The sequence below is a fragment of the Cinclus cinclus genome, chromosome 2 (genome assembly GCF_963662255.1).
Source record: "Cinclus cinclus chromosome 2, bCinCin1.1, whole genome shotgun sequence".
NCBI classification, from domain to species: domain Eukaryota; kingdom Metazoa; phylum Chordata; class Aves; order Passeriformes; family Cinclidae; genus Cinclus; species Cinclus cinclus.
Window position 1 is genome coordinate 53,550,995 of NC_085047.1, and position 140,450 is coordinate 53,691,444.

Consider the following 140,450-nt stretch of genomic DNA (forward strand, 5'->3'; position numbering starts at 1 on the left):
AACACTTTTGCATACACCCAGGCAAAAACCTACGCATGAAAATTTATAAATAGCCAATAGTGTAATAGTTCATTAACAAAATAGGAGAACAAAAATAGTATGGAAGCAACAGAAAAATGTTGGTTAAGTACAGCAACACACAAACAACTGAAACACTCTCTCAGCTGGTTGATCTAAAATTTTCAAATTCTTACTATGTTTCAGCAGATTATTTTGATTTTTGGTCTTTGAACACTAAATTACTTGATGTACTGTGAATAATGGACATTTGCTCTGAGGCACAGTAGATACTGTACACCTCGCTTTTACACGCCCTTCAGAGTTGAACTGTAATAGCAAAATTACTTACACAACCAACGAAGTATCCAAATACTCCCATGAAACCCACTTGTTGCTTCCATTCTCTTCCCCTGCTCTCCTAATTTCATTAGCAAGATAGTAAATACAGTTTGACAAGAGATGGCAAATCTTTTTGCACTTGAGAGTGATGAAATACTAACAGTGTTGGAAAATATTTTAAAATGCAGACATTTGTATGTCATATTTTGCCTCCTTTACCAGTATTTAAGAACCAAAATTATTTCATTTTTACTAATTTATTGAAGAGTATATCTGGAATTGTTTACATTGTTTAGTACAAAACAGCTACAAAAAGTGATAAAAAAAATTGCTACTCTTTAGAAATTAAGATTATGCCTTATCAACAGAGGGCAGTCTTTGATAACTATACATTTGAATGAAGACTTGGAGAGCAGCAAACTTCTGTTTTAGATGGAATTGTGAGTTGTATAGGTTTCAGGTAAGGAATATACATCTGTGATTCATCATCAAAAGCAGAAGTCAGATGCCACCAGGAAGAGTTGCATTTAAAATAAGAATATATTTGTACTCATTTTTAAATAAACAAATGTCTTAAAATATAGATTTACCCTGCTGTACCTCACAGGTAATTTATTTTAGAGGAAATATTTGCTACTACATTTCCAGAGCATACATTAATTTATTAATGTTCTGTTAAATGAGGAGGTCTCCTATGCCCTAAATCTTCCTGTTTCTATTTAGACTTGGAAATAAAGTTTAGTAATATAGCAAAGTTGCAAGCTTTCATGCAAAGATATGTATTTTTTTTCCCCCGTGGTCAAATACCAGTTCTTTTATTCAGTAAACATTTATTTTTAAAGATCAATGGACTTGTTATTGGGCCCAATTCTGATTTTCTATGCTAACTTCAGGGACAAACGGTGGGAAAATATTTTGGATTTATATCTATGTTATTAGATCAAAATGTAGCCAAGATGAATTTTGTTCAGGTACAATTTGAACAGAAGTGTTGGCACAAGCCAAGGAAAATGCTTTCAAAATTCTCATAAATTCTATAATCTGGAATTTTTGTTTATGATGTCCTAAGAAAAGAAGAAGAAATAAGCAAGTCTTGCACTTTGTACTTGGACTGTGGCACAAGAGCTCACTGATTTGTTTGACAAGACAGCAACTCTTAAAAATAAAGAGGACTTCTGCTGTTTGTACATTGAGATTTACTACTAGGTGATGGAGATAACAGTGGTCAAAGAACCATACCCTGTAGTCATTGAAAATAAGAAATTTCTGTATGAGACATGAGGCAACTCCACCTCTTTGCTACTTTTTTTTTTTTTCAGAACCAGAAAAATATCTCAAAAAATTAATAATTTGAATGCCTTGGTCATTGATGCCTAGGAGTCAATTGAAATATCTTCATTTCAATCTTGCAAATAAGACATTCACTGCTGAAATCCGGGGTGAAATACCTCATGAGGGTACACAAATGGTATTAGTGTTGCTTAATTTACTAGATATCTAACTACTAGAATTACTATCCCCCTGCAGCAGCATCCAAGTCCATAAATCTATTGCACAGGTTTATTTAGTAAAATAGCTCTCAGAAGGGTTCCACAGGTATGTCAGTAATAGAATATAAAAATATATCACAAATTACAATAATCCAGTGTGTAGAACTGAACATAAATGTCTACTGACGCCCCCCACACACATCAAGCTGAATTATTTATTAGAAAGAACACTTAAATGTGAATGTAGCTGACTCTGCCCACACTGCAGAATTCAAATTTCTAACTCGAGTTCTGCCATACAGAAAGCAAGATGATGTGACATAATGTTTTAAAAGAAGGAAAAAAAATACACAAATATCCAAACAGCCTAGTGCTGTCTTTGAATGCGACTCTGTCGTATTTTTCACTTTGTTAGAAACGTTTCTTAAACCAGCGTGCTGATCATATTTCATAAACAAGAAAGAACGTTAGCAACTGTGAGACACGCTGAAGCGAAACTCAGAGTCTGCTATCAGGAATTTTAAAAGGCAAGGAAGTCCCAAGTTCGGGCTCTCACACTAATGTGCTTTTAGCTGCAAGCACAAGGTGGCAGAAGCTCGGCGAGGCTTTCATTCCCCCGCTGCTGTGACTCCGAGGAGCGACCCCGGGCACCGAGTGGTACCAGCGGAGGGGTTTGCGTCCGGGAAGTTTATCCAATATTCCTTGCGGCGCACAGAACCGCGGTGCCCGCAGGCAGCTCCGCCGCAGCCCTGGGCCGCTTGCCCTCGTGTGACCCGTCCCGTTCTCCCTCGGACACTTTTGTCGCCCCCCGGTTCCCCGGCTCTCGGGCGGTCCCGCTCCTGCCGCCGCCGGAACCCGGAAAATGGAAACCCCGAGCACTGCGCGGCGGCGAGCCGAGAGCAGCCCGGCTTTAGTTCTGCCCCCAGAATGGGGCCAGGCGGGAGCGGGGAAGCTTAGCGCAGGCGGTGCGCTCCCGCCGCTCCCGGGGCTGGCAGAGGTGCGCTCCTACGCCGCGGCAGAGCAGCGCCGCCCGCCCTCTGACAGGAGGGCTCTCTTTCCGCGGCGGCTGGTACCAGCAGAACAGCCCGTGCCCACCACCGCCCCGCTCCCGCTCCCGCACCGCCGGGGCTCATCCCGGGGCTCTCCCGACCCTTCGCCTCCGCAACCTGTTGGGCGGCCGCGGCAAGGAGGGAGAGGGAGCCCTGCCCCTCTCGTAACTTGCATGATTGGCACGCAACTCTGTCCAATCGTGCATGGCGGCTTCTCCCCCCGCGGGTGCCTATTGGCCGTTCGGACTCGCGGGGCGGGGCTTGCCGGGCTGCGGGGCTCTCCTCGGGAGCGGAGCGCGGCGCGCTCAGAGCGCAGCGTGTGCGCGGAGCTGAGCGGCGCCGTGCCGGTGGCAGAACTGGGGCCGCGATTCGGCCGCTGGCGGAGGTTCCCGACACTTCGCTCCGCCGACAAGGACGATGCAGCCTCTCCCCGCTGGGCCGCGGCGGCTGCTGGCCGGCTTACTGCTGCTGGTGGTCGGCTGCGCCTGGGCTGGAGCGGCGGAGCCGCCGCCAGGCAGCAGCGCCGCGGTCTCCTCGCCGTGGTCGCCGGAGGCGGCCCCCGTGGTGGTGGCCAACCGTGGGCTGCGGGTGCCCCTCGGCCGCTCCGCCTGGCTGGACCCCGCGCGGGACCTGGTGCTGCAGGTGCAGCCGGGTGACCGCTGCCACCTCACCGTGCTGGACGAGGACCCGCTGTGGCAGCGCCCGGGCCGCCTGAGCCCCCGGCGCTTCCCCTGCGACTTCGGAGCCCGCGAGGTGCAGTACTCGCACCTGGGCGGCCGCAGCCCCGCCCGGGACCGCGTCCGTCTGCAGCTGCGCTACGACTCGCCGAGCCGCGCCCTGGTGCTGCCCCTGGTGCTGGAGGTGGAGGTGCTCTTCACCCAGCTGGAGATCGTCACCCGCAACCTGCCTCTCACCGTGGAGCGCCTGCGGGGCACCAGCAACCCGCTGGACGCCCGCAGCCTGGAGTTCGCTTTCGAGCCGGGCCGGCAGCGCTGCCGGGTGGGGCTGCTGCCGCTGCTGGCCGGGCTGCCCCGCTACGGAGAGATCCTCAACTACCCGCCGACCGCGGCGGGCGGGGGCGGGGAAGCGGCAGGGGGCGGCCCGATGCCGTCCTTGATGTGGGACTGCGAGGAGTTCCTGCGCCTGGGGCTGCGCTACCGGCACACGGCCGCCGGCGGCTCCCCGAACCGCGACCTGGTGCCGCTGGTGGCCGAGCTGCGGGAGGCGGCGGGCGGCGGGGCGCTGCTGAAGCGAGAGTACTTCCAGGTGCTGGTGCGGATCCGCGCCGGGACGGAGAACGTGGCCCCCAAACCTAGCTTCTTAGCCATGCTGATGATGGAGGTGGACCAGTTTGTGCTCACCGCCCTCACGCCTGACATGCTGTCAGCTGAGGATGCTGAGTCACCACCCGATCTACTGCTCTTCAACATCACCTCTCCCTTTGGTCCTGGCCAAGGCCACATGGTCAGCACGGACGATCGCAGCTTGCCTGTCACCTCTTTCAGCCAGCGGGATGTGCGGGAGCTGCGCATTGCCTATCAGCCACCCGTGGAGGACTCTGATCGGGAGCGGCTCTTTGAGCTGGAACTGGAAGTGTTGGACCCGGAGGGCGCTGCCTCAGAGCCCTTTGCCTTCGTGATTGTGGTGAAGCCCATGAACACGCTGGCCCCTGTGGTGACCCGCAACACTGGTCTCGTGCTCTATGAGGGGCAGTCAAGGCCTCTTTCAGGCCCAGGTCCCAGCCCCAACCTGGTGATCAGTGATGAGGATGACCTTGAGCAAGTGCGGGTGAGTGTGGTGGCAGGGCTGAGGCATGGCCACCTCACCCTCCTGGAGGACACCCCAGGACCTGCTGCCCCTCGTAAGCACTTCACAGTGGCTGAGCTGGCAGCAGGGCGAGTCATTTACCAGCACGACGGCAGCGAGTCTCCACTCAGTGACAACCTTGTGCTGCGGCTGGAAGATGGTGGCTCTCGCCACCGTGTTGAGTTCCTTTTCCCCATTACCCTGGTGCCCACTGATGACCAGCCACCCCTACTTAATGCTAACACAGGTCTTGCCATGGCTGAGGGTGAAACAGTGCCCATCACCACCCGTGCTCTTAGTGCCACTGACATTGACTCGCAGGATGCCATCCTGCTCTTCACAGTGGAGTCTGGCCCCACGGCTGGGCAGCTCCTGCTCCGTCAAGCACAACCACCTCCTGGCTGGGAAGAGGAGGAAGCAGAGGAGGGCTTTTCTTGGAGGAAGGTTCCAGGTGTAGCAGGGAGCTCCCTCATCTATGAAAAGCCAGTGAGAGAGTGGCTGCAACAGGACATTGTGGAAGGGCGTCTCTTTTACCACCACTTTGGGGCTCACAGCCCTGGCCCTGGGGTTGTGTTGGACCAGTTCATCTTTAGAGTCCAGGATGACAACGACCCACCCAACCGCTCTGGACCGCAGACTTTTGTGATCAGGGTGCATCCTGTAGACAGATTAGCCCCAGAGCTCCATAGCAGTAGCAGCCTGCATTTAGTAGTTGCAGAGCAGCAGGTGACCCCCCTGCGGAGGAAGCACTTGTGTTACACAGATCAGGACTCAGGGGACCGTGAACTTCGCTACACAGTAATCCAGCCCCCCACTGACACCGACTCCAACCACCCTCCCGACGCCTACGGAGGGCGCCTTGGATCCCTGGTGCTGACTGAGGATCACTCTGTGGAAGTTACGCACTTCACCCAAGCCCAGATCAACCATCACAAGATCTCCTACCGCCCCCCACAGCAAGAGCTGGGCGTCGCCCCTCATTTGATTCAGTTTCAGTATCAAGTGCAAGATGCGGCTGGCAATGCAGCCAAAGGGACTTTCACCATCTACCTGCAGCCTGTGGATAATCAGCCTCCTGAAATCACTAATACTGGCTTCACTTTGCCTGAGGGAGGCAGCCATGTTCTTAGTCCAGCTGAGCTGGATGCCAGTGACACAGACACTGAACTTGCCCGTCTCAGGTTTATCCTGACTCAGGCTCCTCGGTATGGCCAGTTGCAGCTCTCTGGGTACAGTCTGGTTCCAGGAGGTGTCTTTGGCCTGGAGGATATCAGACAAGGGAGGGTGGTGTATGTGCACAGTGGAGCTGAGACCAGCAGTGATACCTGCAGGCTTGATGTGAGTGATGGGGTTCATTTTGTGCCCATCACACTAAAAATGAGTGTGCACCCGGTTGATGATGAGGTTCCTACACTACGATTACCCCCAGGCACTCTTGGTTCCTACCTAGATGTGCTGGAGAATGGTGCTGCTGAAATCACTGCTAATGTCATTCAGGGCACAGATGAGGATACAGATGACTTTATGTTGACCTTCATTGTTGAGGATCCTCCTCAGCATGGGAGCATCCTGGTTCAAGGGGTGCCTGCAGAGAGATTCTCTCAGAGAGATCTGCTGGATGGTGCTGTGGTATATGCTCACACTGGTGGCGAAATAGGCCTTCTGCCCAAGGAGGATGCTTTCAACCTTACCTTGTCTGACCTCTCAGAGAAGTGGCGTGTCAGGGGCAATGTTGTTCAAGGAGTTTCAGTTTTGGTGACCATTCTTCCTGTTGACAGTCAAGCTCCAGAAATTTTTGTGGGGGAGCAGTTCATGGTGATGGAAGGTGATAAACGGGTCATTACTCTTGCTCACCTCAGGGCTGAAGATGTGGATACTCCTAGTGATGATATACTATGCACAATTGTTGCTCAGCCCACGTCTGGGTATGTAGAGAACATCTCTCCTGCCCCAGGATCTGAAAAATCCAGGGCAGGTATAGCTATAAGTGCTTTTACCTTGAAGGACCTCCGTCAAGGGCATATTTTTTATGTCCAGAGTATACATAAGGGTGTAGAGCCTGTTGAAGACAGATTTGCTTTGCGCTGTTCAGATGGCGTTAACTTTTCCCAGAGGCATTTCTTCCCTGTTGTTATTGAGCCAATCAATGATGAAGAGCCTGAAATCTTCCTGCGAGAGTTTGTTGTGATGGAAGGCATGAGCCTGGTTATTGATACCCCTATCCTCAATGCAGTTGATGCGGATGTCCCTGCGGATGAGTTAATGTTCACAATCACCAGGTTTCCCAGGCATGGCCACATTGTGAACCAGCTGGTCAATGGAACTGTCCTAGTGGAGAGCTTCACCTTGGATCAAATAGCAGAGAGCTCCAACATTCTCTACGAACATGATGACTCTGAGACAAGGGCGGACAGTTTTGAGGTGCAACTCACAGATGGTAGACACACCATTAGGAAAATGGTACCCATCATGGTTATTCCTGTAGATGATGAGACACCCAGAATGGCCATCAATGATGGTTTGGAGATTGAGATGGGGGAAACTAAAACTATTAATAACAGAATATTGAAGGCTACTGATCTTGATTCTGAAGACAAAACCTTGACATACATTGTAAGTTACGGGCCCGGACAGGGCCTCTTACAGAGAATAAAGCCTTCAGGTGAAGTTGAAAATATCACCCTGGGAATGAACTTCACCCAAGATGAAGTGGATAGAAATTTGATTCGATATGTGCATTTTGGCCAACAAGGAGTTCGTGATCTTATCAAGTTTGATGTGACAGATGGAATAAATCCTCTCATTGACCGCTACTTTTATGTGACAATAGGCAGCATTGATATTGTCTTCCCAGATGTCATCAGCAAAGGAGTTTCTCTGAAGGAAGGAGGGAAGGTAACCCTTACTACTGATTTGCTTAGTACCAGTGACCTGAATAGTCCAGATGAGAACTTAGTTTTCACCATTACCAGACCACCTGTTCGTGGTCATCTTGAATGCACAGATCAGCCTGGGGTACCCATCTCTACTTTCACTCAACTCCTGTTAGCAGGCAATAAAGTCTATTACATTCATACTTCGGAAGACGAGGTGAAAATGGACAGCTTTGAGTTTGAGGTGACTGATGGCTATAACCCTGTGTTTCGTACTTTCAGAATTTCTATCAGTGATGTGGACAATAAGAAACCTGTTGTCACAATCCATAACCTGGTGGTGAGTGAAAATGAATACAAACTGATAACCCCATTTGAACTGTCTGCAGAAGACAGAGACACACCTGATGCACTGCTAAGATTTGTCATCACTCAAATACCAGTTCATGGCCAGATCATGTTCAATAACTCCAAACGAGTCACCACCTTCACTAAACAAGATCTGAATGAAAATCTAATCAGCTACAAACATGATGGCTCAGAATCAGTTGAGGATAGTTTCTCTTTCACTGTTACAGATGGCACTCATACTGATTTCTATGTTTTCCCCAACACTGTGTTTGAAACAAGGAAACCTCAGACTATGAAGATTCGCATAATGGCTGTGGACAACAGTGTACCTCAAGTTGTAATAAATAAGGGTGCTCAGACTCTCCGTGTTCTGGCCACAGGTCACATTGGGTTTCTGATTACCAACAAAGTGCTCAAAGTGGAAGACAGGGACAGTTTGCATGTTACTCTTAAGATCAGAATCACAGAGGGTCCACGCCATGGCTTCCTGATTCACCTGGGGAAAGGCAACCATAGCATCAGCCAGTTCACCCAAGGTACTACAATGCTTCATGTGCTTTCTTTAGATCACTGGAAACATTATTTTTTGTGCTAAACTCTATAGTAATTGATGGGAGAAACTTTACAACAAAGAGCTTATCTATAATACCTTCATAATTTTTTGCATCTTTCTATTTTTTATTACATTCATGATGGCTTTAAACAGGAAATGTGGTCTGCTGGGTAAACACTGATTAAAGGAGCTTTATGTCTTTGGAGACCTTAGTCCAAATAACCACAATTTGCACTTTCTGTCAGTCACAGTGATAAAAATATGGATAACAGAATTGGGCTGTACATCTTAAGAGACAGTGATTTCTTTAACCAATTTTATTTAGGAAATGCTATGGGAATGGCCAAGCTATTGTTAACTAATGGCTAGGGTATCGGTTGGTGTACAGTCTGAGCACATCTAACTGTAAAAGCAAAATAGTTTCCCCACCAGTGGGAAATAATATGAGTGCATTTGTTGCCTTAATTACACAAATCTTTACCACAAAGTGTTTGTGGTAAATTAAAAGGTAGTGTAAACATTTTAAAATTGTGTTAGTAGTACTTACTTCTTACATGAAACTACAATATTCAGTGATATAAATAGGGCAAAAACCACGTGTCATATATTCTGAAATAAAGCCTTAACCCAAGGCTGTGAAGTAACTTTAATTGAAATGGGAGCATTAGCTATTCTCTGGCGAATTTTCCATGTTACTTTGGCTCAATGACTCAACGGCTAGTTAACTAACAATGAAATTAGGATTTTTTGCAGCCTTCTACAGCTATGGAATCAGCCAGCAGCACCAACAGCGTGGACACTTAAAGGGGCCCAACCAGGCTGAGCTGTGTATGTGGAAAGGCTTGAGGTGAACATTTGCAGTTGGCTGTGTTTCATTTCATAGAGCCCATACTGGTACATATCCATGTTACCGTCTTGATGGTAGCAATATTCTTGTCAGATACACCAAGTCTTTGAAATAGGCCTGGTGAAGTTTGCAATTTAAGTTTTGCAGTGCTAGTGCAAAAAAGAGGATGAGAAGAGACCAAACTGTTCAAGCTTTGCAGACCACCACAGTTCCTTAAATGTAAGGCTTCAGAAGTGAACTGTGAGTAATATTGAGGGTGTTGTTAGAATAAGTGAGAAACAAAAGAGAAAGGGAGTGAGCCAATAAATAGATTGTCACTTACTTTTGTGGGTTTTCTCTGGCATTGAAGAATGTGGAATTACTGAACAGGTGTTCCTTGAAAGCAGAGGAACATTGATATCCCTTGGTGGTTTTTTTTTGGTTTTTTTTGAGGATGGAAGCACTTGGGAGAGGTATATATTCCATTCCCCCCCGTGGCCAGGTGTACATTTGTCTGATGACTAAAATGAAGTTGCTACTTGGCTTTGAATTGGCCATCCAAGCATAAGACTTCGAGGCTGTCTTAATATCCTGGGGCTGCCCAAGCTGGGTAAGAAGCATGCAACCCTTAGGAAAGGATGGTTTTAAAGCTAGTGAGGGTCTCTAGAAAGTGGAGTAACTTCACAGGTTCTCTGACAGTACTACCTTAAGCACTCTTCATTCTTGTTGGATTGAAGAGTGTTTTTAAGAAATACACATTTGTTCAATAATATTGGCCATTGAGAAGGTCATGCTTATGCTACACTGAGACAAATAATTGTGTAATGTTCAGAGCAGAAATTAACAAGACCCTCTTTTGTCCCATTCATTGTGATCCCAGTGTAAGCACAGATTTTGCAATGGACTTTGTGTAGCTTCTGCATTGACTATTGGTCAAATATAAGCATGTTATAACATGCTTAATTTTTGTTTTGATCTTCCCATCTCTTTAGGCCTTTTATCCTGTCATGTGCCAGCTCTTTCAAAATGCTGAATAGTTCCAGTTTCATCAACATGTGTGGGCTCTTATGGGGCTTGTAAAACTTCATTAGAGTCTTCCGGTTTATTTTGGAAGGGACCTCTCAGGGTCATTTGATCCTATCTCTACTCAAAACTGGGGCAACTTTGAAGTCAAATGAGGCTCTTCAGGATGTCATGCAAAAATAAATTTGCTGCTTGCTCATTTGTGAAGTCCATACTCAAACTCCCATTTCTTGGATTTGTGCCTGTGGTTGTATGAACAGGGAGCCTGACCACTCTGAGTAGGGTAACAAGATTCATTGTGTGCAAGCAGCAGGAGCAGTCTGTTTTTTCAGATTCCTGTAACTGAATGAGATGGCAGAGCAACTGTTTAGAATGCAGCTTTCTGCTAGTAGGGATAATTATATTTTTTGAAATAGAAAATTATGCTTGATGTATTTCAAAATTATCTTGGAGAATTCCAGTGTAAAATTAATTTTATCAGTCATTGTAGTTACACGGTTATGAATTGTTCTTATAGCTAGGCAAGTTTTGATATAGCTAGCATAACCTAATCAGCTGTGGAAGGAAAGCATAGAGTTGCTCAAGTGACTCCAAACATATTCTTAAGGAACAGAAGAGAAGACATTCTTTGCAATTATTTTGACAAAATTAAGGTCTTTGGGTGGCAAGCAGCCTTTCTTTCTTATGAGGTGGCCCTGGTCCTGCAAGCACCAGTTCAAGTGCTTATCTTTATGTATGCTGGATCCATGGATTTTGATAAGACTACCCACATGAACAGAGCTGAGTACTTGTGTGTTTGCCAGATGAAAGATTTATGTGCTTCACTGGCATGAAGAGGTATTTGTTTGCATCCTCTTTACGGCCCTGTGAAGTTTTGATCAACTTTCAAACATTTTTGGAAGAGATTCTTCAGTTACATATATTTGCTGCTAATGCTCTTAACTTGTTTGTGCTCAGAGATGTCTGGTTACTTTTGGAACTGAAGATTTTGTGAAGCTCTAACAAAAGTGCTTTTAGCTTCTTTTTACTCATGCATCCACCCTAACATCAGAGGAAAACTTGGATGGTACTTGAACTCCACTTAAATGTGATTAATTTCTACCACTTTTTCTTGAAAAATGTATCAGACTTGGTTTTTTGCCAACAGCAGTCCTTCAAAGAAAGTGTCAAAAATTAGTTTTTATGTACATGCATGTTTCTCATCACTACTCAAGAAAACAAGAAAAAGACAATATTAACAAATATTTATCTTTTACATATTTTATGGTAACTGCTGGTTCAAAATTGTATATCAGGGTTTTTTTCTTACTGAAGTAATTTCTGTTTACTTTAATTGCATCTGTTTGGGTTCTTAAAACAGTCAATCACTGTAACTGTCTTCTACAATACTTTGCAGGTTGAAGAATGACAGAATCAATATCAATATCCTTGTGGAGATACACCTCTGTTTAAGAAAATGGACCACTAAAATATGGAATAGTTCTGAGTGTCATGTTTTTAAATTTCATTTCATTTCATTTTGTAAATACGGCTTAAAAGAAAAAGCACTGGGGAGGGGGAAGTGAAGGGAGAGAGAATGAATATCTGTAAAACTTCAACACTGTTAAACTGGAATTTCTCAGTTCTGCTGTAGGACCTTAACCTCTCTGTTGTTGAAGCTAAACTATTTAATATATGTCAAGTTTTTCTAAAAAAGGTTTCCTAGTTTAATAATTTAAAATCTATTTTTCCTATTTCCAGCTGATATTGATGATATGAAGATATGTTATGTTTTACGAGGAGGTGACAATGCCACCAGTGACATTTTTCATTTCTTGGTTGAAGACGGTGGTGAGTACTCATAAAATATCATTTTTTCTTGTTATTTAAAGACAAAGAATTTAAGTATGCTTTGGGAGTTGAAGAACGTCAAATTTATTTGAGGGAAGTTGTGTAATCTCCTGGAATGTGATTTTTTTTTTAAATGGCTTTCTTATATTTTGAGCAGTTTCTGATGATTACAAAGAGAGGTGTCAATGAAATGGTAATTGCACCTAATGAAAAAGCCTCAACTTACTCTAGCAAGAAAGTGAAATTCTGTAAGTCTACTCAGATACTTGGGCTTTCTGTAGTTTTACCTTTTTATTCTCTGTGCAGGCTCTTCACACATAGATTCTTCTAAATCTTGATCTTGAGAAACTTTTCATTTATGGTTATTTTTGTCTGCCTTTTTAAAGGTTCCAGTTCTAAGACTATTGAGATCAAAACATTATTCATATCCAAACAGATAGAGTTCAAGTTTTGATTCTATGTATTCAACATAACAGAATCCTCAATGGCTTGTCAAAGATCTTTGTCAGGCAAATAGTGTGAATTCTCCTTGCTGATATTATTTTCTGTGATTGTGGTGGATGCAAAAGAAAATTATTAAAAAATTGAGAATACTGGCAAGTACTCATTTGAGGGGGAAATATTTTGGGGTTTTTTATTTGTTTTAAAAGCACAAAGAAAGAACAGTTTAAAGGGTAAACAAAATGCATCAACCGGTTTATTTTCCCAACCAAAGTCTGAATTAATGTGGATATTCCTAAGTGTAGATATTCCTGTGTGTGGTAACAGGTGGCCTAGATTGTTAGTTTAAAGCCTTTTTAAATATGTGATACATAGCTCAATGAGTAATAGGCAATGAATTTTATTAGTGGATTTTATAATATACTTCTTAGAATGCTTCAAGTCAGCTGGTTGTCAACTCACGTACACAGCTTGCGTTCCTTTTTCACAAGAAGAATAGCCAATTAAGGATGTTAAGATCACTGAACAGGGATTTGTCCTGTCTCTCACAGACTGGACAGTTTTGTCACCTCCTGCCATTGCTGGAGTGGGATGGTAAAACATGTTTTACTGTTTATTAGGCTAGACAAGCACAGAGGAAACAGTATCTTTCAAGACTTTTGGAAATGTCTTTGTAAATCTTTGTGACATTAGAGCAGGTAGTGACATAAGAGTTTGCAACACTTGACATATTTTCTAGAAAGGTTTTCTTTTCACTGAGATATAGGTTAGAGAAGCTTAAGGGAACATAAAATGGAACATGGGATGCTGTCTTTTCATAGTAATACTTTTTATTAAAAAGTAGTGGTGACAGGTGTCACCACAAGGTGACATTCATGATTTTCGAGTTATTCTTTTAGTACATGAACAAATGTTCAATCTTGAGATTGCTTCAAAGTTTTGTGTGATGGGAGTAATTAAAGCTGATGGAAGTTTGCTCTCAGTGAGCTGTTTAGCATCAGTTCTTAAAACTGAGTTGCCCCTTGAGAACATTTGTGGGACTGTCTCCATGCTATTTAACACTTCATAGTGGCAAATACATAGTTAAAGCAAATTGCACCTAATATATTCTGACTCTATATCATGATTTATTTATTTATTTTTTTTTTGCATTGGAAAGCTTACCTGTCACATCTGCTTCTATTTGGCAGAGTTGCAACAGCCAGCCAGTTGTAACAGCATGCTCTTTTTCAGAATACAAAGAATCATGATAGCAAGGTGCTTGCTGATTTTTTAGAGCCTTTGGAAGTTGTGACATAATTGTCTTAGACACTACTTAGCTAGATGGTAAGATGGTTTTTGCTTTCTTGAGGCCATTTGTTGACAGAAAAATGAGCTGTGTTGCGTTTCAGAGTATTTCTGATTTTGAAGATGGTAAAGACATTTAAAGTTGATGAAGTTGTGATCGAAACATTACTAGTTGTCTGTTTGAAATATCTCAAATTTATTAGCAATGTCTATAGAATCTGTAACAGATGAAAAATTCAGGAATTTTATCTACTTCAGTTTCCACCCTCCTTAGAAAGACTTCAAAGCCAATGTTTTGTAACTCAGATGTATTTTGGCACATTTTCAGTTGTACCAAGGCTATTGTTTAGTTTTTGTTTTTTTTATTTTGAGCCAAATCATATTAAGAGACTCCACACAAGAGCTGAGTGAAAGATGGATCACAGGTGATCAACATCCATTGTAGAAAGCCACACTTTAGACTTCCATCTCCTGTATCAAGATTTTTGCAGTAGTAACAGGTTTGTGCTGCCCTACAGTGCCTAGTGCTGTAAATTAAATAAGTGGAACTTCACTTAAACTGAATTGTGTGTTAGTCCCTGAGTGATCTGGTTCAAATCAAGAAGCTTTTTGAAACATGATTCAATTAACAAGTATCCATTCATATAGTTCATCCAATATGATTTCAAATAAGTTAAAAACTCTAAAATGAATCACATCTAGCAACCCAAGTATTTTGTATCTTTTTGTCTTTTATGCCTCAGCAAGCAGAACATACAACAGCACTTCCTGCTCTTTTCACGTGACATGAATTAGAAAGTTAGTTTTGCCCTAGACCTGTAGTGCTGCCTGTAAAATGCTTTTCTACATGTCTTGTGATATTTGTTCATAGTCTCTGAACTGCAAATAGGAGAAGAGCATGACTTCCTCTAGTCTGTCCTTTGGTGGCTGATCTGCCATACTCATTATACCATGATTTACAGAAACAAATGCAGAAGCTCCCTTGTCAGCCTCTTACATGACGATAGTCTGACTGGGGCCCAAGGCTGTTATTTCATGCATTTGCCTGGAAACCAAGTACAGGGAGTTATCAGACTGCTCTGGTGTGAACTTTGTTGTGGATTTGGAATTTTGTTTATCTTTTTCCATGCAGTAGTATTTATGGTAAACAAGTTAGGGCAACAGCAGACTAGGTGGGTAGGCGAGGGGAAGAGAGCGAAGTCAGCCCTCTGCCAGCTCTTGGCCTCTTGCCTGCTCTGCTTCTTGCAGTGAGAGTAAGGTGAGTGCCATGCTGCATACCAAAGCATGACCTGGGATCTGAAAGCATGAAATATGGTACTGGAACAAGGTTGTTTGCTTAGTGGCCAGGGGAGAAAACTGAAGTATAGACTAATGAAGAGTAGCTTGGGGATTATGGCTAGCTCATAATAAACTTAGTGGTGATAACTAAAGGCAACAGAAATGGGCTCAATATGAAGAGAAAGGAAGTCCATTTAAAAGGAAAGAAAGCCCTTAGGGCTATAATTAACAAGCAAGAGCATAGGCCTGCTGTATTCAAACCAAAATTAGAGGTTTCACCAGGAAGAACTGGTTCAGGTTTAAAGCTTTGAAAGAGTCTTTTTGGCAGCATCAATTGTCTACAGCTGTATGGCCATAGAGGGCTACTTAAAAGGGCATTTTTCGTAAGAGTAATTAACAAGTAAAATAAATGGAACACAATTCGCCTGTTTATCAACACTAATGTTTTTTTAAAGGTAGTAGGTGTTTTTATGCTTCCTATATAGGGATTTAGCCTCAAGGTGATCTGCTATAAAGTGGGTGAACCCATGCATTTCTGTTGTACTTAGAATAAGATGCCTGTAGTCTGTCAGGTGCTGCTGAGTTAGCTGTGTGACCCTTTGAAAGAGACAACTGTGTTTCATATTAAGAATTTAATGTTTTGAATTCTAATCTTAAAATAATCATGTAGAGCACTTTTGATACCGAAAAAGTGTTACGAATTCATTTATGCAAAATCTTGAAGAAAGTGTGGAATTTTCTTTTTCACAAAGGTTGCAAAATAGTCTCAGTTGAATCACATTCCTCAAGACTGGCCTCTACATTCCATTAAGAAGGTGGAGGAAAAGCTCTTCTTAGCAAGTGTAAGCATGTGACATTGGTGAATCCTGATGTTTACATTATTAAATTCTTAATTCAATGATTAATAAATGAATGAATGCTACCAGAATACAGGGAAAACAGGATTTTTATTTCTCAAAGCAAATAAAAGGAGGTAAAATGCAAATCTAGACTCCTGTTTGGAACTCCTGTCTGTTGAATTCCTGCATGTGTTTATGGTACGTAAGTTTCAACACTATTGAAAGACTCACTAGATTGAAAAAAAAATCCAGTTGAAAATGCTTAAGCCTTTTAATAAATGAAAAACACACTCATAGACTAATTTATATCTGATAATTTTAATGAGAAGCTGCAGTTTGTGCAGCAAGTTCATATTACTGGAAGCTTGAGAAAATTGTGTGATTGGCACTGCGTAGAGTTGGTGCTTCAGCTGTGCAAAATGGCACTAATCTGTGAGGAATTAAAGTTGACACAGAAATTAGCTTCAATGTGTTGAGCTCTGGTGCCTGTTTCAGAAAACTGCACACTATAATTTTTGCTACATCCTTTGAGTTGTCTGAGGCATTTTTACTCCTTACACGAACTGATCATGAGAAATGCAGTTAAAGCTGAAGTCTGTTGTTTACCTTGTCTTTAATCTTTGCTTGTCTGACATTCATTACTGTCACTACAGTAAGTCATAATAACTGCCTAAGAATATGGATTTAATGCCCAGCTTTATATTGTGAGGAATATATTTTGTCATGAAAAGCACTGTTTCAAATAATCTGAAACTGGTTGAACTGGTTTAAGGCAATTTTTTACCAGATTCTGCTGATTGTGTAGTGTAAAACAAACATACCCCAAACTGGCAGTAAACTCAAACTCCAGAACAATCTCCATGCCTCCTGAGGCAGTATCAAGGTGAAATGCATTCCCCTGCCCACCAGCGGGTGTCTGGGGTAGCAGTACTACTGTGGCAGCATGTGGACTGCCTGTTAAAGAGCAGCTATTGTGTTCTTTTTTGATTCACATAAGAAAAATTCTTTATTCTATTTAGGGCTTGTAGATAACTCTGAAATGTTCAAGATCAGGTCATGTGAAGTCAGTGGAGGAATGTTCATCTCTTTTAAATAGTGTTCTGCTCCCAGATATTTTTAAAAGAGGACCTTGTTCTTGGCCTGCCTGTTGCTTGACTAGTGCTCTCATCACAGTAGTTTGCCAGCTTAGTGTTTGTTCTCCCTCCTCCCCTGTGTGTTGTCTGAAGCTTGGGAAACTGTCAACCAGGATTCCAGCACCCAGGGAAGAAATTTCTGTGTTGAGCCTTAGTATTTTTTGTTGCAAGAGGCTAGTGCCACACTAGTAGTATTTTGCATTACATTCAGTTCTGTTACATTTTCCTGTTTTGAGCAACAAAATTAGATAACCTTGATGTGGGGCTTTTGGGTCTGGAGCATTCTGGAAAAAAAAAAATGGTGTGGGGGAAAACTCATTTCCCATTCATCTTTAATTTGAACCATAATCTGCCTATCCCTTACCTTACTTCATTCTCTGCTCAGAGCTTAAGCAGAGTTTCCCCCAAACTGCTTCTTTAGGACTTCTATATCTTGCAACACCTTGCCTCAAGGGTTGAATGGTTTCAAAGGGGAAGTAATGACAGATTCTTATAGCTGGTTTAGGAATGTGAGGATCACTAGGGAAACAAGAATTGTTTTATTTCAGGCTCTTTGGGCAGCTTTTCTGACTTAAAGCCAAAGCATCGCAAAGCCAAGGCTCACTAAAACCGGTGATTTACATCATTAGCTAAATCTTTCTTAAACTTTTTTTTACAGATCCCTAAATGCCTTAACACAGCACTGCATTTTGCTGTACTGACACTTGGCTAAATCCCCACTGAAGCAAGAATCTTTCAAAAACAATTCCCTGAAGTTAGCCTATAAGCCACATTTATGGGAAAATTCCATAGACTTTTCTCAAATATGTTTATGCAAGAAATTCTGCTAAAGAATCATGTTCCAAGAAAACTCTCCATTAAGTTTGTGGAACACAATTATTTAATCTGTCATCCTTTGTTTTGCTAAACTAATAATATTTTGTTTTAGGAAATTCACCATTCTGGTATGATTTATTAATTTGTGAGGGAATCATATTTCACTCTTGTCTTTGATTATTAAACTAGAACAGTTGTCAGTGCTGTTTTTCAAAGCCAAAATGCCGATGTGTTTTCCTGGGTGAGCTATAATAATAATGTTGTATCAGACCTTTAGGACTGAATATCTGATAGCTCTTAAAGTAGCAAACTGGTAAAATATGATTGGCGATTATTTGCAGCATCCTTGCTTGACCTCACTTATGGCATTTGGGCACATCAGTCTTGGCAAGACACATCAACTACATTTGTCTTTGGCTTGAAAATGAGGGCATCACATGTTGGTGGTTTGTTTGCCATCATTTGCCAAGTACTGTATTGGATTCTGGTCCATTGCCAGGTTTGTTGCTATTTTAATATACTCTAGGATGGTGCCCAAGCAATTTTCCTTGTCACACTTCTTACTGTAAGTATTATAAGAGGATTTAAATAGTTACTTTGACACTACAGTTTATATATATATATATAAAATAAAAATAAACTTCACTGTAAATAAAATATGAGTTCATGGGGACGTTGTGAATGTGGCTGCAAGGTCTCAGCAAAATTAAGTATCTGTGAAAATACATAGGAGTAAGAAGTGCTTATATGGGATGTATAGAAAGTCTGGTACAAGCCTTACTAATCTCAGTGGAAAGATTTTAATTGTTTTCTGTACTAGTTATTATATTGGTCTCCTTGTCCTGACATTTTAAACTGAATCATGAATTTTCCATTTCTAACTTGAATATCACCTTATCTTCCAAATATGAACATAGAAAAGGTCTGCTTTGTCTAGTTGAAACAAGATTTTTTTTTATTTTTTTTTTTGAGAGGAACTAAGGTAGCTGTATGATTTGGCAAGAGAATTTTTGCTTAGTTTTGAATATTTGAGTTCAAATGGTGCTTTTATCCAAAAACAAGTCTTTCCCTCTGTTCCCCATCCTGGAATTTTAAAAAGTTTTCTTAAAAGAGCAAAGCAGTGTAATTGAAGGGGTGGGTTTAGATATTGTCTTGGATTAGTAAAGGAGAGTCAGTTGTGGTTTTAATTGCCTTTTGTGCAGAATTTAGGGCTTTTAGGGCACCATGTCCAAACATGAAAGTCTTGGATGCAATTCCTTCCTTCAAGTGGTGTTTTTATCCATACTTCCATTAATGTGCCTTCTCTTACGTTCTGGCCTGTTTTGTATTGATTTTATGTTTGCTGCCCAAGTATATGGGTTCTTAATTGCTCTTTGGAATATAGCCTGCACTTGGATGTTCCACTTTCAACTGAATATTGTAACTATGGGGCCAACAAATTCTGTATTCTTTTTTCTTTTTTCTTTTTCTTTTTTCTTTTGGTGTTCATTCCTATTCTCCTTTCCCCCCTAGATTTCTCCTTTGCTGGTGATACCTGCTATGTTCCACAGAATAAAATGGCTTAAGCAGGCTGGTTAGGATCAGTGCTTTCCAGAATAACCCTTAGGCTGGTGGTTTAGAGCAGGCAGATACTGATTCCATTCCAGTTCTCCTTGAGTCAGGGCCTATGGTCTTTTCTTCCATATGGAATGAGCACCTGAACTGTTGGGCTGGTTGAATAGAAAATAAATGCCTCAAACACCAGTACCTGTTGATAGTATTTTTCTAGTTTCCAACTGCGATCACTTGCTGAGTAATGACACTTTCAAAGAACAGATACAGTTGCAACAAAGCTCAACCACATTTGTTTTTCTGAGCTGAATAGTGCCTTTGATATCATTTGACCTGATCAGATGAGAGACAACAAAGGTATAAGGTAGCCCTCTAAGTGCTTAGTGGGCTCTTTACTTAAAAATAATCCACAATTTAGCTTTTATATTCTTGTGATATAGAATAAGGCCCGGATAGCAGCAAAAGAAGCATGACAATGAGCAGTAAAATTAGGTCAAAATGCAAGAATTAAAGGGATTAAGGAGACACACTAGGCTTAAGTAGAAGAATTGAGGACTCTCAGCAGTAACACTGATTGCCAGTGACATGAGAACCTGCAGAAAGACACTAATTCCTAAAGTGAACTATAATAAGCTTGTGAAATTATCTTGGTAGGTTGGAACTATTTTTGATTTGGATGTTCTGAAGAGCTCTAGACAAGACACACTGGCTGCTGACAAGAAATCCTGCTTACAGCTTGTTTAATTTCCCAACTTGTTTTAAAGAAGGGATTCTAAATAGCCCTCAGGATAAGTTTAGTTATCATTTCACTGGCCAACTGTGTAGAGAGTCTTCTCTACACAGTTCTCAAACTCACCCATACAGGTTCATTTGAGCAGTAAAAAAACATGTATGCAGGAAGTTTTTGGATTTTTTAAAAAATTAGGTTGATGTTTATACAAAGAGTGATAAGCATCTCTGAAAAAAAACCCAAGAGATACGTGAAAAACAGTGTTCCAGAAAGAAAGTTATGGAAAGATGCTAAGAATCAAGTTAAATTAAAAATTGAGAAAATATAATGATGACATATATTGTCATCAAAGTTTTGCAATTTGTGCATCTTAATTTACAACATTCTCACTGGTACAAGTTTCTGTTTGCCTTGCTAGATACCATAAGGGCAATTCTTGCATTGTCAACCTCTGTGTTTTTTTCTGGGAAAATGAAGACAATTATTTTTGTATCATAAGCCCAAATTTTGCTTGGATACTGTTCAAATTTTCCCTGAAATTATATTACCAGTTCTTTATAATTGTCATTAAAGTATGCTGGGGAGTGTTTTGGGTGACTAGAGCTTATGGATGGTGGCAGTGAGGCAGAGTGTTTAGGGGTAGGAATCAAGGAAAGGCCAGCAAGGTAGATATCCTGGTTATGGAACACCCAACCAGGATGAAAAAGGCACATGAAATATTCTATAAGCAGCTGTGAGAAGTCTCACATTCACTAGCTCTTGTTCTCCAGGGAGACTTCAGCTTGCAGCATGTTTGCCGTAGGTCCAGTACAGCAAGGAGAAGGCAGTCTGAGGAGGTTCCTGGAGTGCATGGAAGACAACCTCCTGACACAGCTGGTCAATGAGTCAACCAGGGGAGGTGCTCAGCTGGACCTGCTGTTTGTGAGCAAGGAGGAACTGGTGGGAGGTGTGGTGGTTGGAGGCTGTTTTGGGCACAGCTATCACAAAATTAGTGAGTTTAAAGAAACAGGATCAGCAGAACTACCATCTTGGACTTCTAAAGGGTAGACCTTGGCCTGTTTAGGGAGCCTGGTTGACAGAGTGTCTTGGGAGACAGTCCAGAAAGGCAGAGGGGGCCAGGAAAGTCACACATTTTTCAAGAAGGAAATATTAAGAATGCAGAATTAGGATCTCCCCATGTGTCAGAAGTAGGGAAGAAGTCCAGCTTGCCTGAACAGAGAGCTTTTGCTGCAACTTGGGGAAGAAAAGTGCTTATCACCTTTGGAAGAAGGGGCAGGCAACTCAGGAGGAGTAGAAGAATGACATGAAGTTATGCAGGGAGAAAATCAGAAGAGCCAAATCCCAAGGAGAGCTTAATCTAGCTACTGCCATGAAAAACAAAAAAAAGTTTCTATTAATACATTAGTGAGATAAAAAGAACTAAGAAAAATCTCTGTGTCCTGCACTGGATGTGGGGAGAAAAATATCACAAAGGTTGAGGGACCAAGTTCACTCTCAGTAAGTTTTCTGATGACACCAGTGATGACACTGATCTTCTTGGGTAGGGGATCTGACAGGCTGGATTGACAGGACAAGGCCAACTGGGTAAAGTTCAACAAAGCAAAGTTCTGGCTTAATTCTTGTGTCAAAACAATCCCATGCAGTACTATAGGCTGGGGGAAGAGGGCCTGGGGGTATTGGTTGACAGTAGCTGGACATGAGGTAGAGTGTGCCGAGGTGGCCGAGAAGGCCCGTGGCACCCTGGCCTGTATCAGCAATAGTGTGGCCAGTAGGACCAGGACAGGAATTGTTCCTTGTACTCAGCATTGGTGAGGCTGCACCTCAAATCCTGTGCTCGGTTCCGGGCCCTCACTACAGGAAGGACATTGAGGTGCTGGAATACCCCCAGAAGGACAATGGAGCTGGTGAAGTCTGGAGCACAAGTCCTGTGAGGAGCATCTGAGGGAGCTGGGGGTTTTTACCCTGGAGAAAAGGAGGGTCAGGGGAGACCCCACTGCAGCCTGAAAGGAGGGTGTAGTGACGTGGGGGTCAGCCTCTTCTCCCAGGTGACAAATGACAGGACGAGGGGAAATGGACTCCAGTGGCACTAGGGAAGGTTTAGATCAGATATTCAAAAAACTTTTCATGGACAGTCTCATCAGGCATTGGAACAGGCTGCCTAGGAAAGTGGTTGAATCCCTATCCCTGGAGGTATTTAAAAGACACATGGATGTCATGATTTAGTGGTGGACTTGGCAGTGCTGGGTTTGTGGTTGGGCTTAATGATCTTAAAGGTATTTTCCAACCTAGATGTTTATATGATTCTGTGAAATTAAAACCCAGGAATGATACAAACACAAGGAAAATCCTATTAGAGCAAATTAATTAATTTGACATGTGTTGATTATTGTTTGGATTTGGTCTAAATGAGAATATCTTAGACTGGTATAGTGTGGCTTGTTTTCTTTAGGGTTTCCTTCAGTTAATTTTTCTTAAAAAGATTTAACTAATTAGTTTTTGGTTTTATTGCTAGAAAGGATTTCATTTAGCAGTAGGCCCTTAGGAAGCTCTTTGAAAAGACAAAAAAACCCCAAACTTTTCTCCTTCCTGAAGAAGGATTTTAACTTGTTTAAGTTCAAGTCATTAGTAAAACATTAATTCAGTCAGCTTGATACACCATTGCCCTGAATGTTTGCCAGGATTCCAATCTCAGTAACTCTTAACATAAGTACCAGCATAGCACTTCTGTCACTGCTGTATAATGCACATTTTCTTCAAGACTGTAGGAATGCTGTTACCACACACTTTGCTGCCTGTCTAAAGCTTTGTTGTTAGGGAATAACATAATAATTAGAGAGTGAATTGTAAAGATACCTTTAAAGGAACATTTGAAACCTAATTCAAAGCCCAGTGCCTCCAATAAGGCTCTTTGTGCCTCAAGGTTTTTGGTTTGATCCTCCATTACTGAAATCTGTGAGAATTTTCTTTTTCACTCACTACTGTGGTGTTCAAGACATACTTTTGCAAATGGAGATGGAACCTGATTTGACCATGCATGGCTTTGCTTGATTAGCCCTTCATCAACAGGCAGTGTATTATTTAGGTAAAAACAAAACAAAACTTCTATACTTTTTTCCCCCGCACTCCTTCAATTTTATGCTTTGCATGGAATAGACGGACATTAGACCAAAAGTATGTTGTAAAACATCCATATATAGTTTTTGTTTAAATCTTGTAGTTTTCATACCTTTTGAATACTTTTGAAACATAATTTTAGTGTAGGTTTTTTCTTTCAGATACTAATTTTAACTTGTGGGGGGGTTGTTTGGTTTTGGGTGGGTTTTTTTTTTTGTTTTTGTTCTTTTTTGGGGCATGGGTTTTGTTTGTTTTGTTTTTCTTTTCTTTTGTGTTTGTGGGTTTTTTTTTTTCCTTTTGGGAGTTTTTTCATCTTGTTTGGTGACTCCAGAAAGATTGAGTGGTACAACTGAGTATTGGGTATGCAGATAGCTATAAAGAGTTAACATTGGCATTTTTTTCCTACAGCATTTGACATAGCAATGCATTACAAAATTACCTTAAACATTTAACAAACGCTGCATTTCATTAAGTTGACAGTTTGGACAGTTTATAATGTTTTGTTTGAAGGATTGTGGAACTTGTCAAGTTTCACAAAAACTGGGAAGTGTAATTTCCTGAGAAGACTTTTTTCATGAAACTTAACAGTAATGGTGATTTTGCTAAATGAACAGTATAAACTGCTTCTGGTCTGCTGGCAATTTTTTGAATGCTTGATTTTTGTTTCACCCATGTTAGGAAGTGGCATCACAAGGATCAGTGGTTGGAATTTGAATGCAGAGCAATTCAGCTTAGAGATGGGAACATAGTTTTTAAGTGTGAGTGGTCTTAACTGGTAACAGATTCTCAAGGCAAGTGGTGAGATGTCTTCAAGAACAGGTATCTTACAAAAAAAACTTCACCTGTGAAACTGCATCCAACACAAAATTACTGAATGGACTCCTATATTCTCTCAATACAGAAGATCAAGCTAAATCATTACAAATGCCTCTTTTGGCCTTGAAGTCAAAAGAGCGTGAATTTGTAGAAACTTTAAACTATTACTGATTTTGCCTGCATCTAGAGACAGCAGCAAATATCTCCTGGAAACTTAGTGAGAAAAAACTGGAAAGAGAATATAGCATTTGCAGAAAAGTCTTATCAGTTCTGTTCTTCCAAACTGTATATTTAAGAAACAATCCTTACTACTCCCTGACCCTCCTCCAGGATCCTTAAGGAAATTAAGAAGTGCTATTGTGAAAGTCATAGAAGTACCTTTAAATCACATAGCTGGGAAGCCAAGAGTTCAAAGAAGATAAAATGAAACCTGAATGGTGCAGAACTCAAAACCTGTGGATTATTATAGCTTTTCATATAGTCAGTAGTTATTATTTGTTTAATATTTCAGCGTATGTTCATATCCCTCTCCCACCTACACACATTCTTGTAAAGTATGTCTTTCTGATCTTAATGTTATCTTAACATTTTTCACCTCAGGGAAGATTTTACAAAGAATTCTATAAGTAAGCTGCAGTTGGAAAAAAAACAACCAAAAAGAACATGGAATCCTAACAAATTTGAAACCAAACTGATTTTTAAACCCTTTTGTCTTTAAAAGTTTAAAAACCCTTAAATTTGCCAAATTTGATTTATTTTTTTGAAGTTCAAAACCCCATAATGTGCCAGATACTCTTAAAATAATATTTTGTATAAATGTAGGTGACAATATTTTTTATAGCATTCCACTGTTTATCCTGTTTTTATTAGGTAGATCAGGGTTATTCTTACATAATCAATTGAAAAAACTCCATCCTTATGTAAATGAAAGTAGAACCAGACTAGCCAGATTTCTACCCCCTTCTCAACAAAACTATTCCCACAGAGGTTATCCAACATGTGTCCTGCCTGATTAGTGTCTTGCTTGGAGAAGTTCAGCAGATCAGAGAGAGATGTCATGTTCATCACACTGCTGGCTTCTCTGTGGATGTGCTGTCACGTGATACCAGTTGTGGGGATATGGATGATTTTCTGCTCTGATTATGGGATGTCTGCCTTTTCTGCTTCACTTCTGTTTATTTTTTCCCCCATATAACGCTGAGGTTGCTTTGATGAGTAGCATGGCTCACAGTTAAGTCTTGACTTCTGGATTCTTGACATGCCTGAACTGGCTTTCCACCTGAAGAAAAGCAGGTATTCCTCCTTCAGTGCTTAGCTTTGCATAAATAGTTCCTTACCCTGACCAGTGCCTATAGACACTCTCATCCAGTCAGCTGCACTGAGGGGAGACTGAGAGCCTACTGTTTCAAGCAGCAGTCAGTTTTAAAATATATTAAAATGACACATTTCTTCTGTATCAGAAAGACTACAATTTTTGATGAAAAATAATTGTGTAGAGGGGAAAGATGGTCAAGAGATATTTTCACACTCCTACAGAAAGCTTTTTAAGTCAACTTTTAGTTCTCACTGATCAGAGTATCTGAAACTACAGCTTTCAGGCACAACCCACCTTTCCAGTGTGGAACTGATAAGAGATTGTCAAGAAGCTGATAAACACAAGCTTAAGGATTAAGGGTAAAATAAAGTATATGGGGTGAGCCTTCAGTGCAAAGTGCTGTCCATGAGTAAATGCAGATTTTCTTCCTTTTTAAATTTTTTTTAACCTCTCTTCCTCTGGGCTTCTTTTAAAAACCTTCTCTTACTTACACTGTTTAGTAGTCCTTGCCTTATTTCTTGCTAAGATTAAAAAAAAAAAATAATTTCTTTCCCCTCTACAAACACATTACCTCTGAGAATTTCCCTTTGGGCAGTGTTGTTCATCTTCATTCCAAAATACAGGGTCGTGTGCTAAATGATATAGAATAGGAACACAGGAGTAACAAAAGCATGATTAATTGCCTGTGCTAGCATATTTGTTTTTACTTCAAGCTAGCTGCATATATTAGAGTAGCAGATTCTATGGCACAAATTCTAACATATATTCGTCTAGGCACAAACCTTCTGTGCATTGTGGTCATACATGCTAAATTAATAACAATCATTGCTAAAATCCACATTAAATCCCTTAATTGCTAATGTTTGGGTGCTAGCTAGATCCAGCTAGCACAGGTATACTGTCCTGTACTCTTACTACTTTCTTAATTTTTCTCAAGATTTAACCAAGTTTGGAGGGAGCTTGTAGCATACTTCCCTGGGCACTATTAGTTTTTCAGTTTTTAAATGCAAGATCTGAAAAGTCGTATTTTTTGTAGTCTGCTCATTTATTACATTTTAACAAAAAATATTCTCAGTGTACAGACAGATGTTTGTCTTTCAAATTCAGAAGGAAAATAAAAAAGATGGGAGTCATATGGTTTAACAAGGTGTCCAAATGCAAGGATGCAAATCTAATGGTAATTTTGGGATCCCTTTAGAGTAAGTGGAGTTGGTAAAATAGGGGTTTTTCATCCCAGTCTAAGAAACAAGCTAACAGTTTAGTCGAATCTCTCTCCTGAGGTGCTCATTTCTCCATTTGTCATGGTACATCTTGGCTATTAGTGGAAACTAGAAAAAAATTTTTGCATCTACGTACATAGTTCTGTAACTCCCAATGATTTTATTTGCTGAAATTAATGTTGTGGGAATATGTATCTATGAATCATATTTAAAAATGCTTATGCACTAAATTCAGTGAATTTGTTTAATGTTTACTTATGTATTGCTCAGAAAACCTAAATTCAGGTTCTGTATTTTGCCTTTCCTGGAGCTTGGAGATGGTTCATAGTTTTACTTGATTTCTTTATAAACTTAATTACTGCAAAATATGCAGTAGATACTGGGAACAGTTTTAATGAGTTAGGAAAATTAATAAAAGTAAGATTGTGTTATCTTTTTCTTCACTGTAAATTTGGCAAGCCCCTTTCATTTGCAGTGACCATTCCTTTTATCTAAATACTTAGTAAAGAATACAGAGATAATTTTTGATGAAATTAAATGCCAAGAAGTTGTAATTCAGATAAAAAAATGCTTAGAAGTGCAAGGAAATTTTTTTATCTTATGTATATAATCCTTTAATACATTAAATGATTAAAGCAAATAGGGAGTTGAACACTGGACTACAAAATTGAAAGCAAAATACTGCAAATACTTCTTTATGAACCGTTATCTACATTTTTCTAAATACTTATGTGAGTATAGAATGTCCTGATCATGTATGTTTATATGCATGTGGATACAAAAATGCATAAAATATTAGCTGTGAAGTTAAAGAAAGATATATTGAATATTCTGAATATTCTCAGCTTTTAGTATCATAATAAATAACATAAATAGAAAATAATCTGTTTCTTTCCAGTTCTGTTTGTGTCTCTAAGTGGAGAAAGGATGGCTTTGAAATTATGTTTCTAAAATAGATTTTATTCCTAATTTTTCACACTTGCTATGTGCCTTCATGCAAGCCACAGACTCAGAGAATAACCAAGCGCTGGGTCCATCTCTGGATACTGTTTAGTCTGATACCCCCTGTGCAGAGCAGTATCAATTAGAGCAGATTGTCCAGGAATGTGTCCAGTCAGGTTGGAAGTATCTCCAGGACTGGAGACTTCTACACCCTCTCTAAACAATCTGACAAAAAGCTTGGACACCCTTACAGTAAAGAAGTGTTTTCATGTTTGAATGCATTTTGTAATTCACTTTGTCCCCAGTGTTTATTGTCCTGTCTCTGGGCACCTCTGAGGAGAGCCTGACTCTCTCTCTCATTACACCTGCCCATCAGGTACTCATAAGCACTGTTAAGTTTCCTACCTGAGCTTTCTCTTCCCCAGGCTGAGCAATAACAACTCTCTCAATCTCTCCTCAAAATTAGGTGCTCCTTAATCAGTGGCAATTCTTGCTCCAGTATGTCCATGCCCCTTGTGTGTTGGTCTCAGTGCTGGGCCCAACACTCCATGTGTGTCTCTTCATGAGCAGAAAGGAAGGATCACATCCTTCAACTTGCTGCCAAGTCACCCTAATGCAGGCCAGAATGCTGGTTATGTTCATACTACCGTTAATCAAACTAGGTAAGTCCAGGGCTTGTATTGTGGCAGTAAGAAAAAATCTGTTCCCTGTTACTTCATTCATCCGTGGAGAAGCAAAACTCTAGTATTCAAATGTGCAAACTACCACACATGTAAGTGTCTTACAAATTTTATATGCAAGAGCATTTCCAAATTAGTGTAAATCACTGATAGCTGAGAGAGGGCTGGAGGTCGTTTTCCATGTTTCACATGGAAATGGAGCATGGTTAGAAACCACCAACTGTAAATAGAACTGTAAGTCCATCTCATAGTAGGATTCTGGGGAAATCACATAAAAGGCTTTGTCAGCTGCTCACAAGATCTATTACCATTTATCACCTTGAGTCATGGTAAAACAGCTGTAAGCTGTTTTCTCTCTTCCTTCTCTGTATTAATATGATAGGCTGGAACACAGAGATTTGTGTCCATAGTGGCTGGTAAAAATTAGAAGAATCAGAGTTGGAAGGCAAACTCAAAAGTGTTAGTTTTTCTTTTAATTTAACTATCTAAAATTAAAGGACTTTAAAAGAATAATGTAAGAAAGAGGTATAAAAGGATATTCTGAAAGTGCCAGAACTATGATAAAAGTGTATGGCTTTATAGCTGGAACTAATTCCATCCCTAATTTTTAATTTAGATTAATGAATGAGATGCTGTTTGGGTGAGAGGAGTAGGAGGGGGAGAGGGAATCCAAAATCCTTGTCACCTGGTTCTTAGACTAAATGTGATGCCTCCAGGATTTTACTGAGGAAATACAGGTATCTCTAGAGGCCATTTGAGGTCTTATGCAGGCCAAGTAACCCACTGGAGTTTGTTAATTCTGTCCATCATCTGTTCACAGAGTTTACAGTGATTGGGTTCCTCCTTAAATGTGGTTCAATTATACAGTCAAATCTGACATGATGACTTACTGCTGCCAAGCAAACAAGATCCCCCTCTCCCTCCCTCATCCTTTCCTATCTCATCTCCCACCAGTTTATAGCATGCTAGATTGATTCAAGTGACTGTTCTGACAGAAGGCCAGTGGGGTTTTAGTCTAAGTGAGTGCTGAACTGGTTTGCCAGGCAGGCAGGGATGAGCAGCAGGGAGACAATGCACTTAGGAATGCGGGGACTGGAGGAGGTGGGAGAAAAATGGAGTCTCCCTAGTTGAGGGCTTGAAGGTGCTTTATTGGTTCAGCTCAGTTGTCCAGCTATTCTGCTTCCCACTGAGTTCAGATGGACCTTCTCTGGCTGCTTGAGGCAACAGAAAACTGTGCTACCCACCACAGGGGAAGTCCCACGTCCTCATTTCATCTGGCTGTACCCCTTCTCTCTGTTTGAGCACAAGTGATGGTGCAGCCACATGCAAAAGCATGGATTCCCCCTGTCTACAGCATCCCATAATTAATCACCTTAAAACCACCTTAGAACTACATTCTTGGGTGCCTCAGGCTAAGAAGATTTGATTGATGAATGAACAAACAGCTCTCTAGCCTTTGTTTTAAAAATAATAACACATATTTTGCTGACTAGTGGCTCAGCAACAGGGAAAAGGCATTTTGTGAAATGAGTCCATTTAGATTGCACAATGACATTCCAGCGTGACATCTCCATTAGCACTTAGGCAAATTTTTCTTGGAGGTTTGAATATGCTGGAATAGATTGTACATTTTTAATGATCATCTAAACATTAAAAAGAAGAAAATAATAAAAAAATAAGGTGAAAAATTATATACATATCTGTGCTATTTAAGAGGAAAAATCTAAATCTGTACATGAGAAAACCATAGGTAAAGACATTATACGCATTATAAAATAGAGAAAGTCTTCTAATTAACAATATTCTAATAATTTTATTAAATGTTTAAATAATTTCAGTTGTTTAATAAGGGAAGCTCTCCCATTTAATTTAGAATGTTGCGCTAGTGTTGGTGATTGGTTTAGCTTGGGAAGGAGGTAACAAGTGATGAAAACGTAGCTTAATTGCTCTTGTGGAATGAACACTGTGCTGCAAGTTGATTATCACTAGATCAAAAGTGGGTTAAACACTTTAAAGTACCACCACTTAAAGTACCAACACTTTAAAACACCAGATGGTGGTTTGCATGTGGTAGGAGATGTGCAGTTAGATCATTGAAATCATGGGTTGTGCACCTATATGTATTGGGATTACAATCATATAAAACTTGTGCAATAGATAGACCTACAGATGAGAGAGATGGCTACATCTCATATTCTGCCATAATAAATGGCATTCTTTACATCAATTATTTGATTAACAAGTTAAATGTGGCATTCATGCGATGAGTACATCATCAAAACAATCTTCTTTTGAGATGGCAAAGCATGCAAGGAGTGGTGAATCAAGTCATTAGGCAAATGCTTACGTGTTCCATAGAACCATCGAGGGTGGAACACAATTTTAAGATCGTTAAGTCCACCTATCAACCCAGCAGTACCACTGAAACCCCTAAACCACTAAGAACTATCACCCAGAATTGAGTAAAGGCTAATGGAGAACCACAGCATCACAGGATTTTTCAAAAGTAGGTTTTTCTTTATTAAAAAAAAAAAAAATCAATCAAACAAATAAAACCTCCACAGAGTGCATCCTCTTAATTTTAAGGGGAAAGGCCCTGTGACTTCCAGAATTCATACATGTTCTCTATTGCTTTGTGTAAGTAGTTACTGGTGGTGTGCATGCTAAGACAAAGTGCTCTCCCACCTTGTAAGGAGTCGGTGGCTTTGTGGTGCTGGGGATGAAGGCAGGAGCTCATGCTCCCAGACCTATACCCAGGAGAGAAGGGCTTCTTCAAAAATCAGCTGAGAGCACTCAGCTTTTCCATTGAGTTTGCACTGAAGAAGTCTTTCTCTCCTTGCAAGGATTTCAGGGGAAGCTAGGGGGGCAGGTCCAGACAATAGCCAGAGCTACTGCTATAAAAAAATGAGAAATTGCAGCATGTTTGTTCAGACATGCAGTGTCTGTAGAGATGCCAGCTATCCCCTTTGCGTAACAAAGGCAAGGTTGCCTCCGGAGATTTCTTTCTGAAGGCATCTCTGTTTAGAGACAGTGCATGCACGTGCATGCCGTATTTCTTTTTTGTGTTTGTGCTTGGTTGCATTTTTTTTTGACCTAACATAAAGTCATACTGTGCATCAAATCACTGTACTTTATATTTTTGTATGCATCTGTGATGAGGTGTTTCAAATTTTCCATACTATGTAATAAGAAGCTATTTTACAGCTTAAAAGACATTATTTGGTTTAAACAGAGTTTCTGAAAATATTATATTAGTGTTGCAGGTAACCAGGTTGGTTTTGCATGAAAATAAAATGTATTTGTACTTTTAGAGAAGGTGATCTGGTAAGATGATTTCTAAAACTATTTTGAATATTCATAATGATTCTGGTCTGCATCAAAGCACTTCAGAATCATCTATTCTTGATGGATGCTGTGTGACAATCACAGCAGACTAATTCTAAGATGGAATAATGACTGTAGAGAGGTACCTGAGCTGAATTTACCATCTGGACAAGGTACCAATAAACTGTAGCTGCAACAGCCTGGGATTCAGATTGATCTGCAAAAACACTCTGCAGGTGTTGGTACTGAGTTCTGCATTTCCACTGCCAGATAAGTTTTTTAACTAACTAGTATAAAGCTAGGTACCTTGTATCTGTATGTGCAGCAATTGGCTCTTTGACGTGTGGTGGCAATCTGTGGTACCAAAAATTGGGAGCTGTTGTTGGTTAGAGCTCTCTTTCTCCGTGCTGAGGGTAGGGTATGAAGTAGAAACTGATGTTCCTCCTTAGCATGGGAGTGTTCTGCTCCAGTGTACTTGCTGAGACACTGGCAAAGCAAAGGAGCCCCTCTGAGGATAAGGGTCTGAACGTACCCTCTTTTCTGGTCAAAAAGCATGACTTTTTTTTCCTTTAAATGAATGTATCTAAGCTTTCTGACTCTGCTGGTCACAAGTTTTGTTCCTAAGCTCCTCTTGAAGATAGTAGTACTGTAGTAATGACCATATTTGAAAAAACAAGTTCTGGCTGTCATTCACTGAGGAAACTGGTGTGGTGGTTTAATATGTAACTAAATCCCCTTTTGCCAAGGTAGCTGCCTCTTTACGGAGTCAGCAGAGATGTATGCACATGTTAGTAAACCCAGAGTTAGTCCAGCTCTGTAGCAGTGCAAGATTAAGATGCTGAACGATGGGTGTTTTGAGGCAGGGATGCACACTCTGCTTCACTAATGCTGCTAGAGGTCTGCCAGTGATACAGAAGGGGATGAACAGCTGTGGAGGGTAATGTGTTAGAGACTCTGTGGCAAAATTTTCCAGGGCTTTCCTGTCCAATATGGTCATGAGATCAAGATTTTCATCAGAATGTGCAGTATCATGCAATTCATTAAGAGCTTTTGTTCACCACTCATTTGAAGTATATGTTGGTTTGTGTGGTCTATAAAAGTTAGTATAAGCTGCCTAGAAACCTATCCAGACTGCACACAGATTTAAAGCACCACATTCTAGTTATCATTGAATCCACCACCCTCTTAATTATACTGTTTCTGTATTTTTCGTTGCAGTTATGGACATTTCCGTCTTGGTACAACACAGGACATAAAAAGCATGTTATGAAAAGGAATCCTGTTTTTGAATGAGCATTGACAGAAAAATTCCATTTTAAAATTTGATTTAAAATATATGTAGTTTTAGCAACATAAAATAAGTTCAGGTTCACCTATGAAGGGATTGTTTCCAAGTCAGCAATCTTTTGTCTCTGGGTGTGACACAGATGTAGTCTATGCATTTAAAGAAATAATTTTTATAAATAGTGCTTCATATTTAAAGAAATAGGATAGTATCATGAGCATTACAGTGCCAGCAATTCTTTTTACTAAGAAATATTTGTATTAATTGTATCTGTGAAGTATATATTAAAATGTATTTCTATCTTATATATGAACATGTACTTAATGGTGGATTGCTTTGTTGAGAGGGAATTGAAGTCTGGACATAGTGATTGCCAAAGAGAATTGTGAATATGAATATAAAGTACAATAGGGAGTAACATGCAGCATAAAATAAGAAAAATAAGAATAAAAGCAATAAAATTATGGTTCGGAGGAAATGGGCTGATGTGTTGGTGTAGCTGCAACTAATGAGAAAAAGCTTGACTTTCAGATTTGAACAGTTATAGGGGAAGAGCAAAGAGGTTATTAGCAGAGGAATAAAGAGAGACTGAAAACAAGTGCTATGCATCCAGCAACAGATTGGGAAAAAAAAACCCTAGAAAAAATGGGAGTTTAATTTGTTACAAAATTAATTGAAGTAATAGAAGGAATTTTCCCTTGAGTAATATGAAATTAAGGTGCTTTCTGTGGTACTGAAGGAGAAAAAGGTAATGATTTATGGAGCCTGCAGAATTACAGTAATCAAAATGTGATTTCTATGTAATTTTTCTTTCTGTGCTGCCCTTTCTTTGCCAGCTGGAGCTTTAAGCTATACATACACATGTCTCTTCCATAACTTAAAATGTAAGCTAAACTGGGAATCTTTTTTTTATTTTAAAATATGGGCTTAGTTTGGAATATCAAGGTTAAATGTCACTCTTGACAATTTAGTTAATTCTTATATGTCTTTTGTTTCTCCTTATGTCTTTTAATGAGATACCTATCATCCCAGGCAGAACTGTGTTCTTGACAGTTTTACTTTAAAAGGGGAAAGGTCTTTGGGGTCTTTGTAGCAGATTTTTTTTTTTTTAATGTATGACTGAGAAAATTCTTTGCCTTCTACTTTAATCATCAGAAAGATGTCACACTTCGTAAGACGACGTATTACAATAACCTAGAATTATGTGTGTATTTAATCATCAAGTCATTTATTAGATGAAACTGTTGGGGTTTCCCTGAAGTAGATGGGAAGATTCACCTGAGTGCAGACTGGCCATTAGAACTCCCTGAAGGTGTGCTTCTCTGCACTGTGACCTGGGTAATAGAGGAGATTTTGGCCTGCAAGTGGTCCAGGTCTGCTTGTGAGTGTTCATGTTGCAGGGCTGGAGTCAATTCACATTGACAACAGGGATGTAGCCTTCCCTGCCAAGTCTTCCACTGCTGAGCTTGTTGAAGCATAAGAATGGGTTCTTATGGCTCCACTGAACTGAGCTGCTCTGGGATGTTTGTTTTCCTAAGTTGTGAGAGTCTCTGGACACACTGCTGTTGAAGTGGTGTTCTTGGCTTACACAGAAGTGTCCTACTCTGGCTGTCCATTCCATCTGTTCCAGTACCCAGAGCACTCCAGTGACTGCTTTAGCCAGAAAGATCTAGAAATTCAGTGGTACAGGAGCCTCAGAAGGTGGGATAAGTCTTAGCAAGACGCTCACATAGTTTGGGTGCAGATGTGGCAAAGTGGAGACAGACCCTGAATGAAGCAATGAGGGGCTGAGCTTCTAGTGCAAATTGCAATATACTGGTATTCTGACTAATCTCACACCACATCTGTTCATGACTATTCTTGTTCACATGCCTCTTTTTGAGGTGTTAACTTTATAAGTAATCAGATGGATGACCATTTAACCAGAGTAGTTCCCTCAGACTTTTTGTGTTCTACCAAGTGATTACAGTTTTAGGCATCCCTGAAACAAATGAAGCATGATAATTAGAAATTGTACATATGGATGTAGAGCTCACTGAAGCTTTTTGATAATCTGCCATGAGTGCTAGTTTGCACTAGGCTGCCAAGAACTGTGGCTGCAGCTGATCAGATTGTTATCATCAAGTAAAACAGAGGTGTTCTATGTGGAGTTGGAGCTTAGGAGATATTTTCTCCTTTGTCTGCCATATTCTTTGGGATATGCTGCAGGCACTGAAGATGAGGTCTAGAACTTTTGTTAGACAATTGCAAGGCAATTCCACACTGTTTTCTATGGCCATTACAGAGTGTTAAGAAAGTACTGTTGTCATCATGTAGGCTGCTTCCAAGGAAGCAACCAACATATGGAATGCTTTGTGCTTTTATATCCCTGCATGGCAGGAGGAAGGGAAGCCATTTCAATGGAAATCTGTGATGCTATTAAACATTTGGCCATTTAGGTGCTTTTGGTTTTATGAGAATAATTATGATCATTCATGAAAACTTAGAATGAAATCTTCTTGTTTTCTTTCCCATGTTCTTGTGGGGAACAATTTAAGGGAAAAAGTCACTCTGCAAGTTTTGCCAGCAAATAAAGTGAATGTTAAAATTGGAAATTATTAAATCAAGCAGAGGGAAAGTTAAGTGTAAAAAAAACAAGTGAAAGTAGACCTAAAGCCTGGGAATAATGCAGCCCTTTGCAAGAATGGTGGAGTTCTTAATTATCTTAGAAAGATAAATTATTTTATTGTCTTCATGATGATTGAATTCTGCAACTGAATCAGTCAAATCTGCTGTGCTTATCACCTCTGAGCCTCAAGAAGTGGAATTTCTGTATAGATGGAGATCTTGGTGGTGTTTTACTTGTCCCTTTGTACTGGAAATGAGTGTGAAGTTTCACCAAAACTTAGTGGTTTGTGAGTCACTCAAATGTTTTGGAAAATTTTATCTGGTAAAGAAGAACTTCAGAGAGGAATTCAGGATTAATTATATAAGCAAACTCACAATTTTTTGTGAGCTCAACTAATTGCTTCCACCCTGGGCTAAACTTGACCTGATGCCCTGCAGTTGCTTGTCTCTCTCTATATCATCCTCCCCAGCATGTCTCATAATTCCCTTGCTATTATTTTTTCCATTTTCTGGGTTTTCCCAGGCCCCTTAACCTTAACCTTGAATAATATAGATGTAAGTGTAATTCTGTATTACTGGAACAGCACTTCAAAATTTGCAAGAAAGAATAGAATGTATGGTTATGTCCACTTCTAAGTCTTAAAACTTTATGCCATCTGATTTTTCTTGTGGTGAGAGAAATGTCAGCGGACTGGTCTTTTGTCACAAGAGTGTATACAGTTACATGTGTCCTTTGTGTGATAGGATTTTTTCAGTCATTTGATAAGGGAGGCTTTTAAAAATGCATTTTTCATTTTAATAGAAAGCTGATACTACTTTAAATAATTGAAGCAAAAATAACTCAGACTAAGTCCCTTCAATGTGATCACAGAGACACATTTACAAATATTTTTTTTCTAAACCTATCTTTGCATCTCCCTCTGGCTTCATTTTGGAAGATCTTTATGTATTGTGCTTGAGGAGAAAATAGGGTGTTGGAGAAAGGCACCAAACCAGGCTGAGACTGAAATCTCTATTCAGTTTTTCAGTCACATTTCACCTGGTTGGTAATCTTGGGTGGTACTCTTAGTCCCTCTGTTGCAGTCTCCACTGGCAGGTAATCTCCTTTTCATTGTCCTTATTTAACCTATTACATCTTAAAACTGTCTTTAAAGACAAGGATTTATTTTATTTAACTTATATTTAGTTTAGATATATGTTTTGGGATGAGATGAACCCCATCTTTTCCATCTTCACAAAAGACACACCTTGAAGGAACTAAGTGTGATGTTTATACTGACTGGACTGCTGTACTAGGTCTTCAGTGTCATGGAATTTTATTAAAAATTTGTACACATAAAAAACATGGAGTTGCAAATACAGATATGGGCTATAGAAATAAAAACAGGGAGAGATCTGTTATGATGGGCTGCAGGCTGCAAAGCTTCCATTTTTTAGCCATCAGGTGAAACAGCAGTGGCCACTACAAAGAGATGAGCTACATAGAGGGGATTGGAGATAATGGCCAAGATGGGGTGAGCAGTGTGCAGGAGATCTGCAGAACAGTGGTTTTACTGGAGCACATGTGGTAGAGAACCAGGGAAACTTCACCTTTGTACTCCTGCACAGGACTGCCCCAAGGAAAAGTGTCGGAAATACGCGTTTGATGTGTTTGGTGGAACTCTTTAAGGGCTGTGATGTACACGTTTGTGCTATTTATTATTGGCAAGCCTTGCAAAGGAATTTTCATTTTATTTGGAATCCAGGAGTGGTTTGGGGAACTGGCAGAGGGTTAATATCTGCAAAGCTCCAAGGTATGTGAAGTGCCCAAGGTGCCTGCTCACAGCCTAATACACTGTTTGCTAATGGCTGTGTCGTGTCATGTCACTCGGTGGGACATGCCAAGTCCTACGATATAAGCTTGGCTGTGACACTAAGCTGTTGATGGAGAACATATATTTTAGCAGGACTCTTGTTGATCATGGATCACTTGTACATCATTGTACATATATTATTGTATCCTTGTGGCCATGTAAGATAACAACCTCTCTCTTTCTCTGACAAAATAAGCAAAATTCTGGGACATGGGTGTTGTGAAGCAGAAAAAGAGCTGGTGTAAGGTTCTGCAGGTGTTCAAGGTACAGGCTCAGCCATGGGCATCATGGAATGGGATGTATATGAATTGTATTTCCTGCTCACTTAATGAGTTCTGTGCTCACAATTAACTGACCCCTCCGTAAATCCTAAAGTGAGGCTACATTGAGACACTGTGTTGTTTTTGCCCCAGGTGTGGCACATTAACAATACCCTTTTTTTTCTCTCCCTCTCCCCGTATTTAATTTTGTTTGGTATGTTTATCTGTGGCCACTGGAAAAGGGAACTTCAGCTTTCCTCAGAATCAGGTATGGGATGTTTGCTGTATTTGGGGAAGATTTTTAGGCAACTTTGTAAAATGAAACGATAATCACCTGATGTAAAAAAAATTAAAAACCCCTGACCATTGCCACCATTTTTATCTCTCAGAGTTGGAAATGTGGAATAAATCTTGTAAAGTATTGAAACACAAACTACATGAAAGCTTTTGTCTTTTTAGAAAAAGTTATGCTTAAATCCTCTTAGGAGCTACATTAACATTAATACTATTTTTTCCCTGGGTAATGGCACTAGCATGCACATCAAAAATATTTGTTGGCAAACTGACAGATATTTTGTGATTACTGCCATTTCATTTCACATCTGTAGGTTAAACAGACAACTAGCAGGGGGTTCAATTCACCCTTTTTTCTTTTTTCCCTGCCCTTTCTAGCATAAAGTAAATAAACCTTGGAAGATAATTTTTAACTTAAGAGTTACCCATCCATTAGCAGAGTTGAAAGCAGGATACATTAAGTAGTTGTTTCCTGACCTTGGAGAGAGCTGCCTGTGTGCTCTCAGATCTGTGTCCAATAATTGGTCTACCTAGGGGGAAGAAAAGAAAAAAGAAACTACACAAACTGACTGAATGACCACTGAAGGGTGCTTCTAAAGTAATAGCTGGCTTCTGGCAATGCTCCTGTTCATGTGACACAGTTTGAAATACCTCTTTTGTTACCCAGGGGTATCTTCTACCTTAAGCTTTTAAAAGGTCATTGTTGAAAAGCAGGAATATTGATTAGCTAGTGGGGTGAATTTTTGATCTTAGTATTTATGTTGTGATTGAAAAATATTAAAAGGCCTCTCACTAAGTGAAAATGTGTGCATGTGTGTGTGAGATTTAATTTTCTGAACTTTGTTATCTATAGGTATATCAGACTGCTAATAACAAACTTCACTCTTTAGTTAGATTATGTAAATATTTTTTCTGCAAGTCAGGATTTTAGAGTTATCTTTAGATTGTGTCATGTCTATGTATAAAATCTGCTAAATCTGTCAGGTTAACGCTTTTGCCTTGAGCTGGCTGCCATGGTCAGGCAGCCCATTCTAAAGTCTCTTTAGTGTAGCTCCTCAGCTGCTTGCACAATGCCTTTGTCTTGGAGAATTGTTCTGGAGTGCCTTCAGTTTTGTCCATTTTCACTTAGCCTGAACTGACTGGAATGGAGTGAATGCGTGTGTGAATGATGTGACTGGTATGTCAAAGGAGAAAATAATCTTACGACTGCAAGGAATGATGCTTTTTTGGAAAGGTTTAGTGTGTGCACTACAGTATTTTTCTTCTGCTCTTTCAAGGGTTATAAACACCAGAATAAGTAGAAATTAGAGCCTTGAGAAGTCTGGGTTTTTTCTTTTGTGTAATTTGTTTGCCTTTTGCACTTTGCATACCTTGGTTGGTGGGCTGGTTTTGGCTGTGGTGGAATGAGTTTTCTTCACAGTGACTGGTATGGGACCGTGGTTTGTATTAGGGCTGAAAGCGGGGTTGATATAGAGTTGTTTTTATTTCTGCTGAGCAGGGCTCACACACAGCCAGGGCCTTTTTCTACCTTTTTGACTGCCATTCTGGCAAGGAGGTTGAGGGCTGGAAGGAGACACAGCCAGGACAAGTGATCCCAACTGACTAAATGAATATTCCAGCCCATGTGGCAACCTACTCAGTATATGAAGAGGGGGAAGGAGAAAGCAGCGGGGGGGGATGGCATTTGGAATTCTGATATTGGTCTTCCCAAGTCACCATTACACGTGATGGAGCCTTGCTCTCTTGGAGATAGCTGAGCACCTGCCTGCCTATGGGAAGCAGTCAATTAATTCCTTGTTTTTCATGCGTATTTTACATGTAAAATATTTACACATGTTTTACTTTCCCTATTAAACAGTCTTTATCAACCGATGTGTTCTCCAGATTTTACCTTTCTGGTTTTCTCCCTGATCCCACTGGTGGGGGAGTGAGGGAGAGCTGTGTGGGGCTTGGCTGCCAGCTGGGTTTAAACCACAACAGTCCTTTTTGCCCCTAAGAAAGGGACAAACTACAGAAACAAAAAAGTTAGGACCGAAAAACAGCAAAGCTGAAAAACTGCTAGAATAAGGAAAAAATTGTTCCTACAAAACATTCCCAATGCATATCATCACGTGTCTATTTTGCATTTCTCTTCTGTGGGAGAGAAATGTGTAAGATACGCAGTCAGAATAGGCATCAGCATTAGAGATAAGAGTTTCTCAATGAGTCCTTATTTTCTTTTTGATTTTGACCTGGCCTTTCTGAGGCTAGATCATGTATCTAAAATGTTTAAGAATGGAAAAGGTGGGTTAGTGCCTTTGAGGTTAGCCAGTAGATGTCATCACAAGACTGAGTGTCTATGTCCAGGAGCTGTGCAGTACCCTTCCCTAATCCTGCACACACTTGCCAACTCATGACTGGCAGAAACCTCATTGCAGCACTTGAGGTTGTATTTTCTGGCTAGCAGCAGGTGTGGGCTAATGAAGTGGTTTGAAGTGTAAATCATCTACAGAGGAAATGCCACTTGCTGAGACACCTTTCCAACAAACTGATTCTCCTTGAGCTCTGCTGGTAGTGTGTGGGACGTTTAAAAGACATTTTTTTTCAGTAGAGGAAGGTAACAGTGATGCCTGTGGGAAGAATCAGGAAACAGCACTGACAGCAAACTCATTAACATAAGGGCTCACATAGATAAGATCATAGACATATACATACTTACAGCTGCAGAATCTTGCCTCTGTATACTGTGTTCCAGAATGGAAGGATATGATCTGAAAAAGTGTCTGGTGTTAATCTTATTCTGTCCTTGCTGTGTAATAGTAGATTTACCATTTATTTTGAGAGGAAAATAAGGGTTTTTTAAAAAAATACTATCCTGAATTTTGATTTTTAAAATGCATTCCCAGTCCTCATAATCAAGCTATTGTTTTAGGAATTATTTACCTAAATAGGCATATCTTGCAATAATGCAAGTATAGAATCAAGAGGTAGCCTTCTGGTGTCTAGGGGTCCCTTCACAACAATCCAGGTTTTCCATAGAACCCAAAGCCAGTCTGTACTGATGTCTGGTTTCCATAACTTTAAATTGCCGTAGTTGTCAGCGCTTTGGCATCTAAAACACATCAACACAGTATTATTTTTCTTCTGAAATCTGAAAGCATGCTGTTTTGTGGTAGCACATGTATGACCTGCCCTGTATGTGAATCTCAGTAAGTTAACACTGAGGCCCTCCCAGACAATCATCACAGAAGCAGCTGCAGTGGTTTAAGATGATCTTGTCCTTCAGCTGTTCAGTACTGAACCACTGCTAGAGGCTGCATCCCACACAGGATGAGGGGAGACAACAGAGCTCTGTCTTTCTCTGGTTCAGCATAATGCTTACCTCAGTTACCTTAACTTGTTGATATAGAGGCTTTAAGTTAAGTTGGTTAATTTGTGCTGGAGGTGCTGAGAGAGGCTCACAAGATCTGTTGACTTATATTGGAAAGAAGCCTTCAGCAAAGGAACAGAAACAAGTAGCCAAGGTATATCAGCTTCTAATGCCATCCCATTCATTTCTTTAGTGAGTGTCTGGCTGCAGCCTAAAACTAAATATAACAATTTAAACAGCTGCAGTGGTGTAGCTAATCTTCTTCATAAGCTCACTCACTGCAGTGTTTTAGAGTATTGCCCCTATCCAAGACTAACTGGACACCAAAATCGCTGGCTTGCCATTTTCTCATCTCTCAGGATTCCCAGCTGCCCCTGTCCAATAAATGCATGTATACTAGAGTGTGACTATAGTGCCCTGAAACCAAAAATGAAGACGCAACATTAAATGCTCCGCATTTTGCATCATAGCCTTATAAAACAGGAATTGTATTGATTCTCACGAGACTTTATTTGAACTCAAGAATTCTTTTAGACTTAGGACACATAGCTGTGTCTGCTATGGAATTTCCACCTGTCCGTAGTAATTCATAATTTGCCTATAGCATCTAAGTTTGGTTTTCCTTGTAGTGTGCAACATTTTGTTTACTGCAATTTGTCCATGACAAGTCCTATAGAAAGCAGCAGGACCCATGGAGAGCTGCCAGGGAGATTTGGGCTCAGAGAAGGAGAGAAGCCCCTCTGAGAGTTTTCTGGCATGAATGCTTGTCTGGCCAGCTTTGCCAGTACTGGGGAGCAGGTGGGAAGCACCATCTCCCCATCTTCATTTTGTATTCCTCTACTCCATAGTGCCAGTCCTTCCCTTCATGAGAGAAGAGGGTCTGTAAGGGTATCAACTCCTCAGCAGTGAGATGACTTCTTGTGTGTTAGTTTTGTTATCTGGGCAAATCTGAGAACAGGATAAGATGGTGTTGCACTAAGGACAACTTAGCAAAGGAAGCGAGGTATCCCAGGAAAGTATCAGCTCCAAAGGAGAACTCATTATAGTAGTAGAGAGTACTGCTTGTACAAATGCTGCAATAAAACAAACTTACTGGTTACTTGCCATAACTTGCTTTCATGGTTCTCTTTCTTCCAAATCTTTTAGGCTGCCTGATAATAATCTACTCATGATAATTCCTGTATAAAATGAAATGTCTTGTGTCATAGTCTCTCCGTTGTTTTTTTGCAGGAACCTCATTTTTATTACTACAGACCAGTCTTGACATTTTGAAGTTCTGCACATTTCAAATTTATTTCAGTGTCTGAATTGACTGTTTGGTAAAACATTAGTCTTAAATGTACAAATAACACCAACAAATCTCTTTAAAATGCAGGTTATTGCTATTGAAACTGTCAGTTCAAGAAATATGATAAAATTTCAAGGTCAATCATGACAGAGGCTTTGTTAAATGAAAACTTATGTGACATAAAGCATCCAGCATAACGTTTTTTTGTCATTTTGGTCAATTTGTAAAGCTGCTTCATGACCATTTTGCAAGATACACAGTATTTTCATGCTGTCTTCAGTTTCACTTATTAATCAAAGAAAATCAGCTGGTCTGTTTCCTTCCCCTGTTATGCCTGCAGCTGGATAAGGAGTACACAGATGTTGCTTGTGGTAAAATCATACAACAGTCAACACAAGGCAAGTTGGAGTGGAGGATGGAGGCTGAATTTTAGCAGCAGAGGATTAATAATCTATTATTAAATAGAAATGGATATCTAAAAGTTTTACAAATTACATGGTTTTGAAAACCCATCAAAAGGGCATTAAAAGGATTTACATCTGAACAGATGTCCAATATGGTTTTCATCTGTCTTAAAATAAGAATGGATAAACTAAAAAATTTCAGAAATGTTTTGGGAACTGAGAAATAGAGCTTGACAGCCTTATTTCCTTAATACCATATGCAGAAATTTCTGGAACTTCATCTTATTGACTGATAATAATGACTAATTTATTGATAGCTCCCTGTACTGTTAGTATTACTTTACATTCTGATTTTTTGTTTGTTGATAATCATAGTCAACATTTACAGGATTCATTGTAATGTTTTTAGGTTTAGGAATATGGATAAACTGCCAGGTTCATTTAAGTTGTGAGCCTGTGGAGATGGCAAGGAGAACATGTTCCTGATAAAGCACAGAGCATTGCACTGGAAGAGGGAAGCAGCCTTACAGAACATGTCAGGACACGACTGATGGTGTGTGGCTGCTCTCTTCTGTGTTGGTTCTTACTACACTCCCCCCGCCCCTTCCTATAGTATCCAAACACCTTTCAGTAGTACATGAGCAAACATGATTAGCATCTGTCACAAAATGTTCTTTCTTTCATCTTTTCCTTGGGGCAAAATCTTGTGTGCAGTGTAACATTGCACTTTTTTTTTTTCATTGTATTTATTGCATTATTATTATGTTTGTTACAGAAAAATCAAAGGTATGTACTCTGACTCAAAAGATTTGTGCTTCATTCCTGGGGGATTTCATTTCACAAACTCAGACTAGCTCCCAAACAAGCTGTGTTTCCTGCACAGACAGGCTTTACCTTCAGGAGAAAAACAAAATGTATTATGCCTGAGGAGTATTGACCAGCCAGTTGAACTGGAGCTTTAAGCTGTGTTTTAAATATACTCAGTCCAGAATAATGAACCCCTTGAAAGAATGCCTTTTTTTTTTTTTTTTTTTTTTGTTTAAACGTTAGTCAAAGTTCACTGTGAAGTCATCAAAAACTGTTTAACAAAAAGACTGGACACACCCTTTAAAGTCTGTGTTGGTCAGATGAATGGGAGTGTTTGATTATCATTTAGCATTCTCTGTTGACTGAAGGACACATGTTAAAGACATATCACATCACTGTGACCATGAGAAGATTGATAAAAATAAGTATAACCTGTTTTTCCTGTGATTAATGATAAAAGCAAAGCCTTGCTTTATGACATAATTCTTCTTTTTGCTATCAAACATAAAACAATTTCAGTTGTTTCTGCAGAAGCCTATTCTTGATACATCATTACAACCAAAATTAAGCCTAAATTACTATCATCAAAATCAGAAATAGGCCAAATACACATTAATTTTTAAAAGTTAGTATCTTGGACACAATGAAATTTAGTTTCAGTCCTGGCCTACAACAAAACCTGATTTAAAGCTTACAGGCACAATACAGCTCTGTGGTGAAAACACTTGCTGTCAGATGTTCAATCCAAATGTTCCTTACACTTTCTTTAGAGATGCCACCTCTCATGCAATGATATCTTCAAACAGTGCTTCCTTCCATCTCTTTGCTTATAAATTTGCTCTCTCCCATTTCTTCAGCATGATAAACTGTCACCCAGTTAAGAGGAAAGTTTAAGTCTGATATGTTGTATCACATACTAGATGTATCTGTCTCCAAAGGGAATTTGATTAGTGTAGAGGTTTTTTCACCTCTGAATCAGGTGAGGAGATTCCTATTTATAGTTTCACAGTTATTAAGATCAGCTTTCGTTTATTATTTCAAAGCACCAGATTTTCAGGTTTGACTGATATTGAAAAAGAAGACATGAGATTTCCTTCTACCTATCGATCTTGACAGGATAGCTATTTTGTGCGTGTAATCCATTCTAAAAAGCAGATGTACAGGAACATAAACCAGATTTCACAGATTCACAGAAAATTCTGAGTTGGAAGGGACCATTAGGATCATCAAGTCCAGCTCTTAAGCAAATGGCCCTTACCAGGGCTGAACCAACAATTCTGGTGTTACTAGCGCCGTGATCTAACCAGCTGAGCTCATCTCAGTTTTATGTGAAAGCATATTCAAGGTCATTTCAGCTACTTCACTGCTAATAGCTGATTCCAGCTTTAAGAGAAATATATTGTATTGTGCAGAAACAGTGTTTGCTTTAGTGGTGACAATCTCTGCAGAAAAAAAAATATTTTGTTCTCTTTTGTTGGTATCTGGTGGCTGTTACTGGAGAGAAAATGTTACATCTCCAAAGTGTGAAAGCATAAAAATGTGGGCTAGCTGCCCATTTATCCCAGAACTGACATGTCAACTACAATGCTTTTACATCTTTAGACAGAGAATGCCTAAAAAAATATATATTAAAGCTGTTTTGTAGTTCCTTACTTGACTGAATCAGTAGAGCCACAGTTAACCTTTGTCCCCTCATTTTTTCAAAAGATCATGTGCTACCAATATTTTGGAGTATAAAATTGTTTTTAATTCTTTGCTCCTCATAGGTTCAGAAAATATTTTCTGTCCTCTAAGTATTTAGTACAGTAGCTGGAAAGACTGAAATAAAGATAGGACATGCATTTTCCTAATGAAAAACAAAACTCTTTATATGTGTTTCGATACTCTACTATAGGATTAACTTGCAATCAATTTCTTTCAAATTAACCTATTCTTAGTACAAATATATAGATCAAAAACATAGTAAGTGATTGACCTTATACTTAAAATTCTACTTACTGAAAAAGGAAACTGTATTGTTTTGGTTTGTGTTTTGTTTTTTAATGGTATCATGCTTCCATGGGGGGAAAAAAAGAGCTTATGGGAAATTGTGAAGTTTGCATATCTGGATTTATATTCTGGTGAGTGGCATCCCTGCCCATGGCAACAGGGTTGAAACTAGATTATTTTTGTGGTCCCTTCAAGTTAGCACTTGTGTTACTGATGCATAATTTGAAAGCTGTTTTTTGTATACAGTTTTATAATGAGGTCCTACCCACTTGATAGATATGAGGTTAATTACATGGCACTACAGTGCTTCAGCTTCTGGAAGTAAGCTTCTTTTTTTCTCCTCTCCATCTATGTTCATGGGACATTTGAGATTCCTACAGTTGTACTCCCACCACAGTGCTGTTGTATAAGACGAAGTCTTACGTGTTCCAATGTTAGCCAGGAAAAGCTAGACAACTCCCCTTTTTAAGTAGAAAGGCAACAAGAAGAAACCTTTTTTGTGTGTGTGTGCTTAGCCTTGTTAGCTAGTTGTATTTTGTGTGTAATATTTGGATCTTTCAGTACAAGCCAGAAAATATTTCGCAGGGTTTCTTGTATATAAAAACACAAAATTGCTATGTATGAAAGAAAGTAAAAGCAAAAAGTGGTACTCTGCAGGAATACTCTACAGGTTTGTAACATTTATCTCTAATTAGCAAATAGAGAAACTGATAAATACCCAATAAAGTTTTTGCATCTAAACAGCCAGTGAGATAATAATATAATAAAGCCAGTTGGTCTTGGTGTTTATCATTGTTTCTTATAAAAAGGTACAGAAATATCATGCTGCTGCCCCTTATCCTTCAGATTTTATTGCTGGGTTTTTTTAAGTCAAAGAAAACTAAATAACACATTGTTCAGATTCATCCTGCTCTCAGTGCATTTTCTACCCTGTGTTTGCCCTGGTGTCTGTCAAAGTCAGGCAGATACGTTTATTCTCTAATATAAAAATAAATCATGAAAAAAGGATTTTCCAGCAAATATCTCTTTCTGGGTCAATCATTCACATAACTTATCTATATGAATACTTTAATATGCATAGGAGTACTGTACTGGAAAAGGTCATTTGTGTTTTTGCAGGGTTAGTGTCATAGAATCACAGGTTAGAAGGTTGGGTTGGAAGGGACCCTAAAGGTCACCCAGTTCCAACCCCTGCCATGGGCAGGGACACCTTCCACTAGACCAGGTTGCTCAGAGCTACATCCAGCCTGGCCTTGAACACTTCTAGGGATGGAGCATCAACAGCTTCTCTGGACAACCTGTGCCAGTGCCTCACCACCCTTACAGTAAAGAATTTCTTCCTGATGTCAAATCTAAGCCCACTGTTTTACAGTTTAAAGCCATTCCCCCTTGTCTATCACTACATGCCCTTGTAAAAACTCCCTCCACAGCTTTCATGTATATATAGTATATATGAACGGTGCACTCAACTGAAGCATTGCTGAATGGAGAATTAATACACAGATCTTGATTTTCAGATGAGACCTCTATTCCTTGTCCTTTATTCTGTTGTGAGCTCAGGATGTTGAATGGTTTAGTATATAGGATACAATTATGGATACATTCAGAAGTGTCTCCCTTAACATGTTTCTCAAGATAATGAAGTCTGTGAAAACAAAGTATATGTTTTAATTTCCTAATACTTACTAAGATTTTCATATTTAATGTATTCGTACAAGTGAGTCAAACAAACCAGTCCATTTAGTTTTAAAATTATACATTCACTTTAGAATTTATTCTGTGTTTTTAGGTAGGTATCTGTCAGTGTGTATATAAAGCATGAGTTTAAGAGAATTAATTTTTGTAGAGGGTTAGATTTTTTTAGGTGTGTTTTTCCTGTTAGGACACCAAATCTTCATTTTGTGGAGTGACTTCTTACGTTTAAAGAGGGTGGCTGCTGGGAAGTTAGATGCAAGGTAGTGCCTTGAAAAGGATCAAAAGGAGCAAGTTGTAATATTTCAGAAGGCTCTGTCCTTGAGTTACATTGGTGTCCTGGCCTGTGAGTCTGATGGAAATGGGCCTTAACAGAAAGCCTGGTTATCTGTAGAAATAACCTTGGGAAGCATTGTAAAGCAGGAACTTTTATGACCTCTTTAAATGGTTGCCACAACAACTCCTGCCTTCTATCAGGAATCATTTTCGTGTTGTTAAAAGTGATGTGTGTCGCCATCAAAGCATGTGTTGCTTGGTTTCACTCTCTGTTAGGAATCAGACATAGGGATGAAGTTTTTTTGTAGTGGAAATAACATGGAAAACTGGCTTTTCAGGTTAAGGGCCAGATTTGGATTCTAACACACTGATTTATTCCAGCAAGGAATGTCATCATGAGGGCTTGTTTCCAGCATCGAGAAACAGCACTGCTGCCAAGCACAGCAGTCCCACTTTCTCTCCACCCCTGGTTATTTATCACTGTGCTGATGGCTCCCTTTCACTGGCACAAGCACTGTTACTTACCCATGAACTCTGGGTCAGGGAAAACACCCAGATTAAAATTAAACTGTTTCTTTCCACATTTAGTTCTACTAGAGATCATTTCCCTGGAGCGGTTCTTTAAATGGCCATACAATCACTTGTGCCAGCTGCAGGGAGAGGACAGAGCAAGAGCTGGGACTAAGCCTGTGGGAGAGCAGGGAGTCCTTGATTTCTTAGGCAATGCTTAATCTGCATTTGCTGGATGCACACAGGAGCTGTGACCCAGGGATGCGTTTTCAGTCAGTTTAATCCAATCTGAGACCAACACTTAAATGGATACTGCCTCTCTCAGAGCTTGTCCGCTCTGTTGTTTCAGGCTGCCTGTTTGATGCAGGCAAATATGCACACATACATCTCAAAGATACAGCGTCAAGAGGTAACTTGCAAATTTCCCTTTTAGTGGTAGTGTGTGATGCTGTGTAATGGGTTTGTTTTTCAATCTGCATACTCCCATCTCTGAGGAAAGTTTTATGCGTAGTTTGTGCTAGATTGCAGACAGATGAAGTTAGATGACTAAATGAAGGTTTCTGAATGTCTCTAGTTGTCAAAGGTCCCGCTGTGGTCCTTGAAAAACTAGATGGTAGAGTTTGGAGTTACAAAACTATTCAGCCAATGCAAGTATCTTCTTTATGATGAGCTGAATAGCTCTTCAGACACTGTTGGGCATGTTTCAGTTCCCTCAGCAAAGGAGGACCAAGTATGCTGTGAGGGCTCCAGCCAACCTGCCTGACCTCTGTCCAACCCTACCGAAGGGCATGGGTCTCCTGTTAATCATGTGTTATATTTGCCAGCTGTCTGCAGATGTCTCAGATACCTTAAAGGGTCTCAAATGACCCTGAATACCTATCTTTAAACAGTAGGGTACAAATCCACTGACTTGTCTTCCCTGGATATAATGGATGCTTAGGATAGCTATCTTAGGAAGCAGATATCTACCTCACCCAAAGTTTGGTGAAACAAATCTCAAAAAATGCTTTGCAAAAAGGCCTGTCTAACATAGCATAAGTGTCATTCAATGCCGTAATGTCTCCCTGCATAGAGAGTTCTGGAGAGAAAGTGGATGAAGGCTTCTGGCTGCTGCTGGCAAGAACAGTAAAGGAACTGAATTCACTAGAACCACCATGTCTGCAGCCTGGACCACTCCTAAAAGGGAAAAGATTTGGGTTGTGATTATAACTATGAGCTACATATAGCTTACATATACTTAATGAGGTGTAAGTGTAATTATTCCAGTAAAGGGTAGCATCAGTGTAGAAGTTCAGTGGCGAGAATAGATAAAAGAATTCCACAGACATAAGAAAGAGTTTTCTGCTTTTTTCTGCTCAGGGCAACTTTTTTTTTTTTTTTTTTTTTTTTTTTCTCAGAACATTGTTTTGATCTTTACGGTGTCTTTACTTACTGGGATATTTCTAGTGAGTCATGCTGTGTGGAACCAGCAGTGTCCACAGCCAGTGTAGTGTCCAGGCCAAAGGCTCAATGGACTACAGGTCAGAGTCTGACTAATGGGAGAAGAAAGGTCAGTGACTTAATACCAATTTAAACTGCAGCATTGAAGGTAGGGGAGAATGCCTGTCATTACTGTGCTGTTTTCACAGAATAAATTTTTTCCTTCAGAACATGCTGCTTAGTCTTGGTTTACTGACAGAATGTGAGGTTTTAGTTACGTATCTGGGAAAATGTATGAACTGATTTCTTTTGTGTATGCTGTGGGAGCCTGCTGCAGTCCTGGACTAGGTTCATGAAGAATTGCTCTTGAAATTGCTTTTCACAGTAATTGAAGTGTGAGTCAGGTAGAATGGAACCATAAATACATAAAAAAATTACTCTGGAGATCTGCAGGATATTTTATTTCACTTCATCCAGCAAAATTCTATTACTATCCATAACTGTAATGTTATTATCTGTGTTACTGATTTATTTTAAACAGCCAAAGGAAATTAATCCTCAGCCTGTTACATGGGTTCTTCCAGCCCTGAATGAAGACTTGAATATTTTGTAAGATGAAAAATAAATCTTAATGCATAAATTCAACATTTAAAAATGGTAAATTTGTGTGAATATGCTGCTGCTAGCACATTTATTCCCTTTTATGTTGGTGATATGAAGTGAATATTACTGATAAGGAGCTACTATGGATTCTGTGATGGCAGAGAATCACAAAAACTGGGGACCAGGTCTTTATATTAATGACCAGTTGTTGCCTTGTTTGTTTCAACTGAGCTGCAGAATGAGACTGAGTAGAGTGAAGGCTTTGTACTCAATGAAGTTTAACTGAGTTCATTCTTACATAAGTCTGTATGCATGTATCTGTGGGAACTTATATATACATATATAATTATTTTGATTAACATAAATACAGAGAGAAGGGGAAAGAAAGAGACTTGCAGTGTAGGAACATATTAAAGAATATTCCATGAAAAATAGTGCATCTCAATTTTTTTATTAATCTAACTATGCACAAAAAAAGATGGCTTAAGTTCAGCAGTTGATATGCACGTGGTTTCTTAAAATATATAGGGTACCTAGCTGCTAGGAAGAAATTCATATTCTTCCCAGAACTTATATGAAAAATGTAAATCTCCGTGGTCAAAAAATGTGGTGTCAATCATTTGAGCATATCAGGTGTAAAATTCTTTAGCATTAATTATATTCTCCATATTCCACACAAATTACCCTTAATACATTGGTGGTAACTCATGTTACCTTATACATTTATATTCACACTGCATTGTTTGATGATGATTGCACTTCATACTGGCTATTGAGCAGATTCAAACCATAGAAATGAATGCTATTGTTGAGTTAACTACTGGTATTTGCAGTATAGTGCTGAAATTCTAAGAATGGAGGGAATTGTAGAAATAATATTCTTTGAAACATGCATGTTTATAATTTTTCTTTTCTGGTATTAATAATAATATTCTGGTATAGGTTAGAACATATAAATATTTTACTTACTGCTGTCAAGAGATTTATACCTTGTTGAGTATGTCTCTGAAAGAACTCTAAGCACTCTAAGCTGATTGCTTGACATACTATTTAGTTTTCATGGGAAAGTATTGAAAGTTTTCAGTGTTCTATTATTGACCCAAATAATGCCTATTTCTTTACTGCTAAGTGTAAGAACATTTTGTGTATTGACTCAAATACAGAACTGTAAAATCACAGAATCATTAAGGCTGGAAAATACCTCCAAGATTATAGAATCCAATTTTCAACTGATCATTACCGTGTCACCTGAGTTCCATGTCAAGTCATTTCTTGAACACTTTCCAGGGATGGTGGCTCCACCAGCACCTCAGGTAACCTATACCTGATCACTCTTCATTTGATTTTTTTTTTTTCCTGTTGTCATACCTGAACCTCCCTCGGTACAGTTTGAGGCCATTTCTTCTTCTCCTGTCGCTGCTGCTTGAAAGAAGAGACTGACCCCCACCTTGTTACAACCTCCTTTCAAGCAGTTGTAGAGGGGTGATAAGGTCACCCCTGAGCCTCCTCTTTATCAGGCTAGACACCCCCAGCTCCCTCAAGCACTCCTTATATGATTTATTCTCTAGACCCTTCCCCAGGTCCATTGCCCTTCTCTGGACATGCTCTAGCACCTCAATGTCTTTCCTGTAGTGAGGGGCCCAGAACTGAGCACAGGATTTGAGGTGCAGCTTCACCAGTGCTGAGTACAGGGACACTATCCCTGCCCTGGACCTGTTGGCCACACTCTTGCTGATACAGGCCAGGATGCCATTGGCCTTCTTGGCCACCTGGGCACACTCTGCCTCATGTCCAGCTGCTGCCAACCAGCACCCCCTGGTCCTTTTCTGCTGGGTCACTTTCCAGGCACTCTGCCCCCAGCCTGTAGTGCTACATGGGGCTGTTGTGACCCAAGGGCAGGACCTGGCACTTGACCTTGTTGAACCTCACACAGCTGGCCTCAGCACATGGATTCAGCCTGGCCAAATCTCTCTTCAGAGCCTTCCTGCCTCAGGCAGATCTGCAGCAATCTGCTGCATCATATCAAACTTAGTTGTCTTTCTACATTGCTACATTATGATTCTTTGAAACATTTTACAAAATTCTACAGAATACTTGGTTAGTGCTGAATTATATATGTTTATAGGGGTTCACTAGACAAAAAACTGTACAAAATATTAAATAGTAGAATGCAGACAGCATTCAGGAATTCACAGGAATAATTCATAGTAAGTTTTGCAGTATTTGTATTAATGTGTATTTGTGGGGGGGGCTTTGTTGTTTTTTTTTGTTGTTTTTTTTTTCTTTTTTTTTTGCAACAATGCGTGTGCAAGAACACTTAATTGGCAGGGCATATTTTATCAAATTTGATTTGTTGTAAGCAGAAATTTAGATATTTTAAAGCCAACTTCACTCAGCACTGCACAATATAAGAAGATAATGCATGTTTACTTTAAAGTGGAAATAGAGTGTAGGCATACTGGGAAATGCTCAGATTTCAACTGTTAATCTGGAATATTTTCATCATTACATATATATGTCAGTATACTTATGTGTAGTGCAAATAAATATGCTTTTATTTCGAACTTCCATGCACTTCTGTATAACATTTCTTTTATTCAAATCTTCTTGCATACTTTGTAAGGGAGTAAAGAGTTAACCTAAAAGGTTATAGCTTTCCCAAAGAATGTACTGTCCAAATCTCATTCTCAAGATCTCTGAGAAAGAAAAAAATTAGCCATAGTCTGAATGGAGGTCCGGCCCCATTTTCGTTCTGTGACTTTTTGCCAGCCTGTTCTCTGGTAGATTCAAATAAGTGTTCTGCTTATCCAAATGTGGCGCAGAGAAAGCAGTGCCCTTTGAGGACACTGGTGTGAAAACTGGCTATGAAATTTGTCTGACACATATGGCTGGCACATATGGTAGTTGTTGAATAATATTAAAGGAAAGCATAAGAAAAAAATGTTGGAAGGTTGGTTGGCCTGTGTTGTATGTCTGTGTAAGCAGCTACTGTATTTACCCTGAGAAGGACATGTGATGCCAGACTGGGGAGAAAATGGCTTCTGCTGCTACACATGAATAGGAAAGAGAGTGACAAGTGGTCCAACAGACTGTAGAGTGCACTGTCAAAAAATACTGAGGGAACTCAAGATCAAATCTACTCTCATTTATTTCCCTCTAGCCAAAACTAAACCTTTCCTGTATACGGAGTGACATAATTCCTTAGTGAGCTACTCAAGACAGAGCTTAATGAACTGTCTCAGGAATCAGCAGGGTTGAGGAGGCTCAGCAGAGCATCCATCTGATAAAGCTTTGGCTCTGGCAGGGCTGAGTCATGTGGCACTATCCTTTGTGACATGAAGAGGTCCCTGCTCAAGTGGAGCTTGTTTGTGTTGCTCTAACAGGATGCACATACTGTGTCTTGCCTGCATGTTCATGTGCAAAAGCACGCTAAGGTATCTTGGTCACTGTAGATTGAAATAACTGTTCAATAAAAAACTACAACCTAGGGCTCTTAATGTGAGCACATACTAGAGCAAATCTGTCTGCACTGAACAAGTAGTTTTTGAGACAGTACACACACATTTCTTTTCACTTTTCCCTCCAATGTTCTTTAACGTAAGGACCTTTATCAAACTTATCATGAAAGTTGTTCATTAACTAGAAAGTGAAAAGAAAGTGTTTTCCCATACTTATGTTAGACTGTATTACCCTCATCATCCTCTCAAGAACTTACTTGGGGAGTATGTGAAGAACAGAGGTATTGCTTGTGTCTCAGCAGCTAAGAAACCTAAAAGATATATTGGTTTATTAACATGAGGTAAGAATCATGTCCAAAGGATTAGAAATATGTTTGGACAAAGACGTTTCAAGGTCACTATATGTTCTCTTGAGATATTTGAGTTAAAGTGTTGTAAAAAAAAACCAACTTATTGTGAAACCTCCTTTTGACTAACCTCCTTTTGACTACAGCACCCAGTTTTAGAATCATAGAATGATTTTGGGTTTCCAAGGACCTTAAAGTTCATCTAGTTTCAGACATTTTGTTCCATGTAGTCAAGAAACATCTAGTTTCACCTGTTCAGTTTTTGGAGTATTCTGCCATAGCAGGTAGAGACAAGGGCAAGAAGCCCCTGCTTTTGTAGGTGGAGATTAGTATGATTATGCCTTTAGTCCATTTGGGTTAGCTGTCCTATGTGTGCCCCCTGCCAAGATCTTGTCATGCCCAGACTACTGAAGGGTGGTGGAAAGTTGGAGAGACAGTTCTGATGCTCTACCAGTGCTGCTCAGCAGGAGCCAAAAACACTGGTTATCAACAAAGCACACCACTCTGAGGGCTGCTGTGGGGAAAATTACCTCCATCTCTGCCACACCTAATGCAACCTTATAAATAACATTAGTGATATTTACCCTCTTTGAAAAGGAAGAAAGAGACCTAGGTAGACAAGTAATCTTTTTTAAATAGGCAATGTAGCAGTTACTTCTTTGGAAAGCTTTAAGATAGAGCCCACCCTTCCAAGTGACAGGGTAGGACTGACCAGTAGATTTAAAGCAGGAAAATTTCTCTGGCACAGAGAAACCAGCCAAGGACCTGATTTTGCAAGGCTGTGGGCAGGAGTAAAGTTACATGTTAGCAAATGTTAGAATGATTGAAAGTTTATTATGGGTCACATAACTTTTCAAATTGATCTCGAAATAAGGAGTCAATTCTATTTGTCTATAGAATGTGTGGCATAGATTGTTTTGCACAGAAGGATCCACAGTGTATTGCTTTCAAACTGATCAACTGGTCATTCAGCTTTCACGGGCTGAAATGTACATCTTTCCAGAGGTGTCAAACAGAGGACCGTCAATCAATGACATTTCATATACTGCACAGTTGTCTGTATGAAGATTAATACCTTTGCCATCTCATTTTCTGCTGTTAATTCATAGCCACACCTGTTTGATCCTATAAAACAGAAAAAATATTCTGTGAGTGTAAGTTACACCTCTTATGTCCCTCTCATGTACCTGTCCTTAATCAGTCTTGCTAATTAAGACATCCATATTCTTCTAGAATTAGGGTAAGAAGAGAAAGAAGTATTTTTAAAAGATACCCAGGGGAGAGGCTTTCACAGGTAGCTCTATGACAGTCAGTGACTAGCAAGTTTCTGTAACCATCTATACTTATGCAGCCGGCGGGCTGCCCGGGTTGATTCCGTCTGAAATGTCCTGTTAATCTCACTGAGCAACCTGTGAGTTTTGTCATCTTCTCACATCTGCCCTGTTCTCCAACCTCTGCTGTATCCTCTATTCTTCATGGTCCTATGGTCCATGGGGCTTCTGTGGCATTCCTGGAATGGGCTTCCATGGGCCTCAGTCACTAGCATGTTGTTGCATCCTACAATAAGCAGAAATCCTAACAGGTAGCAAGGGCACTGTCACATTTAGTGGGGGAAATAAAATTAATACTTTGCACAGCCATGAAATCAGTTTAAAATAGCAAGTTTAACACCCCCAGCCAAAAGGAGGAGGTAGGTGATGACAGCTCGGCTCTGTGTCATCAGCTTTGTTCAGCTTGCTGCAGGCAAGAGTTTTCCCAGTGACTTCCCAAGTGCCCCCCATGGCATTGCAGCCCAGGGAGCTGTCGTGGCTTGTGTCTCAGCAACCTCAGCAGCTACAGCAGGTGACATGTGGGAGGCTGAGGTCATGTCCCAACAGGTGAGCGCTATGCAGCTCCCTTTCAAGAAAGGGTGGGGGGCAGCTTTCTTTAGAAGCAATAAACATTTGTGCTGGCTGGCAAGTTCAAATTGCTGTGATTGCACCTCTGCACATTTCTGTACAAACTCTAAGGCAAAAACATGAACCTGAGACCAGAGATACCCAGACCTGCACCTGCCTGTATGTGATAACCAGCAGATTTGGTTGGAGCCAGACTTCACTGGACTAGAGGAAAACATTGCTTCCCTTGGAAAATCCTTGGGGAAAAACTGAAGGGTTTAAATTTCTCAATACATGTGGGAAAGCAGTGGTGGAAATCTTCATCAAGGATTTTTCAGAAGCTTGAGGGATGCCAAATCAACTTAAATAGCTAAAACAATAAACTCTTTTCAAGCCAAATAAAATGTGAATTGTACATAAATAAGATGTTAAAATCTGTTGTATAATAAAAACAAATCTGATTGTAAAGATGCAATTTTTCTATTGCTGATTATAATTGCATTGCTACATACCTCGAAGTGTAAGTGAATATGTCATATAGAGAAGAGGGAGAAATAAATGATGTGGTGGAAGCAGCATTCTATCAAGATTGAGTTGTCATAATTTCACAGTCACTTCTGTCCCTCGTCCTTCTGCTTTATGTCTGTGGAGTTTTCTCTCTTGGAAAACTCACAGTACTCATATTATTCTGGACTCCCAGCTCTACTCTTCATTTCTGAAGTACTTCTGTGCACTTATTTTTAATATTTGAACATATTTCTGACATCTTAACTTGAATAATTTAAGGAATCTTTGGCTTCTTCCAGATTTTTTTTTCCTTCTTGCAATATATGTTGTGACTACAACACAGGAATTTCAGATAAAATTATACAGGAATATACTATAATCACTGCCATAGGAATATGCAGTTCTACCCCTTAGGATAGACTTCAAGTGGCACTAAAAATTTTTCATGATATAAAAAAATAACATATTGTGCAAAAATATTTCTTTCCTCAGCAGAACTAGTATCTTGGACTACTCTGCAAGGCTTGTCTCAAGTAAAAGTTAAGGACTTCAAAAGGAATCCTTCTCTGTTCTTGTTTGTATCAAAAATTTTCTATGTTTTCTGTTTTATAATCTGCCCTTGCTGAGCAGGACTAAATTATCTGCAAAAGGTTATGGGTTCGACATACATTAAAAAGGATGAAAGGCAACACGATGGAGTTCTCTGGTCAAATAATATTAAAAGTTAAATATTTGAGATTACCTGGTACAATGACTCTGAAATGAATTCAAAATAAATGTTAAATGGAGCTGTCTGGCATTTGTTCTCCTCCAGTCAGTCAGGCATTTATTTGTTGTATTGCCAGAACAGAAAAGGAACCAAAATTCAAATCTCTGGAAGTAAGTTCTTCATAACAAAAAACAGTTTAATCACTTTGACACAGAGTTTAAAGAATACTTTTTGTGTCAATGCTCACTGTTATAACAAGTCCAGTTGATAAAAAAACCTACTTGTTTGCAGTAGGTTTTGCAAATAATAACCTCTTTAATTCCTCTTGCACACATTTTCCTCTTAAGTCTGTAAAATTTGAGATTTACGATTTTGGATTGTGATCTGAAATGGAGGGTAGTTTTCTGCAAAGACAGTGTTCAACAGCCAGAGATTGAAAAGTTCAGTTACTTCTTCTTCAAGGGAAATTTGCCAGTTTGACACCAAAAACCCCAATTTAAAATTCATTGTGAAACTTTCAGCTGATACCCCCTTGTGCACCCTAGTTTTAAACATTAGAATGATTTTGCAAGCATTGAAATATTAGGCACGTATGTAGGAGTTTGCAGTGGTGGGTTCTAAAGAAAATGTAATCTAATGAAAGGGGAAATTGGTCTATTCTTTTCCCAGAATAAAAATAGTATTTTAAATACTATTTTAAAATAGTATAATATGAAGTGAGATAATATTTTGATTGTAATTATATTTCTCCTGACTTCTATTGTAATGTCTTGCATTTGTGAGGTTGCAGTACACTCTTCTGTTACTACTTGTGAATTGACTGGGGCTTAGGATGTGCCATTACTCTCAAATTTAACACTTTGTCTGAGTAGGCTTGAAATGATAATAGTTTTCCTATGGGCTAATACATGTGTACTTTAAAGGTATAAACCAGATAAAAAAGTCCCCTATGTGACAGTAACTAACATGATTGAGCTAAACCCGTTATTCTGGGAGCCAATTGCTTCAATTCAGCCAGAGACTCGTGGGAGAAGTTGTCTGGCGCCACAAAACAAATTAGTAAGCAGAAACTGAAAACTATTAAATTTATTTTAAGAATGTGTTGTCAGAGATCTAATAAATGTACTTGTTGCTGCAGGCTATGCATGTATGAAGCCTTAACTAATCCAGGTGGTGTTTTTTTTCCTTCGGAGGGAGGTGCAGGGTGTGGATCTTTAGGAAAAAGTTATTGTGCTTTAGGTAATGTGGGCATTGTTTAATGATAGACATGTCAGCTTGAGTGTTATGTTTGGGTTCTCTCTGTTAATACTCACAAGGCAATTTAAATTAATTTTCTCATGCAAAGTTAGTGATTACACAAAACGCTAATTAATTTAATGACAGCATGAAAATAACTTTTTAGTAACAGTTCTTCTAAAACAAATAGATTACTTTTGTTGCCATGTTTAAATATTCCAAAGATTAGTTTTAAAGTGTTTAAATTTACAAGTTTGCCATATTACAGTTCAGGACCAGTTGTGTCTTTGAGTTTTCTCAGGAACCTCCTTTCTAAAGAAGATGGCCTTAGTAGGGGTACTTTAGTAACTTTAGTTAACTGGGTTTTAGTTGGCCATATAGACTGGTGGATTGAACACACTCTTGTTACATTCAATGGCGTGGATCAAATCTTTCCAGAAGGTGATCCAGTTGTTCATATAAGATATGCCTGTAGTTTCTGAAGGTGCAGTTCTTTCTATCCCTTGTGTCCAGAGAACTAGTTTTAATTAAGCATACATTTTTTTAATAGGATAACATTACATTATACGAATCCTACATCTAAGAAAGATCTCTTGTAAGGATCTCTAAGGTAGATCTCTTGTCTTCTCCTTTTGTGGAACAGGAGCCAGTTGATTATGTTTCTGTGCTCTGGAACCTGAGCAAAAACATGTTGTGCTTTGCCAGGAGTGGTTATTCACTGGAGATAATGAATTTATTTGCACTTGAGTTTTCTGCTCAGATGCAGTGGTTGTCCTGTAGAGCTAGTCACTCGCTTACACAACAAAATCCAAAACCAGCAAGTGGATTTTTGGATTCCCTAGAAATCAGTTACAAACTAAGTACTTAATATGCATGAAGGCTTTCAAACACACACAGTGCTTCAGCATTCAGTATATTTTTTGATGATTCAGGTTGGGTTGCTCTTTATCTACTTTGCTGTTTCTTTTCAAAACTCTTAATCTCTTGGTGTAGGCAATATAGTGACAGTGTCCTGGCTCTCAGTGAACTAATTTATACAGAGCTGATTTATACTGAAATTAATTTAATGCTAAGAAATTAATTGGCTGAAGAACCAGTGCATATTTGTTTGCAGAGATTTTGTTAATGAAAATCAGGTTAATTTCTTGATCAGAACCCACTTAATCTCCTGCAGAAGAACTGGACATAGACTTGAATTGGGAATTCCTTAAAATAACCCAGCATGAATCTACAAAGTGCACTTTGAGACATCCTTAGTGACGCTTAGTTGAATTTTACAAGGATCCAAATTGAATACGCGCTAGGTAACCTTGACATTCGTGTCTTGTCTCTCGCTTCCCCTTCCTTTTTGTAACAAAGCAGCTACATGGTATTCTTCAGATATTTCTTCTGCTATGTGATTTCAGGCATTTGCTTATTCTGAGCCCTGGCAAATGTGGCCCTTCCAGCTTGTTTCTTGGGGATAGAGATAAAACAGAAAAAAGAAGTTGTAGAAAGACGGAAACTGTCTGCAGTTCATTGGATACCAGCAATTATACTCCAGGCAAGCTAAGCCTGTAATGCTGTGAAGTGTGTGTTTTCTCATGAGAAGTTCAGAGAAAGCATTGTTTTAGTCCCTAATCACTAGGGGCTGGTTTAGAGGGTTCGTTTTGGCTGTTCTGCAAATATATTGAATTACAGTGGCAGATAGAGTATAGGACGGAGGGTGCAGAGTTCAGGAAGTTGTTTTAGTGATTGGGATCTATTTCAGTATACTTGAAAGACACTTATAAAGGTGAAGCATTTTGAAGCTTTTCTAATCAGGTAATATCATTAGGTTATCTTATGCGTTGCTAAAGTAAATTCAAAACTTTCTAGTGGCATGTGCTATGTGCTGGGTTTACTTAGGCATTTCACTTCTGCAGTTTCCATATGAAATTAAGGCAGCTTTACAGGATGTACCCTTTCTGATGGTCATAGCAGAGGGAATAGCATTTGATCATAGAATCATAGATTATTTTGGTTTGGAAGGAACACTTTCAGGTCATCAAGTCCAATGATGTGCTGCCCCAATGCATTGAGAACAGAACATTTATTGTCTACTTTATTGCTGGGGGCAGCGGGGGGGGGGGAGGGGGGAAGGGGCTGTAATTTGGCAGAAAAAACATATTTACTTGAGACCTTTGCCTTTTTAACCTGAAGCTTAAAATGTACTGGGGCCATTATACAGTATGGCAAATCAGAGTTGTTGAAACTGTGTGCCCTGAACTGGGCATGTAGCATCTATATATTTATTCTGACTAGCAGAATATAAATAAAAATATAAAATATATTAAATCACCTCGGATTTATATGTTTTTCCTGTAGTCTGATAAAAATAGGTTTATACTGTCCATGAATGACTAGGAAAATAGTGTGGGGAAGTGGAAAGTGCTAAGGTTCACAGGAAGCTTCATGGATAAATGGGGAAACATGGTGCTATGGACTAAAATTTTTGCATTTCACATCAGATTTTGCCTCTAATAAACCTGTTGATGTAACTTTATCCTGGGGTTTATTAACTGTCTTGACACAAAAGAGGCTAATCAAAGATTAGAAAATGGAACAGATGTCTAAAAATGGACAGTTCCCTGTTCTTCCCTCTCTCTGTATCTTTGGCTTAAAGTTCAGAAGTGGGTTCCTATTTTCAGAAATTGCATGTCCCTACTGCAAAGAGGAGGTTAGGGTTGTGGCAACTTCAGTAACCCTGTCTGAATGAGGCACCAGATAGGGTCAAGTATTTAGAACCAAGGAAGAAAGAGTGCAGCAAACATGTGGACATGCAAACAAGTGTTTTGTTGCTGTATAGTGATTCCTGAACTGTAGGCCAACTGTTAATATGTCATGTTCTTTTGATTCTCCTTATTAACGTCCTTTTGCAGTCTGTTTAGAAAGCAAAATAAGAAGAGGAAGGAGAAAAGATCAGTAGCAAAAATTTCAAAAAAATTCTTTTTTTTTTAGTGCTTTATTTACTGGTTGGTTTTTTCCAATCTTTCTTGTTTTTGATATACATTCTTGGTCCCGGAGGAATTTATGTGTTGAGCTTTTCCCCCCATTAAGCAACCTTGGCTAATGACTAAAGAGAGCAGATACCTTGTACCTTGAAGCTCTACAGGTCCCAGATATCTCTGTTTGTACAGACATATCTTGTGTACACAATGAGTTTGTGTGGCTGTGGTTATGCAGGGTAGGCACTCTTTTTGCTGATTCATCTCTGATTTATGCCACAGATACTCAGGGAAGTCAATATCTACATCAAGATACATCAATTTCTGTTGTGTCAATAAGTGAATACTGAGATGCAGTTATATGCTTTTATTTATGAATTAGAGTCTGGGACAACAGAACTGCAATCAGACTTTCCTTACAGAATGACCATGTTTGACCCTCAGGTCAACAGTGCTCAAAGTACACAATTTAATCTTAGAATTATTTTTTTATGCTGTCTTTACATAGCTCTGTGACCTATGGAGAAAACTGGAAATTATTATTTCCTCTCTGAGCTCTTTGCACCATGATAGAAAATTCTGACAATCTAATCTGTATTTTTCATGGAGGATTTATAACTTTAAGATATCTCAGCAGCATGGTTGGAAAGATGAATGCTTGAATGTGAATATTAATTTAATTTTTTTTTCCTTCAAGTAGTTGACTGACCAATCTTCCTTCCCCTCCTCTTTTATTCATGTTGTGTAACTAAAACTTTTTTCCAAATGACTTGATCTTTTTAGGAATTTCTTGTTTGATGACCTATGCAAAAATAATGCATCACTGTTTTCTGACAGGCAAACAGTTTGCTGAAGGGATTTCCATAATGACCAGTTCCAGGTTATAGCTATCTTTGACTTGTCATATACAGGCAAACATTTTCAGAGCATTTTGTCCTCAAAAGCCTCAGTCATGAAGTCACTTTGTGACTCACCTTACTCTAGATCATTACCTTCAGCTCCTCACAAAGTTTCTAAATGTGTCTCACAACTCTTGCCATCTCATTTCTCATTAGTATCTCACTGCACCACCTCCTGTCTAGCATCTTCTGATTTAGCACTGCTGCACTCTGGTCTCTGGCAAAATTCAGGAAACAAGTTTTCATGCCTCATGTTAGCAGCATCTTGTCAACCACATCTCACTGATAAAAGTTCCTTTGGATTTATCTTGTTCTAACACCACCCTCCTTCCTTTTGTGTAGTTTTAAAAGTGATGGCTTCCCTCTCCGGATTTCTGATGTATTTGTACTGCCAGCACTCATCTGGGAGAGGAATAAAAGCAAAACTGTCACTGGGGTATAGTAGCTTCATGATTTTCCCAGCAGCTAAATGACTGACTGTGCCCAAGGACCGTGCTTGCAAGCAGGACACAATCCATCTGCTGATAGAAATATTGTTGTCAAGCAGATGCTTATTGTAATAGTGAACCAAATTAAAGTGGCATGTGCTGGCTTATTTCTGACATCTTATAACTTCTAAAAGCTATATTCATAATATTCTTCACAGGCGTTGTGTTTGTGTGGTGTTTGGCTCTACTGTGTTGTAGCAGTTTCATCCAGCTCAGGCGGGGGGGAATTCATTTTACCCAGCATTAGATGGCTGTAATAAAAGTGTCTGCAATATAAAGGGTCACAAAAGGAGTTTTTAAAGGAGTTTTTAAAAGCTGATGAGGAAAAATGCAGGTATTTTTGCATATTTCAAGGCAAAGCTAATCTCCTTAAAAATAAATGCCTAAATTAAGTCGTAGCCTTAAAAAAATGTCTCTTTTCTGGGTTTGGCTATAAAGAGTTTAGGATTTCTAGCCCCAAAATAAATACCTGAAATTAGATAAGGTGTATCATATGCTTCCTGCTCTGTTTTGCTAGAAGTCTGTAGTAGTAGTAAGAAGGAGAAGAAGAAGAACAACAACAACAGAATGGTAGCAGTGGTAGTAGTAGTAGTAGCTAATAATAGGAACAGTGGTTTTATTCTGTGGGACAGTGGACTGTGAAAGGGCTTGTATAAATTAGAAAACATGTCTTCTGAACATGTAAAAAAAAGCACAAAATGCAGACACAAGGGTTTAAAATACATATATTATTTTCTTAAAATTTTAAAGCTGATGGATTTGGTATTGCACATACTGAAAGGACAACTTTATATATTTTAGGGACAGAAGTAGGTCTATAGAAATGGAGGCTTGAAGCTGAAAGCAAGAAATAGGTGAAATGAAGACAATACTAAATCTTTTATATTGCCTTTCTTGTGTTTTTTTCTTCCTAAATTTCATTCCTTAGAGACCTGTATGTAAGATGTAGGTTGTGTACCTTTGTCTACAGCACATTTAACCTTGAGTTCTTTGGATAAGAGAACAATTAGATTTTCTTTTGCTTTCTGTCCTCTGGTTGGAATGTCTTTTGTTTAAAAGGATGCAAACTTTTCTAGAAAATTTTCCTCCACCTGGGCAGTTTCAAATATCTGACATTCTCATTTGGAGTAAGCTCATGCAGTAGTATTTCTTCTCACTAGTGGTACAAATAGGTTCTCTCTCCTCTAAAAGGCAGTATATTTCCATCCTTTTTATATGTCAGAAACTTTTATCCTTCTGTTAAATTATGGTCAAATTGGCCAGTGTGTTTAAGGGTGGCATGCAAATGGCTTTTCTCACTGGATTAGAGAACAAGGCATATTCTGTTACATTTTTCCCCTGAAACTAATGGGAAGACATAACATACAGCTAACCTAATGTAAGTGCTGTAACACTATAGCTGCTGGTCCTCTGTGGTGTTCATTAGTTTCTGATATGGGTGTTTGCAGCCTCCCCCATTGTCAGTAACAACAGAGATCAAAAGAGCAGAAAGGAGCAGGGTGAGGAGTGCAGGGAGATACTCCAGTAAGCATTTCCCTCCTTTCATGTACACGGTACCTTTGCCTCCATGTGAGATTGCACAACTGTAGTTCCTGGGTTTTTCTAGTAGGCAGGTCAGTAGGAAACATACATGCTTATCTTTGCAGAAGAGAGAGGGCATATGGAGTGGCTGCCTAATTTTTCAAGAATGGAAGAAACTGGAAGGGGTAAACCAACCTTCATTTCTATCTTCCTCCAGAAATTAAACCATGAATTAATTTAAATGCTTAGATATGTCTCTGTGCTGTTCAGAGGAATTACTTTTTTCACCAGCTTGGGTACAGAAGTGTTAATTTCTAGAGGAAATTTCTTGCACGTTCAAGACAGTTGTTACCTGAGCAAACCTTGTTCTGTAGCAGCACCTTGTGGGAAGGAAATCAGACTACAGTCTCCCACACAGGCCAGCGTTCCCAGAACACTGTTGCCAAGTGAGCTTCTGTCATCAGTGAGCTGAGCAGCTTATTTTCTTATAGCTATAGAATTTATAGGATTCTAGAGTAATAAAAAGGACATTCATTAGGATGATACACACCATGAAGGCATCCCAAATACATTTTTATTAATTATTGATCTTTTTCTCTTGAGAAATAAGAAAATCAGTGTACTATGTTTGTAGGCATCTAAGAAAAAAATTACTCCTATCTGTAGCAAATGTGTTATGGCTGAGTTCTTTACTTGGAATTTCTTATTTTTAAATCTTTGAAACCTTCGAAGTGTGATGTCCAGATAGATACATATCTTACCCAGGATACAAGGTTGCATTAAACTCAAAATATGAAGTAATCTTTAGCAAAAATGTAATTATATCTTTTTAATTTTGTTTTGCAGGAGGCAATAAGCTGAAGAATCAGCATTTTCGCCTAAACTGGGCATGGATCTCCTTAGAAAAGGAGTATTACTTAGTAAATGAAGACTCCAAGTATCTTGATGTTGTTCTTAAACGGAGAGGTTACCTGGGAGAAACCTCTTTTATAAGTAAGTTCAATTCTCACCTTACCAGTTGCTTCTATAAATCACTACCCAGCCAGTTGACATAATGTTTCAATGCAGCTACATCCTATTACTGCTGTTTCACAGTAAGCAGACTATATTCAAAGGAATGTGTTTATTTATTGAAGAGTGTATATTTTATATGCTATGCATATGATTTCTATTCTTTAGTTAAATAATGAAATCTTCCCTTTTGTGGTTTTTTTTTTGTCTTCTGCAATTAATTTTTGAATAAACAACCCAAGTCACAATCCTTCTTTCTTTGATTTGATTGATACCACTGTTTATTTGTTTCACAGGATACAGTTCCTGTCCTGATCTTCTGTCTTTTTCCTATACTGAAAAAATACAGTTGTAGCAATTGAAAAGGCAGCAATAAGCATATATCTTTCTCCAGGAAGGCTGTTGTGAGCTGGTCTGACCTGCAGCTACAAGCATTAGGCTCATTTTCTTCACTCAATGTTGGCAATCAACTGAGGCTGATACAGGAGGTGTTGAAAACTTTGCAGTGTCTGGGGAGCAAAAAGGTGAAAAAAAGGTTGTGCTATCACATTCTGCAACCTCACACCTGTTTCTAGCTTCTGGATCTGTTTCCTCCTCTGATGCATTTCCATCGGGGAACATTATCCTTGTACAATTTCACATTATAACCTATGGTGAGCTTACAGTCCTTAGAGAAAACGCTCAATTTACAGCTGTTTTTGCAGAGATCTATAAGCATTTACCTGACAAGTTTCTATTTAGAGCTTTTTCTGATTAAAAATCTGAGTTTCAGGTAGTGAGATGGAGAAGGAGCACCTATTTTGGCAAGAGATTTAGGGGATATAGAGCTTAACCAGCAGGATCTTACTTAAAAGACTGTTTTAAACAGTGAACCCACTTGTATAATACATTTCTTTTAAAGTTAAGAAAAGAATGGGAGAGATAAATGCATAGTTAAGGATTATAATGAATAATTAATTAACATGTTAATAATTGATAAATAATTAATGATAATTATTAATTAATAGTGTTAATTTATAATTACTGCTACTGAATAACAGATACGTATGTGGCTTCTGATACTTCACATAGAGTGTTTACAAAATTTTCTACTTATGGATTCAAGGTCAGTTTCAGGATTGACTGAAAAATCAGCAAAACCAGTTTGAGTAACTTGCCTCCAACAACCTTAATCCTGCAGATGGAATTACAGAATTGGAAAGAGCATAAAACAAACTGGTCAAGATGCTTTCTGGCCTTTCTGGTCCATATGAAGTGCCAAAGTGGCTGAAGGGTTATATATATTATATGAAATTTGCTATGGTTTAGGACAAGGCACAAGCCTGAAGAGAGAAAGGCAAGGTTTGTAAGGAAAGATCATGTGTTTCAATGCATCAAATAATGCAGCTGGAAGAAACAATCAGAGAAGTGAGAAGTTTTAAGAGTTTTTTTTCTGAAAACCTGATGAAATAGTTTAAGATTTCATTTGTACTTTGGGATTCAAACAAGGCCGAACACATGAGTTAGAAACAGTTCTGAAATACTTTCTAATTTCTGTGAGGGTCAGACAGCCTTAAAGTGGGAGTGAAATGCCTGTGAAAACCTGTTTCAGAGCAGTCTGCGTCTGAGGCTGGAAGGCCTCTGCCATCTCTCTGGATTGAGTTTGAATTTTTTCCCATGAACTTGCAGGTTCAACTTCACTTTAACCTAATGATTGTCATTATGCAAACACTGATATAGGAGGATAATACTTTTTAAAAGTCTTATTGCAATGGCAATGAGGGCAATGTCTCAGGTTTTGCATCTTCTTTCATTTTTATTCAGTATATTTGCCTTTGTGTCTTTGTGTTTTCCTTAGCTTTCCCTTTAAAGTCTGAACTTTCCAGGGGTGTTTTTATTTTTTCTAAGAGAAATAAATATTTCCTTGGGTTTCAAGCAGGATGCTAATTAGATGTTCTGGTAAAGAGGAGAGTCCAGAGGGCTAAAAGGAGAGAGAAAAGTCTGTTGTCCTTTTTGAACATCTATAATTGAATTATGGGGAAATGGAAACTTGATATAACTTCAGAGAGTATAGTTTCTCCACCTCTGTGTGTGACACCCAATATGTAATTGATCAAGAGTAATGAATGTTCTCATGTTGTGAAAAGTATATTTTTCTACATGTCTTTTAAGGATGACACAAGGGGAAAAAAATTACTGGTGAAGTTTATCATGATCTGAATTCCTGATTTTGACAGGTATTAGCACCAAAGATGGTACTGCCAAGAAAGATAAAGATTTCAGAGGAAAAGCCCAGAAGCAAGTGCAGTTTAATCCTGGTCAAACCTTAGCTACATGGCGAGTACGAATTTTGAGTGATGGTGAACATGAACATTCTGAGTCCTTTCAAATTGTTCTTTCTGAGCCCGTCATGGCAATTCTGGAATTTCCTGCTTCATCTACAGTGGAAATTATTGACCCAGGAGATGGTGAGAACTTTTCCAGAACTGTACTGCCAGTGTGTGCATATACTAAAAGATAAACTGGAGGGCAAATGCTGTGAGTAACACTGGATGCTAAAGGTTGACTGTCCTCAAAATATTTCCTAAGACAGACTTGGGCACCATGTAGCCATTTGTCCTCTATCACTTTAAGTGCTTGATGAAGGGCTTACTCAGGTAGCATTTTTAATGAAAATACCTGCATTTTTTATGATATGTTATATCTAGGGGCTTTGTTTGTGTTAATTTTAGGTATAACCAGTTTTCCGTTAAATGTGTTTGCATACCGAATGTGTCTGAAGAGTTGGCTGCAGGCTAACTTGATTTACTCTGCCATGGGAGAGGATGGCAGAGTAAATTTACTCAGAGACATTTACTCATGTGGGAGAGGATGGTACAGGAAAGTCTAGGCTGGTTGATCACAAGTTTGGTCTTGGAGCAAACTATTTGCATCAATTAGGCCTTGATATCAACCTGAGAAGCTCAGTAATTGTAGAGTTCATTAGACCAAGTGTAGCACATGCTGTGTCAAGAACAAATCAAATTATGGTTAAATATAAATTAAGAAATAAACTGATTTTAAAAAAAATTACAAAATAAGTAGACCATGCTCTGGTTGCTTTGCATCTTTTCAGCTGCATCTAGACACTTAACCCAGGGGCTGTAGTCACACAGAACTGTCTTTAAGAAATCTGTTTAAGTACTGGATGTCCATAACAACTTGAATTATATAGTCTCCCCAATTAACATTTGAAGAGTGTTGGGCATGAAAATTATCAGAGGTATCTTAGTTCCTAATTACAAATGCAAGTTAAACCACAGCTTATCTCACATCCATTTTTAATCACTGAGAAAAATAGTGCTTGACTTGAAAGCAGCATGTATGAGACACAGCAATAACTTGAAAATGTGTTAAATCTCTTTATCTTTTCTATGATCAGTAAGATAGCACAGTTAAAGGTAATGGCTGAGTCTTCTTTATGCCAACAGTATTTTATATTTCTTACATTAAGATAAAATTTTTACAGTGCTAGGGAATTTGTATTAATTATACATAAAGTGAAGTTGCAGAGCTGCAGAGGACAAAATGAAATGCACACCTGCAAATCAAGGAATACCTAGAAGAAAACTAGAGAGAGAACTTTGAGGGGAAGGACTGCTTCCTAACTAGTCTTTTGAAGCTTAGTGCTTAACAAGCTCAGTGAATAGGAGCCATCAAAAGTTTTATTCTGCTTCCAGTGAAAAAATCATTGATTTGAATGGTGTTGCTTTAGGTTCAAAACTGTGAGTTTGTTCAGAAAGCTGTACCAGCCTCTTGGGGTATGGGACATTAGTTAATGTTTTATTCGAAATATAGATTGCACAGGGATGTGTTCTTTTATACTAGCTGCAATGGTATAGCTCATTCTCCTCCAAGCTTTTATGCTGTTCATAAGGTCTGTTAAACTTTTACACTGCCATTTTACTCCTAGTTGAATAATTATGAGAGAGAGACAGAGAGAGAGAGAGAGAGAGAGAGAGAGAACAAATAAATCACATTCCTGCATGTTATGGAAGGTGCGAGTTTTTTATTTTGCCAACTAAATTCTAAAGGGAGAATAGAAGAAATTAAATGTTTTTGGGTTTTTTGTTGTTTTTTTTGTTTTTTGTTTTTTTTAGTGCTGCCTTTTGCTTTTCTTTAAAATAAAAAAGTAGGGATTTGATATTTTTCATGTTGAATTTTTGTCTTACCAGAATAATGGGTATTCTCAATCTTACCAAACCTGAATTACAGCATTTTTAATGCAGGCTTTTGACCTTAAGCCATGCTATGGTAGTTGGAGAACTAAAACCTGGAACATGTTTTCAAAGAAGTCACCTGACAATTTTCAGAACACTGTTTGCCAAAGTGCTCTGAAATGATGAAAAATTTGCTTTGTGCAATCAGCTGATCACTTAACTTGATGTTATACTGAATTATATTCTGTTTAGGTTGCAGTAACACTAATGAAACTGTAAAGGTGATTTATAATTATGTGCATAACCAACTTTTGTTCTTGAGTTTTTGAGAGAACAAGAACAAAATTGATCCTGAATCCCACTAACAGTATAAAACACAGCCATCTGATTATGTGAGCATAAAATAATGAAGGAGTTCAGAATGCATCATAGTGAAGGTTTTTCCCTGAAAAACGATCTGATATCCTTTTGTATGATACATTTAAGGGTGAGATTGCTCCTCAGATTTCGCTGGCTGTATTGGCTGGCTCTCCTTTTAGTAAAAACAGGACTGTAGACATGTAACCAACTCAAATCAAATGTCCAAGTCAGAGTAAGATGTCAAGAGCTCAGCCTTGCTCCTCAATGCCAAATGATTTTCCTGTTTATCTTGATGCAGTAAGTTAAAGAATAGCCTTGGTGAGCCACAGTCTGTGTATGACTATGCTATTGATACTTCTGTAGTTAACAGTTAATAATTAAATGCCATGGAAATAATTTTTAAAAATAGACTTTGTGGGCAAATTCTCCAAACACTGTCTTGCACCATTAACCCTAGATAAACAAATCAGTCACATTAGAGACCACTTAATAAGGACTTGTGAATTCAGACCTAATGATCTGATTTGCTTTTCCATTTCTGAAACACTAAGGAATTCCACTTCTCTCACCTTTCAAGTTTTGCTTACAATTTAGTGGAATTAACAATAAATGTGAGTTATTTGTTGCACTTTAGAATATTCAAAAATGCTCTTAGCTGTTGTACGGATGACTTTATGAGTTTCTTTTCTTTGCAGAATCAACAGTCTTTATTCCTCAGTCCACCTATACTATTGAAGAAGATGTTGGTGAGTTATTTATTCCAGTCAGAAGAAGTGGAGATGTGAGTCAGGAGCTGATGGTCATCTGTTACACACAACAAGGTAGTAGAATCTACTATAGAATAAAATAATGGCAAGAGTGGAAAAGATACAGAAATTTTAAATATTTATTCCATCTATTTTATAACAAAATTATTTATAACTCTGTTAATTAATTTTTCATCTGAATATCTTCACTCTTAACTGGAAATGTCTTCATCTCTGAAATCTGTCTAAGAGTGTAAATTAATGCAGTTTAAAAATCATCATGGGGAGGTGAAGAGGATCTATGTTCTTTATATTTCTGCAAGGTTTTTATATGCAGCCCCATATATCTGAAAGTGATGAGAACTGAAAGTACTGCAGTGATTACCCTAGCTGTCCTTCACTTGTTTGTATCTTGAAAAATAATATTGCTTAATTGTCATACTTGTCCTTCCTCTGGCATTCAGTCTCTTAGTAATAATACTTGTGCAGGGAATAGGATTTCTATACTTATAGTTTTTTGGTTTTTTTTTTAATCTGGAGAGCTGGAGCAATATTTTGTGTAAAGTAATCTAGAATCCAGATAATTTGTTTTCATTAAATTCTCTCTGTTCTAGTCCACTGGTATCTTCAATATGGGTAAAATATATTATGGTAGTTAACTGGTAATCCTCACAGGGGCTACTTTGTCAATCTGTGTCTCTTGTAATAAGCAATATTCTTCTGACTGTAAAAGTGCAAATGATTTGAAGAACCACACTCTTCCATTGTATTGTATACAGAAGAAGTACAGACCTCAGAAGTGGGTCTGTGGACCTCTAACCTTGTCCACAGCCCATCTTATCACCAAAAAAAACCAGAAATTAAAAGCTAATAAAAATAAAATTCCATCTCTGTGAGGAGATCATCATCACCATGGTGTATATATAGTGACTGTTCTCGTTTTATGCCACAGGAACAGCATCTGGCACTGCCCCAACCTCTGTACTTTCCTACTCTGACTACATATCCAGGCCAGAGGATCACAACAGCGTTCTGCGTTTTGACAAAGATGAAAGAGAAAAAATGTGTCGAATCGTCATCATAGATGATTCCTTGTTTGAAGAGGCTGAGACCTTTGATGTTTTGCTGAGCATGCCCATGGGTGGAAGAATTGGTGCAGAATTCCCAAGCACTCAAATTACCATTGTACCTGACAAGGATGATGGTAAGATATCATATAATTGAAGTGATACTCCCAGTGCAGGAGAGAAACTACAAATAACATCACATTCAAATCAGCATGTAGAAAATGAGGGGTTTTTTTTAGTTCCTGCTGGTTAAAATACATGCTGCTTCCATCCTGAGATTATAAAATACTATTGGAAAGCTATGCAGGTTTTTGAAAGTATTTAGTACTGCTGTTTTATTGTTTGAGAAATCACGTGAGCAGTGATTCAGACCAAGGAGCTGCACCTTTCTCTTCTGTCACGTTAACAGACATAACTCAAGATGTCACCTTGCATGGGCAGCCTTGTTTCTGTGATTCTGAGGTTGTGTCCAGAAAGCCTTTGGACCCATTCAGTCATGCTGCACAGGCGCTATTGGAGGCCCTGATGGGGCAGAAGCCATCTAGCAGCTCCCAAGAGACAGTTATATTTCTTCTGATTTGATGCTGCATTTGAATTTCTACGTAGAAGTCTCCATTTGTGCTGCCTTTGTCTTTTTTAGCAAAGCAGATACTCACATAAGAGTAATGCTGCTTTAGAAATTGCCTCAGTAAGGAAATGCTGACAGAATTATGTCATTTGATCAACTGGTTAATAGCTTTAAGATAATCCTTTGAAAGGGGCACTTCTGGTGGTGGTTAGAAAAAGGGGTGTGACTAAGGTGGAGTAGAATCAGCGCACTGTATCACCAACTGCTTTCAAAAATACATTTATGTTGCTGCCTCAAGCCTCTTCTTTAATGCTTCAGCACTGCCTCTTTCTCTTCTAGGAGAAGTAGCATGAAAGATTTCTGGTACAATTGCCCTCATTTATGCATGGAGTTTGGAGACTGACATTTCAACTATAAAGTTAGTGATAGGACTACTGATAAGCTGTTCTAGTCCTCTCTGTGAGGCCATAAACCATCTATTGTGACACCACCATATTTCCTGAAGACTAAAGGGAGGAATTACATAGTACAGTGCTCTTTGAAAGCCTGATGAAAAAACAGACCATTATTATCAGCACAGTGATTTCTCTGTGGGTGAGGATACAAAAGGCAGCTCTTAAAGGCAGGAAGTCCACACCCATCTAATTGCCTCATAAATACTCTGTCTGCCTGAAATTTCTCACCTGTAATCCTGTGACAGAGGTGACTTTGTTTTCTCTGTGGAGCATTTGGGTAATCATATAGCATTAATGACTACAACAGGCTGAAAAAACATTTCTTGTAAAGTAAGAGATCATATATTGAATGCAAGCCAAAATAGAAATCTTTATCTGACTCTGCTATTGTACCAAACACAAATTTATTCATTTAGGAGCTTCTGCAACAGTTTGGTTTGTATGAATAATTCTGATGAGTTCATGAATTTTAAAGTTTGTACATAGCAGAGTATAGAGTATTTAAAGAGTAGCTATTAAAAATATATATTAATGGAGAAACTGATTACCCAAAAATTGAAGGTATTCTGACTGCTTAAAATATATATGGAGAGTATGGGATGGAGAGAATGATTCTCCAAGACATTAGTTAATATCAGAGATGACCTGAGATTAGACCATCTAACTTCAGTGGGCATCTCAGTGACTCCTAATCACAACAGAGTAGAAAACTTAATATTTTATGAAACACAAAATATTAGGGAAGTTAATGGGAAATCTCCTTTAATACTACCATTAGAAAGTAGAAGTAATTTAGTTTGTGTTCCACTGTAGAGTTTGAAGTTTCTGCATTTATGAGCACAAGCTTCCTCAGAGCTACGAACTTCTCTACACAAATTAATTTAAGAAAGAATAATCTTATAGGATTTATTAAGAAAACTGGGGAAGTGTTTAGGAAATTAGAATAGCATATTTTCATTATGTAGCAACTGAGCTATCTATGTTTGTTGGTGGGAGTAAAGAATATTTGGGATATTGAAAGGTAAGGGATATTTGAAGGATAGGTTTGGAACACTTTTTTGAAAACATTCACCTTTCTTTTTATACCCAAAATGTTGCATATGTGTTATTTGGAATGATGTGACAGAGCTCCTTTTCAGCTTTCTGTGTCAGTGAAAGAACTCCCACAAAGAATTCTAGCACATGAAAAAATTACTGGCAATTCACTTACCAGTAAAATTTCCTACCACATTCATTTTTATTTGCATAAAAATATGAAGCATGAAAAGTCTGTGTTTTGTTTCATCTGACATCTGTTGCACTGCCTTTTCTTTAAAAAACAGAATACAGACTACAGAGGAAATTACAGATTACACCTTGCATATTTATTTATGTATTCACACACACATACAATTATATATGTATGGGAACATATTTATGTAAAGTGTGAGCAATTTAGCATCCTGCAGTCATGGTTGAAATTCCGCATAAATAAGCAGAGGATTTTAAGCAGCATTGGTTATTATTGTTTGCAGTGCACAAAATTAATTTTCTAAGTTAAACTAGCATGGTATATGAAAAAAAAAGATAATTTTCTTTAGCTTTTAACAGTAGGATTTAATTCAGAAGATGTCTAAGATAAAGGTTGGTAGAAGCTTTAGCACTTATGTAATAGTCTGTCAGCTGTATTAATGCTGTAAGGCTAAATTCTGTGGTCCGCTTTAGTCTCTGCTTCACATTTACTGATCTATATTCCTCATTGCTTAAATTCATCTTCTGCTTAACAAAGTTTCTTTGGACAAATGTCACAGTGTGTCATTAAGTGATGTCACCAAGTACTGTGAGTGGATTAACATTATGCATTGATTTCTTCAGGCCAAGCAAGAGAAATAACAAAGGGCAAAGTATAATAATGCTACCTGAGATCTTTCCTATGGAGCTCAAGTCATCACTAGCAGCACTGCCTTATCTCCTCTGGCTTTCATTTCGATTTAATTAGGAAACACCTTCAGCAACTACCATCCAAGTCTTTCATTTCTAGAGAATGCCCTCAGGGCATTCTAACTAAAATGTTGTAGTTGATATATAACCATGACAATAAAAAAAAAGTAAGAGGCATGCTGTGATGAACTACAGTGTATTCACTAAATTCCAGGCAACTGAAAAGTTTAATTGGGGATTATACAATTGTGCTATGCTGCCAAAGCAAAATCAGGGGGTAAAAAAAAGTGTAGTATGTAGAACATGGACTGGTACATTTATATGTTGTGAATGGTGATTTTCAAATGTGTTGCTATTGGGATATTTATTAATTTGGAAGGGATTTTTCCTGATAGGTACTAAAGTTAGGTAGAAAAAAAGAAAAGTATTAAGTTAATGAAGTAAGCAACAGAAAAAACTTCACATGGAAATCTTGGGTTTGAAGTTACACATGCCAGTACAGTTAAGGCACTAAAAAGTAAAAACATGTTTTGTTTGTGTTAGACGTGATAGTTGCTAACTGTCAACCATGGAAGAAAAGCATGCGTATGGAAAAGACTAATATAAATCATCCAGTTCTGGGCTGGTACTAATCTCACTTGGTATTAGTCTCCATAATTTTAGACATCTGATTCAAATAGTCTATTACAGGATTCTTCTATAGTTAATGGAAAGAGAGGTGTATTCCCAGGTAACATCCCATCCTAGGACAAGCATCTAAATTGTTTACCAGGGATACCTGGTGCATCTGAATACATTGATTTATGACAGTAGATATAAGCCCTACCTTAGAAATTTAATTTGCAAATACAAAGTTGTAAGCACTACTGGACATGAAGGACATACCTATACTGCATGGAGAGTACAGAGTTCATCATAAAGCTCGTTTGAAGGAGGCGCTTTGCATCATAGGTAAATATTATGCATCTAGGAAAAGGAGGATAAGGATAACATGCACTTTTCATTCCCCTTGGACAGAGGAATACTGGAATTTAGTCTAAGACTCATGAAAACACTCAGACCCTACTCTTCCATGGAAATGCCTTAATCCTCATGCACTTAGCAACTAAGCTAGATCAGCCTGGAAGTGCTCTCTGTTTCTCCAGCTGAAGTGGTGACTCTGAAACAATTTCATGGAGAGAGAGAAAAAATGAGATCTAAGTCTTTTGTTGGCACTCATCTGGGAATGAAGAGCCTTTAGTTTGGTTCCAGCACCAACAGTGTTACGATATGGTATGCTACAAGTCTGATACAAAATGCTTTAACAAGGTTTGAGTCAATGCTCTACTTCTTCATAGTCCCAATATTTTGACTGCTGTGCTAATTAAGATTTGTACTTGGTATTTTGTTGTGGGCAAATTTAAAACTCAGTTTGTAATCATATTTGGAAGCCTGAAGAGAAGAGGTGTGGTGAATGCAGAGCTGGGAGTTTGCACCTAAGGGGGAAATACTTGCAATTATTTTGTGTGCTGCAAGTTTTTTTATAAGTGGCTGCCTCCCCATGTGATTTTAATTCCATGCTACTGTATTTAGTGTTGCTGTGAGAGTACACAGCCTTACAGCCAGGCTGACAAACAGTCATCCTGTCTTAGTGGAATTGTTGAAGACTCATGCTGTTCACAGCAGGAAGTACATTAAATACATTTCTTCCACTTCATTCACATTAGATGGGCAAGAAGCTGCTCAGACTTTTTCTTGATATTTCTGTACCAAGGCTGGGAAAGTGAAGGACTCAAGTTTATGTCAGACATTTGCTTACCATTATCTTTACACCTGATCAACAGAATCAATCACTCATACCATCCACATGATAGAGGATAGCACTGTCTGCAAATATTTTACAGATGACTAAACTGGATGATGGTATCCTAATGCAGAAAGGGAATGTTAGAGGTCGAACAGAACAGATTAATTATTTAGTCTTCTGGAGATTTCTTTAAAACACTGTCACTTTCCTTACACTTAATTACATTTTGAAAATCCTTAGACCATGTTCTGGAAATTGGTACCCACTAACACTTGTCCAGCTCCCTTGAAGTAGTAAAGTACATATTATTATTTACTATCAACAGCCTGAAAAGTCAGCACTGCAATTTTACACTATAAATATATTCTTTGCATTGGTTTCTAGCAGTCAGGCAGTATGAACTGACTCTCACTGTGTGCACTGAGCCAAATCTACAGCTTTTGATAAGTAAGTGTTTTACGAGTAACATAGTTTATCAGAGGAACGTCCTTATCTCACAGGGCTATTTGGAATCTCCTTACTTCCATTGGTCTCCAATGCAGGCAGTCAAATGTGCCTTTTTCTCTTTGCCAATAGGTCTGTCAGACCTTAAACTAAACAGGTGGTTGATTAATCTTGGTAGTTAACATCTTCTAGTGCATTTGTCTAATTTTAATTACAATCTGAACACTACAGGCAGAGAATGCCCACTGTTATGTTATATGTTATATATGTTATATGTTATGTTATGTTATGTTATGTTATGTTATGTTATGTTATGTTATGTTATGTTATGTTATGTTATGTCATATCATGACTGGAGTCATGATTTGGCCAACTATCCATCACCACTCTCTAGAGATGCCTAAAATAGTGAACTAGTTCTTTTTTTCCTGTGTACATCCACCTCTGATTACTTTCTCCCTTTTATGTTTTTACAGTGCTTGTGAATCTGATGCCTCTGGCACTTCTCTGTAGCTTTTAACTTCTTTTGTCCTCCCATTAAGTTAAATCTCTATATGACCCCTCCCCTTTTCCCAGTCTGTGGCAGGTGGCCAGATTGGCAACTAATCAAGGGAAAAAGTGGATGACAGCCAGCTTATGACACATACTAGACTCCCAGTTTTCTTTACTAATAGCTTCTTATTATCACCAGTTCAACAGAGTGAAAAATGTTCAATCTATGATGATAGCCTTAAAGATTTCACAAAGTGCCTGTTTGCTGCCTATCACAGAAATAAATTAATGTCATACCTTGCAGTATGTATTCTTAACCAGGCACAGTTGTGATTTGCTTTCTTAGCATTCTTTGTTGCTATCATGTATGTGTGTCCCATTTTATAAGCGTTGTGTATATATGTGTGTGTGTGTGAACTCCAGGTGTTGGATTAGTCTCATCTTTATTTATCTGCATAATAGCTAGACATGTAGTCCAACCTTGTGGTCTGGGCTCCTTTGATAGGTGAGGACAGAACATTGACCTCCAGGTAGTACTTTGTCACATCTATTTTACAGTAGGGGATGCAGCTGGTGGAGCACAAAGCTCTTCAGCCTTCACTGCTGCATGATTTTAAATTGGTTGTTTACACATGCAGTAATACACTATGTGAATTGCAGTAGTATTTCAAGGAGAGTATTGAAATACTTTTAATTTTGCATTTAAAGTATACAAAATAGCTGATAAGCAGAAGGCATTAAGAGATTATGTGAACTGTAGAAAAAGATATGCCTTCTGTTAAATTTAGAATGATTTTAATGAAGTGGTGTTCTTACATGAACTAGTAGTGCATCCTAGAGCCTAATGCATTATTGGTTTATGGCAATTCATTCAAGAGTACATTGAACTGCTTTCTCTCTCGTGTCTTGCTGTAGCATATTGTATTTTTGATGGCACTGGTCATTGTATGTAGGTCTTGCATTTATTATACACTGTTTAGAAATGTAATGAATGCCTAGCAAACCATTCTAAATTAATCATCTCCTCATTGTTGGAAATGGTTGCAGGGAGTGAATTTAGTGACCGAATGAGTGCTTTGTATGTTTAAGATTTGGATAGTCAAGTTGACTAGGATGTCTTGGTGCATTCAGTTTTCCTAAGGCTTCTTCAATCATCTTCCTTACTCTGGATCTCCTCATACTGAAACCTTGCCAGTTTGCTCATAGTCTTTGAAGACCTAAAGATGCTGTAGCTACTGTAGCCCATTGGGCTTTAATGACATAGATTCTCCTTTTGAAAGTGTAAATCCTCAAAAGATTAACTCCATTACTATCTGATTTCACTGTCAGGACACTTTTCTCTCACACACAAATGGGATCAAAAGTCCAAGAAACAGAATTCAAGAAGTTTTAACCTGCAGCAGAGCATATTTACTTTTGTTAGAGCTTTGCTTTTGTGGTCTGATAAGTCTGGCTGTTGCTCTGTTTTCACTTCTGCTCTGTCTTCTCTGCCAAGTCCTAGCCTCAACAGCAGCTCTGCTAATGAAGTGTCTTGCATAGTTTTCTTCTACAGCCTCAGTGAGGTAAATATGTTCTGATTGTATGTGGGCAGAAAAGCCTGTAAGAAATTGTTAAGCAAACTCAACATAACTAGCATTGTGACTAAATAGTAAAAGTGCAAAAATTTAAAGTTGGATTAGTTGGAAATGGCTACATATTATATCTTTACCTAGCCTGATTTCTAAAATGCTGCTGAACTTCTCATACCATTTCTGTTTGTAGCCCTCATTTTTTACCTGATGTGTGAATCACTGACTGTAAGCACCTTCAAGCTTGGCCTCCATGTGAAAAAAAAAACAAAACAGGTGTGTGGTACATTTAAATGCTACTGCCAATCTTTACCATTTATCTGTCTGCCTCTGTTTCATGAGTTTGTTGAGAATTTCTTACCTATCCCATTTCCCAGGCCTGTTATATAAAAGTAATCTAATTAATTTTAAAAACAGAACATGCAGAATATTGTGAGTTGGTTTCATGCTCTGTGGGGGGTATAGCCAGTAGAAAAAAGGTATGTGAAATTCAGATGGTTGCTGCAAGCAATTATGATCATGTTTGGGTGTGTTCCCAAATTCCAGTGTTTGTTTCTTAATCTGTTAGTCTTTATATTTTTATTTCCATTGGTAAATGAGGCAATTATCTGCATTATGGAATGGTTTAGGTAAGGGATTTGAGCTTGATGTACTTACAGCTGGAAAAATCTTTTGGCCCTGTCCTCAGATTGAACATAGGAAAAACTCCTCCAATACACGTAATAGTTCCAGTGATATCTAGGTCTGCAGGTTACACCCTGAAGGTGTGTGGAAGAATCATAACATTACTACTCTAATAATAAATATTTTAATGTATATGTTAGTTCATCGATATATGAATTTGATGTTTTGGAAAGGTAGCAATGTTTCTTAGCAAACCAACAAAGGTAAATTAATTGCTTCAAGGGAAGGTCACCTCTTAGAGTGAGCTGCACACATTAACCTTTCTACTAACAGGCCATTTGTAGCTGGAAAACAATTTAAGACTGCTCATTACTATCTTGTACTTAATAATTAACTAATCATTGAAAAATTAATTTTCACTTTAAAGTGCTGTTACTACAGTGTTTAAGATTGGCAGCCTCACATTAAGCAAAATCGGAATTAGCTCTGTTCTCCAGGCTACAGAGAACAATTCAGGCAGTCAAGAAGGAAAGTACAGGTGATCAGAGATGGGGCATCACTATAGCCATCTCACTGCCATCCTCACTCTTGCTGCTAGAGCTGTAGTCTGCTTCCTTTAGCATGCTACTTTGAATTCACATTTGAATTTTGCTTATTGATGTAGCAGAGTTTAGATATGGACTCCAAGCCTGCCAGGTAGGTGCTGCTTGTGATGGTAATGTGTCTAGAGAAACTGAAGCATGGATGCACTTCAACATAAAGGGTGAGTTATAATATAAAGGGTTATGCCAAATTAGTGTGTATCATAAATTAATTAAACGTGAATCATATATAATATTGTTCATATCAGTTGCTTCTTCACACCATGGTACTCTACTGGAATTACTAGATTAAGTGCATAAAATAAGAGTAATTAAGTGATGAGCCAGTCTAATCATTGTATGGCACTGCCATTGTGGATTAAAAAAAGAAAACACAATTTCCTTACAAAATTGAAGCATGTTTGGTAAAGATTGCATTAAGTTGAATCTGTCCTATTACCCATTACAGTGTTTTCAGAATTGTTTTTAAAAACCTTTTTATGACAATAGACAGAAATGGTCTGTTGAGACAAATGGAAAAGCAGACATTATTTGCTTAAGATAACACCTGTGGCAATTTGGCTGAAACTAGCAATTTTTGATTCTGAGGGGAATTTGGTTTTGATTGCAAAAGTTATGACAACACTGCTAAGTAGATGAAAACTGTTAAGATTGTAATATATGAATTTGAAAAGTAATCTGTTTTGACCACATCAAATAAAAAGTTATTGGCATTTGCACAATATGTTCCTTCTACAGAACTGAGCTTTGACTGTAATCTTGACCCTTGCCTCTGCAGCATTCAGTGAAAATAAATGACTTGGCAAATTATATTCATTGTGCTAAGTGCAAGTTCAGTTGCTTACATAGTTTCAAGTGTGTGTAAACAGCTGCAGAATGGTGCTCTCTAGTTTCACATTTTAAAGTCCTCTTTGATTTTGTCTTAATATAAAGTTTTTGTAATAGATGGTTTCTCTGGGCTTGTCTTTTGCTGCTATTAGCATGAGAGAGATTTCAGAAGTTGACCTTTACTGCTATTAAACAGTAAATGCTCATGCCTTCTTACATTTAATGGAGCTCTCATTCTTAACTGGTCTACCTACAACTCACACATTTCATGTTTGTAACATTGGAATCTGTTATGTTAAGGAATCATCAGATCAGTCCTTTAATGCCAGCTTTGATCCTGAAATGCAAGTAGGCATTGTGTAGGGAGGCATGTCTTGCCTGAGTATGAGCCAGATCATATCCAGCCAAATCTGGCCATGTTTGTCTGGTTTTGTGTCCAAATTAATTAGCTGTGCCAGCCATCAGGGCTCCTGACTTTGGATTCAGCATGGCCCTAGCATGTCCAGGCTGTACCAGAACACTGTAGGGTTGCAAAGCACTGTTAGCACTGTTTTGCACCTCCTGCATTACCACAACAGACTTCTGCTAGCTCTGGCAACTCATAATGTTCACATTGTAGCCTTGTTTATACTGTTCATGGAAAGAGGAAGGCAAAAGCTTTTAGGAATAAATAGTCTTAACCCTAGGAAAGATGAGCCATAAGTTCATTTTAAAAGACTGCTTCTCCTGGTTCCAGTATCTGAATATGTTGGAGTGCCATGTCTGTTCTCCTCCATTATCCCTTTTCTCCTAAGAGTATATATGTGTATATGTGTGTGTGTGCACACATCACTGGCAGTATATATCACTTTAGTTTTAAGCCCTATTAAGGTCTCAGCATGAAAGTTTCTGTTCTTTTTTTTTTTTTTTTGTGTTTGCTCTAAATATCCTGCCAACAACATTTTTTATAAAAAACCTACTCTTTTGCAATGTCACACAAACGCAGTTTATAAGGATATAATTTTAAAAGGTAAAGCCTCTTTGGAAATAAATATTTTTGTGCTATCACACTACATTGGCAATGTACCTTCAAAGTTAGACGTGTTCCTAACAAGAGAAGTGTGTCTGTTTTCCTGCTTGATGACTGACTAGTGCTGTAGTTGAGATATGCCTCTGAATCTAAGTACAAGGACAAGGCAAATTTTCATTTCTGTGCCAAGAAACCTGGGAATAAAGCTCCTAACCTTTCTCCTCTGATTATTGTAACTTCATTCCAGTGAAATCTGTGGGTCTGAACAAAAAAACCCTTAGAAAACTTCCTCTTATTTCTCTAAGAAGAATCATTAAATTTGCAGTAGTCTCTCTTCAGGCTGATTACTAGATTAAAGGTCTGCTGTAAGTCAGCCTGCAGTCTCATTGAGCAGAGTGTTTTCCAGACATGACCTGAAGTACACAATGCTTTCCCTGTTAGGAGCTTGGCTTTTCTCCTTCCCCTGGGGAGCTACTAACACAGCTTACAGGAAATGAATTTAGAAAACATTTGTAAGGATTTGTTTCCTAGGATGGGTAACCGTGCAGAATGTGTCTTTCATTGAACATACATACCTCAAAAAGTGTGAAAAATTCACTCTGAAATACAAAGCAAGATAGCTGAGGGTTTAGATGGGTTTTTTTTGTTTTTTTTTTTTGGTTGGTTGTGACTACAGGAATTAATAGTATGTGAGGATTTTTCTTCAGCAGCAGTAAAACATGCATTAGGATAATGCTGTAAGAAAAAAACAGTATTTTTATATTATGCCTTTCATCTAGTTTAAGGCAGGTCATCTAAGTTCCCTGTGTAGCCAATAAGTAGAAGGAAATGCTTCTGCACCTCCTCAGATTTTTTGGATTGCAGTGAGTGAGCTATGCCACCTGTCCTTCTGTATGCTCATTGTGCTGGGAGACCTGGAATGGCCCATCAGTGTTCTTGCTAACTGAGAGCAAACAGGCTCCATGTGAGTACCTGTCACTGAAGTGCTTAAAATGAGGTTCAGCCAAGTCTAGATCATGTTCCAGAGCCACTGGGACATAAATTAAGATTAAACTTGGGAAAGTGTGCTAAATTCTAAGCATACCTGTTTAAGAAGTTGAGTATTTTAGAATTGATAATTTTCTTAACTTCCTTTGTCTAACTACTGACACATTAAAAACCATCTGGTCTTAGTAGGCATTCTATATTTTTATTGTCTAGAGGCTTGGGAAGTCTTTGTCCTTCTTAAGAATTTAGAAGAACATTTTATATCTGAAATGACACATTGCTTTGCAGATCTAATATCCAGTGCTCCAGTATCCCTGTAAGTAGAGCTCTCGTCAAAGTTAATAGTAGATACACAAAAGGTACAGAAGGTGTATCCTGTTCACCCATTAAAAATGTTTCAGATAAGAGCTTCACAGTTCCAAGTATAAAAACAGCTACTGAGCCAGTTTCTATGGGCAAATAAAGTAAGATCTGTGTGTCTGCCTGTGCACACAAATATACACATTTAAATGCACATACTCTTGAATTTAAAATAAATAAATTAAATTTGAGCAGACAATATTTTCATCTTCCAAAGTCAGACTTCTTCTAAGTTCGTCTTTCATCCTGTAAAGGTTGATGACTTTGATAATGCTCAAACAGGTCTATGAATCTGCACTATTTTTCAGCAATATGTGCAGTTCCATCAATTTGTTGCATGATTTCAGTTTTAGCAGATAAATAGGGAGGCAGCTGCATTTTTTTAATTGATGAAGAATATTAAAGGAGTGGGGGTTTGGAGGGGTTTTTTATTAGTTGTGAAATGCAGGAAAATATTGAATGTAGAAGAGAAAATTCTTTTCTCCAAAACTTGCAATTTCGCTCTTGAATACAGTTGCAAAATGTTTAACTTCTGCTTTCTTAGATGAAGTTTTGACTTAGTAATAACTAAGTAAAAAGTTAATATTATTTCTGGTTAGTTTTAATAAAGTTGCTATTTTACCTTGTTAAGCAATCTACCAGAGGAGATTGTTGCATGCCCTGTGGAGATTCTTCAATTCCAAAACATTTATTCCATTGTAATAGAAGTCATAGCTTTTGCATCCGACATACAATCTTATAAAAATCTGATTTATGGAAATGATGGTCCCAACTTTCATTTACCATTAAAAAGTATTTATGTCTCTTCCTTTGGGTAAGTTGTACCTTTTCTGTAAGCAAGGCATAGCTCTGTAGACCCATAACCTTTTCCTTTGAATAATTGAGTCATTTCCTTTAATTATGGGGGTTTTTTCCTATGGCTGGTGAAGAGGAAGTACCCATAATGCTACTCATAGAGCACTGAGCAATTGCTGTGATCTTTGCTGGCTGAGTTCAAGTTGGCTGTATGCTGCATGGTGTTCCTAACTCATTTGTGGTACTGTAGCCTCGTGATTTTAATAAATTCTCACAAGGCAGCATAAGAAAATTGTGATGAAGTGCAAGGAGAACTTGGGTAGGTCTTTCTACGCTTGGGGGAGGTAGCTGTGATTTCTGCTGTGCAGTAGGAAAGCTGAGGCACTGGCTGTGCATGATTAATCTTGCATGTTTGAAACAGGAATGGAAAGGGTAGAAAAGGGGAGATGATATACATCCAGGATGAAGCTGGGGTATGTTTTTAAGGCTGTTTACTTTGTGAAATTACTGTGGGTAGGAAAACTGGAAAAGGGAGGAAAAATGAAGCTAAACAATGTGTCTGTTAAGTGGAATAGCTCTTAATCTCCTTTGCTTTCTGCTCTTCTTTCTTATGAACTATGGAACTTTAGTATTAAGATAAAGATTGTTCACATTTCAGTTTACATGAAATAAGACTGATTTTGCTTTAAATGCTGGATGTGGGAGATCTGAAATTAAGTATTTGCCCTTTAGTTAGCTGGAAAATGTTACCAAGAGAAGCTCCAGTTATATGTCATGTTCCAGTCAGGTTTTAGCAACAGGAATCTGTGAGAACATTCAAGTTAAAGCTTCATTATCTGTATTCACCTTTGTATGTTTGCACCAAAGTGAAAAATGCAAGGAATTTTTGGGCTTGTGTGCAGGACTCAACTAAAACAAGTTTAATGTGATAGCACATTTGGTTTTGTACACAGATTCATACATGGTGACACAAAAAGTTGAAAATGTAGGAGACAAGAAAAAGAGCATGGTGCTATAACATGGTGATATAACAATTGCTGTATAAAACCATGCAAACCAATACTTGAAAAGAAGCCAAAAATAGCTAGAAGAATTCTAAACCTTAAGAAAAGCAGCTTTATTTCATTTACTGAGATGAGCAAAGTGCTCTCCATTGCTTAATGTGGATTTAGTGGTCTCTTGTTAACTTCAACGTAAGGTAAAGAAGCATTTATGGGCATTATTCCTCTTTCACCAGAACCAGCATTCTACTTTGGAAATGATGAATACTACGTTGATGAGAGTGCTGGCTATATTGAGGTCCGTGTCTGGAGGACTGGGACCGATCTGTCCAAAGCTGCCTCTGTTACCGTGAGGTCTCGCAAATCTGAGCCAGTAACTGCAGAGGGTGAGTTACTGCTTCGCTCTGCTTTCAGACTGCTGCTACACTGCACGTGCTCCTACACATTGCTGGCACAGGCACATTTCACACATTTCACAAGTGCTGGTTCAGTGGGTCTTGGTGTAGTTTCAGCCACATCAAATGGAAATTGTACGTGTATTGCTCTGAGGAGTTCTCTTCTTCTTAGAACAAATTAAGTGGTTACAGAATTTCAGAGAAATGGGAGTAAGAGCTGGTATGAAGTATAGAACTGAGAGAATTGCCTTTAAATCCTCATATAAAGACACTCACAAAGGCAAGTGATTGCTACCTCAAGAGCATACTCTGGGCATGGCTGTGATCACTGGCAGCGTGCTGAGTTTGCTGCTCTCATATTTACTGTAGGCAATGAGACATCATTACCTGTTATCCTATTCAGGAACAGCATTGCTTCAGCTGTGTGGTTCTTGGATGCTTAGGCAGAACCTTTTTCTGCAGAATCAAGTGTTAGCTTGCTCTATTTTTTTCACAAAACATATCATAATGTTTAAACCAAGGTATTAATATCAAGGCAGCATAAAAATTGCTTTCCTTAGATGCTTATCATGAGTGTAACTTTACTGTTATTTCAGGAATATCTAAACATAATATATATGTATGATATATGCATAGCATAATACACATTATATATATATATATACATATTTTTCTCATGAAAAAAAATTATTAAGTCTCAAAAAATACATGATTGTTTCAGTTCTGAACTTGCTTTTATAATCTGATGTCTCTATCAAATCTTGATTATTTAAGTCATTTTATTTCTGGTAAAAAAAAAAAATCTTTCCTTACAGTAAGGACCTTCATTCATTGTGCCAGGATTAAAAGTTGGTAATGGCTCAGCTCATGAGCTCTCTAGTCTGTTGGTCACAGAGGGTGTAGTAAATTATATGTAATGCTACTTTTCTCTTTTCCATTGGTAGCGGGAGTAGATTATGTAGGCATCAGTCGTAATTTGGATTTTTCCCCTGGAGTCAATATGCAGACGTTTCGTGTGGTAATTCTGGATGATCTTGGACAGCCAGTGTTAGAAGGAACAGAGAAGTTTGAGCTTGTGCTAAGGATGCCCATGAATGCTGCCCTTGGAGAACCCAGCAAGACCACCATCTTCATTAATGACTCAGTGTCTGATTGTGAGTAATTTCTTTTTTTTTTTTTTTTTTACTTTTTCATAATTTGGAGATGATGTATTAAGTCATTTGCTGGCTGGCTGGTTGTGTTACCTATCTGGTGCAGTGTGGCATAAGCAAATGTGAAATGGTGGAGGGAAGTATGATAGTTTCTGCAGTTATATTTTACATGTATTTTCCCCCTTTTTCTGCCCAGTGCCAAAGATGCAGTTTAAAGAATCTGTTTATGTAGCCAATGAAAATGATGGGCAGATTTCTGCCATGATATATAGGAGTGGGGATATCCAATACACATCCACTGTGAGATGCTATACAAGACAAGGTTCAGCTCAGGTTATGATGGACTTTGAAGAACGTCCTAATACTGACAGTTCCATCATCACATTCCTTCCTGGTAAGTTCTTGATCTCATTTCAGAAGCCTTTAGTCTACCGTGTTTTCTTTTGTTTTGCTTTGCTTTCCTTTGCTTTATTTGTTTTGTTTTGTTGTGTTTTAATTGTGTCTTCTCATAAAGTAGTGCCAGAAGGATCACTCTGGAAAACAAAGGTTTGGGGATTTTTTTCATACACAATGGGTTGATGTTGCCTCTACTTTGTTCACTTCTGACTTAGAGGGATTATCAATAAGAACCAAAAGAGTATATCTTCCTTTAGGTTCAGCCTGAGTGCCAGGATCTTTTTGATGGCAAAAGAAGGTTTGGCATAACACAGTAGAAGTACAGATCTGCTGTCAGAAAGGAAACTTCAGATGTTCTGCTCTTTGTTAAGCAGATTTCTGCTAAATACATTTGACTTGCACTGAAATGAGTAATAGATGTTTCAACAGGTATATATCTCCTTAATTCCTGTTTTAATTTTTCCTCCCACCAAGGCTTTTCTAAGACTGCCTGCCAATATCAGGTACTTAATTCCTCACATCAGAGATGAAATGCAAATAAATCAAATGTTACTATGTTGAAAGAATATTGCCTAATTCTTTCTACTTGTGCAGAAGTCAGTTTGGTCTTCTAGTCTTTGAAGTTTACACACATGATATTTTTTACAAGTCTTAAACAAGTTCTGTCATCAGCATGAAATCCTTGGTATGCCCTTATCACAGAAATTACATAATTCGTATTTCTATAGACATGTATCATAGTTCTCTTTAAAAAGTGAGTTATTCAGTCTTTATTTAGGGTTGGCCTCAGCCTTTAGTGCTGTCCTGTACTCTGCACCTTTGCTATTGCTTCTGTGCAACCAGGAAAGAGTCCAGCTAATAAGAATTAATGGGTCTAAGCCAATTAGGAAGTGACTTTTCTCTTTTTTTGAGTGTTGCCCTAACATTTCACTGCAAAGACAAGTAGCAAAGAGGTCTACTAGCATTTTATTTTGTCTCCATAAGCTTCTTGGGCATGTTTAATAAGCAGCAGTTTCATTTCAGTTTTCACATTCCCTATGTAATAATAAGCAGGATGAGTATTTTTCTTTTTTTTTTCTCCTCCTAAGGGACAATTTATTATCTGTAGTGGGGGAAAAGGCAACCTAAGGAAATGACCACAGTCAGCATCCTGATGTGGTTCTTCATCTTGAAGAGCCTTGATCTTATTTGCATGTGTAATGATGAAAAAAAATACAGTAAATTTACCTCATCTTTCTCCTGCTGTGCTGTTCCTTTTGTGTGGGGTGTAGGAGTTGTCTCATGATGAAGAGCCCACCAAGTCGTCCTGGGTACCAGACACTGAACACCATTCATAGGCATTGCTGTTTGTGTAGAAGGTGTAAGGCAAGGTGCTCAAGTTTCTGAACACCTAGTAAGTCAGGGCACATTAATTTGTGAGTGCAAAATCGAGAGGTTTGATACTCCATAGCATTTTTAAGGCAATATTCACTGTCACTTGAAATCCTTGGAATCAGTGGGAGTTTAAAGACTTTAAAGTCACACTTTATAAGTGAAATACATATATACATATATATAAATATTATATATATAAATATATGTGAAATTCCACACAGTAGGAGAGTGTCCAATCAAAAGAAACTTGAAATAGAAAACTTCAGGACAAAATTGCCATTAGTATTAGTTTTAGTAATGCTAATTAGTAATTAGTATTACTATTAGAAAGCTTTTTTTACTCTGTTTCCTTGAGCAAGGCTCTTTAAGTGCAGTCTGTAGAAGAGGTCACTGTGAAGGAGCATTTTCTTCTTAGGTGAAACAAAAGGACTAATACATGTAAAGTGAACACACCAAATCGAAAAACTTGTGTTACAGAAGCCCCAAAATGTGGGATTCCACTTTAATGACTTTCCGTAGAAAGGTAATAAGTGCTAATTCTGCTTTCACTGCTGTCGTTGCTCATTACCTTGTATGGTGTCCAGGTGGATGCCTTGGCCAGCAGGAGCAGCCTGTGGTGCCTTGGGCTTGGAGAGAAGTGCTGTATTAGAGCAAAGAACACCTAAGTTCTGCCTGATACTACCTTCAGAATGATTGCAGGTGAAACTGAGAAGCCTTGCACACTGGTGCTTATGGATGATACTTTCCATGAGGAGGAGGAGGAGCTACGCCTGGTTCTTGGCACTCCAAGAAGTGATTCTTCCTTCGGTGCCTGTATTGGCGAGCAAAACGAGACGCTGATAAAGATTCGGGATGATGCAGACAGTAAGAGAATAGTTTATTGTTGCTGGCTTTTGGAAGCCCATTTGCATGCTCTAATACCATTTTATTTTTCTTCTAATGGCAGAGTCTATCATTAAGTTCGGTGAGACCAAATTTAGTGTGAGTGAACCGAAGGACACAAGGCAAGTAGCAACTGTGAAAATCCCAGTTCTTCGTCTGGGAGACACTTCCAAAGTTTCTGTTGTGAGAATTCATACAAAGGATGGATCTGCTACTTCTGGAGAAGACTATCATCCTCTATCAGAAGGTAGGATCATAATTATCACATCCAACTATTTGTTTTCATTCATGGCAGTAACATAATTTTTGAAAAATTAAATAACTTTGTTATTAGAATACTTTGCAACCACATCCCAAAATGCATTTTCCTATTCAAATTCAGCGTGGACAGATCTCCTGTGGTATACAACAGCCAATTGCTGTTGGAATACTAATTATCAGTGGAGATATTTACTAAAGAAATGTGACTCCTTTGAAAACATCTGTGAAATAAGCCTTAGTTATATTTGTAGAGTGTAATAACATTACTCTGAAGAAACTTCTATTTATAGGATATAATTGTGTGGCTGTTTCTTGAGCAAATCATTAAGATAATGGCATTTGCTGTATGTAGGAATTAATGTATATTTATTTTAATTTTTCTATGTTCATAGTATTAAAGCTTTCCTTCTATATTTCTGAATTCACTTCCTGCTACTCCACACTACTAATGAATGAGGAGAGAAGTTGTGTAACAGAATGAGAAATTTCTTAGCTGATAAGCTTCTTTCCATTAATAGCCCACCTACATGCTTTAGGCAATGACTAATGGAGTTTCTAGCATGATGATTTTTTTCTTTTAATGTTTATGATAATGCATGATATTACTCTGTGTTTTAAGATTAAACATTCATTGCTGGAGTGTTTTCACAGTTTTGGCTAAGGTATTTTAGCATCCAGCTGGTATGTATGACTTACCTTTGAACATCCAGCAGCACTGGGCTATGTCTTCAAATTCCCTAGGAGTGCCAGTTGCCAGTATCTGAAGAGGCAATTTGTTAGCCACTAGAAAATCATCTACCCAGAGCTTGCTAATTCCAGTCACTTTGCTCCTGCATTTTTAGAGTTTTGTTCTTTCCCCCTGAAAACCACAGGAACTTTTAGTGTCAGCTGATACTTATCCTGGATGCACATTACCTGGCATTGTCTTGCTTACATTCTCCCTGCTGTGCACCAACAGCACATGGGAGCAAAGTTTTCAGGGGAGACAAGCTGCTGCAGAACAAGACGATCTTGGCCTCTGCCCACAAGCCTTCAAGAAAGGTCTGCTATGTGCAGAATTTCCCCACAGGTTTCAGAATAGCTGTGTGTTTGGGGAACCTGCCTATTCAGCCAAAGATATGAAACCTGCATCCTTAATTGGGTTTTCTGAAGGAAGTGTGGCGAGCTGAAAATCAGCAAAATTCTTAGCTGTCACACAGCTAAGAGTTCATATGTTTATTACCACAATATGTATTTACCTGGCTTAATAACACTTGGGATTGGAAGGATCATCAAATCACTTAATCAGACTCACTGTGGATTGCAAGATCTCCCAGTTCTCCCAAATTACTTCTGTAATGACCCAAGTAACTTTGGTTGGAGAAAATATATCCTTTAGAAAGTGTATCTGGTTCTGGTTTGAAGGTTTTGGAGAGGAAGAGTATTTTTTAGCACTGATCAGTCTCTATCACCAAACTGTGCCTTATTTCCTGTATACAACTCAGTTGTAATGCACTACAGCTTTTTGTGCCTGTCCCTTTAGAGTGCAGAGCTCTTTATCACCTGGTATTTGTTGATTATGGTGGTGTTTCTATATACCAGTGAGAACATCACTCTCTGCAAGTTCTTCTGGTTCTCAGTTTCTGTTGGTTATTTTTGTACATCTTCAAAGTGAATTTGGCATTCTTTAAAAATAAAAATATTATAAATGCACTTATTATTTTGGTTATTATCACACTCACACTTTCCAGGCACAGATGTTAAATAGTTTCTCTATTTTTTTTTTCTTTAGTAGTTGATACAGTCAAGAATCATAGCACTCCCTAGCTCGGTTAGTGTGATGGGTTGATCTTGGCTGGACAGCAAGTGCCCACCAAAGCTGCTCTATGACTCCCCCTCCTCAGCTACAGAGGAGAGAGAAAATATGACATCAGGATCATGGGTTGAGATAAGAAGAGGGAGAGATCACTCACCAATTATCAGCATGAGGAAAACAGACTCAAATGAGAGCAAAATGAATCAAACGAAAGCACAGTGATGGGAAATAAGACTAGATCTTAGAACACATTCCTCCTACCCCTCCCTTCTTCTTGGGGTTAGCTTCACTCCCAAATTCCTTACCTCTGACTGGCTCCAGGGAATGGGAGTTGCAATCTGTTTATCACATGTTATTTCTGATTATTTTTTCTCCTCACACTTTTCCCTACTCCAGCATGAGGTCTCACCCACAGGAAACAGTTCTTCAAAAATTACACTATGGGTCCTTCCCATGGTCTGCAGTTCTTCATTAACTGCCCCAGTGTGGGTCTTCATAAGCAGCAAACCTTCCTTTCCTGCCAGCAAACCTTCTCTACTGTGGGCTCCTCTTTCTGTGGGGCCAAAGGTCCTGCCAGGAGCCTGCTCCGCTGCAGGCATCCCCAGGGTCACAGCCTCCTTTGGGCATCCACCTGTTTGATCACGGGTCCTCCACAGGCTGCAGGTGGATCTCTGCTCCACCGTGGAACTCCTTGGGCTACAGGGGCACAGCTACTTCACCATGGTCTGCACCAGGGGCTGCAGGGGCATCTCTGCTCTGGCACCTGGAGCACCTCCTGCCCCTCCTTCTCCACTGGCCTTGGTGCCTGCAGAGAGATTTCTTACATATTCTCACTCCTCTTTCCCAGCTGCTGTGCTTCAGCAGCTTTTTCCCTTCTTTAATCTGTTGTCCCAGAGGCACTACCACTGACACTGCTGGGCTCTGTCTTGGCCAGCAGCAGGTCCATCTTGGAGCCAGCTGGCATTGGCTCTGTCAGATATGGGGGGAACTTCTGGCAACTGCTTGCAGAATCCACCCCTGCAGCCCCTCACTACCAAAGCCTTGCCATGCAAACCAAATACAATCAGCTAAGATTGAACTTTTTATCACCATGACTTAAAAAGTTTTTTCTGAGACAACGATTTTCAATACATTTTGTAGTTACAGCTTTGTTCCTTATTTTATATATATATAATTGTATTTATTATATTTTGTTGGAAAAAGTCCTAACAATACTATTTATTTGGAATTCTTCAGTCTTTTGGTCATTCACGTATGTTACCAACATTTATGTAATTAGTCATAGATCATTTTCTAAACATTAAGTTCCATTAGACTAAATCTTGAGCTTTGCAAATCTCTTGATTTACGTCTTATTTTCAGTGATTTCCACATGTATCCATTGCTATTCATTATTATTATTTGTTGCATCAAATAAGTTAAGCTAAATTTGCAAACATTTGTAATTTGAAAAGTGAGTATTAAGTGCCATCTCTCATGGCTGGGCCTAGAATCACAGCTTGTTACAAACAACAGATTTATTTTTAAATGTCTCATGTTTTCAGAAATTGAGTTCAAGGAGGGTGAAACACAGCACTTTGTGGAGATTGAAGTTCTCTTTGATGGAGTAAGGGAGATGAGAGAAGCCTTCACTGTTCATCTGAAGCCTGATGAGAACATGGTTGCAGAAATACAGGTAACAATTTCATGCAAAGTCTTGAACAACAAAAGCTGGTAAACAGACCTCTTACTTAGTTTCTGGTTCATTGTTTTACTATTCTTCTAAGATTTATTCACACCATCTTGGCTTCTATATTAAAATACAAAACATTCATCCCAGCTGTCACAGTAACACCTAAACAAAACAGTTTGCTGTCAGGGCAATAATGTTGATAGGACCATAGAGTCAATGGAAAACTGAAGGCTTCAGGATATCATTCCCGACATATTCTCCTCATATAATCAGTCTTAGAAACTGATGTCCTCTTGGAAACACTCTCTGGCAATACAATATAACCTCTATGCTGTAAAAAGAGCAATTTCAGGTGAAACATTACTTGTGCTGTCAAAACCATGTTAATGTTATTCTTATTCTGTAAGATGAAATAGCAACACATTCTTGTTATTTAGCATTATATCTTACATACTTTTAATTTAAACAGTATATTCCTCTGATTTGGCATAAAAATGTTCTTGAAACTCCCTGTCTGCTTCATCAGTGTCACACCATATATAGTCTGACTCTGGACAGCCAGATGGAAGAGACACAGCCTTTGCTGATGACAAACACATATTAAAACACATAGTGCACTTAAGGGGTTCGACCAAAATACTGAAGTGATAACAAAAAAGCTGGGAGACAAGATTAAATATCTATAATCTTCATGGTTATGGAAAAAAAAAATCATTTTAGCTCTTCCTCTTGCATTCTGCAGTGTACTTTCGGTGCCTCAACCCTTTTTTGAAAGCTCATTCACTTGAGGTTTTAGAACTTTTGGAACAAAAAAAGAGGCTAGAGAGATTCTGATCAAGGTCCAGCTTGTTTATTTAAACTTTCACAGAGGACTGTTTCTGTCCTTTTCATTGTCAGACAGCCAAGGCCATTGTTTACATTGAAGAAATGAACAGCATGGCAGATGTCACCTTTCCCTCTGTCCCTCAAGTTGCATCTCTGTTGATATATGACGATACTTCTAAAGCCAGAGACAGAACCAGTCCCATTGCTGGCTATCCTGTCATCTGTATCACAGTGAGTATCTCTGTGCAAAAACAGAAAAAAAATCAGTATATGGATTTTGTTCAGTGGATTTTAGGCATGCAGTATCAATCCATATGGTGATGAGTCACACATATTAGTCACACATATTAGTTCAAGCTAGAATTATTCTTAGAGCTAATCTAATTTGTCTGGATAATTAATCCATTTGCAGGAGGCCAAAAAGCATAGAAAGATGTTTCACTTGTTCCTCACTAAGAATAGTTTGATATTGATACTCGTGCTCTGTCTGTGATTGCATGACCTTAGTATTTCCTGTGTTATCCTGCCTTAATTTGCACAGTTAAAATCACTGGAGGTAACAGATGAGCCATTGTTTTCAGTGAGCACCACAGACTGTAAAATGAGTGCTGAAGGAATACAGGTGTCTTTCATTTTTTTATCACCAGTAGTTTTGCAACTGAAAAGTTTACGTAAATATTCATATATCTTGAAGAATGTTTTTGTCAGTCTTGATTTTTTTTCAGACCTTCCCTTTGCACAGGAAAGTCATGAGTTGAATGGTTTTCTAAATTTAAAAAAAAAAACAAAGAAAATAAATCTTGAAATGCAAAGTCTATCTGCAGAATTAGATCAAAGGGAGAAGTTTAAATTAAAGTAGTACATGGGAGTGTAGTTTGTTCCTTCACAAGTATGCCACATTTTCACCTATAAATCAATCTAAAATAATATTTTTTTTTATTTCAGTAAGCATAATTAGATATGCCTTTCAATCTGCCTTAACAGTGCTAAATACATCACTGTCAAAATAAGGTGATTTCTTGTGAGATTTACTGGGATTTTCACTCCATATTGTTGAGTTTTGTGACTCTTGATGACTTAAAACTCCTTTGCTACAAGCAAATAGATTCTTAACACATCTGCCTTGTTCTGCAGGCTTGTAATCCTAAGTATGAAGACTTTGACAAGACTGGTTCTATATGTGCCAGTGAGAACATCAATAACACTCTGACACAGTACCGGTGGCTTGTGAGTGCCCCCACTGGCCCAGATGGCGTGACAAGCCCCATGAAGGAGGTTGACTTCGACACCTTCTTCACTTCCTCCAAGATGATTACACTCGACTCCATTTACTTTCAAGCTGGTTCTCGTGTCCAGTGTGCAGCTCGGGCTGTGAATTCAGATGGGAATGAGGGTCTGGAGCTTATGAGCCCGATTGTCACTATAAGCACATCAGAAGGTAAGACATCATCATCTACTGCAAAATTCACAGATCTCTTTTGGATTCCAAATTCAGTCCTAACAAGAGCTGGTTACCTGATCAGGCATTTTAACATTACCATCTCAGCTTTTCTTCTGTTGTTCATAGAGGTGGTGCAAAAATTGTCTTGACACAGCAAAACGTTGTATAAAGTTTTTCCTCTCCTAATGCCCCACATCTTTAAATAATAATCCACATAACAAACTTGTATGTTCATGACAAAAGTATATGACAGGTAATGAAATTAGTGAAATCTGGCTTCTGTTGACTTTTGAATTAGGCTGCAGTAATAATGCAGTACAGTTTCACTCCTATTAGCCATTGGAGAATCCCCATGGGAGTGGCATATGAAAGCCTAGTCAGAAGAAAAACCTCATTTGGCATTCAGGCCTCACTGGACACCTGAGAATTGAAGTCTTCCTTGACTAAAGACTAAAGCAACTGGACTAAATAACAGGGCATAGACAAAATTTTTCCCTAGTCAAAGCATTCGTAATTATTCATACTTTTTTTTATATGAAACAGACAGTCTTTGTTATTGTAATATAATGCATTATTTGGATTACACTTGACAAATTAATGGTGCTAATGAGCTCAGGCTCAGGACTGAGTTGTCATGTATAAATTGCTTCCAATACCTGAGCTAACTTGTGATGTGGACGGAAAGAAGTGCAATGATCAAAGCTACCTGTGAAAATCCTGAATATTTTCCACTTTGAAGATGCCTGACCTCCAGGGCATGGACCAAACTCTCAAAAGGAATTCAGGTTGTGCAAAAAAAAAACCAAAAAACAACAGAAAAACCTAAAACCACTGACCAAACCAACCAACTAAAAAGCTGTCATGTGCAGAAAAGAAATTTTGTTTTGTCCTGGCAGAAACTTCCAATTTCCAACTTGGAGAAGTTGAGCAAGATTAGGTCTCCCAAAACCAATAAGCTCTCCAAGAGGAGGGCCCTGCCTCCTCTTTTCTTGAAATCCCTCAGAAATGGGCAGAGAACTGTTTTGGTTTTCCATATCTGCTTGTTTCTTACTTAGAGTACCTTGTCATGTGATGGCCAAAGGATTACAAAGCAACCAGAATGCCGACACTACTGCATTGAACTATGCAACTAGAAGTTGCATATATCTCCAATCATATGATTACAAACCTAATTTTCTGGTCCTGCAAACTTGGAGTAATACTGGAATACATTGAACTAACACTGCAAAGGATTACCAAAATAAGTTAGACATTCTCCTTTCTTGGAGAAATTCAAAATTCAAATTAACAAGCAATTAATCAAGTTCCTTAAGCAACTTGACCCAGCTTTGGAGCTGGCTCTGTTCTAAGCAGAATATTCCTAGATATCCTGTGACACTATCTTTCTAACTACACTTTTGTTACTGGTGGATCAGTTGACTCATAAATTTCTGTGAGGGCATATTGCTGGAAACTCCAATCCAGTGGCAAAATCAACTGAACACTAGTCAGGTATCTTCCATAAAATTTAGGATGGTGGTAAGAATGAGAGCATATGCCTCTGAAGACCTCTGTTAGAGAGTATGGCACTTGGCATTGGCTTTGCAAGTAAGGTTGACTCATGCAACTGAAAAGACACTGATGCAATATTATCACCTTGTTCTGCAAATGTGTTGTTCTGAAAATGTTGATCAAGTAATCATTTCTGATTGAATCTTCTTTTGCATAAATTCTGTTGAAACCTCTGGAAAATGCTTCTCAAAGAGCTTTCCTGTCATTCAGGAAAATTCTCATTGCTTTGGATACCTGGACTGTGGAAGAAAAATGCATCTAAAATAGTGCAAAGGAAAGTATAGATTACTTCTTATGGACATAAAGTAAGATTGCTTTCTCTTTTTTCCATTAGGTCTTTGTCAGCCTCGTATATCAGGAGTAGTTGGAGCAGAGCCGTTCTCCGCCAAACTCCGCTACACCGGCCCAGAAGATCCTGAATATGCCAACCTCATCAAACTAACAGTCACCATGCCACACATTGATGGTATGAGAAAATCAGCTGTGGAGTTAGGAGAATTTACACAGTATGCTGTTATTTGAGCTACTTTATTAGGCAGGTTATGTTAAATAGACAAGTTAATAATGTAATCTTTTAACAGCAGGACCAAAGAAAAATGTTATGAATGAATAAGTGCAGTTTGCAACAAGGTGCATAAGATATTGTATTGATACATAGTCTCTGATGTGAAGAATAGCATTTTTAGATTAACTGCATAATTTACATAAATTGGGCTAGACCTAAGCTTTGTAAAATTCCTTTGAAGTGCATAGAAATATACCATTTAATTACTAATTGCACTATTTTTAATTCAATAATATGTTGTGTATTAATATATTTAAATACTAATATGTTTAGAAATATCTTGTCTTTTCATAGTGTACAGACAGTTATTGTGGGTAAAATTCTCATGCATACTTAGCATATCAACTTTCTTTGAATTCTAAAGTACAGTATTTGGTGTAAGTACAAAATACAAAAGCACGGCATAACATGCCTAGTATTTGACAAAGTCTGGCTAAATTAAGCAGGTCTGGCAGCTGACATGTAGTGATAATGCTATAAATTAATGTTTTTAGGCATGCTGCCTGTTATTTCTACAAGGGAGCTCTCCAACTTTGAACTGACACTTAGCCCTGATGGAACTAGAGCTGGAAACCATAAGTGCTCCAACCTGTTGGATTATACAGAAGTAAAGACCCACCATGGTTTTTTAACTGATGCCACCAAGAATCCAGATGTGATTGGAGAGACCATTCCCTATCAGTACAGTCCAACAATTAGAGGCTTCAGTACCTTGCGCTTCTACCGCAACCTGAACCTGGAAGCCTGTTTGTGGGAGTTTATTAGCTACTATGACATGTCTGAGCTCCTCACAGATTGTGGAGGCACCATTGGGACAGATGGACAGGTATGGAACTGGAACTTGATTTTGTACTGTATTCTTGCAATAAAATATTTCTCCTATAATACAGCTGTGCTAATAGAAATAAGAGAATAATTTGTTACGATTTTCTCCCAGTAGAGTTCTGGGGTATTTTGGGACAAACCAATCCCCCTCACTGTATAGTGAGCCAATTTAGTCTTTTCTTAAAATGAAAGCCTTCTGAAGAATTGCTTTTAGCACATAGATACCACTGGGCTATTTAATATTCATTGTGGTATATCTTAAAAAGCAGGTTTAAAACATTGTGGAGAGACTTCTTGCTGATAACAATGGACTTCAATGGACCAGCAGCTTGGATTTGCTGATCTCTTGTTTACTGTGTAACACAACCCATCAGTGCAGACAGCACAGCAGTCTCATGTTGCCTAGCAGAAAATTACTTGTTCAGTAAAGAAAATATGATGCCAATATGGAATAGCTGAAGAACAGAGCTGTGAAACTAGTTGGGGAGTTAAAAAGAAGAAATTGGAGAGAACTTCAGGTGTGCTTTGGAAAATTGTTTCTAGAAATCCATAGTAATGTGTAAAGAAAAGAATGCAGGACTTCTTCTGGAGCAGTGACAGTGAAATTAATCCCTGGGTCTTCCCTGCATAATTCCTATATAAGCCTGTCTGATCCCACTCAGGCTCTGGACAACAGGGGCTGTAAGTATGAAATTTATGTACAGAAAAGTACATTTGGGGAATAACCCTACAGGCTGGAAGAAGGACTCAGGGAAGTCTGTCCACAGCTAACTCACTTTTCGGGTACACTAGCATTCTTTGTTGAACCACTGTGCAAAGAATGAGCTTGCTTTGTGAAAAGGCCATAATTTCTCTGCTCTTTTGACATTTTGCCAGGGATCCTTCTTCTGTGAGACCTCAGCAGACTTATTCGCACACATTCTCTTTTTGTTAGTCCCAAATGGCATAAAGCAGATGTGGAAAGTGTGTAGATGCCCACAGAAACATATAAGCATGTGCAACAGAGCTAATTTACTACTAAAAGGGTAGTCAGTGATGGACATAGAGATATCTAATCAGATAAACTGATTTTTTGTTTGTTTGCTTTGATTTTGTTATAATTACATACCTGAAGTCCACCTTACTCCATGGGTATTCAGAAATAATCTTACAGTCAGTTTGCTGGACAAGAAATTGCACCTGGATCTTTTTTAGCATGTGGTTAACTTCCTAACATTCTGCCCCTCTTAAATAGAGATTATATACTCTAAATCAGAAGACAAGAATAAAATGGAGCTTCTGCCCATCTCAGATACAAAGGCCTTGATGGACATATCATCTCACTGCTTTGTCATCTGTTCTGGTTCCTTGTCTGTTACAGAGACCAGTTTGAGGTCTCTGCCTTCATGTTGGAAGCTCACTGTCCATGCCGTGCTTGGGCTTGGCCTCTGTTGAAAGCAGATTCTGCTACAGGTGCATTCCATGAGATCTGTGGAGCTGTCAGAGGGAAAGGGAAGGCATCCAAGTGTGGGACGTAAACCTTACACATTCCCACAAAATAAAAATGACAGTAGTCTTCACTGTTCTTAGAATGTTTAATTTCTTAATTTCTTTGACTTATCATTACTTTGACTATATCTTTACACCCAGGCAACATGCAACCATATATTCTTATTTCCCATGCAACACAACCATAAGTATACACAACTTGAAGCATCTGTAACTATGCAAACCACTTTTGCCTCAGTGAAAAGGAAGGAAGACATGGTATGAATCCTTTCCATTTTAAATACTTCTGTGTCCTTTAGAGAAAAAGGATTAATAGCTTCTTTAGACATATGTGTGTCTAAACAAAGCCTATTTATTTCTATGTGCCTATAACCAGAGGAGGAAATAAGTATCATTCCAATATTTTAGTAAATTGGAAGAACCTGTATATTCAGTTATGGATAAGTGGCAATGCAGCCAAAGAAAAGAGCTGTACTTTCCTTAGGCTTCAGAAGTATTATGTGCTTTATATAAGTAAGCTCTCTCATTTACAAGCAGAGAGGGGTGAACATGAGCTGGGGGAGCAGTGAAACTGCAGCTGAATCATCCTTTAGTACCTTCTATGTTATGGAAGAAAGGTTACAGTGTGTTAAGTGAAATATCAAACTGAATTATTTCTAGCAGTGAAGCATTGCCCTGCAGCCAGTATGCACTTCACTGCCCTCCCTGTTTTCCCCACCTCCATTTAATTCTCCTCCAGGTTTGGTCTTTATCTTCACATGACCCCCTCCAGCTGAGAGGGGAGGCAGTCAGTGCCCTATCTCTGTGGTTGTCACCATTGTTGGTTTTTTCTCCTTCAGTGAACAATTAATAATCCTCTTCTGTGAGAGGAAAGCTGGCAGCTATGTTTTTCACCATTTTTAGCAGACAAAGGAAGCCTAAATTCTATTATACAGACAGAACAGTTAAATAACAAAAACTCTTACCATATTCTGCTACCGCTGCAAATTTAATATCTTGAATTTACCAGATACTTAGGCTAGATCTTTAGGCTCAAAATTTTATTTCTTGATTCTAGTGCTCCTATACCTGTATGGTCAAACAAAGACAGCCATGTTGATTCAGACAGAGAAATTTCACACTAAGAACAGGCAATATCTTAAATGGTGTGGACCTTCACCTTATGGGAGCTTGTGCTATGGCAAAGGAAGAAGATGAACTTTAGTAAGCAAGAAGTGAGGTAGGAGACCTGCAGCTGGTGCAGTTCTTCTGGCACAGCTCCTAGTGTTTGCTGAAGGCTGCAGCTGTCTTAGCCAGTTCCCATGAACCCATGAACTGTCATAATACATACAGAGAAGGTCTTAGTTTTCTTTTTTTTTTTTTTTCCCTTTGAGGCCTTTTGATTGTGACCCACTCTCTTTCTCAATTATTCTGTGCATGAGCAAACCCTGTGTGAGCTAGATGCAGCACTCCTTTCAGTGTAAAGCTTGACGGTTTGTTCCTGGGGTCTTCCACAACTGAAAAACCAGGCATTTGTGTAACTAAACATGGACTTAGATGTTCAGAACTTCTACTTAAATTAAAGACCTGCTCCTTTTTAAATTGAGCTAATTAATTTGGATTAGAGTTCTGTCCTTATTAAAGTTAAGGTCAGCTTTGATGATTAGCTGTTTTCTTTAGGACAACCTGCAGTCACAGTCTAAAATTCAGTGTCTACATTTGGATATGTATAGGCCTTAAAAAAGGGGAACTCACCTATTTGAGGGCAGTCTTCTGCTATTTTCAAGTAGCTAACAAAGGTTGGACTTTACTTCATGTAGACATTGTGAGAGTCAAGTACTACAGTTATCTCACAGGTTCTAAAACAATGACAGATATTCATGAAAGGAACTGAAAAAAATGAGACAGTCAAAACCAAATAAGTGACTGTTCTTTAATAAGTGCACATTGAAGTATTAGCTACACTTATTTCATGGAGTGTGAAGTATCATTTGATCTCATTTCGTACTGTTATAACTGCTGTAGCCACGCAGTTTGGCATCTGAAGGCTTCTGTGTGGTTCTGGACTAGTATTTATATATGGATATTGCTTTCCGTAGTTCCAGTCCATTGCCAGACTTGGAATAGGGAAGCAAGGAAATTACCATTCAAACTAATTTTATTAACCACAGCTCGTTAATCAGGTCTTTTTTAGGAACAAGAAGGTGAAGAATATGTATTAAAATACTTGAATGTATAGCTTTATACCTTGAAACTATGGTAATTGAGTATAGCTGAGCAGTTTGCTTTTTTCTCTTCAAAAATCAGTTGTTTTTGGCCCAAACTGAAAATGTCTTTTTTTTCCCAGTTTGTTCAATTCACATTTATGCTACATGTTATGGCACTGAGCATTTCAAAATCCCATCTGCAAACAGGTTTTAAAATCACTAATGCACCTTAAACGAGGCAGCTTGCAGAGGGGTTTTATTACACAGAAACAGTATCTTTCCAGCTTTATTTGAACTAGTTTTACAAAAATCCTACTTTAAGATGAAAACTCACCTATTCTGCAAACCTCCCTAGATGCTGTAGAATACAGACAGAAATGTCTGTCTTCAGATTTTTATATTCCCTTTAGCGACCCCCGTCAAGTTTAAGAAAACTCTACAAACTCACGTTCCCTTGACATGGAACCTCACTAAAAGACAAACATTTTTTTCTCTAGCTGCAAACATGGGAATTTACTAAGCTGTAAAGGAAAAAAACAAAACTATAAAGTGAATGCACCAGCTATGTGACAAAGTCAGAGGTTAAATTTATTTCAAGGGACTGGCATTTCAAGGCTGTATTGCATTCTCTTCTCCATTCAGACTTCTTTAAACAAACCTGCTTTGCATTTTACCTGTGACCTACCTGTCTATGTGTCTTCTTAGGGCCAAATCTTAGTTTTACCGTACTGACATTGTGTAAACAGCTACTTGATAAGATTGTTAAGCTTGTGTGACTCAAATTCACAGACATTGCAAGTAAATGCAACAGAAAATGAGACTTAGGGTAATTTGGAGAATAAAAACATGATTTTAATGTAAAGTCTGTTTCATTGAGATATACAGAATTAAACACAAACTTGTGTTATTTCCAATGTCTAATTCTAATTTTATCAGTACTATCAATATACACACACATACACTGACAAGCTCTGCCCTCTGGAAATGTAAGCCAGCTAAATAAAGCACATTATAAATGTAGAACAGAGTCCATGCCACAAACCCATTATTGAAAATATTTTTATTGTAAATATTGTAATATTCTAAATTGTTACTTGACAGATTCTCAAAATAATTGTGTATTTTGCTTAAAGAACTTTGACAGGTTGCACCTGAAAGGGGAAAAAAAGAAAAAACACTTACAGAAACTCCCATTAATACTTTCCAAGTCTTAAATGGGAATTGTCAGTATTCTAAACCAGACCTTATAATCTGTGATAATTTATCTTACCAAAAAGAAAAGTATGAAGCACTACTTCTTGCAGAATATAGAATCAATGTCCAGTATAAATCATGTTCTCTCACACATGTGAATTTTGAGTTACACTGTTTGATGATTTTTTATCTAAATTTTCCCATATATTATCTGTAAAAGTCTGTTCCCTCCTTGGAACAATTTTTGTCTTCTTTCTTCTCAGGTTCTCCAAACCTGACATTGTCATGGAATATGAGACACAATTTCCCCATTTCATCTGGAGTGTAGCTGTAGTCTGTATTTCTCTCCTGGTATCAGAAGACTAAAATTCACACCCTCTTATTAAAAAATCAGTTTTACTGAATGTAATTTTGTCAGTGTAAATGGTAAAATATCCTGTGCTTATGATGCATGGATACATAATGCACCTGTCCTGTCTCTCCACAGCAGTTAAGCTGATCCTACACTTACACAGCTCTAAGTTACCCTTTTGATTTCATCAGTGTCACATTGAGATATAAAATGAACAGCTGGCTTTGCATGCAGTGCTGGAAAAGAAAGATAACTCAATGGAAAGAATGTTTTCTCATATTTGTCTAAACAGCATTATTAGAGGGCTGGAGAAGTCAAACTCCTCCATCTGTGTAACACATTCCATTGATTCATTTGAGGGGTGGGGTGGTGTCTGTTCACTTTTACACAGCTTTCCTCTGCAGTGGGCTTTCTCTTTATTTTATTTTTACTGTATCAAAAAGATCCTTCCATAGACCATGTCTTGAGATTTTTCTATTCTGTCTACAGAAGAGTAGATTCCCCCTTGTAGGAATGAGAGGCTCTTAAAAGTTTTTGTTTACTGTTAGAGTGAATTATTTTTTCTGTAATTTTATGACTTCCAGTGTTGTAGGTTTGCCTCCAGACCTGCAAATCCATGAGTGCCATAGATGGGTTTGTGTGCATAAAACTCAATGAGCTTTTAGCAAGAAATCCTTCCTCCCCCATCCATGCCATGAATCACATGTAAGGGCAGCAATACTGATGGAACCACATGAGTACACAAATAAATTCCCAGGCTGAGGCAAGCAGCTCTGCTGCCCAGATACCTCTTGCAGGTTTTACTAAAAGGGAAGAACCTTTTAAATTCTACAGTCCTAGAAATGGAGGGACTTCAGATTTCTCCCCAGAGCAGCAGTAATATGTCAGAGGAGCAGTGTTCCTGGCAGACCTGCCCCAGAAGGGATCCTGCTACTAGATTTCGATCAGTACAAATAAGCCAAGCTCTCTAACACTATGGTCCCATCAAATGGAGGAAAGAAAACCATAAACTGTGGTTTACAAACCTCATTAGTGGACTGCTTTATGTACAGTACACATGAAGAGACAATGATGCATTGAAAGCCAAGAAAACTTTCTAATGAGGGGTGATTTTTTAGCTTGATGTGTCATAAGGTACTGAGCTAGAAGGAGTTTTGTGGTTTGCCCTATCCAGGCCTCTGCCTTAAGTCTATATGATGTCGTTCCAACACGAGTGAACTTAATCTAAAACCTAACAGGATTTCATGGCCTCACTATTCTTGTGAAATGTCACCACACTGAGGGCTGGAAACTCTTCTAGGCTGTGTTTTTCATGGCCATCTTATGCCCATTTGTTCCCGTGTCAGCACTATCTTTCATCGTCAGTGGCCCTTCTCTGCTCTTAGTCTCCTGATGTATACAGACAGCATTCTTACTCCCTCTCAGCCTTTGTTGTACTGGGCTCAACAGCAGGGCTATTTTAGACTCTTCTCATCAGATAGTTTTGCCATTCCTCTGATTATGTTGATTTCTTTTTCTGCAGTCTGCAATGCAAATTAGACTTTTTCAAGCATGGATGATCAAAGCTGTTCCAGATAAGCTCTCACTAGTGCTCTGTATAATGGCATGCATGCTTCTAATTTCTGCCCCATTCCTCAGTTTATCTTAGGATCATAGCACATGGAGAGGGTAGGAAGGTCATAGTTATGATGTGATCAACTCACATAACAAAATTTCTTTCCTCTCTATTGTGTCTAATGAATGTCTTTCATTTCTACAGAAATCACTGTGAGTGGTTTCTATTACCTTATACTTTAAGCTATAAGGTTTCATCGTGCTACTATTACTCTAATCCTCAAGGTCATTAAATTCTCACTTTGATATTCCAGTCCTCTACTTTATCATTAAGCATTATGTATGCTTCTATTTAAGAAAATAATGGGCATATATTAAATCCTGTTCCACATACTTTTGTCTCTTCCTTATAAGCAAACTAAATTTCTGATCTCTGACTTCAGTGTCTAATTCTTACAGTACAGCATGCAGATATAGAACAAAAAGGTAGAGAGAAAAGCCAACACAGTTTGTCTGGGATGACTTTACAATAGTTTTTATTTTTTTTTTTTTTCAATCAGATGTATTCATTCAGTTCTTGATACTGGTCCAGGAAATGAAAAATTTTTGAGGTTACCCCTGCATCAGAGGCAAACCATAAGACACTTGCATCATTGCTATATTTTAAGAAGTCAGAATATTGCATTGTTATTTTGAACAGTTTAAAATTATCCAAAATAATTTCTCAGCTAATCATGCAGGTATCCCAAAGATATTCTTGCAACTTAAATGGTAATAAATAATAATGTTTTTATCTAACTTCAGCTGGTCATCCAATATACAGAGAGAAGAAAACTTTTTTTCTGTTCCAAATAGAAGGTTTTTATTGTGTTTATGTAAAACCAACAAAGAAGCATTAATATACTCTACAGCTATAGCATCTCATCTACCAGTCTGTGTTAGTGTTTTACTTTTCAGTGGTGCCAGACTCTTACCAGTGATGCCCATTGACAGGACATGGAGCAATGGCCATAAACTACAAACCTTCTACCACAGCATGGGAAAGAATATTGAGGGTGGCAGAGCACTGGAGCAGGCTGCCCAGTGGGATCATGGAGTCTCCCTTTCTGGAGACATTTAAAACCCACCTGGACATGTTCCTGTGTAACCTGCTCTAGGTGACCCTGCCTTGGCAGGTGAGCTGGACTGTATTATCTCCTGAAGTTCCTTCCACCCCTAAAATTCTTTGATTCTGTGATACTGTCTGTTTCCAAATGACTACTGTCTAAATGCTGGCACGTGTTATGGAATGAGTCAAACAATACAAGTAAAAAACGTTTTGGTAGCACAGAGTGTCGATCAAGGAGAGTCACACGTGAAAATGAGTTGTGGCAACTATGAACATTTGCCTTAATTAAGTCCTTAATTAGGTCGAAGTATTTAGTCAGTGCAAGCAGTAAATTTGTGGTTACATTATATTAGTAAAAGTTCTGTCAGGCAGTTCAAAGTGTAAAGCAGCTGTAAGGTGATGATCATTCAACCCCTTGACTTGGCTGCAGGTTGAACCCAGCTTGTAAACTTCCTTGAATGCTGGCAATTTTTAATAGTGCAAAACACTCTTTAGAAGGATGTAAGGGAATCTGGGAAATGTTCAAATGTGCAAATTTATATATTTCTTCTGGAACTAAATGAGAATTCAACAGCTTTTATGACTTAGAAAAGTTTCCCCCTGGGAGATGATCTCAAAGTTTTTCCTCCTGTGTATTTCTAAGAAAATCCAGAATGGTCTAAAACGATCTGGATTGCACATTTCTAGTCAGAGATATGTGAGTGACAAAGTATTTGTAACAAAACAAATGATAAGTCTCTTCAGACAGGTTTAGATCTGTGTATCATGTAAGAGCTATCTTAAGAGGTGACAGTTTACTGACACTATTCTTCTTGTCTTCTTTCATTAAAAAATATATAAAGAATATGTAATTGTTTGATAATTACAGCACAATTGTTTGGTACAATATGTAAAGAAAGGCTCTATTTTTAAATCCATATCAGCTTATTGTTTTTAGCTCTTCCAAAGAGTGAAGAACAGTATGATTTCTGTCTTTTCACACGGCGTGTTAGCTATTATCCATGCACAAAGGAAGAAAGAGTTCCGGAGGTGATTAAGTAGGTCCAAGGACTCAGTTTTGCAATGATATCTGAGCAATTTCAGCATCTTCCAGAAATGTTTCTTAGTTGATAGTAACAAGAAATAAGCAAAGGAGTTGGTTAAGGCATAACCATAGGGCAAATGCAAAAGCATGTCTGAAAAATTTCTACAGCCTTCCTTTGTATCTATGTTGTTTATGTGCTAAAAAAAAAACAATCCTGAACAAAAATGCTGAGTCAAAATTGAGGTGGTAATGTTTTATCAATTTGAAGTACAAAGATGAAACTTGAAGGGATGTAAGCTCAGCTGAAAACCACTGAAACATGGTTTTGCACTTCATCTGTAATTTATAAGAAGAGAGACTTTGATTGAGTCAGTATTTATTTCAAGTTTTGCTTTCCCTTTTTCTTGCCTTTCGCTTGCCCATGCGATGCTGCCGTTCACGATCACGAACCCTAATATACAATTCTGTTTTTTATAGGTTCTCAACCTCGTGCAGTCCTATGTCACGCTGAGAGTCCCTTTGTATGTCTCTTATGTTTTCCACTCTCCTGTGGGCGTCGGAGGCTGGCAGCATTTCGACCTGCAGTCGGAGCTCCGGCTGACTTTTGTGTATGACACTGCCATCCTGTGGAAGGATGGGATCGGTAGCCCACCTGAAGCAGAGCTCCAAGGTGGGTGCTGCGTTTCTTGGAATAGAACTCACGCTCTATTACTAAGACTACAGTTTGCACTCAGTAGGATGGTTTTTTAAATCATTCCGATACAAAAAAAAAAAAAAAAAAGAAAAGAAAAAAAAAGAAAAATTAAAATTTCATTTATTATCAATTGCAATCTGTCGTTTCCTACCACTCACAGGTGTCTACTAGAGTGTTTATGAAAATAACGTAGACATCAGTTCTTTTGCTGCAAGGAAAGACAATTCGATTGTTATATTTGAAGTACATGTGCAAAATTTAAAACATTTATAGCTACTCGGAACATCAGGCTACATTATGTTACCAAATTCTGTTAGCACACAAGATGTTTGCACTTTAATGAAAATAATTGAAGCTTTTCTGTGATTCCATTTTTTTTTCTCACTATGAATGGCCATTTTCAGAAATTTCTTGATATTTTGAAAATTTTATAAAATATTCAGAAGAAACAGAACTCTATAATGGAGGCCTGTCCTCTGAGACATTCTACAATATGTTAGATACTGTCAGTAAATGCTTGCAAGTATAACTATTCAACAAGTCAAAAACTATCATTGCAGAATTTATCTTTTTAAAAAGTTAATTTACTTTTTACAAATAGTGACATACAGCTGTATGTGCAAGATAAAAATAGTTACTCCTCTGTGCTGCATTGTTATTTTTATGCAAATTTACTTAATATTTCCCAGCATTACACTTCAGGTGTTCCCTAACTCTCTCAGCCTGAGGTAGAATACAGGTACCAGCTGTAATTATGTACATACACAATTTCAGGACTTCTGGGAACCTAAAATCGCTTTTTCCTTCTGCTAACTCTGTATATAAACTACAGAAATCATGCTATGCCATTTCTGTCCTTACATTAAGAGCAGGACATGAGGAGCAGCAATGGGAATCTGCAGTGTGTGAAGAATGAAACACATTTCATGCCATGCCTCAAGAATAAGCCACATGCCACAAGTCACATGATGTGATAGTGATCAAACAACAACCAGATCTAATTCTCTGTCTCAGTAGTTACGTGGTGCATCTATGCCACCATTTCCCGTCTTTAATTGTTTTATTCCTCTGTTGAAGAAGCTAGTGGCCACATCTTTGGAGGTGCTGAACATTGTCAGTTCCCTTTGAAAACAACCAGTACAAAACAACCCCCAATATATCCCAGTCTCATTTGGGTAGTATTTTTGAGGCAGCTGTTTTTCTGGGCAGGGAGGGGTTAACTAGTTTCCAGTTCCTTTCCATACCTCTCAATTCATGTATTTGTTCTACATAAATTCTAAGTAACATTGTAAAGCATTCAAGGTCTTCTAAGGTACTAATACATACATGAATATATAGTTATTTCTGTAGTACAAAGAAAAATGATTGGTACAGATGATTTTGTACAGGTGGTATACCTTCACACTGGTCTGTTAGATTTCCAGCACATTCATGGGGGACCATTCCTGTTTCCTTCTTTTTTTCCTGGCAAGCAGAGTGGTGGTATATCACTGGCTATATGTAAGGGAGCACTGGAGGAAATGCCTGAACTCTAAAGTTTTGCAGAACTCCAAAGTAAAAGGGTCTTGGGTGCAAGCTACAGAAATATACCACTTTTGATGTGTAAACAAGATCTTGTAGTCTGAAATTAGAATATGTAAGGCCTGTGTTTTTGCCAAATTCATGCCAAAAATTTCCAGCAGTGCAAAGCCTGTCAGAAGGAGTTTCATGGATTGCAGCACCCTAGAGCAGATTGCTGTGGAAGTCACAACCAGCTGCTCCAACTAATGCTGATGGGTATCTCTGGAGCAGCTTTCATCAGTAGGAGTCATCTTGAAACTTGGTGAAAACAAAAGTCTACCTTCTGCAGATCCCCCTGCCCATGCTGCCTGAACCCAAGCGCAGACCACAGTGTGGTTTTCCTCAGTCTCCTAGAGCAGCTGTGTGGGTCCATGGTAACATGTAAAAGCACGGCTTTGCAGGGAAGTTCCCTGTATGCTTTGGAATCTGCATCACATCCTGAAAACTCAAGGCCTTGCAGTGTAAATTCTTATTTGAGAAGAATCTGGAGTCAACCCAAAAAAGTACCAGCGGGTCTCCCCAATACATGATATGGCAAGGGTAGATGAGAGTGGGTCTGGTGTTTCACAGGAATGTGATTTCTTTGTCCCCTGCAAGTGGAACACACTTGCTAATTGTTTTTTGCTGGCAGGTTCCCTGTTCCCAACCAGCATGCGCATCAGTGAAGAGGGGCGCTTGGTTGTCAACTTCAAGACTGAAGCTCGGTTTCATGGTCTGTTTGTTATGTCCCATCCTGGTAAGTGTAACCTACCCTTTAGCAGTACTGCAGAAATAAAGACACCCTTCCCAAATTTCATAGTATTCCGGGGTTTTTTTTCTGTTTCTGCTTCTGATAGCCGTTTTTTTTTAATGTATATACACTATGATCTTCAGATACAGATTTTTCCTCTGATTGAGATTTCTTACTTGTCATTGATGACTGAATTCAGGTTGCCAAACTTGTTGAAATATACATTAATCTGATGGAAGGCAAATAGTTCCACTTGATCAAGATCCTGATTTATGGAGGATGAAGATCTAAGCCATTGTGCCCATTAGGGGTCTATAGATACATGTTGTTAACCCCATAATTATAACTACTATTTACTTATATTGCCCAAGGAACTTAGCATTAAAATTTCATTTCTAACTTGAAGTTTTTCCAGACTTTTTTTTAGACCTTTTTCAGAAAAAGTCTTGTGTGGGCAATATATCACTCTATTAATATAACAATCTCACTGACATTCAATTAGTCATTGCTGAGGACCTGTTCCTGCAGTTTAATCTGTTTAAACCCCACTGCCTTTATTCAGAATAATTACAGGTGTAAGACTCGGTCTACGGACATAAATCTGAGCATGAATGCCAGCCATGGAAAAGAATATCTAACTAAATTAAATCTGCTGAACAACAGTGAGAAGAGAAAAAAAAAAATAGGAAATCTCTTCTAGTTTAATTCAGGTGGTTTTTAACCCATAAAACTCCTTCATGGTGCTTCTACTTTTTCTCAGCTGTCCTCTAGTGTGTTTGGTTTTGCCTATCTATCAGAGACAAAAGTGTTCAATTACTAAGAGAAGTTATGTTGTGTTTCCCTGGACTGACATTCCAGGTTTGAAACAGGAGGGATTATAGATCTCTGCCACTCCACTCTAAATGTTTTGACTGTCTCTTAAATTTATTCTTCATACGGTTCTTGTTACGTAGCCCAAAAGCAGCTGCTGAATATACACTTGAATGAGAATCAAGGATGCCCAGCTGAGCGGACTGTAGCTGGTTTTAGTTTCAGTTAATAAAACCCGGAGCCCTTTTAAAGTATTAACATCAGCTATGGCATTATGGTTTATGAATTATTGGGAATGTTTTTCAGGCTCTGAGAGTTTACAGTGAAACACTAAAGGTGACAAGTCTGTCTCTTTGGCATGTCTCTAGCTTCATCTCTAACTTCCATGGTTATGTCAGCTGACCACCCGGGCCTCAGCTTTAGCCTCAGCCTCATCCGAAGTGAGCCCACCTACAACCTGCCGGTCCAGCAGTGGAGCTTCGTGTCAGACTTTGCGGTAAAACCTCAGCCCTCACTAAGTCTTCTACTGCCCGGCCTGTTAGCTGGGATGTTGGTGGTACAGCTCCCCCTCTCTGTGTGTCCAGGTTCGAGACTATTCAGGAATGTACACGGTGAAGCTGATAGCCTGCACCACTGCCCCGCATCAGGAGTACAGCCTGCCAGTGATCTGCAATCCCAGAGAGCCCATCACTTTTGACCTGGACATCCGATTCCAGCAGGTGCCATTCCAATGACATCTTCATCATGTTTCCTTTCTAATTTCATTCCCATTTGTTGCTCTTGTAGTAATAGTACTAGAAACTGAATTTCTTGCTGATAAACAAGGCATTCCTAAATTGGTGGGAGTGCACATACTCCTCTGCTGCTAAATAACCATTGGTTTAGGGGAGAGCTACTGTGATGTGATAGTAGCATTTGGGAATTACTTTTTTGTCTGTTAACTGTAGTAAATAGTTTTATCAGGTAATTAGGAAAATATAAAACTATTATCAGAAGGTTTCCATCTGACACAAAATCAGTTAGGTCTCTGGTATTAAAAGTGGAACATCCGGAGGAACATTCATTCAATCCTAAGGCAGAACTTCCTTCACTGACTGTAGAGGGAAGTGTAGATAGGCAACACTGGTAAAATTCTTAGCTTTAAAACTCACAAAAGTGACCAAAACAAATCCAGTCTGTAGCAATATGGATCATATGGAAACATATGGTAACAGGCAAACAGTATACCTTTCACAAAGCCCAGCTGTAAAGGTCTGTAGCTGGGAACAAATTATGGAGAAATGGATTCCACTGCAGAAAACATTGGCTTAAAAAAAAACCTGGGGGTCATGTTGGATAGTTAAGAGAACATAAACTGCCAGCTTTCCAGGTTGCCAAAAGGGCTGGTGTGACCTTGGGATGTGTAAAGAGGAAGTTATATCATTTTTGTTATTTGCAGCCAATACAGCTAATACTGGAACAGTGTGGCTGTGGTTTCATGCTCATTAGTAATATAGGTTATGCTATTAAACCATCTTACAGAATAAATCCATATCAGTCAGGGCTACACAATCACTTTCCTGTTGACTTAGCCAGAGTACACAGGGGAATGTATGCAGTCTTTATGCTTTCGTTTGGCATTATGCCACCTGTTGGAGAACAGAGGATTCCTGATAGGGCATTAAGTCCTGGCAAAGAAGGGAGATGATACATGATCTGATGTGAAACCTGCCTTCTCAGAGTTAACCACATTTCAACATTTTGGAGAAGATTGAATTAAATGGGTGAGGGGGATTTATACTAGTTCAGCACTTCAGCCTTTGTCTGGCATTTCTAATCTACTTCTAGGGACTCTAAAGCAATTCATAGCAATGCTAAACCACAACTTGTTCCTGTTCCTAGTATAAACAATAAGATGTTGATAATTCAAAGAAAGGTAAAAAAAAGTGCAAAAAATCATTGCAAAATGGGCAAAGTATCCTAGGAAGAGACCTAGCTCTTACATGGAAGTAGCCTACAAGTAAAAGCTAAGAATTAATACTGCCTTGGAATAAATAAATGAACACTCTAGGGGTTATTATATCAGGTAAGGCTTTAATAATACAGTATATGGAAGTTTCAGGTGCATCAGTTCAAATAGGCATAAGGTGCAAAGTTGCAACAACGTCATAGACTGTGGCCAGCTAAACCCCCATCATCAACAATTTTCAAACCAAGACCAGCTCTTTTTCTTGAGATACTCATAGTAAAAGGGGCTTGGGCTTTCTGTGGCCCATTAAAATTTTTCTATTTGATCACAGATGAAGCACTGTGTCCAAAAGCAAGTCCCAAAAAAGTAGCAGTACAATAGCACAAATTCAGTAGGGAGTATTCATCACTTTACCTCTAAGATTTTTAGTCATTCTGCAAAACTGAATAAGCCTTGGTATCCACTCTTTTACAAATAATAAACAAAATACTGAAGGATCAGACTGAAGGATGCTAGTCCTTAAACTAGGGAACACCTGACACCTTGCACAGGCCCAATGCATCCAGTCCTCTGGTGCCCAGTGCTAGAAAGACATGGACCTGTTAGAGGGGGTCAGAGGAAGACCCAAAAAATGGCCAAAGGGCTGCAACTCCTCCCCTGTGAAGAAGGGCTGAGAGATTTGGGGTGGTTCAGCCTGAAGAAGAAAATGAGCTAAGGAGACCTTATTGTGGTCTTCCAATGTATAAATAGGGCTTATAAGAAAGACAAACTTTTTACCGAGGGCTGCAGTGATGGGATAAGGGGCACCTGAAAAAGGGTATGTTTAGATTGGATGAAAAGAAGACACTTTTTACAATGAGTGTGGTGAGGTACTGGCACAGGTTTCTCAGAGAAGCTGTGGATGCCCCATCCCTGGAAGTGTTCAAGGCCAGGTTGCATGAGGCTCAGAGCAACTTGGTCTAGTGGGTGGTGTCCCAGCCCATGGCAGAGATGTTGGGTGAGATGATCTTTAAATGTGTCCTCCAACCCAAACCACTCTGTGACTCCCTGGAATCAGTGAGTGTAGGTGTCACAACTAGGCCAAAATTACCTTTGACTGCAAAGTCTAAGGATAAAATGATGAGGCAGGACAAGTGTTGTGTCCCTGAATTCTTAGTCTAATGCTCCAGCTCCCATACTGAATTACATTCTTGGGCTTTTTAATATGAGGCTTTTAATTTCTTTGGAAACTTTTTCTTCTAATTTCCTTTGCAACTGTTTTTACTGGTCACAAGTGAGGAACCATTTTATGAATCAAGAAGAAAATGTGTTTAGTGTTTCCCCACTGGTTCAGCATTTCCTTTTTTAACATATATCATCTGCAAATCTCCTTTTTCCTCTCTCTGTGACTCCTGAGGAGTGAAGCAGGTAGCCTAGAAGTCTAGTGAGGATTGTATTACTCATTTTTATTACTCATTACTCAATAACACAGTGTATTATTGTATTACTCTGGGATTCCCTAAAAATGAGCAGTGTTCAACCTCCAAGCTTTGCTTTATCCCGGTCCTTTCAGCATCTCATTTCTTTCAATGTGTATGACTGTTTCCTGACAGAAGCCCTTCCATACTCAGGATACTTGTTGCCCTGGAATGGACCAAATTTAGGAGCGCTCTGTTCCTTGAGGTACCAAGTATTACACGGGCTTTGATCCCATGGGTGATCTGCAGTGTTTCCACATCATGCATATGCAGAGTTGATGGACATGGCAAATAGGCAGAATAAATTGACAGTTTCTCTTCTCACCCAGGAGTTCCTCACATCCTTAAGAACTCTTAGATAAAATGTCTCAAATGCCCATGAAAATAAGTACACTTAAACTACTGTCATAAATAAAACACAGATGGAAAACAGTTAAACAGTTTTGCTAATCAATTATTAGTGGAACTACAACCAAATTGCCCTGGTTTCTAGGCATTTAGAAAGAAGCATTCCAAGGGAACAGAATTTTTTTTTTCTTTTTTTTTTTCTTTGCAACGACAGTGATGGTAGGGTTCCTTTTTTCTGAAGAGTAGTGCTCCATTTATAAAAAGGTTTGAGCTGTACGTTCTTCTTGCCAGATCCTGTTGCTTTGATAGTTTCAGGACTCTATTGTGAAGTGGACCCTTGTCCATGTGCCAGCAAGAATGTTTCCTTGGTTGTTTTCTTTCCTTCCAGTCCACACACTTATACGTATATACATAAATATGCATATATATGTTAGGGGGTTTTTTATTTGTTTAGTGGCGTCTTGTTATTTTTTCTTTTTTCTTTTCGGATATATGTATCTTTCACATTGTTTCCTCAGGTACTTGCATCCTTTTGAACTTTAGGTTCCCCCAGGTCTTCTATCCACTGTATAATTTCCCTTTCATTATGCCATGTCCCTTTATAGTTTGCCTTCTCTCTTTTGTTTTATGGTCCCTTGAAAAACTGCTGCTGATATTATTGATTAATTTTATGGTTTACATGTAATTGAGGAAGAATCATAGATGTGTGTCAAATATACAAAGATAAATACTAGCATAAAAAGATGTTCTAATGGTTTGGTACATTTTCACATGCATGATCTGATATGTCCTGCAGCACATTAGAAGAGCTGATATTTGCAAATAAATTCTCAGCAATGTGTGCTTTCAAATATTGACAGAGGATCAGAAGCAGAGCACTTGTGTGTAAGAATGAAGATAGGATAGAGAAAACAGGCTGTGATGAGTCAGAGACAAGTTTTTGAGGGAAAAATTTTCCTCGTGTTACCCTCACATATAAGTTGCCCTAGACACCACCTTAGCTGGGATTTGGAAAAATATGGTGGGAAGAAACTAACCTAGAATGCTATTAAATATCACAGAGGCAGATAATCCACAGGTTGTTTGAATATAAAATACATAGAAATATGTGTTTAGTACCAGGAGATCTTTTTGTTAAACTGTTACTGCATGTAGATGTACACAGCTGGTAAGTAATGTACACTGGGAGAAGATCATGCTTCGTTTTAAGCGTTTAACATCATGCTATGGTTTTGTTCATTAAAAAGTCCTGTTGAAGAGCCGTATGCTTTCGTGGTTTCAGGTCAGTGACCCAGTGGCTGCTGAGTTCAGCTTGAACACCCAGATGTTCCTCCTCTCCAAAAAGACACTGTGGCTGTCTGATGGCTCCATGGGCTTTGGGCAAGAAAGCGACATTGCTTTCTCAGAAGGTATAATTCTGCACATCCTGCTATAGTCATGCATGTTTAATTTGTGTTCCACACTATCAGGATCCTGTTGCTGTCAAAACAAGATAGGAGTAAGGGCTTGTGCTTGTTGTACTAAGCTTCTTGACAGGGCTTTATTAACTCAGCCTCAGAGCTGTGCTAAATGTTCCAGTCTAAGTGGATGTGAACTGCGTTCACTGTTCACAGGTGATGTCATATATGGTCGGGTGATGGTGGATCCAGTGCAGAATTTGGGCGACTCCTTCTACTGTAGTATCGAGAAGGTTTTCCTGTGCACAGGAGCTGATGGATATGTACCCAAATATAATCCATCCAACACTGAATATGGGTGCCTTGCTGATTCTCCATCCCTTCTGTACAGGTTTAAGATTGTGGTAAGTGTTCTAAGTCTAAAAGGATGCATATATATATATATATATATATATATATATATATATATATATGTATAATTTTTTTTCTAATTTGCCTTTTATCCAAAGCCCAGTTGTTCTTTAAAATGTTCTCAACGGCACCAAATTTATGACTCAAGCTCCAGGCTGATATGAACTGATGGAGACAGTATGACAGTATCTTGCCTTTCTCCCTCCTGGTTCTATGCTTTATCTTTCTGGGAACTGCCTTCATTAAGAGTCTGACCTAAGTTAGAATCCCAAGATAGGTTTTTTCTCTGTGTTGCCTCTGTCCACGGACCATAGAGAGAATTTTAGCAGACATGCAAGTGAAGGATTGGATTTTGTTTCATATTTTGCCACCCAAAATCTCGTGTATACTGAAAGTTGATCATCCAGGTTGCCTCTGTAGTCCATAGGGAAAGAAATACCTCTGAAGTTGGGTTGGATAATCTAATTTCCTTCCTGAAAATAACTACAGACCTGATGCCCAACTTTTAGAGTTAACTTTAAGTAAGATGATTATATAATAAGCTAAACAAAGTTATATGACTGTCTGTTAGTGAAATGAAATTGAATCTATCTTCTTTAAACTGGGAAGTAGACTTCTTACTTTCATTTCAGACCACATTTATGTATCTGTTTTTTAAGAAGTGTAGCTATTGTGTTCTCTAGTGTTTTCCCCTTTTATTCAAGAAAGGCAAGAGATGAATAGAAGTTAGTACAAGTTCAGACAGGACCACAACTGCTTCTCATGTCTTTTCTCTTGTAGTATTATTTCCCTAGACTGCATAAAATAGCATGTTTAAATGCTAAATGCTACACAATTTATACATTGCAAATAAATACTAAAACTGTTGTTCCTCAAAGAAATAAATATATGTTTTGCAAACTTTTTCCCCCTCCATGCAGGACAAAGCTCAGCCAGAGACACAAGCCACAAGTTTTGGAAATGTACTTTTTAATGCAAAACTTGCAATAGATGATCCTGAAGCAATTCCATTAGTTAAACAGCCAGGCTCTGATGGATTTAAAGTAGACTCAACTCCTCTGTTTCAGGTATGATTTCTGGAGCTTATTAGCAAAAGTACTGAACCAAGGAATAAACACATGCACAAGTATTGCTGTTAACTGTAAGTCATATTGAAACCAGCAGAAAGATTTTTTCTGATTCCCGTGACAGTCAAACACAATTATAAATGCTTCGAAACTTCTAGATAGAAAGTCTAAAAACACATATTGAAGTGTTTCTGTAGGGATACTCTTGCTTTTCTCTTGTATAATTCCACAGGCTAACCAGAAGTTATGCAAATTGTTTTTGTACATTTCTTTTAAGAAGTTAATAAGATTTTTGTTGCACAGCGTTGTTTTATTTCTTCCCATCTCAATTCTCAAAGACAAAAAATTAAAAATCATAAGCATTTATAATGAACTTCATCAAAATCAAGTTGATACTCAGCATTTTCTGTACAGTTCTTTCCCTGCAAACTTGCACAGTGTGAAGCACTGGAAAGCCTAAAAATTGACAACTAAAGGGTGCAACTATTTCTTAATTATATATAATCCTTCAGCTGTGTGCACTTAGCCCTTTGATCTGCATAACCCAGCCAAAAAGTTCTCTCTTTGCTATTTGTCTCTAGTATTTGCAAAACTGTATGCACAACTCAAGTGTATAAATTAGTAGGACAAAAGGAGGAGACTTTGATTCTACTCCTGGCCACTTCAGTATTAAAGGTCCCACTGTAAGCGGTAGAGTATTTAACAAAAAGGCCTACTTAAAAGTATAAAAAGAGTATAAAAAAGAATATAAAAATCTGCCCTCGGGAAAATGAAGTTTCATTTTTATATGAAGAATCCATTTCCATGGATTCCAGTGCCTTGATTTTTGGTCCTCTTTTTGTAAAAAAAAAAAAAAAAAAAAAAGTATATCCTGAAAAATACTTGGAAAAAGAAGAGTAAAATAGAAAAAAAATGTGTTATTTCTCAAAATAGCAAAACTGGTCTGCAGCCATTCAAATTAGCAGGCGGTAGCTTTAAGACAGTATTCAGACAAGCCCACTGGACCCTGTGGAAGCCAAATCTGCAATGTATCCAGGAAAGATGAGAGAAATTGGATCAAAGTAGTATCATCTCACACAGACTGCAGGGGCCCACACAGCCCAGAGTGGATGAAGTTTTCAGGGACCTGTGGAAATTGACTTTTCCAACACCCCGCCCAAAGCACCTAGAGCAACTTATAGTTGCCCCGACCATGACCAGTTTTCTTTTGAACATCTCTGTGGAAGGAGACTCCACAGGCTCCCTGTTCCAATGTTCAGTCATCCTTGTGGTAAAAAATTGCTTTCTTATGTTTAGATGGAATTAGAACCAGGGCCTAATCACTTGGTAGGTTTGGCTTGAAAGGTCCTTTTCTGTGGCCCATCAACAGCTAAAGATACTTTGTATGGCTTCTGGTACTAATAGTATCAAAAATGTGCCAAGGCCATAGCATTCTTCATCTGCACTTGGTAGCCACAGAGTCTGACTATGGAAAGGAATGGAGACTAAACCCTCTGAAAAATGTGGCAGAAAATACAAGTCTTCTGGTGGACATTGGCACATAGGAATTATCTGTGCGTGATTTTGAAAGTGCTTGTCCAGACATTCAGTTCAGAACAGAGACTGATTTCCTTTGCATTTAGCACTGCTCAGATTTATTATGTCTGTGTTTAAAAACAAAAACTGTTTCTTTCCAGGTGTCTTTGGGTAGGGAGTGGTATGTCCATACAATCTACACTGTGCGTTCCAAGGAGAACGCTAACCGTGGAATCGGCAAAAGGAGCGTGGAGCACCAGTACCACTCGCTATTCAGTGCTGGGAGCCCAGGAGCATCCCCATGGAGAAGGCAGAAGAGGGGAGTTGAGCAGGCCCCAGAGCTTGCAAGAGACATTGGAGCAGAGAACAACCGAGGAACAAACATACAGCACATAGCTCTGGATCGCACCAGCAAGAAACGGGTGCCTCAAAGGGAGGTTGCACTCAATGGTGTTCTCCCCAGGGAACTGAGTAACCAAAGTACAGGAATCAGCGTAGTCACAATCATTGGTGGAGCTGCTGCCATTTTCCTTGCCATCTGCTTAGTTGCAATTATCATTTTGCTGCTAAAATGGAAACGAAATTCTGACAAGAAGGAAAGCACAAATGAGTCAGGCAGCAATGAACCAATGATGCTACCACATAATTACAGCAATGACAGCTCAGAGGTTTGATTCCAAGACCACAGTATTCAAGCCAGAAAACCCAGAGTGCCTAAAAAAAACTCTTGAACTGCACATTTTTAGCAGCAAATAATGGTGACTCATGAGGAGCTCATGTGTTTCTATGTGTACTTGAAATTTGTTATCTATCCTGAGCTCTTACTGCCGTTATCAACAGAAGAAGCTGAACAAACCTCCCACTTTGCACGAAAGGAAATGCTGATGTCCCTCAATACCATGCACTAATTTTAAGCAGCAATTCAAGGGACTGCATTGTAAGGGCAAGGTTATTTTTTTGTGGTTTTATATTTTCTGACATTTCAAAATAATAAAAGAAGCTGAACAAAGGTGCTATATATCCTGTCTGCAATAAGAGAGATCTCTTTCTTCAGAAACACATAATGCTTGAGAACAGGGATCCTCGCACTCTTCTGTGAAATTTTGAACTGTTTCTCCCAAAGAACTCAATGTCTACAAATAGTTTGAATGGTGATGGAATGCCTTAGGCATGGATCCTCCGTCCTATAAGTTTTTGACTTCACTTAATCTGTACCAGTGATTTTTTTTTACTTATATCTAACTGAACTTTTTCAAAAGACAACTAGATTATACAGCATAGTATTATAAACAGTTGCATGTCACAGGACCCAATACATACTCTTTCCTGAAAATTACTATTAATCTATTTAATCTGAGAATTTTTTTTATTTATGTTTATATAAAGCCAAAGAATACAACAAATCCAGAAAAAAATTTTGGTTTTCACTGAAACTGGAAGCTTATGTCCTCTTAAGTTCATAATGGATCATGAAAGTGTTGTAAGGTAAATTTTATCTCTTAATGCATGTCCACTACTGAGAAATGCAAGCATTACTATTTCAGTACCTAGAGAAGATGATAGTTAGATTTGAAACACAGAGGACAAGGTTCTGCTGAACTGAGCCTAGGAATCGTGATATTGAATCCAGCATAATTAGTTGTCATATTAAATAACAAAAAGAGAAGAAAAAATTAACATTTGATTGAATCAAGTAATATTTATTGCTGTATAATTATAGCACATTTTGACAAACATGCTGGGTCATTGTTGGGAATTTTTTAACACGTGACTGCTTCTGCAAGAGTAATTCTAGTTTTCTCTCAGCATTCTTGATTTAGGTAACATGACAAATTTGGATCAGCAGAGTTCTGTGTCAGTTTTTTTATGCAGACATGACCTGTTCTGTCCTAAAGATGTTTTTATCCAGACAGGACCTGTTCTGTCCCTGTCAAATCCTTGGCTATGAAAGCTGTGTAACCTTCAGGAAACTGTTCCTTTTGTCACACTAGTGTTTTACATAAGTCCTTTAAATCATACAGCCATAGAATGTACTGGGTCAGAAGGGACCTTCAAGATCATCTAGGTCCAACCCCACAGCCATGGGCAGGGACACCTTCCACCACACCAGGTTCCTCAAAGCCCCATCCAATCTGACCTTGAACACTTCCAGGCATGAGTCATCCAGAACTTCCCTGGGCAACCTGTGCCAGTGTCTCTCCATTCTAATAATCAATTTCCTCCTAATACTTAAACCTACCCTCTTTCAGAGTGAGGTCATTACTCCATGTCCTATTGCTACACCCCTTTGGGAAAAGTCCCTCCACAGCTCTCTTGTAAGCCCCCTCAGGGTATTGGAAGGTGCTCTAAAGTCTCCCCAGAGCCTTCTCATGGCCAGACTAAACAACCCCAGCTCTCTCAGCCTGTCTTCATAGGTGACATGCCACAGCCCTCTGATCATCTTTGTGGCACTCCTTTGGACTCACCCTATCAGGTCTGTGTCCTTCCTATGCTGGAGGCCCCAGAGCTGGATGCAGCACTCCAGGTGGGGTCTCACAAGAGGAGAGTGGCATAACCAACTCACTCACACTTCTGGCCCCACTGCTTTGGATGCAGCCCAGGACATGTTTGGCTTTTGGGCTTGGGAGTCCACAGTGCCATGTCATGCCCAGCTTCTCACCCAGTAGCACTCCCAAGTCCTTCTCAGCAGGGCTGCTCCTAATCCATTCTCTGCCCAGCCTGTATTTGTGCTTGGGATTGCCCTGAGTCAGGTACAGGACCTTGCACTTGGCCTTGTTGAATTTCCTGAGGTTTGCTCAGGCTGACCTCTCAAGCCTGCTCAGGTTCCTCTGCATGACATCCCTTCCCTCCAGCATGTCAACCACTCCACATCACACCACACCTGGCTGTCATCTCCAAACTTGCTGAAGGTGCCCTTGATCCCACTGCCCATGAGATTGTCAAACAGCACTGGAGTCAATGGAGTTCTCAACAGAGTCGAACTATATAAAATCTGAATTAGGATCTTGAGACCTCTCTAAAATGTCTCTTCCCTTCCACCATCACCATCTTGTTGCAGCGTGTACAGGCAGTCCCCAGTACACTTGGCATTTGGTGTTCTGGGCATCATGCTGCAGAGGTCAGTTAGCAGAGCAGGATTCAATTTGAAAGCAGCCTATAAGCACACAATTCTGCCTCTGAACAAAAGAAAAAAGAAAAAAAAAGCCACAGATAGACCTGACGTAGTAATTCTGCCACAGTTGTCCTGTGAGCCATAAAGACCCAGGAACATGAAGCTCTACTAGCCTAGGAATATCTGTGCTTTGATTCATGGTACAGTGAGAATATGCCCACAGAGACTTGTGCTGGTGTCTCACTCTGGATTTGCATTGTTATGACTTCAGTCCATAAATAGGATTTAATCAGCTTTTCATAAAATGAATTGGGTCAGATTCTGTCCTACCATTTCTAGGTTTTCTGAAGATGGTGACTAGACCACTTAATTGAAGGATGTGTGTCGCACCCAAAGGGTCAAACTCCATTACTAAACTCTTGCAGTCATCTTTTATTTTAATTAATCTGAGTTTCAGACTGAAACAATTATCCGTAAGCCATAACCAAGGCTTTAGACCTTTCCCCAGTCACCTGACACCAATTTGCTCTCGTAATGAAGTTTCTGTTTTTGTGATCCATGTATTATGTGTGCAAGATTGATCAAAGACTTAACCCACAGATACTTTTTATATTTAGTAAGTTCATCACTAAGTTGCAAATGTACACTAACATCAAATTTGCCTTTGTTCCTATGTGTGACATCAGTATGAGAAAAACAGAATTTCTCTCCTAGAACCTGCATGTTTGCATAATAGCAGTCAATGATTCTACAGTAGAATGGAACACATGTAAATAATAGAACATTTTAATATTTATGAAATGCCTGTTTTGTATAAGCAGAGATGATCTTTTTTAAAAAAAAATTACATAAAATACAAAAATTAGGTGTTTATCAGTAGAGCTATTTTTCTGCTTTTAAATTTTATCAGACCAAAATATCATTAAAGGTGCTTGCAGGCAAAATCGTTTTTTAATTACTACTTGTTTTTATAAAATCATGTCAAAACCCATGTGTTCTACAAGCCAAATATTTAGCCCAGTAAACAACTTGATCATGACCTTGAACAGTGTCTGATTAAAACTTAGTAAAATATTTAGTTTGATGGGGATAATCAGACTAACGGTTTTTGTAACAATATATAAAATAATTGTGCAAAATGGTGGTAACAAAGGAAAGGACAAAGCAAACACTGAAAAGTTGGGCAAGCATGAGTAAGATTTGTGAGTCAGATACCAAAGTCCTCTTCCTGGGAAAAAAATCCCAATGTTTTCAGTAAGGCATGCTGGATTTGTCCCATTCTTAAGAAATTGGATTTTTTACAAATCAGTGAACTATAAATACATCTGTAACAGCATGCTTTTTTTCTGTTCTTTTTTTTTTTTTAATTATTATGGCTTCAAGGTTTCAGATTTCAGCAAGACTTTTGGAGGCTTATTAACATTTTTCTTTTACTTAATAAGTGGCCTTGTTTATACTAACCTGAATAAGTGCCTCGTTCCCAGTGATGTGCACAAATATTTTAATATTTATCTATCCAAGCAATAAACTGAGTATATTTTATATATATATATATTTAATCTATTTCCAGATTATGTATTCAATACTCTTCCCTGGAGATACTTATTCTGCTCTAATAATCTATTCTAGCAATAATACCATCTGTTTAACCATTTATACAATAATTACTGTGTTTAAATTTGTTATCAAGTCATATTTATTTGGAACAACTTTTTGCTGATGTCTATGGCTGTGATATTTGGCATTTGTATCAGGAAAAAAATAAAACTACTTCTGTTTGGCTACTGATCTAAAGTTTGTATATGATTATCATGCTCTGGAGAGAGGTCAGTAATGCAGTGTTAAGAAAAACTTAATTTGCCACATCAGTGGAGGAACATAAAGTTCTGTGTTTGCAGTAAATCTCACTGCTTTGTTCCTCAATTGAGGGCTTTCTCTTTCAATTCCAAAACATCAAAAATCCCTAGATACCTGCAAGTAGGCTGGATTGCTGTGCTCCTGTGTGCTGCAGGGAGGCTTTATTTTACTTATCTCACTGACAAAAGAAAGTGACTCAGCAGGGAGCAATTCCCTTGTTCCCTTGTAGGGCTGATGTTGCTTCTTGTGCCAGGTCATCAGATTTTTCTTTTCCTCTTGGCAAAGGTATCACTGATAGATGTAGACACATGCAAAGAACTATGATGCAGAAAGAAAAAGTAACTCTGAACTTTCCCCTTGTCACCCACCCTTTGTAAGCACTGACCTCTTACTTCTGTGTGAATTTAAGCAATCACTCACCTCTTTCATTGTTAGAAGGGCCATATTTCATGGCTACTTACACTAGTGACACAATATACTTATCAACTTACCTTGCAATAAGGAAGGATAAGCCTGCAGGCAATGATTCCCGATGTGCTACCTGTATTCCCTTCTGCTGTCTAAGCTTGCTCATGTTGATCATGCTCAGCAGTTACTTAGTCTGAGCTGAGATCTGTGTCATATCTGTGAGCTCTGTGTTGTGATTTCTGCCAGGGAAAATCAGACTGAAAGAGTTCCTGTCCTGCTCCAATAGAAATAGCTAAATATTATGTAAATTAATAAAGTCTGGTCCCAGAAGTATGGCATTATCAATAAATCAAAGGGCATTAATTTCCCACTCCAAGATCATCTGCAGCAATCAAGTCATGTCTGCACACATCCATGATCACCCTCATTTTGGCAATTAGTGGAAGAATTTTGGTGCTCCTTTGGTGTTCAAGTATGTCTCAACATGTCCTGGATGAGTTTCATTTCAAAGCCCAAGCTCAGTCCCATTTCAGCACCTCTATGAATCAGGGATTTTTAATGCATCCTCACTGTCTTTTGAAAGAATGAATCAGCTCTTACCTCGAAGGAATGCAGCTCATCCCATGGAGTGTTGTAGCTTTGAGAGCTGTTCAGTATGTTACTCTCAAAGTTGCCTGTTTTTGTTTGGGGGGTTATTATTTACCTCAAAGAGGAAATTCATTCAGAATTTACCTTGCACCACTTTGCTTTGGTAAACAACCACTGACTTCCACTGAAACTGAAGCAAACAACTGGAAGATTCTTAAATGATACATCTTGTTTCATTTCCTGGCCAATATTCCAGCATGCGCTGGGTTCCTCTTACCACCTGTTACCTGCATGATACAAGTTTTCCTGAGTCTAATTTTACATGTAGAGCATGAATCTGTAGCTGTCCTAGTAAAAGTGCTCAGGTTAAACCAGTGCAACTGGAAGATCATGTGTAACAATTGTTATATCAAGCACCTTTTTGACCAGCTTTTCTTACTTTTTATTACTCAGCATGGAAGGCAATAGGAGGAGTCTGGATAAGTGTGTATTGTACCTTCTCTTTGATATTATACGACTTTCTACTTTTCTCCCACTTTCATTCTCTCCCTTCCCCCACCAAAAAATAATAAATAAAAACATACAATGTAACTAAACAACACAGCAAATGACAAACAGGATGATAAAAGGTAAGGAATCTCTTTCACCGTGAGGAGAGATTAAATAGATAAAACTCTCTTCTACTCTTCAGCCTTGGAGAGAATTGCCCATGGGACAATATGATACGGGTGCATTAAATTCTGTGAGTAGAAAGCAATGATTCACTGTTCCTTGTAATATTTTAGAGAGGTTCCATGCAATAAAATTTTCTGGTTACAAGAATGAAAGTAGTCAATACCTTACCATACAACCTAAAATTAAACTTGCAAAACTCGTTACTGAAGGAGGACATGCATACCAAACCAAAAAAAAGAAAGAAAAAAAAAGACATTTATGAAAGAAAAAGTCAATTGCAATCAGCTGGTTTGTCATCTTCTCTTTCCTTTCTGTTCCCTACAACTCCACTCCTGAACGCTGCCAGAGGCAGGTGAACCAACCCAGAAGAGCCACTCCAAGGCCCTAACAGTTGTGCAAAGAGCTACCAGCCCCAGACTTGGAATTGGTAATTGAACATACATAATGTGCCTTACTGATTTTGTTTTTCTTGGAGTAGAAGAGGAAGTAAAGTTTTCATTTTTCAGCAGCCTAGGCCTCCAACAGCTGGTTTACCTGCACCTCACATCTGCCTAAACCTCCTGCTGAGGACTGCTTGAAGTGGTAGCGGGATCCAATAGACTTTTCCTGGTGCATATCCTGTGAAGGCATATGATCTGGGCAGAATGAGATAAAGCATCTGGAGTGAGGAACTTGGGCGCCAAGGTAAAAGATACTGTTGATGATTTTATTTACCTTATAAACACACTCCATTTGTTCTCTGCTGTTTGTACCAAAAGGTTAAAATAATATTTCTTGGGCCTTCAAGTGTCTTTTTCACTGATGTATTTTTTTCTTATGTTTCTAATGGCACCAGACTGATTGCGGCAAGAAAGAAATATAAATACCTAATTCTTTAAAAGTAATAGCTCGTGGGAATGTGGCTGGATTCTGCTTCCATTTCTTGGCAAGACACCTGGATTTCAGTGCAGCAAGCTGCACTGTGCCCCATGGGGTCTGGTCCCCACTATTGTCAAGCCTGTGAGACCAACGGAGGAGTACGATCTGGGTAATTGCTCAGAATAAAAAAAGCTTCTGTCTTTGGGGACAACATGACATTGTTATATCAGGAGATTGGCTTCATAGGTGTCATCCAATGCCCACATCTCATGGCACAGCTGTGCTACAGACCACCTCATCGGTGGTGTGCCTTCCACAGTCTCCTGGAGACAGGATTCCTGGCCTCCTGTTGTCAGGATTTTGAAACACTCTCTCCCATTAGGAGGAAAGGAAGTATTTGGATCCAACCTCAAAGATCTGGAGAGACTTGTAATGGCTGTATGGACATCAGCAGCTGCCCATGCATCACACGCTCGGCAACTTTCACCTGCCCAGGATTTAGCAGAGCTGCCACGTGATGCTCTTAATATCCCAGGAAACCCTAATGTGCAGTACAACCCAGGGACTCTGAGGGTTCCTTTTCACCCCAGGAGACTTCCTTCATCACAGATTGTAATGTCAAACACAACACTGCTGTGCTGCACAGGAGATGTGCTCGTGTATGTCACATCTTCCAGGACATCAGTGGCAAAAGGCTTAGCAGAGCATGTTCACTTCACCTAAACTCCCCTCAGATCCTAACTCAGGTGAACTTTAGTAGCAAGGTCTGGAAAAAGCCCCTTTAGAGACAGTATCATGTTGGTCACAGGCACCTAAGATTTTCTGAACACAAGTGCAACAGAGAAATGCAATTCTTACTGCTGAATAAGGGTGTACATACTGTTCTTAGTTATGGCAAAAGCTTGGTTTGTCAGCAGTGATTCTCAACACTGTGCACTGAGACCTAATCCAGCTGCAGGAAGTAACCCAGAGGGGTGCATGCTTGAAGCTGTCTTGTTGCTAACTTAATTGTTATTAGCCTGGCTGGCACCTCAAAATAAAAGATGAGTATCAGAGGCAGAACCCACTTCTTGCTTTTATGTAGCCAGGCTACGTGTGAGCAGTTCAATACCTGCTCTCTCTAGCTGAGGGATTTTTCTTGAACTAGTTGGGTATTTAGTCAGATTTTCTGAGAAATTCACATTCTGTTATCAGACATTAGGCCGAAAATGCTTGTGTGCACACCTCCTGCAGCAGTTGGGGCACTCATTTATCACTCATCAGCTGTGATGATTTTTCTACCCTGCAACACCACCCTCAGAACAGAACCACCATAAGAGCTTCTGTCCAAGCTGTTTACTTGGTACACTTCTGCTTGGATTTTCCTTTCCAATTTGGCTCTCAAAATGAAGGTGACAGGGAAATATTTCTCCCCCAGGAAACTTCAGTTTCCTCAGGATCTGCATTTGACATCCGTAACATTGCAGTGAATGGTAAATGTGAGGCCAGCAATTCAAAAAAATTCTCTCAGCATTTTGGCATTGCCTGTAGGTCACATCTGGGAATGTCAGCTGTGGTAATATACATTTCCCCAGTCTTCTCAAGAAGTGTTGGGTAGTTCCACTCTCTAGCAAAATGTTTGTTTTTAAAGCACAATTGCAACATCTGTACATGTGCACACAAACACACACAGAGACACAATATGTTTTTATCAACATATAAATTTTATATAGATTTTATCATACATTTTAAGCAACATGTACAACATAGAGCAGTAACTGTGCATTTTATATTGTATGTGATAGAGATTGGTATATGTACATTGCAGATATTTTATGAGTATGTTTATATTTTTGTATTATAAAATAAATATTATTTATATGTAATTCCTCAGATAAGATCACAAGGATGAAGCGTAACAAGGTGGGATGCAAAATTTAGGGCGTATTTGCCTGGAAAGAATCACAGCAGCCAGACTCAGAGTCAAAACCTGAAAAAGCACCTCCAAGAGCCTTGGGATCAGGGAGACAGATTTGATACACTTTCCTGGAGTCCAAAATAAGCAAACACATGGCTTTCTGGACTGTCTCCCTGATGGGGACCAGCAGTTGTAGCTGGGACCAGCAGATGTAATCCATATCCCTGGCTTTTGAGCTTCTCAGTCGTGATCTGCTGCAGGATGCAAGGAGAAGCACAACCATTACTTCAAAATAATTCATGTTTGGAGATCAGCAAGTAAATGCATTGAGAAAAAGAGAAGTTAAATGACAGAAGTTTTCCCAAGGCCATGTTTCCTCTATTTACTTTATGTCAAGATGCTGCAGCACCAGAATTTCTACCTCCCAAGGACCTGCAGTGTGGGACAGGAAACCTATAAGGCATGGCAGCAGCTTCTCCTTGTGCCCCTCTCCTGAACTGTGGGCTCTGGCAACTCTTCTGCAACTGCTGTGAGCTGGTTTTGGTCCCTCATTATCAGAGTGGCCTGGAAGTGCTCCCAGAGAGGGGGAATGCAGCAGTTTCCCACAGTGAACATGTGTCTCCAGCAGCCTGTGGCAGGGGATGCTACCACCTTCTGGGCCACCTGGGACCTCTCACCCTGGTCCCCAGACATTCCAAGAGAGTATTTTTCATCTGCTGAAGGTATGAAGTTAAAAGCAAATCCACTGCCCAGGGAATGAGGGTGTTTGGCTGCTGAACAAAGAAGGGCTGTCTGCTGTCAGATGCTGTCCAAGATTTCTCAAAGGGGCAGCACAAGTGCTGCTTTATTCCCACGGGATGTGAGCCTGAGCTCCTTGGTGGCTCCTGGCACCTCCAGCTGGGGCAGGAGAGGCCACTTTTGGTCCTGCTCAGACCAGCCCTCCCCACCCCTCTGGAGCAGTGTGATTCTCATTAAACAAGCTGTAGCAATTAGTCGTAGAAGAAGAGAAAGGAGAGCTCAAGAGAAGGAGCTTCCTACCAGGTGGGTTACCAATACTGGCTGTAAATGGGGCTTTTTCTCCTGTTGCCATGCAGGACGTGGGGAACCTGTTGCTTCTTATAGATTGGTGGGTCAGAAAAGAGAGTTAAATCTATGCTTTAAAGAAAAGCAGGCAGGCCAAGAGGGTGCACTTGTAGACTGAAAGGCACCTGCTTGTGGTAAGAGTTGCACAAAGCCTGATTAAGTATTCAGAAAGGTGTTAATTTAATGATTTGAGAACACAGACAGTTCTGTATTTCTAATTTATTTCTTTTGGGTTTTTGCTTCACTATTTTTATGGCAAATGTAAATTGATTCTCTTTTTTGCTTGGTGCTATCTCCCTTGTATCTACACTTTAAAGGGAAACTGTCAGGGCTACTTTAACCTTTCTTGTATGGTTCATGATTAACTGGTCATACTGTGTGAATTTTATCACTAAAAAAACAAAGCCAAACAAAAACCCAAATAAATAGAAGACCAACCCTGAAAAAATTACACATCTGCATTTTGCAGTTTTTATAAAATGTTACAGTAGTGAACTGGCCAGGTATTTTCCAAAGTCTAGTAAAATCAGCCCTTATGGCACCAGTGAATTGCACTGCTAATATGAGGAACATAAATAGCCTTCAGTATCAATATTAATCATTAACAGCAGAGATTTATCAAATTGGGTGTGGTCTGGGTTTAGCTGTCTTCTTTCTCCTGTATCTTTTTTCCCTTTACTGTAGCTCCTTCTTTCATTTCCTTTACTGTGCTTACTTGCTGGATGAAAATGTTGAAAACATGCCACCTTCTGTCCTTTTCAGCTATTGCACAGCCCAAGGAATATTTATAACCCTGGAAACTTGGGTAAAATGTGTGCACATCTGCACACAGATACAGGTAGACACGTGCACACTTGTGTAAACCTATGTACACACACAGCTTTGAAATCCCTCTGAACTATCTAAATCTCTTTACTCACAGGCTTTTCTTTAGTTACAAGGTTTGCACTTCAGGTGTTAGAATAAATGTATACACTAAAGAGTTTTCAAGGAAACCAGAAATTAGGCCAATTCTGACCACTGTCACTGGAAAGTAAAGGGAGATGAGGAAGGTAAGACTTCATCCAGTCTCTTTAATGACTGCAATGAATGAAGATCTCTATCTGCTTTTTAAAATTCTTAATTTTTATCTCCTTTATCTCCAGGAATACACTCATATATACACATTTCCCTTCAGAGCTGCTCTGGGAAAATCTCCCTCCTCTCACTTCTCTGATGCAGCAATACTGAAGAGCTTCTGCTAGGGCGCCCTGGGTATCCTCACTTGCACACCACAACAAAAAACAGTGGTGTGGGGGGGATAGGAACACAGCTCCAGCCCCACAGTTTTGCTTTTGCTCTTCCTGACTTTCAACACAAATTTTTGTGTTTTGGCTGATTATTCCTTTCCCCCCCCCAAAAAAAAACCTCAAAAAACCCCAACGAAAAACACCACAAGGGAATTTCTTATGCCACCACTCATCCACAAATTTATCCCATTATCTTAGTCTTCTAAGCTCAGCATTATGGGTATGAGCATATTCCTCTTCATAGATTTTTCTACCCCTGTTTCCTCTATTGCCATTTAAGGAATTTCCACAACTAAAGATAAACTTGGACATGAAAGGTCAGGCTGACTCTCCAAATTCCAAGGTATGAGAAATGCTTTATTTTCTTTATTTTCTTTTCTCTAACCACCAAGGAGTGTGCTTCTTTCTAAGCAGCTAGGGCTTGTCCTGAGGTCCTAGATTCTTTTCACTCTGGACTCTGTAGTGGAAAAGCAGGAGATCATTCTGTGTTAGGTGACAGAGGTGAAGAGTAGCCCCCGTGGGTGAGGGCAGGGGGATGCACACAGCCACATAAATGGTGTTTGTGGGTCACCTTTGCAGGCAGATGGGGAGGTAGTCAGAGTACCTCTCTCAAGGCTGCCGAAAAGGGGGGGATGTCTTTTGCTTTATCTAAATTTGTATGAGTGTTTTCCTAAGTGCATAGCTGCATTCTTCTGTACCTACCTTGTACCTATTATCTTGCTTTTATATGGTGTTGCGCTGCTCCATGGAGTGGATCCTGCCTGTCTGACTCCTTAGAGAGGGCACTTTCAGATATCTCAGTTACAGACAGGGTTATTTATTCTTTAAGAGCATGGTAAATATAATTAACACAGTCTTTACTTCTACTGTAACTCCCACAGAGGGAAGGGCTATCTGCAGGCTGTAAAGAGGAATATGTGGTAAAACAAATATCCTCTGAAAGTATATTTTTCCTCTGTTTTCTTAACCTCAGAGATGCATGAATGTTATGACAGAGAAGCCAAAGACCCTCTCTGCGTATTCCTCTTTGCCAGAAAGCTGTTAGCATTCCTAAACAGCTGGTCTTTTATCACAATACCTTAAGACACTTTAATTCCTATTAGAAGTGAAGTTAGTCCTCTGCCTACTGTGAAATAAGGAGATCTTAAAGATGGTTTAAAGTAATCTTTTACCCTCCCTTCTAGTTATAAGTGGAATTTAGCTGAAACTGAGAATAGGGGCCCCACATTTTCAAGGCATTTGTTTTCCCAGATAAGCTCTTGACTCTCAGGGAGTGGGAGGAGTGTGTTGCAGTAAATCAGAAACTCTATAAGTTGTGCAGTGGGGTCAAACTTCTGAGTGCACTAATCACCCCAGAAAGGACTCAAATGAGATAAGCCTTGTACTTGGCATAAAACTCTGTTGGTCAGCAAAAACCTTTTCATCTTGCCTTGTATGGTCTAATGCCATGAGGCTGATGCACTAGGCAGAGCAAGGTGTTCCTGAATTGTGCTGCCAACTGAGAGCACTGGCTTTATAAAAACTTACTCTGAAAATTTGATTTGAACAGCACTGCTTTTAAAGGTCCTTTTTTTTTTTTACTTTTTTTTTTTTTTTTTTTTTTTTTGCAAAACAAACAACCTAGATAAAAACCTGGACTTGTATCTAGACAAGCTGGTTTTGGAGAGACAGGTTGTGTAAAGGTTGTGATGCCAAGAGGTGGGCAACTCTCAGTATTCCTAAGCAAATCCCGCCAGAGGTGTCTCAAAAACTAACATTTTATTCTGAACTGCCAATGGGTTCCATGGAGCTTGTTTGGGGAGTATTATTCTATTTTCTCTTCTTGGGTTTTGTTGTTGTTGTTGTTGTTTGTTTGTTTATTTGGGTGGGTTTTTTTGTTTGTTTGGATTTTTTATTTTTTTTACATAGAAGTGTTTAAGCACTCCTTGGAACGAACCTGGATGGAGACCCTCCTTACAGTAAAACTCAAATTGCTTTACAAAACCTACTTAGCTGTGTTGACTCAGTGTCACAGCACTGACATCCACAGCTCATGTACAAGCATCCTGTGCTGTGGAGAAGAGCCACTTGAGCATGTGGTAATCCGGATCTGACTCCCCATTACTCCAAGTACCAGTCTGGCAGGTGGAATCCTGGGGTCTCAGAAAGCAGGGCTGGCCATTGCACAGCCCTTCACGGAAGCTGCTGGCGGTGCAGAGCACAGCTGCCCGCTGGATGGCACCAGGACTCCGCACCAGTGCCTGTGCTCCCCTCCAGCCTCCCTGAGCCATCCCATCCATCACTGGGATAAGGGATGCTTTGCAAACAGGCACAGCAAGACTCTGGAAGCGAGATGATGGGGGAAGCTACCGATGTGAAAACTCTGCATGATGCTGTCACGGCTAATATTTTTAAAGGGGCCAAGAATCTTTTATGGTCTGTAACTGAGATGGGAATATTCTGCAGAGTATTTTAAGTTCCTATCCATACAAGCTGCTATTTCCAAATAATCGCATGGAGAATAATCACAGGTGTGGAATACGCTTCTCTAACCCTAGGATACAGGGGAAAGCATTATATTTTTTTACTATGTTGTTAAAGTTCTTCCTTCTTGCTGCTTCAGGCTACAGTAACAACACTATATAAATACTGCAGGTTGTGCAGATTGTGGCTGCAAGATTCCATGTCCTAAAGTAGATTGATATCCCACATGTGAGCCAGGTCAGAGGCATTAATGCTGCCACTGTGAGACAGTGCTTTTTTGATCTCTCAGTGGAGAATGCATGCAGCAAACTTATGGTAGATATTTATAGAATAATGCACAAGTTTATACTCTTCTCCACAGCCACTGGAGCTGGGCTTGCTGCCTAAATGTACATCTGCAGCGTACTTACTGAAGCCAAGAAGCTTTACAGAAGTCATCAAAGAAAAGGTTGCTGTTTGGAAATTTAGGGATCCATTACATTATGTTGCAATTCTTAATGATCTCTGATGACTGTATCTTTATTTTTTTATTCGCTGCTTAGGCAGAAGTGTAAAATCCCAGGAAATAGGTGCTTGCCCCAGATATAAAGAAACTGCTGCTGGTGAGGCTGTGCTGATTTTTGCCTTTTTCTCTTGTGTATTCTCTATATGTTTTTGCACATATATTTGTAGCCTATTGCATTAGTGGCTGGTTTTCCCAGTAGTTTCCCATGCCCTTTCCCTAGGCAGAAAGACAAAACATTCCAAGGGCCCCCATCCTATCTTGGTTCTCCCAAGAACCAAGGCTGAAAAACAGCTCTTTGAGACACATTTTCATCAATAAAGTACAACTAGTACCAAGAGAGGGAGGGCTCCAGAAAAGGTTTGAACCAGAAGGGGCAAAAATTGATGAAAAAGGCATCACTGGTGGCAGCAAGGAATGAGGAAAGCCTGCAAGGCAGAGCACTGCAGCCCAAGGCTGAGCTGCTTGGTAAGGACCAGCTTTGGCAGCCCCGAGCTGTGTGTAACCTTAAGGGTGAACCTGCTTCACTATTTAGATGACAGAGGCCAGTGGGATCCAGCTGCAGGGCTAGATGGTGTCCAAGCCCAGGAAGAGCATAAACAGCCAGGGAATTAGATCACAGATGTGGGCTCCTACCTGAGTCTTAGAGTGCCACAGGCACTGGCTCTTTCAAAGCAGCCCTTTATTTCTTCACTGATCAGAGACAGACCCCACTGTCACACCCAGTGCCGGGGAAAGGAAGAAGGAAAGCTAAGAGACATGCCCAGATGTGGACAGCAGCAGCTGCTAAACCTCTGTGTCCCCACACTCTGAAGAGGGGAGAGCAGAGGTACAGCCCTAGCCTTTCTTTCACACCAGGGCTGCAGAGGCAGCAGCAGGATCCAGCTGGGACCACAAGCTGAACCAGAATGCTTTGGATATGTTTTTAGACCTCATGCTGATGACTGAAAATTCATCTTCCTCATTCAAAGGTCAGGTAAAAACTAAGGATGAAAGGCCTGGAAATGGGTCCCAGGTCATAAAAATATATATTTAACCCCATAAGCACCAGACAACTACTCACTCATTGCCCTTACATCAGGATGAGGAAAGAATTGTAAGAGTAAAAATGGAACAGTGGGAACACAAAGGCTATCACTGTAAATGTCCCTGGCTTCCTCCCTTCTTCCCTCAGATTATATGCTGGCCATGACACCATATGGTAGGGTCTGTAATATCCCTCTGGTCGGGTGGATCCAGCTGTCCTGGCTGTGTCCGCTTTCAGCTCGTTGTGCACCCACAGCCTATTGTGGCTGAGAACAAGGAAAGGCCTTGGCTCTGTGTCAGCAGTGCTCAGCAGTAACAAAAACATCCACGTTATCACCACTGCTTTCAGGTCAAGTCCAAAACACAGGCCCACACCAGCTACCCTGATAAAATTAACTCTACCCCAGCCAAAACCAGCAGAAAGTAGTGACACGTATTGGCAAGAGCAGACCCATGTGCCTTCTAAGACATGTTGACTAAATGCTTGAAAATATCCTCTTTGTTCCCATTTTTTATAGCTTCACCTCTTTTTTTTCTGTAGGTGCAATGTAATGTAAACTGTATAATCTGGGCCGGGTGTGTCTGACCCAAATACCATCATCAGGGCTTGGGGGACAGCTCCCTTTTGAAGGCATCAATATTCCCCTCTGCATGTAAGCCACTGGGAGGGCAGCTGAACTGACTTCTTTTGCATTATTTTGCAGGAGGTGTTTTTTTGTAAAACTGGGTTTGTGAGGGAAGATTCCTCCTATGATTGCTGTGTCCAGGCTGGGTACAGTACCTGTGCCTCACAGGAAGAAGGGGCACATTGTTCATCCAAAGAGCAGTCTAAAAAGCTGAGTGTCACAAAGAGCCAGAGTTCCATGTCTAAATCTCTGAGAAAGAAGGGATCAGCATACGTTACCTGAACAACTGTCCCACTGTGCTGCTGCAAAAGCTGTCAGTGGAGCGGACCTAAACTTGTTTAAGTGTGATGGAGGTGGGAGCTGAGCCTTTTCCCAGCTTGGGAGAGGAGATGCTTTCTCCTTTCTGGTGTCCCATGTTCCTCTGAGTTACTGTGTGAAGTGGATGTTTTAAATTTAGGCATAAGGCTAGCTGTGGTTGTACATGGATGGAATGGGATTTCTTTTCTCCTTTGCTGTGCCTGCAAAACATTTTTTTGTAAAATTGTGCAGTTGTCTGAAACCTTAAAGTGTCTCCATGCAGCAAGTCAGGAAATCCTAGGAATGAGGGTCAGTTATAAATTACTCTAAAATCTTCCTGCGAAAGACTGGTTTTAGTTGATTTCACAATAAGGCTCCAAACCCATAGAACTGGACATGTAACCTTTGTTCTTACTCTTCTCAGCTACTTAAATTTTAGCTTTTTCCACTGATGTGTTCAAGATGCCTTTTGCTTCTTTAGACTTATTCTTACCTTTTGTTCCCATGAAAAGGAGAAGAGAATTCCTTAGAAAGAGAATCATGCTCATTACAGTCCAGAGGAATGGAGAAGTTGGGAAAGATCAAATTATTTTAAATACATTGATTTTTCTTGCTAATTTGTATTTTTTATAGTTGATAACAAGGAAGAACTGGGGCTCCTTTGGCGTTTATCATGAAATTGAAAGAAAAAAAAATAAGTAAAACCAGAAAGGATGGATTTGAGAACAAGCCTCTAGGCAGAGTATCAGGATGTTTGAGTACAAGGGCAGTACTCCAAATATTCTGTATTATTTAGGCCAAGTTATTTTATTCTTCATTTCCAGCATCTCTGTGCTTTCACCTAGGGTGAGACAGTCACTTACATACTCAGGTACCACCTCCCCTCCTGACCAGTTCAATGGCTTGTTAAAGGTGCCAAAAGCACTGAGATTCTGACAAACATGGTTTACCAAGGGAACAGGATGCGTTATTACAGTACGATGAAATATTATGTCAGTTATGCAATTATTTCTTGAACTAAAATAATACATCAGTCTTACACAGATCACTTTTGCAACATAAGAATTTTACAGAACCAGTGCTGGGTTTGTGTGATTTTTCAAAAATCCTTATTTTTATTTTTTCAACACAATATTCAGAAAATCACAGAATTCAGAGAATGAGAGAGAAGGAAGGGAGAAACCCAAGAGAAAAAACTAAGGCTTGTTTCTTAATCCCCCTGAAATGCAGACTCCTCAGTGACAGCAGAAAATGCCAGGGAAATACTTGTTTTCCTCCTCCAAATATATGACTATTTTTTTTCCAGTAGATACACTTAGAAGCACTAAATGCAGAAATTTTAAAGTTTTTTTTTTTTTAAAGCAATAACAGCTACAGCCCTGTCATTACATTACCTTGATTATGGTAAGAAAAAAAAAAGGTATGGTTTTAATTTACAATTCCAATTTACATTGACACTAAAGAGAAGTTATCCTGCTGTTAAGAGGAACTTTTCCAATTAGACCCACACTTCATGGTCTGCTGTTGAAAAAAGGATTTCAAAATCTAATTTTCTGAAATGTCAGAAGTGAAATATTGCCTTTTGTGTTTGTCACAACTCCCTGTAACTCGGCAGAGAGGATGTCAGTGCAGTGCTTATTTGTGAAATGGGCTTTGTGAAGCTGTCCTTTGTACCCTTCTGCCAGGCAGAGGTGAAAGACCACAGGACAAAAGTGAAAGGAGAAATTGGTCTTGTTAGTACTTAGGCTGATTAAGGGGAAAAAGGCTTTGGGAATCTCTTCATGCCAAAGAACAAAAACGACTGCTGGTGCTCAAAACACTGTGAAATCCCACCAAGTTCAAACAAAGGGACTGAAAGGAGAGACAGCATATACTCAAGACAAAGCAATTCTGTCTCCTCAGGTTTGGGGTTCACATACTCATCAGTCCCAGCTGTGCTTTCCACAGTCCATACTGGACTGTGGGCCAGCTGAAGGATCAATAGGTGAAAAGTGGCTGATGGGTACACAGGAAAGGACTTTGCCTTTAGGAAAAGAAGAGACATGTAAGTTAGTGGAAATTTTCTGTGTTCTCTCTCTCATGCATGTGCTGGAGACCTTCAACCAAGATTGTTTTATTCTATTTAGCTTTTTTTTTTATTTTATTTTAGTGTGGCTTTTGACTGGAATATTTTACATTATACTACATATCACAGTATGAAGAATCTGTGGTACTAGAAAACCAAATTTTATTTTATACAAACCCAGGGACAGACCAGTAAAGGATAAGGAGTTTTAATTCTCATTATATAAGTGGTTATGCATAAGCTTGCTCTTCTGTGTTTGTCAGATACAGTGAGAAAAAAATTCTATTTAATTGAAGTCACTGGTTTACATTTTGGTGGAAAAATAGCTTTATTAAGAGTCAGAACATCCCCTTAAATTCAAGCACAAAATAGTTACGCAGCATATTGCTATGGACAGCTTTTGTGTGTTCACATATATTTATTCATACGTCACTTAAGGTAGCAAAAGAGTACAAATCCAATTAAAGACAAGTGAAAGCAAAATAATAGCTTTTCCAAGGTCCCCTTTAGAAAGTGACCTGTGAAAATGTCTAGCTGTGGGTTCATACATGGCTTTTGTATAGCTGTGCAAACAGACCTCAGTGCCTGACAAACAATCCAGCCTGGACAACAGAAATCCCATCTCCTCCCCTCTGATAAAAATGAGCACAGAGCAAGATTTTGGTGTGACCTCACACTGCAGAGGTGCCTTTCCTGTGACTTCAGGAGTAGGAAACACCTGCTGGTTGTGTTGTGACCTTCTGGAATCTGTTGTCCTTTCAGCTGGGAGAACTCCCTTATGTTTTTCTCGAGGAATGGGCACTGACCTTGCAGATGTTATTTCTTTTTTTATTCTGTATTTGTCAGGAGAAAAGCAATGGACCCACTCAGTTGTTTCTCGTCCTGTTTTAGTGACTAGGATTGCATCAGCTCCATCACTGGATGGCAGCAGTGCAAGATGGAGCAGCAGAATTGTCTCTGAAGAGGGCAGGAGCTTTAGCATGCAGCCACTGCTGCTCCTAATTAACTCTCCCCATTATTATCTCTGCAAGAGGGAGAATACTTATTTTACCAGCAGCAGGTTTAACAAGACTCTCCCCTTAGGGAGAGCACAAGCCCAAGTTCCCAAAAGGACTTCTTCCACATGTCTTTGCCTTGAACACAGACCAGCTTTATGGTGGAAATCTCTACTCTCCCTCATCATCTCTCGTGGGTTTGGGAGGCCAGAAGCCCTGAGGAAAATGATTCTGGCATGGAAATAAATCAGTTTTGTGAGTGCTTAACTGCAGAGGGAATTAGTGGGTGGGGAGGGAGGGCAGAGAGAGAAAATAACTTTATTCTTAATCGTTTCCTAGTCTGAACTCCTATAAAGGTCTCCCAAAGAGCATGGATTCTGACCCTGAGGATCCATGTGTATCTTTCCTCAAGTTTTTCCTCCCTCCTGACAGCTGAAGTGAGAGTGAAAACCAGAAGTGAAGGAAACTGACTTTCTTGGGGAACAAAAAAAGTCAAAAACCCCAAAAAACAACTATGCCTAGAGCAGGCAAAATGTAGCTTTTCCTGATGTGAGTTTGAAGCCAGCTACTGCCACCCACCCCTTCTGTGACCACCAATGGACAGAGAGTATTTCTGTCTGGTTTTGTCTCAGAGGGAGTTACCACACTTGTAGCACGCTAAGTGTAAAATAGTGAACTGGTTTGTGGGCAGCTTCTTCTCTTTCCCTACCTCCTTGTCTCGAAAAGCAAGGCAGGAGATGTCGCTCAGGCAAATGGTGGGGTGAGGGGAAAGTCCCATGACTGTGGGCAATGAGCCTTTGCTGTGAGATGGATTCACCTTGCAAACAAGGGAGTGCTGGTTTAAGGCATCCATTGCAAATAATTAAAGACACAGACTTATCCATGGTGCATTAAAGGGCAATTCATCACCAGTGCCTGGGAGTAGCCATGTGATCATTTCTGGGATTTGACCTGCCTGTAAATCAGATGGGCATGTTTCCATTTTCATGGGTCAACAAAATTGTGTTTGGGAGACAGCCGTCCAGTAAAAGTTTGCAAAAATGAGACCCGATGAGAGTTTCAGTTCTTTCATTTACCTTTGATCAAAACTGGTTCTTGTACAAACAGTTATTCTTCAGATGGGCTTTTTTTCCCCCGGTTTATCGGTATCCTACCTTTTAAGATGTGTTTCATGCAGTCTGGAATGCCATCAGCTGATGATTCATCTTACATGTTCATGGCAAGATGAGACTAATTACCCTCTGGAAAAGCCCAGTGTCTTGGGCATAAAGGAAAATTGGACTGAGTAGCTCAGACAGAAGCATCAATTTCATTGTCAATGAAGTCAAAGCAGATGAATACCTCCAAGCATCACAGACCGAGACTGGGTTGTACAGGTAGATTTCCAGCACAGTTCCTTTGATGATGTCTAAACAGAAGGAACTTTATCTCACCTTTGCTGGACTGCAGAGATGCCTGAGATTAAATAAAGGCTTAGAGAAAGAATCTGTCACCTGCATTTGTCCCCATTCAGAAATACTCTACAGCCACTCTTTAAGCCACAGTGTCCCATTTGATTTTGGGATGCCTTTGCAGTATTTGTGAAATCTCTCTGCACTTGACTTTCAGCTGCTATCAGGTGAAAACACTGAAGCTGGAAGAGAATGGATGAACAATAAAATA

The 140,450-nt window shown here is 39.1% G+C and overlaps 1 protein-coding gene across 1 annotated transcript; it reads left to right on the plus strand.

The window, feature by feature from the left end:
* Window positions 1-3,295: 3,295 nt before the first annotated feature.
* FREM2 (FRAS1 related extracellular matrix 2) lies at window positions 3,296-119,721 on the plus strand. The gene is made up of 24 exons (XM_062487651.1): window positions 3,296-8,444; window positions 12,051-12,140; window positions 65,117-65,263; window positions 67,498-67,728; window positions 70,515-70,640; window positions 71,518-71,769; window positions 85,308-85,457; window positions 86,411-86,620; window positions 86,814-87,011; window positions 89,087-89,251; window positions 89,334-89,516; window positions 92,870-93,000; window positions 93,895-94,053; window positions 94,957-95,260; window positions 97,149-97,280; window positions 97,874-98,205; window positions 107,588-107,780; window positions 109,996-110,100; window positions 111,273-111,400; window positions 111,489-111,623; window positions 115,940-116,066; window positions 116,271-116,458; window positions 117,386-117,532; window positions 119,209-119,721. The coding sequence occupies exons 1-24, from the start codon at window positions 3,296-3,298 to the stop codon at window positions 119,719-119,721; spliced, it is 9,495 nt and encodes a 3,164-aa protein (XP_062343635.1).
* Window positions 119,722-140,450: the final 20,729 nt, after the last annotated feature.

Bases quoted from the DNA above. Each gene is read 5' to 3' on its own strand.
- FREM2 (XM_062487651.1), top strand. From the start codon at position 3,296: ATGCAGCCTCTCCCCGCTGGGCCGCGGCGGCTGCTGGCCGGCTTACTG. The intron at 94,054-94,956 runs GTGAGTATCTCT...CTTGTTCTGCAG, and splicing joins ATCCTGTCATCTGTATCACA to GCTTGTAATCCTAAGTATGA. The intron at 116,459-117,385 runs GTAAGTGTTCTA...CCCTCCATGCAG, and splicing joins TGTACAGGTTTAAGATTGTG to GACAAAGCTCAGCCAGAGAC.